Source organism: Scatophagus argus, chromosome 14 (genome assembly GCF_020382885.2).
Source record: "Scatophagus argus isolate fScaArg1 chromosome 14, fScaArg1.pri, whole genome shotgun sequence".
In the NCBI taxonomy this organism is placed as follows: domain Eukaryota; kingdom Metazoa; phylum Chordata; class Actinopteri; family Scatophagidae; genus Scatophagus; species Scatophagus argus.
In genome coordinates this window covers 18,169,935-18,314,113 of record NC_058506.1, presented here as the reverse complement: position 1 = coordinate 18,314,113, position 144,179 = coordinate 18,169,935, and the positions used below count along the sequence as shown (strand labels likewise).

Here is a 144,179-nt window from a genome sequence, read left to right as displayed (position 1 = left end):
TAGTTAAAATTAAGCACAGGCCTTCAAACAAATACAGTGTCATAAATGTTGCTTTAACATGATGCTTTTTCACTTTGCAGAGGTTCTAAGAAAACTGCATTAATTTGATGGTTAGGCTCCAACAAGGAAATCAACAGCTGACAGTCTGACCTGATGTTGCCTCCTTGTACGTAGTTTTGTTCACTGTACTCATCGTAAAATGGGTTCAGAAAGAGCTTAGCTACAGAGGAGGTGGAGGTGGTTGGGGCCTGTGGGTTTCGCTCTTTGCTCATTGGCCACTCGAACTAGAGGTGTTCAGTACGAATTAGTCTTTATAAACAAGTATCAGAGGAGCTCCTCAGTGATGACTGGGAGCACCGCTGACAGCTCAGCTGTGATTCACAGTATGTATGTTTCTCACTTCTTAAAAGTCTGTGAACAGACAATGTAAACCAAAGGATATCATAACATGACAGCTCAGTCTTAGCTAAAAGGCTGCTGGCGTGAAAAGCTTATGCACATGCTTGTATAGTTGTTGTACTTGTTCTTTACTCATCTGGAAGTATTCTGGACTCGTGACAGACAGAATGTAGTACTGAACCCAGACTCAAAATCTCTTTCTCCATTCTTTACTCTCACAAAAAATAACTTCATCAATAAGAGATTAAGAATGGAAATAAATAGTGGCACATACAAACCACTGAAAGCTGATTGCTTTGCTTTGTCTTGCAGCAGGTGCATTACAGAGAATAATGCACAGCAGCTACTGCGTGTATTGGTATTCTCACTGAGGGAGCTTAATCAGTTTGAACTATGGAGTCCACGCACGACTTCGAACCCTTACATAATAAATCAGGGGACAAGTGCAATATTATCACCGGGATTTAAGAGGAGGGAGGAAGAGAAGATTTATCACAAAGTGTGACTCTGAACCACTGTGGGATGCATAATTTCCTGTTCACATTTCCTGAGGTGTTAAATAATGCACTAAAAGTATATGGAGAATAGAATAAATGAAACCATATACTGTATGTGAGTGTGTGTGTGTGTTTGTGTGTGTGAACTTGGAACCACTTGATCTAAGAAATAGCGATCATCTTAATTCCAATTATTAAAAAGATCTTTGGCTTCATGAGCCACTCAGTGACGTTGGCAGGAATGACTGGTGTGCTGTGTATCTCAGTTTTTCCAGATCTAACCTCCTCTTTGAGGAAGGTGGGCTTACGAAAATGTGGAAGTATAATCCGTAGCTGGGACAGCAGGCCAACAGAGCCAGCAGATTTTTATTGACTAATGCTGCTCTGAGTGGAGGCAAACTGGAGAGAAGTTTAACTACGTTCATTTACATTTAACACCCACATTGTAATAACACAAAGCTTGTAGAAAATGGGCAAAGTTCCCCCTTAATAGTTTAAGATTAACCCAATCCAATCTCTAACAGATCCCACCCTTCCATGCAGGCACCTCAACCATACAGGACACAATCCCTCACTGGGGTCCGTAGCACTTTCAAAAGGGCAGGTGAAAAGATCCATGATATGGAATAACAAGACCTTTGTAAAAACTGAGGCAGCCTAAATTTGGAAAGGACAGCATGGAAACAGTAGGTTCAGAAAAAGAAAAAGTTCTCCCCAGTCTAACTTTTCTGGTCATTAAGTGTAAAGACCGACCACAATGCTTGAATTTCCCCACATCCCCATGAGCTTTATGAGTTGGATATAACAGATCATCTGAGCTTTCACACAAAGCAGAGAGTCTCCATGAAAGAGCTCTTCACATCCTCAAACTTGTTAACACGAGCAGTTCGTGTTATTCTCTCTCCGGGCAGCAGCAGCACAATATGCAAGAACAAATGAATAAAAACTGATTAATAAAGAAAACCAGTCCCACATTTGTGTCTCAAATGCATGTATTAAAAAACACTGGCTCTTCAGATGAACACACTCGCTCACCAGCAGCAGCAGCAACATCCTCCTGATGAAATCTTTAACAATTCAATTAGCTTCGAATTACACTGGCATCCAAAGTTTGTCTTTTCAAGGTGGTGGATGAATTGGCTCGGCACCAAAGAAGCTGCTAATTTATTCCTCCAACAAAATATACTGCTGCCCTTTTGAACTCCATCACTTCCTCTCAATCTCCCAGTGCTCGCTTAGGAAGATTTGAAGTTGCTTTTTTGTAGTTAAAAAAAGGCTGAGGAGAGAGATCCTAAAATGGATGGTTGAGAGGGTTTAGTTTCAGTAAAATTTATTTTGAAACCTCTTCTGTCTCACTCTTGGTGAAATCAAGAAGTCAACCACAGCTCACACTAATGATCTACTATTAGTTTATTTCACTTTAATCTTTTTCACAGTCTCCACAAAACAGACCAACCAAATCAAGTCATGTTACTAATACATCATTTGATACATTTAATACGTTATAGATTACCAATGGCTAACTGAAATATCTGCTAGAAATCCTTTGTCTTAAGTGCTGGGGAGGTAATAAATAAAACTTGACTAAGATACAGGGTGGTGCTCCTGAGACGCCGCTGCAGTGAGTTATTTTCAAGGAGTTCCATATTGTGTATATTATTTATTACAAGTTGCACTTTTATGAATGTGCGCTGCCGAGACGCATTGAATTTGCTCTTTTTATGTATACATTGTTATGTTTGTGTTTTTATGGTGAAACTGAAGGCAAATAAAGGCATTAAAGTTTCCATAATTGTAATTGCTGATCTCTTCCACAGTTGACCAGTTGGCTTTCGGTGAATGTGAAGATTGTGCAAAAGGCCAAATGTGTTAATTGTGTTTGGTCAACTTTCTACAGTCGCGCATGAATTAAAGCCACGTTTAATGTGTTTACACTTAACCCCAATCCGAGCCCAGATTTGACAGTGAGTTAATAAATAATCTGCCGATAGTAATCAAATTATATTGTGATCGAAACCTGCAAACACCTGTTACATATTGACCATTTTGACATTTTGGGGAGTTCATAGTCCTGAAAAGGGCACACAGAATGATGGGGCAGAAGACACAGAGACCCTGCAATCCCAAAGAAAACACTAATTTCTGTATGAAAAATTTATCATGTGAATGGGATGTTAAGTGCGGAAATTTGGGTAAAATGGAATCTGCAGAGAGCTGAAGGAGAGAAAACTTCACAAGCTTTAAACTCTGAATTTTAAAACCTGATAAACTGACAATTAATTTAATTAAAGAGTTTGGTCTAGACCTGCTCTAATTGGAAAGTGTCATGAGATAACTTTTGTTGTGAATTGGCGCTATATAAATAAACTGAATTGAATTGAATTGAATTGAATTGAATTGAATTGAACTGAATTGAATTGAATTGACAAACACACTGTCAAATAATTCAGCCAGAAAAGCAAAAATCATTCGGTGTTTAGAAATTGGAACACCTAAAGCAAATTGTTTTTTGTCTTCTCTTAAACCAAAACCAACTAAAAATCAGCCCCAAAGATTGTCTGAAGTGGTGGCAGGAGCTCACCCACACTGCATGTACAGAACTCAGTCCTGTTCAGATAATCAAATCGCTGTTGTTTGCTCATTTCTTCAAATATAATTTCTCACTCACACAAAAAAAAAGTCTATGAATAATGCATGAGCTTAAAAGTGAGATAAGGCTGAGTGTTGAGGGGAGGAGGATGGGAAAGAGTCGTAGGAGGGTAAGATATACATTACCCTCCAGGATTATTGGCACCCTCAGTGAAGATGAGCCAAAAATCTGTGAAAGTAAGGAGCTAATCTTTACCAAGGCCACCAGTAATTCTGTAGGGCACAGCCGAGCCACAGTAACATGCTGAACCGAAACTGGGCTAGCATGAATATTATTTATTTGTTTACGATTATTACAATTTGTATTCAGCAGAGAGAAAGAGGGAGACGAGTAGTGAGAAAATTCACAAAGGGGTGAAACGACATTTTCATCATTAACATTCGATAACACATCGAATGACAAGTCGGTAAAATTTCATTTTTCTAAAAATGAATAGAAAACAGAAGTCAATAGAGCAGCAGCGATCACACCGCAGGTGCTCAGTTTGTCATTGGGTCAGAAAGTACAAAATGATTAAATATAAAGTTCTAAAGTCATACATAAAAACAAAATATTTACAGTAAAAATGATGAAAAACATGAAAAGTAGAATTACTAAAGCTTCATATTATTAGCTTTGTTCATTATCGGTTGAATTTCCCATCATATATCAATCTGATTAATATCCTGCATCCCTGTTTGAACCATGTTTGAACCTTGCACTTGCCTTCCAAATTTTCTTTTGTACTTTCGATCCATTTTGTTTCCTCTATTCAGGCGTGTGCTTTGACCTCTGAGTAACAAACTTTGTTCAGGCCTGGTTATTTCAAATCAATACTACGCGTGAAATCTGACTCTTCAATACAGAATAAACAATCCACTGCATCCGAGTGGAAGCTCTGAAAAGTTTGCAGTGGCGTGAGTATTCGATATTCAGAAACACGATGAAGAATCTGCCGCCACGCACGCACAAAACCCAGCCACTGAAGTTACAGAAGCTAAGCAGACTGATGCTGAGCCCTGTGAGCTCCAGTTTCCTCTCATCACTTCCCTGCTCCCTCTTTCCTCACCTCCACACCCTCTCATCTCTCCTCTCTGCTCCTTCTCTCCTCTCATTAGCTGAACAGTAAATGGGCCCTCGACTCCCCAGGGAAAAGCTATTAAAACATAATAATATGCCTTTACTTGCCTCCACTATCTCTATCAGCGCTTCCTCTGTCTCTCCTTTCCAGGTGTTGAATGATTAGTTAGGAGGTGATGATGATGATGATGATAATGACAAGTTAACAAAGCCCTTATTAAGAATTTGCTGAGCTTCAACATGTATTTGTTCTATTAGAGATGCTAATAAAGCTGTGTTCCTCAGGGGGAACAGCTCAGAGTCCAAAATAAAGAGAAATGATAATGATCACCACTTTGTGTTCAAGAGACCAAACAAAGAAAATGACTTGTTTCTGTGAGGCATATGAGTGTATCTTTTAAAAAAACAATTTGTAATAATAGGCCTTTCTTAAAGAGTAATTATACACAGCGCACAGTGGGAGCACTAGCCTTTTCCTGTTTGCCACATGCCTGCATATGTAAACAGCTCTGCATAGCCTTCGGCTCCAGAAACACAGAAGGTAATGAGTTAGCAGTCGGCATGAAAGCAGTTGCAGACAAATCAAGGTGGAGGTAATGATGCTGAACACTCAGCCTGTGTCCCCTTCCTGCAGTAATTAACTCATGTAGATGTGAATATGAACGTCGTGCAGAGGCACAGGACACACACCTGTGTGCATGGGGTGGAAGGTGTCCACTCCTGTCCTTTTGAGTCCACAAGCGTCCTTTGTAGAAACTTTATTTAACTTTATTTAATCAGGATAGGTTTGCACAACCCAAGAATCTGATGATTCTGCAAAACCCTGGATGATGGCAACATTTAAAAATAATTTCCTGCTACTATATGGCATGGCAGCTCCAGAAGCTTAGAAAAAGCCTGTGCTTCTGGAAAGCAATAGGAATGAGCAATAATCAGCATCAGCCAAAATTAAATATTGGCCCAAAATGAACATTTCTGGCCGGTAAAATGATGTTCCCCTCAAAGCTACAAGACTCCACTGACAAAAATTGTAATTTCACTTCAGGAATTTGCATCCTGGGTGCAGGGATTTGCTCCCATTCAGCCTCAAGTCCATCAGGATTGATAAGACCAGCATTTCAATTCATCCCAAGGCTGCTGGATGCGGTTGAGGTCAGTGCTCCATGCAGACTGTAAGCTCTTCCAAACCAAATTTGGAAAACTGTTTCTTCATGGTGTTACCATGCTTTAAAGGGGGAAGAGCCAACCACAAACTCGTAAGACACACGTATAGATAGACATGTAAGTAACCGTTTGCCATGGACTACAACATTCACATGTGAATTCAAAATGAAAATGCTGAAATGTCAAAAGGGTCCTAATGATAAGTGATAGACAAAGAGGAAAGAACTCTCAACAGAGATACTGTGGAGCTGAATGGTTGGCTTGACCTTTTGAATATTTGTAGTGGCAAGAAAGTGAGATTTTCCCTCTTTGTCACACACACACACACACACACACACTCCTTCCTTCCCCCATCTCTTCCTCCCTCCCTCCTCACCTTCCTTCACCTTACTAATCATTAGCTGTGCCCAGCCAGACATCAGACAAGGCAGGTTTCATTAAGATTGGCGCATATGCCCTCACCCTCCTTCCCTCCTGAAGCCACCTCACCCCCAACTCTGTCTCCCTCTTTGCCTTCTCCCTCACCTAACTAAGCCTCATCATTAGCTGAAGCCTGCCAGACATCAGACAGAAGCTGCTTTGTTAAGACTGGAGATTGGCATCTGCTGTCCACAGGGTATCTCGCCTTTTTCTATTTCTCCTTCTCAGCTCTATTTGACTCTTTTCAAGTAAAGGCAGTTAAACCTCGGCTCAGAGCACCCACTGAAGAATGGACTCTGCCCTAAACATGGCAGCATACAGATGTAGCCATTACAATCAAAGCTTTCACTGCTTTGCTTACTTGTTGACCTGTTTCTGCACCACGGCTCCAAAAGACATTGTTCAGAAGAGTCAAGTTTTGAATTTTTAGCCATCGAGAGTTGAAGAAATAATGAATAGATGAAATAGCCTTAAGAAGTTAAACACAAAGTGCCTAAATGATGCACTCATTATTTCTACACAATTATCCTGCAGCCACTTGGCATGTCAATACAATTCAACTTTTTATGAACCCAAACAATTAGAACTTTCACACAAACTTGTCTCATTAGTCTTACATTCAGTGTAAAAGTTTTTGCCAGATGATAGCATTTCTATATGTCAATAGCCATCATAATCACCGCCAATAATCACCATAACAGCCATCATAAGCTGTTTGTTTTCAGCTGCAGTGGGCAGCTGTTTTCAGCAGAAGGCTCTAAAAACTAGACCTAGACTGGGAGATGGTTCCACAGGAGGGCTTTAAGATGGACACCCTGTCATTCCCTGGTTTCGCCTCATTTGGGTGTGAAAAGTGTGTATGAAGATGCAGCAAGACAGATGTAGTGTAACGAGCTACAGTCTGCCCATGGAGGAGGTCGGGGTGGCCGCATGTATCGAACACAAATTTTCACTATCGGGGCGACTCTGAGATCTGAAACTGGATAGTAAATTCTTATGCATAAATTACATCAAGCTCCTCAGTCTCAAATGAATACAATGTGATGTCACTGTGAATTTGTACTTTGTACTGTGTAGATCAGTGTGAGATAAATCTGCAGGAGGTGGCGGATCCTACAGTGGCCACTGCACTGCACAGGTGATTTGGTGTGTTTCACTGTGATCTGCTCTCACATCTCTTCTTTCTCTCTGATCTTTGCCTTGGCCTTTGGGCTTGTTATTACATCTTCCGTCTCTCTGAACATGGTTTCATCTCTCTCATTCTCTCTCTCTCTCTGACGGTCCATGCCTTTCCAACAAATTGTTTTCAATCTTCTCATCACTGCAGCTTCTTTCGTCCCCCACCTCTCTCTGCCGCCATCTCTGTCATGCAGATGGCTGCTTGTGGTGATAAGACTGTTCAAAGTGGCGTTATCCCGCTGACAGCTGCTTTCGAGCAAAGAGAAAAAAATAAAACTTCAATGAAAACTGTCCTGAAATGAAGCTGCAATGCACAACTTTCTAAATAACTGTAAAAAGATTGGGCATGATGTTATTAAGTTATGTCATCCTGCAGACACGCGTTTGTTCTTATCAGTCTACTCGCCTGAAATTGGCTTTCGAGTGATGCGCAGGACATTTTGGGATGTTTGCAAAAATACAGCACAAAACACAAGGACACACTTATGACTGTTCAACAGTAATATCGACAATCACTGCCAGCTTTTACCATGAGTTTCCAACCTGGGAAAAAACAAGAGAAAACTAATAGATAAAACTGTTTTAAATCCTACAGCTCCTGCTGGGACATTCAAAGTTGACATTACCTCAACCTCAGGCCTCACATCATTTAAATGTAGAGATCAGAAGGTCTATATTTATTTGGATTTAGAGTTTATTACAGTCCTGCCCTGTTCAAAATAACTCCTTTGGTGTTTATACTATCTGATCAATTCAATAAGCAATATACACTTAAATGGTGTAGGAAGACATGCGCATCCCAGGGTCAAAAGGGTCAGAGGCTGTGATATCTGTGAATTGACTGCACTCATAATCTTAAATATTGTTCCACTACAAAGAATAATGAGTGAAAGTAATGGGTGGGGAAAGTCATGGAAACATCTCTGACACGGAAAAATATCACCATCGTGGATCTGCAACAAAGAAACGGCCTTATGATTCTTTGCCTGCAGTTTCCAGTTTCCATCCTTGTGTCATATAATATCTGTAGTGACTGACAGAGAGCTTCATGAATCGCCTGAAGCTCAGTATCGTCCAAACCAAAGCGCTTGCGATGGACTACAAAGCTTCAAATAAGGATGTTGCTGCAGAGAAGCTACAGACTGTAAAATGTGGAGGCTTCACACACATGTTCAACCCAGCAGCACAGAGGATCTCTATAATCAGCACAGCTTCAAGGTGGTGTCACCAGTTCAGTATCTGACCACATATGAAATCTGTCCTTTTGTTCCTGAGTCCTGCTGCTGAATGACAGACAGATGACATACAGTATCTTGTTATAGTGAAGCTGATCTTTGACCCCTTGGACATAAAATGTCATCACTGTTAGACATTTGTGTGACATTTTGTCATAACTGGTGCATTAATTCTTAACTTATGGCTAAAAAAAACTTGAGGTCACACTGAACTTCCCTCAAATCGCGTTCACGGGAATGGGGCAGACGGATGGTCAAATGGAATTACATTAACATTAAACCAACGTTAAAAAATGTGCCTCAGTGTAATACAAAGGCTATTACAGCCACAATTAAGAATCAAATCTTTGAGATTTGAGTGAGATTTGTGGCCGTCAGAAACATCAGGACAAGAGGGAGGACTTGTCCATCAGATATTGTTCAGGACCAGCGCAGCTGTAGAGGACAGACTGTGTGGGTTTCTGTTTACACAATTAAACCCTGACGGCGAGCATGTGAGGGAGAAGCCGGTCGATTTAGCACAAAGTGTCTAATTTGCCGCAGGGTGAAAATAAGCAGCTTAAAAGCACATGAAGTCGCACTCTGTCGGATAGGTCTGTGTTATTTGTCGGCAGGCTGTAATTACTCTGTCTGGACTTTATTGCACCATGCATTCAGAGATAAAAAGGGAACAGAGAGAAGTTGAGGCAGGCAGCCGATGGAGCCAAAGGCCGAATGGAGCTGGAGTGAAATATGCTCCAGAACGCAATTTACAACAATGACACCTGAAAAAGTGTGTGTGTGTGTATGTGTGTGTGTGTGTGAGAGAGAGAGAGGTGGGTCTTCTGTTCAAAAATAAGGTTATCAGCCTGAAAATAACAACATACATCAAGCTCAAACATGAGCCAGTTCTGTGTAATGGGAGAAGAAAATCAAATAAGTCTCACCTTTCTTAAAGCTTGTCTATGGCGGATCCCTTGACACTTCTGATGAATGTGGCTGAACAGAAATTAACAGTTGCAGTCCTCGTTCATGCTTCAATGAAGGGTGTCCGTGGTAACCAGGGTTTTTCTGAGATGTGAGCGTGTTTCTTTCGCCTTTAGTGACCTGCACAGATGGCTGTTTAACTCACACACACGTCCCTTTGTTCTTATGTTTTCAACTTCTTCATTGTATATTGATTGATTAGCTCCCAGTCTGTGTGTGATTGATAAAATCAACTGTTGATTTCTTCCCATGGAGCTGATGTGAAAAACATTTTGTTTAAGACAGCCTGGTGAAAGCAGAGTGGATTCTGTTGATTTCAAAGCCCTCTGACTTGCACTTTTTCTCATTCACAGACTGGTAAAATGATCAGTACAACTAGTAGATCATAAAACTGAAATGACACCTGATCACAGCAGGAAGAGAAATTGTTTAAAACACTGACAGCAATGAAATGATTTTCTCACAGGGTTCATGATTTGGGGTTTCAGTTTAGCTCCTAGCTATTCCTGTTTTATTCTGTATGTTTACATGTCGTGTTTTGTTTTACACTTCCTGTCTTTTTGTGATTTCCCCGAGGAGTTTCACCGGTTCCCAGGTGGATTCAGTCTCTGTGCTCCCTTTTCAGTTTGCACTTCATCTTTGCTCCATGCATCAATCATATCAGCCTGTTCCTCGAGTTTCCGATCTTATTTCTCTTCACTTTTCCTGTTAGGTGGCCTTTTTTTATTTTTTCTTGCTTCCTGTGGACATTGTTTGGACTGCTTTATCTGGTTTTGACCCTTGCCCACCTCTATTGTCTAAAAACCTTTCTGACCATTTGTATTTTAGTAAGCTCTGCATGAAGCTCTGCCTTCAGCCTCTGCATCTGGGTCCACCTCATTGTGTTCCCTGGTACCTTGCCTACACAAATGAAACACCCAAGAGAAGCTTTGAGCTGGAAGTGGGAAAAGAGAGGCAGAGAATGTAAATAACAAGTGAGCGTGGAGGTAATCAGTCTTGTACTGAAGCTTACTATAAAGTTTCACTTAAAACGGAAAAGTAAAGTTTCCGTGAAGGTTTTGTAAAGGTGAAAAACACTCTGAAGAAGTCAGGTACTGTGCATTTGGTCCATTTATCCATCTTCTGTCCTCCTGGTAACCCTTTTCTTCCCCCGAAAAAATCATTGCATTGTTCAACCTTTTTTTTTCAGGGAATCATGGGTTCATCATCTTCCTCTTCTCCTATTCCAGTCACCCTCACCAAGTCGATTTCCTCCTCTGGACACCCTGACATTCTCCTCCAACAGAAGCGATGATTACTTTTTAAAGGTCCTTAAGAGCACTAATCACAAGGTTCAGCTTTCTTTCTCTTGGCATGGTATTCAGCCATTTGCTGTCACCTGCTGTGGATAAAAAAGAGGCCTGTCACGCTTTATGTTTCTGCCATTCGATGAGCTGAGATGTGACCTACCACATGTGAATTTCTCTTGATCGAGATAATGGATTTCTATTCACTGTGCTGTGAACACAGGTTTCCTTGGCGAAGGTGCCTGGCTGCCATTGATTTTGTAAGTCCTAAAGGACAAATGTGTGTGAGCTATTTCCAAAGTCAGCGCATTCAAATAATTCATAAGCATCTTGAATAGAAAAATTAAGGGACATTGGAAGCTTTAACTCACAGTACGCCAACAGTGCGAATGAGAAATGGAAAGACAGAAGAATCAAATGTCAAAAAAAAAAAAAACAACAAGCACTGAAATTAAAATAATAAATAATCTTGTCCTGAAATCATCATTATCTACTGAACTATCATTGAGTATTGATGGCCACAGCAGCGCTGACACAAATGACGCAGATTCTGTTTGGCTACATTGCATGTGAATATAGTCGATCAGTCAGCACAGTTGTTCAAATCATAAAAATAGAACAGCTAAGCAAGTAGTTGTATTAAAACACAGTACAGGTTATCAGGTGGCTCAGTAGACTAACCAGACTAAATTCTGTTGTTTGTTGACTGACAAGAGAACAAATAAGACATTTTCTCTTCAAACAAACAAAGATCTTTGCAAAAATTACCTGGTGATGCAGGTGTGGTTGTACGTTTGTCTACACATATTAATGAGGTTCTAGAAATGAGTTTGCTTAGAATCAACTTTGTTTCTTAGAGTAGTTTTTTGCTTTGGAGCTCTGCTGGTGAGTGAAGCATCCTGTCAGCTACTGCAAGACGTTGGTTGATGTTTCAAAGCAAAGAGGAAGAAAGAAGCAGCATTTGCACTGCATGCTGGGTATTGTAAAGGGTATTATAAAGCATTGTTTTTCTTCTATTGCTGCACATAACATTTAAAATTAGCAAACGTTTTCCGCAAACCGTTTTCACTTCATCTTTGGACAAATAAATCAGGCAGTTTGTGTGTTTTCTCTGCTGAACCTCCTCCTTCTGTTTGGAGGGGTTTGTGTCCACAGGAGGCCTTTCTTCTGCTTCGGCTTTTGTCTTTATTCTCAGCTGAGAGGATGTGTTGTTCTGAGCTCCTAATGTTTTGCAGAGCTTGTTTACCAAAGTGCTACACATTGAATATTTGTTCACCTTTAACAGAGCGCCGATATGCAGATGGGTTTCAAGATGCCATTCAAAAACAGGGGGAGTCCTTAAGTGTGGCCAGGCCAAACATTTGGTGGGCACAAAGGATTTAGAATTAAAAATACAGCTTAGACCTCTGAGCACCTTTTACACAAGGCTCCTTCAGGTTACTGGATGGGAGATCTGCATTGCTTTCCTGTCCAAATCCCTACGTTCTCACTCCCAGGTGGAGGTCAAACAACTTTCCTATTATTTTCACTCGAGTAACTGAAAAGAAATACTGTCGAAAGTGTACATTCTTGATTTCAGTGTGTGACTGTACATCGCAAGCGCTAGCATTTTTTTGCATGACTGATTTTCATCAAAGAGTGCCAGTGAGTTCAGTTTGTTTTAGCTCCACTAATGGCCCATCTGACTGAAACATCTCAACATCTAGAGACGGAGCCTTACGTACGTTAGTACAGACATTCATTAAATCTCATTAAAAACAAAAATAGTTACTGTGGAATCCTGGGGGTTGTTGTCCTCACTGTTAAACAACCACCACCGCAGATGAAAATCTGCCATGACTCAGGCAGAAAAACTCACAGATGAGGTAACGCTTTAAAGTCTTTAAAGTGTTCGTGTTGCATTAAGTCACAACTTCCTTCCCTTCCTTCCCCTGACTCCTGCCTGGAAATTACAGTGACAGACAACTAAATGAAAGCTTGCATTACTTGAATAAGTCATACTGATGCAGAGACGCTACATCCTTAAGCTGGATTCTGGCAACTATTCTTCATATTCTCACAGTTCTTCACCATATTAAGCCCAATACATACCAGCAAAGCTCTGACCTTGAAAAGAAAGAACTCAATAACAAGTCCAGCCTAAAAGCATTATTCCAACATAACCGGAAGGATCTCAGTCTATTCATTTCAAATTGCCATGCAGGAAAGGTGGAGAAAGTCTCTTTTTTTTTCTTTCTCTTTTTTTTTTGTGAGCTACAGTCTTTCCTTTGAGCCAGCCAAAATCAATCTAGAAAAGCTTGCAAGGAAAAATGGGACAAGCACAAAGGCCCCACCATCATCACCTGTTGACACATTGTCCTCGCGGCTCAGCGGCAGAGCGGGCTGTCCTCTGTGTCCCGAGCAGCTCACTGTGTTCCATTCACCTCGGCGGCAGGGAGGAGCTGCACTCCGAGCCGAGGACCATTATGTAGTGTGGCACTGCAGAGCTTGTCACACCAGTCAGAGCCCACAGTGGTGCAGATGGGTTAATTGGTTCTTGGCCCTGCAGAGCACCTTCAGGCTTGAGTACGGGGGGGGAGAAACATATTGGATGCAGCAAGATTCTTTCTCACAAACACACAAGAGTCTCACTTTTTATGAAACAATTTTTATGGCAAATGTGTGTTGGTTGTAAATATAACACACTGAACATGAAACTGAAAACACTAACTGTGATTGATCATTAAAACAACACAGTCATTTTTTTATAAATATACATGACATGTTGATAATGTTTATAATTTAATATAATTTGCTATATGCTGTTTATCCAATACCAAACAAACTTAGACTGCAAGGACAAATGCATGTTACAGAACAGTAAGACAATTTTACTTGTAACCTCTCCTTAGGTTAGTTGAACTATTGAATTTTACTTATCTCTATATGAACAAGAAGCTGTGGTTTACATTTTTCCTTTTTTTGAGTCCACTTCCAGATATCATTACAGTGAGGTCTACAGAGGTATTTTGTTTATGACATTTTCTTCTTGCTTTGTCTCATGAGAGCTTGTCCTTGTCTATTGGTCTCAATGCTTATTGAGCACAGAAAGATGTTCTTTGCAGCTGTCATTGCCCATGTGTCCACATTAAATTGGGTATTCTTCCTTAAACTCCAGACAGTAAAAACACAGCCTGATATCCATTTGCTCGAACACCAGTTAAAGGTGGGTTGATGCTTGAATGTGGATGATGTTACTTCATGTGGGGTAAATTATTGAAATGGAACGGATGGTCTAACTCAGGGTCATTACAGCAGGGCATTGCTCGGCTTTAATGGGAAGAATATTATGGCACCATGCCACCACAATGATTAAGCTGGGTTCAGTTTCTTGCTGTCCAGTTCAGAAACAGAAAAATAAATCCATGGCCAATCAAATAGTTTCTGACCTTGTCCCTGAAACACCACTGATGATGATGATTTAGTGATTTGACTCCATTAGCCAACCCATTCCCCTAAAGTGTGAGTGAATGGAAAACAACTGAAAAGAGAAGATTTATTGTACATAGAGAGTGCTGCAGAAACAAATAGCACAGATTGGACTGAATAATATTAAATTATGTTCAAGTTCAGATGAGTTTCATGTCTGAAGTAAATAGTGGCTGACCTCTGTCAATGGCTTTCTTCTTCTTCTTTTGAGGACATATTACAAGTTTATCAATTCCCTTTACTCCTCTATTGCTTTAGAATACACCTCTAAACACCCTTATATTTACTCATTTGTGGTTCCATCAGAGAATCTGCCCAGCATATCTGGAATTCATCAAAATAAAAATAAAAATGAGACTGAAGCAAAAAAATAAAGATTGCAGACGAAGGCCAACATCTAAGTCCTCTCTGCTGAATCCTGACTAGTAGAATTTCCTAAACCAAACCGAATGACCCAAACCAAAACAGTCATGACCTCCAGTCACCTGCGCAAAGTGATATTGTAATACAAGTGAGTGCTTAATGCAGTACAGCAAACCAGCCTGTCATGCGGTAACCACACGGTGCAGCTGAGGTTGTATTCTCAAGATGAAATGAGTAAAAGGCTTTCAGGCTAATCCCTGTGGCGCAGAGCTCAAACTTCAGAATCCACAAACAGGCGGTCCCTGCAGTTAGTGAGCTCAAACAGTGTGCAGGAGAGGATGAAGGGTGTGAAATGTTTGGCATGCCAATAGGAAGTCATACCGAGAGGATGCAGGAAATTTGTGGAGAAGGAGAAGGAGGATGCTGTGTCGCTATGGGGAAGAGGGAATGCTTTGTTCTGTTGAGACAATAAAGTGCAAAGCGTTCTTCATCTTCATCAAGGAAATGCTGGTTCTGTGCACTTCTACCCATGTGAAAGCACAACATAGAGTGACTAAATAAATATAATCTGTCTGATTTGTTTTTAACAGGAGAAAGAATCCGAACCCGAATCTTAACTCAATTTAATACAACTCTTAACTTGAGCTGTGGCATGAATAGAACATGTGATTTTTGATGGGTCAAAAAGGTCATTTTGCAAGTCAAGAAGGTCAGTTTGTCACAAAACTTGGTGGAGTTGGTCCTGCACACCAGCTAGCTTACAGAACAGAGTAACTCTCCTTTCACGTAGCTACAGCCGACAGGGTAACCGGATTTTTAGGGATTTTCACCTCTTCTAATGCTTTTTCTGTTCCAAGCTGACAGCCATGTTGGTGTCCGTGACCCGTGTTGTGAGTCGTAGTTTACTGAGTGTTTTTACACAAAACAGAACTGTGACTTTCTTGACTTGAAAACTGCCTTTTAAAGTGACAAACAGGTGTTTTGACAGCACATGACTTGGTCACTTCCTGGAAGGATACATAAAACTCTCTCTTTGTCAGACAGTTAGACACTTGACACATTAACAAGGGGAGACACCTGCCTTTTCCCCTTCACCCTCAAATTCTTCAACTTTTTGATCCATGACTGAACTGCTGTCCTTTACTGTGTGTGTGTGTTCAGAACAGCATGTATGATTGTGTGTGCATGCCTCACACCTTTCTTTGCCAACACAATGCCTCAAGTTATAATGTATGTTTCATGCTTTGTTGGCCCTCATGGCACGTCGAGTCTCAGCAGCCATCAAACATTCATACTGCAGAAGCGCATTTACATATCAAGGGACCCCGCTCAGCCAAATCTACTTGGAGCGAGTACCTCTCCCTCTCTGTCCCGTTATCATTCCCTCCGTATGTTTCATGTCTTAGTCTGGCTTTTCAGCTCTCTGCCCTACCCCCATCCAACACCAACACCCACCTTTTTGTTCTAATCTTCTTTTGTTAAAAGCCTCTTTGTCTTTGCTTTTGTGTTCATTATTCATTTCTTTTCTGATTGCTCTAAAATGAAGGCAAAGCTAAGAACTGCACAAATGTTCTTCTGTGGTTGTAGCGAGGCTGAAATGCCACGACTAAATCTGCATAATAAACGATACATGTTAAAAGTGGAAACAAACAAATGAAAGTGGTGACTTCACAGCCCTCCTCTGCAGTGGCTGCGTGGAAATACTTTGCTGTCTCCTGCCTCACCCTGTTCACCATTCATACCAATGCATTTTAATAGCTTATATAATGTGAAAATCTTAGAATTCATGTCATTACATACAAAAGTCTTTTTATACGACATCCCATGGCATCATGTTGCACACGTGCAGGTCACCCACATGCAGCATAAAGTGACTGAGCACATCTGGCAGGTCACTGTTTTCAACAATATTTGCTACCTCCCCATCATGCAGTTTCAGAGAGGAGGTGTGAGTATGTATTTTGCAAAAAATATACTGCAGTATTGAGGGTTTTTTTAATCCCCTGCAACATCGCACTTCTGTAAGTTTCCAGCCTCTTTCACGCCAGTCTTTCCTGTCATTCTTTTCTCTCCGCATTTCCCTATTTTCTCTGTCCTTCCAAGGACACCTGTGCATGTCTCTTGTTCATCTGTTGGTCCTGGCTCTCATCCCTCTGTCATCACTAATCCATCTCTAATCTTGCTGTCCACATCTGTATTTTCCATCCCATATTTTTCTCCCTCCTTGTGTGTCCTGTCTCTCACACCTTGTCACCACCTTGTGGGTTTGACTACAGACACCAGCACGCTCATGACAGTGCATGCATCCATGTGACGTTGCATTTCTGTCTCACGGTGTCTCTGCAGGTGTGGAGGTCCAGTGGAGGACATCGCTTGCTGCAGGGTAGGACACTTCAACAGGAAGTGTGTTCTCTACAAGCTCCCCGGTGGCATCAGACTGTGGAGAGTGACTCTCGACACACCCTGCTGGAAAAAGCTTGCGCTCTGTGTGATGCCAGCCACCCTTGTGAAGCGAATTTTCCTGTGAAGCACAACAAAATGCAATAACGTCTCTCTTTATTTCATAAGCAATCCCATATAGGTGTCATTAATCACTTCCATTCAGACATCACCAGAGCTGTCATTGCAGACAGAACGATGACCATCAGGTATGGTAGTTTAATATTATTTATTTTGTCAAAATATTATGGAAGTATTGTTATATGATTAACTAATTGGACATTTTAACAGCATAACAGGCAGTCTCACATCATCTCATTGGCAATGAGATGCTGTGATTCACTTCTTATTTCTTTCAAACTGAATTTCTTCCTTGTGTCCTGTAACACTAAGGCAGTGCAAGTGCTCGAATATGGAATTCCTTAAAATGCCCATAGTCTGCGTCTTGGTTTCCTTGAGTGTTTTTGGGTTTGCTTCTCTCACAGTGTTATTGTCAGGTCTCCAACTGGGCCGAGATGTCTGCACATCCAGCTTCAGCACAGCTACCTCTGGAAGGATGTCAGTGTGTTCCTCACAGTGCACCTTCTGACGCACTTCACACATTAGCGAGTAAGTGTGAAGCCTTTGAAAATATTGAAGTCCTATCAGAGATTTCTACAAGGCCTCTTGTAGTTTTCTAATATTTTAATTTGTTAAAGAATGTCAAGCAGAGACGTTAAAGACAAATTCCTCACGTTGTTTTTGTCATCTGTGAAACAGCTGCCTGATGACCTGAAAACATCTGTTGTTTCAGATTTATGGTTAGTTGTTGCATGTTTGTGTCTGGTCTGCATGCTGGATGACAATTTTAGTAAAAGTAAATCTGGTTTACTTGCAACAGACTGCACTATAAAAATAATCCTGTACATGTGGAGGATTAAAGCAGGTGTATGTCACTCAGCACTACAGTTCAGCTATGCAGCTCTTATCTGAGACCTGATGTGACATTAACCATGAAGACAGAACACTCAGAAACCAGCTATAGCTAAAAAAACAAGGCAGGAGAGCCACTTCAGTATGTCCCTGACCCAAACAGTCATCATGCACCTGTAGGGAGCACCTCTATGGGTTAAAAGCTACCCACATCCAGAACACAACATAAAGTTTGTAGCAGTCGGTAGCGAGCCAGTGTTAGGTGGACACAGAGGGCTTGGCGAGCAGCGGTGAGCTGAATAACCAACAGGGAGAGTGACATATTACGTACTACAGGGGCATAGACTCAGTGGTGTAAAGCAGCAGGGTCCCAGTTCTTAGCTGTCGAGGCCAAATAGAGGTGAAAAGAGAATTATTCAGTGCTGCTGTCTGGAGACAGCTGGTGGCTTCATGACAACTGAGCCTGAAAAGAAGCTGAGAAAATGGAATTTGTGCCGTAGGTGTGACTGCCTCATAAACACATACCTTTACATTACAGGTACTGGGTGTTTCAGGCATGTTTCTTCAAAATCTGTGATCCAAAAAGTTTATCATGCACAGAAAAGCAATGATGATTTCAGTGTCGTGATTCCCCACTGTGGACATACACAACCTCTGACATATGCAAAGATGGCTGACGTCTCCACTTCCTCCCGCTGTTCAAAAGTAGAGACATAAAATATCTCTGTTACAAGCGCTACCATCTTGTTCTGGTGATGTCATTTGGAGCCAGAGTCTGTGCAGTAGTGAGCTGGCAGTGGAGCCACAGAATCAGTTTCCCACCCATACACCCATCTGAAAGTGAAAGTGAAAAAGTGATTAAGATTAATCAAATTACATGGCGCACTGTTCGTCACGACACAGGAATAAAATGACTGATTTAACCATGAACTACGCTGGAAAGTTTCTTTGAAAACAGTTGAGGTAACTTCAGCTTGTGAAATATTCAGCTTATGGGTTATTCCCTCAAGTGTCTGTCACAGAAAACCTCCTCCAAACCTGTCTTCCTTCTGCTCCACAGCTTTTCATCACATCTGCCTTTCTGTCTTTCACCTTTCATGCATTTGGCAAACTTCCTCTCTCCATGTACTAATCCCTCCTATCAACACTTAAAGCAGTGTGTTTGTGTGCCACAATTAATATGTTTCCTGTTGTGGTCTCACCGAGGAGGATTTGAAGTGAATGCTGAGTGTGTATGTGTGTGTGTGTTTGTGTGTGTGTGGCCTGAATGAAAAAATCTTCACTTGGTGAGACAGCTGAACCTCAAGAACACAAATTATAAACATATAGTTTTGTTTATGAATAAACTAGCTGTTTTCCTCTTTAGCGTGACTTAATACACAGTCCCAAACTTAAAACAAAAAGGGAAAATAATACATTGAATGTGATGCTGTCGGTAATACATTTTAAGATCTACATGTTGGATCATTTCATACTCAGCTCTGACCAACAGACTTAAGCAGACACATTATGCCTTACGTGGTGATGCTCTGTACTGCAGCCAGCTTCACTTCCTGCTTTCTTTGAGCACTTCGTGGTTTGGTGTTTGGCTAGTGTTTTGAAATAGTTTGATAATTAAATCATAAATTCACAGAAGTCTCAGAAAGCTTAAGTCTGACACAGCCACAGACCCCTGAGATGTGCCTCAAGGTTCCATTCTAGGACCATTTCTCTTTCTCAAATTTACATTAGTTCTCTCTGTCTGAAACCAAACGACGGTCTGTAAGAATATCAGAAATGGTTTTGTTCCCAGATGTTCTCAGAATAAGAACCAAGCGATCTCAAATGCTAGACAACTTATCTTGGTCTTTGTCAAAAATGTTTCCCAATGTCCTAAAATTCAGTGTTCCATCTCTGTTTATGTCACACTCTAATGATCTATCTGTTGCTGGACTGGAGCTTATCTCCTCCTACAGTCATCCTAAAAGATGGAGCTAACACAGCTCTGACATATGAAATACTGCGTGTCTGAGTACCGACACTTCAGCTGCTATAATTTAAAGAAGTCCCATCTCTTAATCTCATAGTTATAATTTGCATTCACAGCTGGGAAGACTACTTCAGTACAGACACAGCTCTCTGGTGGTTGTCAGCGTCAGAGAGCTTTTGATTTAATAGCAGAGAAGATTTCAACATTTCCTTTGCTTCCGAGTGCTCAGTGAGAGGCTCTTGAAGGGCTCTGATGTTAACTGATCTGAAGAGCTCTGATTTTCTCTCTTCTTTCGTCAAGCTGAGACCTGGAATATTAAATAACTTGAGGTGGAGATGAAATTATGAATGCAGCACTAAGCAAGAAAGGGCAACGGTGCAGTGCTGATTTGTTTCTGTGGTGTGTTGATTCATTTGAAAGTTTTCTGTTGCCTCAGTATAAAAAAACAAAAAGTTGATATGTAAAACCGGGATACTTTGAGCAAAAGGAAGACGGTATCCCTCACTTTCATTATTTCAGCTTTGTGCCTATACACATCGAAGCAATAAGATGGTAGAAACACCATGCAAGTAAAAGCACAATTTAAAACATTTTAAGAAGGGTTTTAAAATCTAGCTACAACTGAAACAAACATGTGGACTCAGAAGGTCACTAATTTAAGGAACATTCATTTCCAATCAACGAAATAATCTCCTACAAACAATTTCCTGAGAGCCAGTGGATTGCAGCATAAATATATTTTATTATGCTCATACTTCCTGGATCAGCTGAGTGCAGCTACATTTTATACAGCTGGAAATGGTGAAGGCTAATTTAAATACATGGGGAAATTAACACACATTGTTCTGTATTTTAATAAGATCTGGACTCCAGGTGGTTTTTAATCTGCCTTGGCTTCATCTGTCACCCAGAGCACAAAAACTCTGTTCATACAGTGCATGAAGCCAAGGAAATAGCGGGAGATGATGGAGAAGCTCCTTCACAGGCCACCTCACCGTTGCATGAACGTCACATTGGATTGTTCTGACTGTCCATCCAAAACAACCTTATGAATGATCAATATGAGCAAAGGACTGCCAAATAAAAATGGTACACCAATCATAATCAAATAAACCTTTTTCTTGAAATTCTGACTCATCCTGCACACATCTGAATCCGTCCATGACATTTTATTGAGTGGTTTACATTCCATCATTGGATGCAGCAATAGTAGAACTTAATCAATTTACCAAATGCAATTTGTGTTTTCTCCAATTAAAATCAGCCTTTTGTACAAATAATGACTACAAAGCAGTTTCTCATCCTTGATAAAGTTTGTGATTAAAGTGCTGCTTGCAGACATTTCTCTTTCTTTCACTCTTTTTTGGTGCAGTACATAACTGTTTTTATGGCAGGAATGACACAAACAGCAAATAAATTTCCATATTTTTAATAGTGTTTTACAAACATTATGAGCTCAAAAAGCATTTTTTTTCAATAGCAATTTTCACACAACAGCATTTGACGCTCTATTTAAGCATATAAATGTAGTAGTCTCAGATTAGATAGATTTTGATCACATGTATGTCAACTAATTCTTTGGTAAATTATCAATAATTAAGTCTGGTTATGTTCAGAAATTTATGGAAATCCTGCAGCAGCAAATTTGAATAAATCAGCAAAATGGGAAAGTCACGGTTTTCTTTTCCTGTTTGGTGCCTTGTTGTGCTGTAGCAGCATGTGGTTCTCGCTGTGAGTGGGAGGACGTGGATGATAAAGCAACATAAATTTAATTATAAATAAAACATGCCTGAAATACACAAACAAACATTAGCAGGTGATGGAGAAAGTGCAATCAGTGTTGATTGTGGTGTGTTGATTGTGGGATGATTGGAAGTGCAAACACAACAGCATACCTGCAAACAAAACCTGAGGAAGAGAAGAAGAAGAAGAAGAGAGGACAGAAAGACGAGACCTGATGAGAGTCCAGCTCAGTTTGAAGGGCACCATCCTCCTGTTGTTTCCCTGAAAACATCATCATGACCTCATCATTACTTTGTGGTCATCTTAATTATCGATGGCCTGATAAGGTAGAAAATGTTGACAGAAGTGAGACAGAGACTTTAGTATCTTCCTTTGCATCCCACCTATAATCATGCCTCTCAAACTAAACCAATTACGATTAGTTTTAAATAGAATAGAACAACATTGTGTGTTAAATAAAAGTGACGGTGAGCTAGTGTCTATTTAACCAGTTTGCTTGGCCCTTACAGAAGAATTATGTTTAAAACTGGTCGTTCATGAGTGGTTTCTGCTTCGCTGTCACACTTTGTTCAGTTTAAGACCTCCCGGTCCCCGTTGTCCTTTATCTAGTCGTCAGTCCCTCAAGTAGCTTTTCTCTGACAAAGTCTGACTTGTGGTAGCAGCTTTGCAAAGTTTGCCATGACGAGTGTTGCTCCAATAAAACATTGCTTTAACTGTGGAGTACCTGACAGATGTTGACAGTCTTTCACAATGATGTTCCAGTCTGAAAGCATCTTTTGGAAATTAACCTCTGAAGACTCAATCGCAGTGGGAAGGACAGAAAAAATTCTCATTGTTGGAGTTGATATGGGTCGACCAGAAGTTGATGGTGATTCTTCTAAAACGTTACATTTTCTGTACCAGATACTCATTTCACTCAAGTACTTGTTCAACCCTGCTAACTAGGTAGTTTTGGTGCCTAAATTGAACTACTCTTATTTACTGTCTCAGAAAATGGAGTGGGAGACATCAATGAAAACAGGATATACTTAAAAGCTGTGTTCCGTCAAGGAGGACTGACTTTGCCTCTCGTACCAGTTTTACCTGAGAGGTTAATAATGATAATGATAACCCTTCATGCATAAACTGTGCATGGAAGTCCAATATAAGTGAAAGTGAGCCACCTCTGGTGACTGATATTCACTGTGCCAAACGCTCTTCATGGCACCTCATTCTTTGAGTCCATGGGGGTCAGGAGAGGTGTGACAGGCCTGCTCTGCTCAGAACATCAGCTGTATAATTACTGCTAACCTGCTTCCCACGGGGCTTCGCTGCGACAATCGTCCCCGCTGTCTCACACTAATGGAAATTACAGCAGCAGCAGCTTTGGGTCGCCTGGGACCTGGGTGGACGAAATCGGGTTAGTTACCGTCTGGAGAAGAAGAGTGACACCATCGAGTAAAGAACCACAAGTGCAAAGGGGCTGAGATTGTCGTCGTTGCTCTCGCAACAGCTTTTATCTTTCCACAGTTAAAAACCAAGAGGATGCACTGTTGCCTTCCTGTGTGATGTAGATATCAGTAATATATCTTTTACTTGGTCTTTGGCATGCTCTCATTCCTCATTTATTACCAAACACTATATGACAAACCTGATTGATGTCCAGCAATGTGTGATTTAGTCATACCAATGGAACCATCCAGAGATCCACTCTTTCACTTACTGTTGGCTTTCCTGTAATCGCCTCAATATTCAAATCAATGTTTGATGAAGTCCATTTGTGCAGCCATATAATTCAGATGTGCAGTACGTATCACCCAGGGTTCCCTGACTGTCAGCCATGCCTTCCATATAGCCCTAATGCAACCAATTCACAAACTTCACCCTACATTTAGGGTAGTTGGCTCCTCCATCTTCTCAGAAAGTTGGATGCATCATGGTTCTTTTTTAACTGTGCAAAATCCATCAAAGGGTAATTTACAGAGTTAATGTGCTGATATGCTCTGGCTATTATCTGTTGTACATCATATCTTCTGATGTTCTCAAAGACAAATTTCACACCACAGCAGATAAGCTAACAAGATTCTGCCTTTGTTGTTGTTTCACTCGCGGCCACAGTCGTCTAATCCCTGAGCTGGCAGTGCTGCTATCTTTCCTGCTGTATCTGTAAGGTGTGACACAGTTTGGTCCCAAAATCTATCTGTGAGTATGAACGAACATACCCTCAAGGCTTGAAAAGTGGCTCTAGAGTTTTGTAGGTCAGTCTTTATTTCACTGTCACTATAAGAAGACCCAAAGAAACTCGTGAAGGCACTCAAGGAGCATAATACTCTTCTTCGCTGTCTATCCACACCTACAAACCTGAATGGCTTTCAGTTTAGTGATTCTGATCATCGGTTATATTATTCTTGTTCTGTCAAACAGTGGAAACAAGGCCAGAAACGCAAGCAGTCGGATGTTCATACAGACAAAACCATCAGTTTCCAGATTAGCCAGATTTCCAGATTAGGTGATAGAAACGATGGCAAAAAGCACAACGTTAAACGACAGTTTTACTTTAGGGACAGACTTCGGTTCATCTGGTACTGTGATTATTTGCTGCTGCCACAGGTTTTAGAAAAATTACAGAATCGTTCCTGCAGCAGCAAAGACGTTTGAGACAGTTTAGTTGACATCCAGCAGAGCTGCCCAATCAAAGCCTGTTCTCTTTTCTCCCATTTGTTGGAGACAAATCTGGTTTTGCTTTATATGTAGTTTGTGAATGTTCTCACAAATTGTCGGAATCCCAACATCCAGACTGACAGGCTTAACAGGAAGAAGTTTATATTATAGTGTTTAAAATAAACTCTGATTTATGTACAGCAGCTGTAAGTAAGTAGTTTTGTTCTCTTTTAAAAGACTTCCTCATATTTATGAATATAATGAACATTGTTGTTGAGTTTTCTGTTGCTTTCCATTCTTCACTTCTAACATTACTGAAATGATTTGAAATTGACAAACAACTTAATAGGTGTTGCTAAATATTCACGCAGAATTTTTCTTTGAAATGTTCACAGGTGGCACATTTAACTTCAGTAGATATCTCTGCAACAGAGCATCTACACTGTTGATGCTTGTTCATTTTCCCAAGGTTTTAAACTAAAATTCCGGCCATGTGTTACAAATTACACCAATAAAGTTGAAAGCAAAGTGCACTTTTGATAGAGATAGAAGAAAATGCTTCCTCTGTTCTCTCTGCACACAGAAATGGACACATCGAGTTCATATCCAGGCGTTCTCAAGTGTACCATCTGAGTGCAGGATGAAGGAAGCTGCTCTGACATTACTGAAATTATTCTGTAGTAAGAGGTGAGGTGAGAGCGCAGTTCCATTATCTCTGCTGTGCTGCTGCATGGGAATAAAAACCTGAAGGAAATATATAGTGCAAAGTTTTTGTTAAATGAGCAGGGATGCTCCAACAGAGATTTTGTTTCAGCTGCACAAAAAAGCAGCACTTGGAAGATCTTTATTTAGTTATTTAACAAACTGGTACCAGCACACATCTTTACATCATTTTATGCTTTTATGCTCCCACCCAGGCATTCTTTGTTTCAATACATTTCAGGACAAAATACTTGACAAGTGAGATTTTGTTCTTATTTTGTCAGTCGCAAGTGTTTGATGTGACATGGACTGTCCATTTTGAAATTTTTTGTGCTCTCAAGGCCTTTCAGTAAATGATCCACAGCAAATAAAATGCTGCAGCTGATGCTCTGCTGAATGATTTTTCTAAGTTTTGATTCTATCCTCTATATGTTGTCATAACGTATCATTATATTATGAAACAAGGACACTTTGCCAGTACCCTGTGACCACATATATAAATCTCATGGATGTCAACCAGTTTGATTTAAATAACCCAAAATGGCTCCTAGTCTGATCTTGTAACCGTCAGCTAATCTTTTCAGTTTATGTTGATGCTTCACTGTCAACAGGGGCTTGTCCAGATGTTTTTGTCTAGGGTGGCCCAGATGGGGCACCAACTTGTGTAGGGATGGCATGAGGTATGTGCACATGCAAAATAACATTAATTTTCCATTTGTCGCATCTATTTTAATTACCAATATCACAACACACCTTAGGATAATGTGGAGGTCAGGTTTCAGTGGAGGCATTCCAGACATTTCACAACAAAATTTGTGGTCAAATATGACAACAGAGGCAGGTGTGGAAGGAAAAAAAAATCACACCCAGTGGAACTGAGTAAGGACACACACCAATCATTTCATCTGTCGCAACTGCTTTGTTCAGTCATTTAGTTTGTGAGCTGAAACAAACATCCATAACCCTCACACAGGTTATCCAAGGAAATTTCATGCAAGGCAGTAACAGTTACACAAACACACACACACACGCACATTTAGAACATGTGTACACCCTACCCCAGAAGCTCCATAAGCAACCTCAGACTGTGATTTCGTAATTGTTTTACGTAACTTGCTTTACACTCAAAGCTCTTTGTTTAAAGGGATAATCCGCTTGCTTGCTTGCTGTCTCGCCCAGAGTCGATATCAGTGTAATCTCTGTGCATCCAGCACAGACAAGTCTGGGTTGTCTTTAGCTCAGCTTAACACAGAGACATGTAGCTGCTGTTGATCAGCTCTTCTTCCCTCTAGAGTGGCACATTAGGTTGAAGTTATTTTGTAAAGGTTCAGTAAAAGCAGTTTTATCTAATCTTTTATCTATTAAAAAAGAAAATGGATTCAAACTGCTGTTCATTTCAGGCTCTTCTGTGTGGGTCTAAGGACAGATGGTGTTGTTTGCTATAGAGGATGCCAAGATCCTTGTGGCAAATTTGTGATTTGTGATACTGACATTTTGTGAATATCATATTAAGATCTGTGGTCCCAGATTTTTGACAGGAAAAGCAGGAGCATATTATAAAGTGAAATCGACCAGTTAAATGTGCGGGGATCCTGTCTCAGTAAATTATGGACGTGAGGCAGCATGAGCCCAGAACATCCTAGAGCAGAAGTACGCAAACATAATGATAGAGGAGAAGTATATCAGCTGTATCTCCAAATATCTCCCAATAATCTTTTCTTAATTAGCTTCCATGATTTTGTATTAAAACACACAGGAGATCAGCGCGACAGTCATATCCCTGATGTTATGTTAATACATGTAGATTAGCTAACAGGATACTGGCACACAGCGCTGAACCCCGATTGGCCCACAGTAATAGCATATCAAATACAAATGAGGTGAACCTGCTGGGCGGAGGCCAGTATCAAACAGCTTCCCCCAAAAAATAAATTACTGTTTTCTTATCAACATGTAAAAGTACATGGAATCAGTCAGTGATTTATTAAGCAGGAAATTGACTATTCTAAAATCTGTACACAAACCACACAGGCTGAAGGCAGAGCAGGCATGAATGTGTTTAAGTCTGCCTTCCTTAACAAACAGATCTGACTGAATTAAACTATACTGTACTCACATATATTCTATATGAAAGGAAAATAATGACAACAGCTTAACTTTTACAATCATATTACAGCCAGACTGTGAAACATCTGTCTGGCTGTTTGCTGCATGTGTGTGCGTGTGTGTGTAGCTCAGCTCCACCCTCGGTCAAACAGACCTACTGCTCTTAATACATCCACGAGAGCATGATGCCCAGATAGACCCCAAACACAGCAAAATACTGAGAAAATCCGAGCAGAAGGTTGTTTCTCACCCCTCACACACACTTCGGGTGGGCCATAAATGAGGAGGATTACTTTTGTATAAGTCTATGCTTTGTTATGTACATCCTGCATAGTATACTTTTAACAACATTAAGTTTCTCTCCCCACAGCTTGAGCACATGTTGCTAGACAATAATTATCACATGCTACAGAACTTCTACAATTTTTGCAAGAATACCTTGTGCTCACTGTTGGTAAAACAGCAACATTGGTAATAATAATGGTAATAATGGTAAAAAACATTGTGCGGTAAAGTATCCAACACATTTTCTGTAATTTGTTGTGTCATGTATTTACATCTCATTTCTTAAATGTTGCAAGTGTTGTTAAACTGATGAAGATGTTTTGCTAATTTGTGCTTATTTGTTTTATCGACAGTGTCTGCATTGTGTTGTCTCGGCCGCCCTTCCTCTCATACTTGTAGTCTTAACTCTTAAATTGGCGAGTCCAGTGTGATCTCTAAAAAGCAGACATTAGACATACAGACGCTCAGTGGAGAGCGCACAGTTTCATCTGACTAAAAGTCTGAAAATATTTCAAACGATACTAAAAAGTGTGTTGATTATTGAATGTTCTTGTAACTAAAGCACCTTCTCTTGAATTCCCTGCAGCTTCTGCCTTCAGGAACATTAGCATCAAGGTCAAAAACGTTCTTTGTACTTTAAACACCCACCTCCTGTTTATCTTGTAAATTATAAAATGTCATTAATTAGCTATGAATGTGAGATGTGGGCACATCTTTCTCATCTGCATTGTAATGGAAGCATTAAGGCGAGTCAAAGTTGTAATGAAACACTCCAGTGTGTTAGGGATTGACTGACTTGTGACTTTTGAAGTTCCTTCACTTTAGGCTGATTATTGCCTCCGAGGGAAACATTAATTACACACACAAAGAAAGAAAAATAAGTCATTGAACCAATATTTCCATAACCATCTCACCAGGCCACCTGCAGAAAAGTTGCCATGGCGATGATGACTGCCGTGAATGAGGTTAAAACACATTGTAAGAAACAGAGCAGACAACCAGACAAAACAATTCAGCTCACAGCTTTAGGAGAACAGCTGAGAAGAATAAGGATAACACAAAACAGTTTAAGAAATGGAATCATCATTGAAGCACATAGCCTGAGTACTGCAGTTTTGCCTTCATAGCGTAATGATTACATGACATTTAGTCTCATGAATCTGAAGACAAAGAAAGAGATGTTCTCTGGTTTCATCTCATTTTCCTGTCCATTTCCTGCCCATTGCTGCCAAATGTGCTTGAAGGTGTCATATTAATATTGTTATTGTATTTATTTATTTATTTCATTTCTGATAAAAAAAAAAATCTCAGCTCCTCAGAACATTTGTAAAGAAAACATTCAGGAGTTTGTAAGCAGCCCTAGTGTTTAAGCTTCAGTCTGTTTGCTGTTTGCTAATTATTTGTCAGAACAATCAGGACATATCTAGTGTTGATCTTTCATACAAACTATGTACGAGATCATATCACAGATGACGGATTATTGAAATAATTAATTCTGGCATTAGTAGAGATAAAATCCTCATTGGCCCAGCTGTGAGGAATTGTACTGTCATTCTGTTTGTTTAGAACAAACAAAATGTTATTTGATTTCCAAGGAAACGGCTGAGAAAAGTGCTCGGCTTCAGAGGACAGCGTCAACACAAACACACTGAACACACTGAATGACAGACACACAATTATTCCATTTTATTTGTGTCCTTTGAAATCATATTCAAACTGCAAAATGTAGCTTGACTTTAGTTAACTCTGGTATCTCCTGTCTTATGTTTATCCTGTGTTTATTCCGTGTTTAAGGGCTAGCGTACTTTATTATTATTATTATTATTGATGTTGTTGTTATTATCATCATGGAGTGTAATATTAAGCCAAAATGGTTCTTTTACAAATGCATGATGGTCCACTAGGGTCCATGATGAAGATTTCATTATCAGAGGACGTGGGCTCCATGCAGATGCCAGCATGCCTCTAGTTTTTTCTGTCAGAATATGAAGAAACAAGCAGCCATTACATCTGCTCTTATGGCTCTTATCAGGAATTTGTTGCATGCTTTCATCTCATGTTTAGTTATATCTTTGTTGGAGTCCCAGCCTTCCAAAAAAGCTTTTCCTCTTGGTTGTTAGCATGATTTAAATTGGAACGGATGACTAAATCCACATTTTTTGATGGAGAACGTTTGCTTGTTGTTGTTTACCAGATTTGAACATTTAACATGAGAGCTGGTGGAGCTTCGTGCCAGCACTTTGGCTGAGTTTCCAGACACAGATCTGAATCCAAACGTGATGTACTGTGCTCAGGCCCAGTGCGCCATCGTGTAAATAAAACAGGCTGCTGTATTATAGGAGGCCTTTTAACGGTTAATAAACTGTGGATAAAGCTGCAAATGCACTGTATGATTAAAGTAAATCATCTGCAAGGTGAAGCCAAAAGTCACAATTTATGTGCTCACGCTGTACGTGTAAAATGTGAAAATAAAACAAGTCATCATCATTTTTCTCTCTCCAAAATGTATCTGCTGTCCGTTCTCCCGTTCACGCAGGTTCAGTGAGAAAACAAAAGGACTGAACTGACTGAATCGGGGAATCGACTTGTGACTCTGCTTCGACTGCGCACCAGCCTGACGACAGCCAACAGAAATATCTGACATTGCAGAAATTCATCCTGCTGGGAGCGGTTGATCTGACCGTGATCACTCTTTCTTCCTCCGTGTGCACTGTATGACAAACGGCACCCAACGAAGCTGAAGTTCGATTGAATGTGGTTTAAAACTCAGGTCAGAAATGTATCAGATCGTATGTTGTTTGCCCACCTTAAAGACACTGACAAAGAATAGGAAAATGTGAATTTCAGTGCATGTTTGGAGCCAAAATATTCAGCCTGGCCCATCTGTGATTGTGAGTAAATACACAGAAGGGTCAGAAATGTAATTTCCAAAATCAAATTAGGTGTAATTCCTGTCTCTTAAAATGAATGAGTTCTCATTTAAGCAAGAGTTTTTATTTGATCATTTCAAGCACCATTACGGCCTGCTGAGAGGATCAAAAGTTCCCCTGACTTCTGCAAATCCACTTGCTGAGTGCACTCAAGATGCATGCAAATGTATGCAGAGTCAGCTTGAGGGGAATCAGCCATTAATTTGATATTAGTATGGGTATTTTGTCTCACAGGTGGTGAAAATGGAACCTGGCCATTTGTCTCTAATCACTGCATCGGTTCGACACAAAATCTAATGGAAGGCGTTGTCAAACGGCAGAAGGCGCATTCTGTGATAAAACAGGGTAATTCCACTTCACAATAATCACAGGGGTCCTATCAAGTCGATAACTGCATTTACAGCAAATGTTTCTCAGTACAGACTGGGCAATTTTCTCTGCTACAATCGCCGGAAACCCATTTTACTCGAGGAGAGGAGGGAATTGGTGGGTGCTGAAAGTGAAATTTCCCAGGAGAGCTGCGACATATTGTGAAAATCACTCGTATTGGAATGTATCCAACGGATTGGCACTCACAGGAGGGTGAATTTGGGAACAATATTGTGTGCACTCACAGGAACAAATGTGCTGCGAGGTTGAAAGGGGAAGCCATTTCAACTGTGTTGGGGAACAATGTGTTTGATTGAGGCTGGATGGTTTCATGTTCAAACTGTGCAGGAGTGAAAAGACTAAAGGTTTGAATTCTCTGATTTGGTCTTTTTGATCTCCAAAGCATCCACAATGTTGTTGAAGAAAAAGGATTCAGCTTTACCGGCTCATCAGCAGGTTGAAAAAGCAGGTTGTGTCATGCTTTTACTTTCTCTCTTGGTGTTTAACCTGTTACTTGTTGAACTCTACCTCCTTAAGACTATACAGTCTGTGTGTTTTCTGGGTCTGTGCTGGTCTCGAGTTTAGATTTGTATTTACTGGCTGCAATTAAATGCACAGTGAAGTCCCTGTCGGTGCCCTTGCGTGTTGCTGTACAGAGTTTACAAGGCACCTTACAAAGCACCTGAAGGATAGACAGACAGAGATTTGCTTTGAATTTGGGACCTGCTGGTGCCTAATCAAAGTGGGCTGTCGATTTCGTGCCTTTGTGCACCCGCCCAACTGAACTCCTGATTATGCAACATAGCAACCATCCACCCTTCAGTAAAACTGCATAAGGTGACTTGTCATTATTCATACAACCATAAGGTTCTGTCGATCAGAAAAACAAATGAACAAGGTTGTGTTAAACCTGTGAACAAACAGTCACTGTTGTTATTCTTCTGGTAAGTGAAGGAGTTTGGAGTTTGAAGAGGCATAAACACAATAACTGAGACACATTCATCATCTGGATAGGAAAACCCAACAGCCAACCCACATAAAACGTTTATATTTATTCACATCATTCAGCGCCTCATTAATCATAGATAATTAATAATTTTTCATCTGTTTAGCTGGACACGTCCCTTTGGAGACCAAACATTTAGAGTTTCAGTGGAAATGCACAATTTCTTTCTCAGTACATCTTTTGATATGACAAATCATCACTTTGACAGGCAGGGTAATTTAAATGATAAGCATTTCACTCCAGCAAAATTAATTTCGATATGTATCTGGCAAGTGTAGCCGCGCTATCGCGGCAAGGCAGCTGGCCTCGAGCCAAGGAAAAGCACTCATTATTTTTCAATTAAACTCACTGGTATCCAAATCCATTTCATATGCAGGTGGTAATGACTGGTACGCAGGTCCAAGTTCTTTGATGAAGTTTGTGTGTGGAGTTCATCTTCTATTACAAAAACTTTGGATTTGTGTGCAGATTTTCTGCACTACACCAGGACTAGTTCCTGCATCCATACTGGTTTGTTTAATGCAGTCCCCTCGGTCACCGCTCAACATGTTAGCACACGTTAAAAACAACTAATGGCATGAACAGAATATAAGAAGATTCGTTCAGCGCATATTTATGTGAACTTCTAGTGTTGCATGAGTCACGTATGTCACTCTGACTGCCGCTGGGGATTCGCAGCAGTCAGTCAATGTTTGTCACTTTAAAAGACAAAGTACAAATACAATATATTGCTGGGTACACATCCATGGATGGATCGTGTTTATCATCCCAGGAGGAAATGTGTTCACAGCCTACATGTCTCACACAGTGAAGCATCTACTTACACTCCAGCATGTACGCCCACATACTTAGACTGTATAATGCCGGAATCACGCATGCAGTGCTCAGTGCCGCGCTGACATCCTGAAGGATGTTTACATGGAGCGATTAATTCATATGGAATCATACTTGAAACGTTGACCTTTTGTCCATTTCTCTCTTTCCCCCCCTACTTATATGCAAGCTTTGAAACCGAAGCATTCTGGATATGGTGATAAACTATCATGACCTTTAACAAAATATGATGGTAGAAGTGACTGAATTCACTCAGCAGAAAGTAGAAGAAAACTCATAAAGTAGCATGCATGTCTGCTATAAAGTGCTGCAGTACGCGGTTCATGTGGGGCAAATCAACAAACCAAATCCCACACGGTGATCAGTCAGTTCATCTGCTCAATAACATGGACGTCAGCCAAGAAACTAATCCATAATTATGGCATTCATCTGTCAATCTGCCTGTCATATCAGTTAATAACAGAGTCATCAGGATTCTGTCAATAAACACACAGCTAAGCTCAAAGTTTTGGTCTCAGTGGTCAGCTGAAAAACCAATTGGTGCTATAAGCAGTTTGTCATTTGCCATCTCTGCAAGTGTTGATAACTGAAGACATTTAGGTGAATGATTTCCATATCAAATCAAAGAATCACAACATTTACAATAAAACAGTGAAACATGTATAAATCAAACTATCAACTTTTAGGACTTTTTATTTGAAAAAGAAAAAAAAACTGATGATCAAAACAGTTGCAGATCAGTTTTCTGTTGACTGACTAATGAATTATCCACTGCAGCTCTTATTTATGTATTATCTCAACCTTGCTAAACAATTCAACTTTTATTTTGTCACTTTCATCACTAACGTCCAACTTTTCAAAAAGAACATTTTGTGTGTAGACACTGACTTTGTAGTAGCCAGCTAGTTTAGCAGCAGTAAAGCTAATGCTACACAAAGATGCTACGATAGGCGCCAGACTCAGAGACAAATTAAAGTACATGAATCTGAACGTATTTGGATAAATTCTAATTCTAATCCCTGCACAAAAATGACTCGAGCCCGCGCTGCTTTCGTGCCATTTACGCAGACATTTTGGATTAAATGTCCCCAGTGCTGACAAGCTATGATACATCGTTGTTCAGCCGCTGTCACGCGACATTGCTTTGTACTCTGGGTGAAACTGTGATGACTATGGTGACGGCGTGGAGGTAATTATGTCATTTATTTGAATTACGATGAGAGACGAGATGAGGCGATGCTTGCTGTCAGCTGACAGAAACGGCCTGTCAAATGCATTTCATCTGTCAGTTTATACAGTTTGATTTAGTGGATGGTGGATTAAAAGCTCAGCTCAGACACAATTTACAACTGTTTTCCCAGACAGTGCAGGTGGAACTTTGATTGGTTCATTCAGAATAGAAAAGGATGTAAATTTAAGGGAGGATCTGTGTGCCGTCACCAGACACACCGAATTACTGCCGTGAAGCCACGCATACAAAGCCTGCACAAACTAACCGCCTCTTCTGCCCACAGCCTGAAGATTGGACAAATTCATCTGAGTGAAAACATTTGGTCTTTCATTAATAGCACTGATGGTAAAACTCATTAACCTGGGGGCTCTATGGGATGTCTTCAGAATAACTGCTAAAGCATTTGAGGGTTCTTATCTGAAGGTTCACGACAGCCACATGGTCAATATTCTTTTTGTGACATTTTGAGTCCATAAAAGTGTTTTGAGTTTTTGGGGGGATTTTTTTCTTTTCTTTTTCAAAAGCTTAACATCAAATTTCTTGCTGAATCTTGGATGCAGGGATGTTGGAGTGTGACCTCAAATGTTTGATCCACTTATGTGATAATAAAAATCTCTGCTTTTTTTTTTTTTTAAATTGCAAATTCTTTGGCAGTTTCTACCATTTTTGAATGGAACAGTAGCCCCATGTGTGCAAGGACTAACTGGTATGATAAGACAGTTTAACTGATTTTATTCAGATTTGTACTTAGGCAAATCCAGAAAACTCTTCTAACAAATGTTATGGGACCTTCGTTCTCCCGGTGACAACCATAACCTTTCAGTTGAGGTTATAATCACAGTGAGATTCAAAGAAACCAGTGCTGGTTTAAAACAGTAGGCCAGCAGCTGTGTCCCAGCCCTCCACCCAGATGTCTGCAGAGAGGGCAGCTTTTATTCACTGACAAACTGTTGCCTTCGCTGTATATTTACTGCAAAACTGACAAATTCACTGCTAACCTTTTCCTCACATTCTGCTGAATCTGTCCATCTCCACTTGACCACACACTCACACTTACTTATAAGATATGAATCCACTGAATTGTTTTCACATCACCTTTTGTTAGGCGATACCAATAGGCTAGCAGATACAAGCCACAATGGAAAAAGGGAACAAAACCCAGTGGAGTCAAGCCATAACATTCAGTGGAAAAACATTCAGTGGTGAAAGATCTTTGATGGCCCACACTGGACCTCCTGAAATGTGCATCACCAGAAATCCAACCAAAATCACTCATTTCTTGGCCTTCTCTGAGTTAAAGCCAAAGCTCTTGTGATTCTTGTCTGCGACTTAATTTAATCACAGAATGAGCTTTTGCTTTGAAAACTGAAAGGTCAAATGAAAGTACTTTTTTTCATAAATGAAGCCCCGTAGCAGCACCGGCCATCTGGCTACTCGAAGAGTCCACAGGCCATTGTCTGGATGAGAACCATGACTCAGCAGGGAGGAGTGGAACAGAGGTCAGCCGAGCTCCAGGCAAGGTCAGCTGCAGAACTGGGCAAGCTGGCAAGACTTTTAAAGCACACACACACACACACAGATGGCTAAACGGTCCCCTGAAGCCTCTGTCGATCCATCTGTGGATTATTCTTATCATTTCCAAAAAGGTGATGATATTGATTTTCTGGGGTCTGGCTGAGAGTGTTTGTTTGCTTGACTGATGCTTATCTCAGTATGCAGCACATCACCTGCCTGTCAGTGTCAGGCTGCGCAAGCAGCCAGCGTCAAGTAAAATCCTGCGCCAGCTCATAAATTAAAGATTTTGAATTTAACTTGATGTACTTTTCTTGAGTGATCTTTACTTTGTTTCTGCATACAGACGACCCAGAACTTCCAACTTGAAAATAAAGATTTTCACACCCTAAAGGGAAGGTCTGGTTACTTTGAATGGCGAGTAGCAGCACATGTCAACTTTCAAAGCAACTAACAGGCCCAGTCATCTGTGGTCAAACACCCGGAAAAATCTTCACAACATCTGTCAAATACAGTATTTAGAATTCACCATCTCCTCCTGGGCTCGTCTTGCTCGTCGCTCGTCATAGTCAGCTGGGATAGGCTTAGCTGGTAGCTGGTCCAACTTAAACTGTGATGACATTTCTCGCTCCAAAAAAACAGCTGCTATGGCATTTCATTTTAAACACTAGTCAGACTACTTCATAAAATCCATCCCTTCAAATGTGTGCAAATTTAATTTCCGGTAGTCAACAGTCACAGTTTGCTTGAAATTTCAGGATTTGTCTCTTTCAAAGTCAATGTTTTCCGTTAAGCCTCTGCAAAATTTTGTCTACCCCCCTGAACTGTACTTCCACTATTGTCGGTGAGCTGTTGGTTTTACAGACTTAATTACATTTCTGCTGGATGAAGACACATGACCAGCCTGTACCACAAATATTTGTTTAACTGCTTTTCCACTCCTGCAAACTGACACCAGGCATCACACCACAACACAGAAGAGTCTCTTTGTACCCAAACCTCAACACAATCCACCTCCAGCTGTGGAGTTTCTCTTTAAGATACCTTAATTATTTCAGTTTTCAGAGCTGATCTGTGTTTCCTTCAGCTTCAGGCTGTGTGCTCGATGCTTCTGTGATCAAAAGAAGTTATTTTTATAAAGCGGCTTGATTGGACAAAATCACAGTGGGAGTCGGGGTCTCCCATGAATCACATGTAGTGTCCAACAGGGGTCAGCAGTTACATTCAAGTCTTATTATTTGACAACCCACTGCAAAACATCTGAACACGTGGATTTATGATGAAAAGAGGTGTGGGATCTTTAGACCTTTGAAATTCTACAGGCATTTAATCAAAGTTAAAGCATTTTTGCTCTATTTTTGCTCCATCCTGAACATCTGTTGGGTTTCCTGGAGGTGGCCGATGGTGGTCAGCTATCAGCCTGCCTGTGCTGCCTCTCAATGGCTTCACATTTAGGCTTAGCTGCCACAGAATACATTTAAATTACACACCTATGTCATTTACATTGAAATGTCACGGCTTCACATGTTGCTTTATAATAAAAATGATCATCCGTTTCCAGCTATACTATAGACAAAAGTACTGGGACACATCCCTTTGTTATTAAATTCAGGTGTGGTATGGGTTTCAGGGGTTGGGCTCGGCCCCTGACTTCCAGTGAACTGAAATCTTAATGCTTCAGTATACCAAGATATTTTGGTCATTGCTATGCTTCCAACTTTGCGCCAACAGTTTGTTGAAGGCTGCAACGGTTTTGGAGGTCCTTTTCTATCCCAGCGTGACTGTGCTCCAGTGCACAAAGCAAAGCTCCACAAAGACATGGTTGGATGAGTTAGGTGTGGAAGAACCTGGCCCTGACCTCAACCCCATTTGAACACCAAACTGGAACAGAGATTGTCCAACATAAGTGTCTGACCTCACAAATCCTCTGCTGCATGAATGGGCAAAAATCCCCACAGAAACAAAATCTTGTGGAAAGCCTTCCCAGAAGAGTGGAAGCTGCAACTCCATATTAATATCTTACTTTTAACCTTATAGAGTCAATTCTGCTCAATTGTCTCAGTGTTCTGAATTTTAAACTCAGAGAAATTGGTTGTTAGGAACATCCCATGCTGTCAGCACAGCCTGCATGGCAGACTTTGCTGCATTTTCAGCGTGAACCTTTGCTGACAGAGTTTAACAGAAGACCAGGCATCCACTGAACCAGGCTGTTACTGTACTTCACAGAGGAGGTGCAAGCCTGGAAAAGTGAGATACGACTCATTTGTAATATTAAATTTTCACCATGTTTCACTTATCCCTCTCTGTTCTCACACGTCTCTGTTAATTATTTGCTTCTTATTAGCTCACCAATTTCCAGTTTAATTTAATGTCAAATGTATTTATGACTGTTTCAGAGTTTCCCTCTAAATTCTCTGTGTTTGGCTCAGACTCTCGTCCTTTAAACAGTCTGGCCAGACAGCCAAGACTTAAAGCCGCTGTCTGCGTTAGCGGAGAGATGAATTTGGTGCGGCAGTGAAGTATTGAACTGTGTGACGTTGGTGTCACAGTGAGATGGGAGACGCTAGTTAACCTGCCATGATGAACTGCTTCAATGCCATTTGTCCAGCGGCAGACTGTGAAGCTCTGCTGAAAAACTCCTCCAGACAGCACTAAATAGTGTAGAAGGTCAGATTTATTTCAAACATACATCACTATTACAAGCACAAGAGAGAGTGAAGCTCAAACAGCCCTCAGCCTTTATGTGAGAAAAGGATTTTCACCAATTACAACACATAGTTCACCGTGCAGCCAGTGAATGAGTAATTTGTGGGTAACAGAATTACCATAATGCATTTTGTTGTTGCTCTGATGCTGCACTAGACCTTCTCATTTATTAACCAACAAAGGCGGGAAACAAGATGCGCGAGAGAAAATAACTGATGCAGAAAATAGTTGTAAGGTATGCGTATTATGCAGATGAAGGTCAAAAAAGAAAAGAAAAGAAAAGAAACAAGCAGCCACTTTTTTAAAAAAAATGAGAAAGTGTTTTAAAGGAGAGAATTAGCTTGAATGGACATTTTCGAGACCTTGGTGAGAAATCTACACAATACTGTGACGACACGTCTGATCGTTAAAGCCACATATTACTCATTCTGATGATGTTAACGTATGTAAAGAGATAATGAATGAGTCAGGCTTGTAAATGAGCTTCTTGGTTGATAAGATTACTTTTCTTTTTTTTTGCTTTATCTCTTCAAAATCTCATTTAGTTTCTATACCAGGCTGGCAGGAGGCAGAGATCACTGCTTGAATTGTGACATATTAATATACAAATCATGTGACCTGACCTGAAATATACACCTTTATTCACAAAGTTTTCAAAATGTGAGCTCCCACTCAGCAGTGACGTAGGTAACAGCATTAATGCGTTTCCCTTCATCAACCCACACACAGAAGTTTGCTGATGGTGTGAGCAGAGTGTAGAGTGACTACAGTGTTAGCTTTGAAGATTTGAGCTTGGAGGTGGAAGATGATTGTATTATTATTATTAAACCTTTTCTGAATGTGTTAATTGTTTGTAAAAGCTCAATCAGGGAGACAGAGTGCTGCAGAGTGAATGGAGAGGGAGCCATGTTACAGCTGCACAGGGTCACAAATCTGCTGGACCCACAGTGCAGACACGGAAAAGAGGGAGGAGAACAAAAGAACATTTAATTCACAAGCTCATTCAAAAGGAACAGAAGCAAACAAAAAGCACCCGGAAATGCAGGTGAAAAGGAATCCAAAACAAGAATAATCCTAAAGACTAAGCAAACACAGCAACCAACAACACACACACAAGGTGAGCACAGGTATGTGAAGGGGAGTTAACAAGGTGCAGGTGAAAACAATCAGGGTGGAGCAAGCAATCAGAAAAGGAGGGAAAGAACAAAGACAAGCATATGGCAAGAAACACTAGAATCTGAGACACCTAACAAAATAATACAGAAAACATTAATTTGATCAAGACACCAAAGGAAAAACTACAACATAAAACAGGAAACAAACTATACTGAACACAGCAGCAAACCAGAAAAAAACAAAAAACAATTTTTTCTGATTGTCAAAGTTTCCAGGAAAAAAAGACAACACTATATGAAGAGGCTGCTTGGCCGGATTTTGTGTGAACTCAGTCAAAACACACGCTTTATCCCATCAACTGTGTGTGTGTGGTTCAGCTCTACCCCCGGCCAAACAGACACACACCTCCAGCCCATAAAGTCATGGTGATGCAGACAGGCTAGGAACTTTACATGTAATAACTTCATCGTCAGAGATCTACGTCAGGTCACGTGGGAAAAAGTTTTGGAACGACTTGGGAAAACAACATTTTGACAGTGAAACACGGATAACTTACGATATTTGAATGCTTGCACTGGAATGGAAGCTACAGAATGATATAAAAACCTCAAATAATGGATACGCCATTTGAGTTTGTACACAAAGTTCTGCATAATGACATCCCAAATGATCTGAGAGGAATCTGACACAATCTGAATGTTGTATCATGTTCACTTTTGTCCACTGATGTGAGGAAACCGAGAAAAAAATATTCAGCAACGATCATGTTGTTCTGTACCATCGGTTTTATAGCTGTAAAGTGAATTCACAGCGATTTTTCTGATTAAGGAACATGGGTCTTGGACTTGACTGCAGTTCAGAGAAGCTGGCCTGTGGACAAGTCAGCATGCCAGTGCAGCTAATAAACCATGTTGAAACTAATGTCTGCGCCTGCAGTACAACTACAGCACAGCTTTTTTCATTTGACCTCCTTCATCAGTGTGATTGATTTGCCCCACAAAGCTTTAGGCAGAGACGATAACAACTCAGCTTCGCTTTTGCTGCCCGCCGAATGCTTTAAACCTTGAAACAACTCCAAGACATGTTTAAATACTGATGTTACCAAAGTGTTTGGGATACTTTGATCTGAATCCTGTGGACATAGACAGGACAGGTTCTTTGTTCTATTCCAGTTTTTCATCATTTTAACTTTGTTCCTGATGTACTGGGGTCCTGATTGACTTTGAGTTCAGTTTTGCGATGGCTCGTAATTTAAAGTATCACACACTAACTTTGATTAGGAGTATTTCAACCAAAGCGTCTCTTAATACTCCCTTCTCAGACTGAGCTCTTTCAGTTGTACAGATTTTAAAGGCTTGGAGATACATATTTTTTTGGAGATACATTTTTTTTTTCTCCAAGATCTAGGTGCAGACCAGCTAATACTACAGGCTGCTCACTCAGTGCAGTGCAGCTGCAAAGCAAACTGTGACTGAAAAAAGTCCCTGAACTTGGAGAGAGAAGCTGGACTGTGCTGGACTTGGAGGTCCTGTCTACCAGCAGCACAGAGAGCCATGGACTCAACATGTGACCAGTTTAAATAATCCCATTTTCATAGACAATATGTATGTTTCAAACTTCTAATTTTATTCATTTATTCTGGGTGTTTCATGCAGCTCAACCACAAGTTAGTGATGGATGTTGATGTGATTTAATGTGCACTCAGTTGAATCTCCATGTAATTAACACTTAATGCATTATGTGTTGCCTTCAGAGTGGTGCTGGATCACATTTTCTCCTAGAATTGAATTGAGGCAGTTGATTGGAAAATAATAACATACTCGTGTGGATTATATTCTTCTATAACAATCAAAGGCTATTTCTGCAGATGGCAAGTGGATCATTAAATCGTGGCTTCACTGACCTGATCCACATTTTTTCAGACATTTTCAGACATTTTTTCACTGTTGTGTGCCCATGAGATGAGCCTCTGATTGATTTGTGATGCATCTCAATGATGTGTTTGACTTTAATGCAGGAGGTGAAATACGTCAGTAAAGACAAAGGAGAGGAGACTAATTCCTGTGTGGATTAACTCCTCCACATCGACCTGCAAAACACTCACAGGCCCAATGGTAACAAATTAGGAAAAAAAGTTTGCCAACTCCAGGGACAAATGCACATTTCCTGGGTGACAATTTGTCATTTAATTAGTGAGTGCACAATAACAGCAGGATAGTCACCCGCCTTGGCTATGCCATCCATCATGAAAATATGCCAGCGGTATTGTATATCCATAATCATTCTCTGCAGACACAGAACAGGAAAACAATAAGCCACCTTGAATCTCTGTCTCTCGCTCTCTCTCTCCACAACCAAGCAAAGGTAAAGGTTGGCTCGCTGTTTCCTGTTGCCATTTAGAGGACATCTATTATGGATCTGTCAAGGTGCTGAAGGTTGGGCTCCCACCAAGAACCTCCAGCAGGTAGACAGAAGTGAACTTTGTCGCAGAGCTTCTCTCCATCTCTACTGTCATACTCGGCCTTCTTATCTAATAAAGTAGAACTGACATGAAAAACAACCTTTAATAACAGAGGTGACCTTTCAGCAGTGAAGTGTGTGTGTGTGTGTGTGTGTGTAGTGCGAGATAAGGCTGTAAGTCGGGATCATGAGCTCAAGTGGCTGTCCATAGGCTCTGTGGAGAGACAAATGTGTTGGAGGTGAAAAGATAAACCTGAAAACATGGATTGTTTTCTGCATTTTGGTCTTTTGTTCACACTAAACTGTCATTTTAAATAACCCCCAAAAAAATGTTTTGTTATTTTCTGTAGCTCCAATTCACATCTTGCGAGCAGAAGGTTACTGGAAGTTACTTTGTGGGCTGCTACGCCAGAGACATTATGAAAGAGAAGACTAACCACTTAAAGTATTTTCAGTAGAAAAGATAAGGCAGACATCTCCACAACTCTGCAACTCACACCTAAACTATCTAGATGGTTAAACAGCACTACAGGTAAGAGGAGAAATGTGTTTTTGATTTTAACGTCAAACTGTCCCTTTAAACCTTATGACTTTCTACACTGGATTTCATCTGAATATTACTATTAAAACAGCATCTAAAACACTGGTAATCCAAATCCAACACCTGAGGTTTAGAAGAGGCAGTTTGGCCAGAAGTAATGCTTACTGAATAATAACCGCAAGGTGCAGCATCTATGATTAACCTCAGTTTGACTTGATGCCAAAGGAAAAACACATTTGTGTACATGCTAAGAGGAGTATTTGTGTCTGTGCTGCCCACTGTATGCTGAGGTGGAGTCAGTGACATGAAGAAGCAAGACCAGACTGTGCAGGACAGAAATGAATTTATTTTCTCTCTTTTCTTCTCTTCCTCTGCCATTTTACTGATGGGGCATTTGAGGAATCACTGGAAGAGCTTTTTCATGTCTCAGTCTACAGTTAGCAAAGTAATACAAACTTGAGGAAAATTATGTGTCCAAAAACAAGGGTTATTCTGGACTACATTTGTGAGCAGTCTGTGTGAGGAAACTATTTAACAATCTGGTATCTTGTCGCTGAGGTGGATGCCAGAGAAGATTTTCCTCTTTAGTGATCTGTTGTCAGCCATCATTGTGTCACTTGTTATCCCAGTCAAAGGATGCAGTTCACCGGGGACAAAGTTACCACCCATCAAATGATTTTTATAATTCATGTGGCACCAGAGGGAGAATCAAGTAATAATATCTTTGATGGACTTCTTCTGCTGTCCCTCTTGAGGACTGTAAACCAGTTATGGTGTGTGTATGTCATGCTGACAAATTATTATGGGGCACTCTTTAAGGCAAACGGCTGAAAGCACAGACACAGCACATATTCATACAGTCAAAATCCAAGTTTTAAAACTGTGTGTCACAGTCCTGTCAGCTTTCAGTGTCCTTTCTGCTGGACTGTGTTCCTGTTCTCTTTCCCCTGCCTCTTTTTTATCCGTCCACACCTGCCCTGCATCAAGCCTCATTAGTTCTGTCCTGCTCTCAGTGTTTTACCCAGCCAATCAGCTCCTACCCGCCCCTCCTCCACACTCACCTGTTCCCTGTTCGCTCATCAGTTCTGCAGTACATTAACTCATCTTCATTCCCTGTCAGTTCATCTTTGTTACACCTGTGCTCTGTGGTTTCATGCAGTTATCTACCTCCAAATCTGTTACCTGTCTCTCAGAACTCTGAAACCTGTACATGCCCTTTTCACTGTTCTTTGATGGTGATGATGATGGTGTTGTAGCACAGGCAGTAAAAGGTCTAATGAGGTTTCCAGTAATGCTGTTCATGAACTGTTCACCAACATTTATATCCATTTATTCTGAGAAAAATATCCAGCTCATTTACTACCAGATGTTCTTAACCTGGCAGCCTCTAACATCTGCTGCTGGACACAAAGTTGATGAGAGTGCTGAGACTAAATCATGCAGCAAATGTGCTAATAAACCAAAACAATGAGATGCAGGGGCTAAAAGGCTCACTTCTCACAAAACAGTTGTTTGATTCAATGTATGAAAATTGCTGGTATTAGATGGCATTGTGGGCTTGCAGTCTTATGTGGTTTAAATTGTAGGCCTACAGGCACAAACCAGACTATGAAAGATGTAAATACCAGCAAAATATGGACTGGAAGAGGTAGAAAACACACAATGGAAATCCTTGAAATAGAGAAGTAAGGGACAATCCTTTGTCTCAATGACTCCCACTTTAGCAGCAAGTGCCTTCACCAGTTTTGTTCACTTAAGAAATCAGATTTTTGTCGCCTCCAGTGACTGGCCTCAAGGAGAGAAGGAATGAAGATCATGAAGGCCAGACACGAGGACACAGGTGTCTGGAAAATAACTGGAAAATTTTTTATTGCCATTGTAGACGTAAGAAATATATTTTGCAATTAGACCCCATTGTGAAGTCATCATACTTTAAGAGGAGAGACTCAGACACTGATGGTGGTGGTGGTGATGGGATGAAGACTGGCTGGCTGAGGATCTGGATGTGATGATGAATGGATACTGGATATGAATGGTTGAGGAGGGTCGCAATGATTTTACACTGAAACAATAGCTGACAGAAGCAGAGAGGAGGAAAGATTTAAAGCTTGCCAGCAGCAGTGAAACTGTATAAATGTGGAGAAAGAAGTTAGTGCATGAGTCTTACTTTTATATCAGGTTATATAATTTGGACAATTTTTGGTCCACGCCTTGATCTCCTAATGAGACTATACTCTCAAGCGTCGTGTTCCACTCCCTTCTTTTCAGTGCACAGATGAGATATTTTTACTGCAGCCGCTTCACGCAGCCATTCGATGCTATTCAGGCTTTGACGAAGTGATTAGCAGCAGGCTGAGACTAAACAGGAGATGCAGAGAACAGTGAAGGTCAAATGTTCAGATTTTTCAAATCAGTGTGTACAGGATGCTGTTGGCTCAGTTTCACGACACAATTATATTTGTTAAGTCTGTACAGCTGGTATGTTGTCTTGTGATATTAATGTTGACCAGAGGTTTCTACTGGAATATGAGCAAAAGCATCATTATTGATTTTAAGATGAGACAGGATTAACATTTTCAGCCAAAAATGTTTTGCCTCTAACATTGTCCAGAATGAAGCACTGTTCAGGGACTGCATGGTTTACATAGTTCACATACACAACACTTTTGGTAGCCTTAAGGCATAACTAGCACATTGAATGCATTTCTCTCATAAAACATTCTTAAAGCTGGATGTCTTTTGAAAAAATATTTTTTAAAAACAGCATTTTTTTCTGCTTACTTTTGGTAGCTAACGGTATTCTTGTGTCTTTTGCTGACCCATTGTGGCACTTTACTGCCACCAGCTGATCAATGAAACAACTGAAACTGTCTCACAGTGAGCATGCACGTTATTTACACTATTTGGACAGAAGGTATTTGAATACACCTCTTTATTATTGAATTCGGGTGTGGTATGGGGTTGCTTTTCAGGGTTTGGGCTCTGCCCCTGACTTCCAGTGAAGGGAAATCTTAATGCTTCAGCATACCAAGACATTTTGGACAATGCTATGCTTCCATCTTTGTGGCAGCAGTTTGTTGAAGGCCCTTCTCTATTTCAGCATGACTGTGCCCCATGCATCCATAAAGACATGGTTGGATGAGTTTGGTGTGGAAGAACTTGACACAGAGTCACCTCAACCCATCTGATCACCTTTGGGATGAACCGGAATGAAGATTAGGAGTCAGGCCTTTTGGTCCAACATCAGTGTCTGACCTCACAAATGCTCTACTGCATGAATGAGCAAAAAAGTCCACAGGAACACTCCTCTATAAATCTTGTGAAAAGTCTTCCCAGAAGAGTGGAAGCTGCCATGTCTGCAAAGCTGAGACGTAGTTTCTGAAAGCGGTTTTAAATGCATTTTTTGGATTACTGGCAGATTGACAGACAGGCTTTGCGGAGAACAACTATTACTCATTACAAAAGCAGAGGCTGATTAAAATATTGACAGAAAACATAATTTACATATTTCAACTTTTTATTAAGACTGATGAAAGAAACTCCTAATGATCCTGAGTTACAGAAGCTGATGGAACAGCTAGCTAAGAGAAAGGGTTGGCACTACAGGAGGCAATAAGTTAAGAGTGATGGGCAACCATGTCGGCCTGTAAAACAATTGATTTGCTGCAGGTGTGAAAGTTGACCTGAGAAATGGTGGCAAAGATGGACTTTAAATCTACAGTAAATCTGCTCTGGCAGCACCTGCCTCTGATGGAAACTGTGGGAAGAGTCTTGTTGAATCAGACCCTTTGTGCAGTCTGCAGTCATCCAGAACAATAGCCAGCGATTGTAAATCACATGAAGAAGTAAACATATGACAGAACAAATGACAGTGAAGGAGGAGCAGGAGGGCGGGAAATGTCATCCAAGTGAAGGAGATGGTTCAGTTCCCCGGCTCGCTTAAGTGCCATATCTCGAAACAGAAGTGACAGCAGAGGCCTGCCTGCTGGAGGAAAGCAAACTGCTCGCTCTGCTAGAATCTGCGAACATCATGCTAATGTAATGGCTCGGCTGGTATGTGCTGTTCCCTGCAGCCTAATGGCTCAGCATAATGAGTCTAATGTAAAGAAACTGCCTACCACCCACCAAAAGTAATGAGTCAAATGTGTTACAGTCCTATCAAAGTTCATTCACTTCAAATGAAGGAATCCATTACTGCTGCATCTTTGTATTGCTAGAGCGTCGCATGGCAAATGATGGATGATTTACTGAGCGAGGATTTATTTAGGCTTGTACAAGCTGAAAGTTGCTCGCCCTCAGGTTTAAAAACTCTTTGGCTTTGACTTCTTTATTGAGTTTTGTTCAAGATGGGGTGTTAATTAGTCGGTTCCCACAACTCGTCTGTTTCCATTAGCATCCAAGAGTGTGACCCATTTAGCAACATAGGTTAAGATGGTGATTTCATTCTATCAAACTCTACAGTGACAAGATAAGGTGCCTGCTGACACTGAGCTATTTTTACAGCCATATGGATGAATTAATTTGTACTTATACAACAGGTTGCTGTGGAAACAACACGCCTCTACCAGGAGATATGGTCATTTAAATTGAATGAACATCTAACCCAATGCCCTGCTTCGTTGACAAGCACGAACGTGAGTAAGTGATTCAGGAAGATTTCCTTTTTGTTAAGCAAACTATTGAATACTGATCAACAATTGTTCTCTGAGATCTGTGTAGATTGTACACACACAATGTGAATCATTTAGCACAGGATTTTGTATGAAAGGTAATATCATCTTGGAGTTTGAATAATTCAAATGAGCTGAGCACACATTTGGTTTCTGTCTGATCTGCTTAGTAAATGCTGACCAAGTCAGCATTCAGTCAGTACGATTTGTGTACATGGGCACGAATTGTCCATTTTCTTCCAATTTTTTTAAATTAATTAACTAATTTGTGTCCACGTCATGCACGGGATTCGTGTACATTTTGTAACCAATGAACTGCCATGATGTTATGTTGCAGAAATAGACTCTGGTTTCAGTTTACTGGAAGACATAACAAAAGCTGTTGTAATCTCATTTGCATCGGCCATCACAACAAAACGTGTGCCATGCAGAGAAGATTGAAGAAGCCAAGACGCAGCTGTCAAACTGCTTCTCTGCACGCAGCTTTTACCGGTTCATTCATGTTCACAATTCTGCAGCAAAAAATAGCCTCAACTCAACTGAGGCATTTCAGTTGTCAGCTGGAAGCCTTCAGATATTGGACACACACCAGAAAAATAACTGGTCACCTGATAGAACCAATCAGTGTTTGTTCACAATAAAATGAAAACATCTGTGTACACAGATTCACTTTTCACGATATTTAAAGTGTATGCATCTCATTCATCTAAAGCATGTCTGATGCTGTCATATTATAATAACAATTTCACTGATAGCTGGTAGATAGGTGACCTAATTTACCTGTTGGGAACACTAATTGTAAATAAAGATGGATGGCGTGAGAGCTTCCACAACCATGATGAGAAATGGTTGTAAGATTTGTAAGTACAAGATATAAGAATGAAGACAAACCTTTTCTATAGACCAGTTTTCAGGTTTCTTCATTGGAACATTTAATTCTTTAACTAAATTCAGTATGAAAATGAGATTTGTTTTTGTCTTTCTCCAATAATGACACTGTACAAGAGTCACACAGTGTTGATCTGCGTAATAGCAGCCACACAAAGTGCAATCACCCCAGCAGTCAATTCACATTTCCACACTGAGAAGAAAAAGAAAAATGCAGGCAGGAGGGTGATCCAAAAGAGCATTAAGTGCTCATGCATAACAGTCTGTGCCAACGGGCAGAGATTACCAGATAATGTTTTCATGTACCAGCAGGGAGACACTGAGCACGGGGTTCTGCTTCGACAAAGTGCCTCTCCCATAGCTTGGAGGCAAAAAAATTTCACCGGGCTCTGCTGAAAGACTGTTTTTAGCTGTTCCACTGAGGTAAGACAAGTAAGCCTCGACTCCTATTTCCTGTCTCTGTTGCTGAGAAACAAACAAAGGAGAGCGAGGAGCAAAACAAAGTACAGACTGACTGTGAAAAATCTTCTCCAACACGTGTTTTCCAGAGTAACACTGAACTTGCCATTAAAGCAAATGGCAAACACATTCCCTGAATTATAAAGAACAGTTTATAAAGGGGGAGAGGAAATTTAATTTAAAAAAGAAAGCGACAGACAAGAGAAAGAGAAGAGTGACAGAGCAGTCATCTCAGGGTTTTCATCCACATTAGAAGCTGTTGCTCACAATCAGCCTGAATGTTTTGCAAAAGCTGCCGGTCTGACTTGCTGCAGGAAACTTGAAAATTGAATAAAAAACCAGCTGCAAACCTAGTAAAGCATGGAAGTTCATTCTTGACCTGAACCTTGAGTGCCGGTCAAACCTGTGCATTACTCACATTCCATATGTACAGGACAGATGACTGCAGTGTGTTGTGAATCCATTATAAAGCTATTATGAGGGTTTTGATGTGCACTGTAAACATCAAACAGCTGTTCTGTTGTGCAGAGGTCACAACTTTACATCTTTATGGGTGAATGGACTGAAAACCCTATTTATGGCATCGTCTCTCCTTGAGCTTCACCACCCATTCATCACTGACATGTTCTTATCAATATTCATCCGCAGCTTTTGAAGCTGGCTCAACCTGGCATCATTTAACGAGCAAGTCACATGTTAAACCATATTGTTCTTTATGTAAATGTAAACGTTTGCACGAAAATCAGTGCACTCAGTTTTATTCATTTTGACAGAAGAGAAATTATGTGCAAAATGTTGACGTAACATTTAAATAAAAATAATCTTTCATTAAAATGTAAAATTTAATCTTAAACTCTGCATTTTGAAATTGAGCGCAGAAAACTGAAATGGATGCATGCTGGGATCAGTCCTATGTGGTCTTGCACATGATCAGCATGGTCAAAAAGTCCTGGAAGTGGAATGAAAATTGGAGCCACCATTTTTTTTATACTTACTAGAAAAGTTGCAATTTATTAAAAATTTAAGTCATCATATGAGTGCACTGAACTTTGTTAGTACGCCAGCCAATGTCTTGAAGATATTTAAGTTGTTATGGGAAATATTTCCAGTCTGACATACATCCAGGCTGAAGGCTAGTTATTTCAAATAAACCAGGCCAGATGACAGCAATAATACTTACCATTCTGCTCATATTCACCAGCTGTGAAGACACCACTATCATCATCATCATCATCAGTAGCATCATCATCATCACTTTTTTGTCATCTAAGCTGCTGTGTCGCCAGGCAGTTTGGCTGCACACTTCAGATCTGTTCCCCGCTCTCTCTCCAGTCTCCGGGGATTAACACTGACAGTTCGACAGGAAGTGGAGTAGACAAAACAGCGTGGTCCAGCTCACACAGTGGCTGTATTAACGTACATGTGGTTTAATTAATCATTACATGGATTTAAGTATTTTTATTCATTGTTTGTTTTCAGCTTTGTCAACATGGTGCACGTCTACAATGAAATGCTCACTCACAGCAGCTGTTACACAGTCAAAATTAATACCAAAATGATTTCACTGGAATCTCCACAATCAATGTATTCGCTTGTGGAGACTGATGGCAAACCACCTTGACACTGTTGACCTTTGAGGGAATGGGGCAACATAATTAAACATGGAAGAAGCTATTGTGGTGCATTAGCATTGTTGCTCTGCCCCAGTATGTAGACTCACTTCTTCTTCTATCTGAGTTAATCTACTTAACAACAGTAGAAAGGTTTAGAGACATCCAAGAAATAGAAGGCTGTATTGTACAATGTCTTCTTTTAAAAAAAAAATGAACTTTTTCTGTTAGTAGCCAAGCTAACTAGCTTAACTGGCTGCAAGCTTGCTAGCTAGGGGAGCTTTTATTCTTCCTTTAGTTCATTTTAGTTCCTTGAATGACATTGCATTCTAAATTTATAGACACCTAACAGCTTCCACTCTTCTGGGAAGGCCTTCCACAAGGAGTGTTTGCAAGGGAATTTTTGCCCATTCATGCAGTAGATCATTTGTGAGGCTTCCCAGTCTCCATTCTAGTTCTTCCCAAAGGTGTTGGATGGGGTTGGGGTCAGAACTCTGTGTGGACCAGTCAAATTATTCTTTTATTTAAGTTACTTTATTAATCCCAAGCTGCATTTAAGCCATCACTGATTGAAACACACATGCAACATGCAGTGAAACACACAGGAGCAGTGGGCTGCATCAAGCGCCCGAGGTGCATATTGGGGGTTAAGTGCCTTGCTCAAGGGCACATCAGCCACCACACTCAAGTTTTTCCTGCCCGTCCGGTGGGGGAATTGAACCAGCTACCTTCCGATCACAAGCCGCTTCTCCAACCTCTAGGCCACTGCTGTCCCTATTCCACACCAAACCCATCCAGCCATGTCTTTATGGAGCTTTGCTTTATACACAGTCATGCTGGAATAGAAAGGGGCCTTTCCAAAACTGTTGCAGCAAAGTTGGAAGCATAGCATTGTCCAAAATATCTTGGTATGCTGAAGCATTAATATTTCCCTTCACCATAAGTAAGGGGCTGAGCCCAACCCCTGAAAAACAGCCCCATAAAAGAGGTGTGTCTGGATATTTGTGTCTATCGTGTATTTCTGAGAGAGGAAATGTGGTGTGCAGCTTAAAGTCACAGAGCAGAATATTGTCCACCTAAAATCACTTGTGTGTGCCAATGTGAAGCTGTAACACAAAAAAACAATTACACTGTAGATCCAAACATTGTCTGGTCAAGGGAAAACATTATTAACTGCAATCAACAAACAAATTGTATGATTAACATTTTACAAGTTAACATTTAATACACTCCCTCTCTCCTTCTACATCAATGACTCAGCTTTTTTATCAGTAATCCCATCTTTTATCTCCAGCTGAGCCAGACAGACCCCAAAAAAATTTATCTCCTTCCAATATGGCGTCCTTTACTTTCTGTGTGTTTTTGCTGATAACACCACTGTGCCATGTTCACCATGACTTGTGCTTTTAATCAGATGTACCTTCTAGCAAATGCAGCTTTCTCATTAGCATTCACTGCATTCACCTCAGTGCACTGCTGGCCTCCCTTGTTCCCACTTGCAGCACTGTTTTCTTCACTGTAGGATATGATACATAATGCATGTACTCCAATGACTCCCCTCTCGCTCCCTCTTTTCCCTCTTCTATCTTCCCATCCTGTGGTCCAATGAGAATAATGAGGAAAAGGCCGCAGTATTAACAGAAACGGAGAGATTCTTTCCCTGCAAATCCAGCCACTGTACTGTGCTCAAGACCTACATGAGGAGCAACTTATCAGCAAATATGTGAAAAACCTGTATGCAGAGGATGACAGGCAGCCAAGAACGCTTTGTCTGGTTTCTTCCTAACCAGTAATCCCATTCAGTAGCCCTGAGGTGGTACAAATCCCCTTGCCAGGTCAGCCATACCTGCTCTGTTTCCATTTAAAGCTTGCCTTTTTTGCTAACAGAGTAACTTATAATACCATTATGAAGTGTCTCAGCAGTGATTATAATAAATAATTAAAATCATTATAATGTCATGTGTCAAAAGAAAATGGTCACACTTTCTTTGAAGACCACATCTATAGTGCATTATGGGTGCATTCAAGGTGACTTATGAAGCACTCATAATGCCTTCTGATGCCCTGTATCATCATAAAACCTTGTGCCTTTTGTTACTGAGTTCATGAGTTGGAAGGATTTTATGTGCTGCACAGGTGCATCATATTTATCTGTCCAACGGTCCTCATAGTTTTCCAATAAACCCAGTGCTTAGTCTGAGCATAAAATGGGCACTGAAGCTTATTGATTTATTGAATGGACAGATGGTAATAGCCTCTTGTGGGTCAGGGGGGAAACTAAACATTTTTTTGGAGTAATTATTTTCCTGCTAGGCTTGTTTCACCAAAATGAATATCAAGAAGATTTTCATCTGAAACAGCTGCTGCCTTTTTGCTTGTGTTTGACAGCAGTTGCAGACTTCTCTGAATAAATGCAGTGTGATGTTAATCTGTCACAGCCCCTCTTCTTCTTTGGACATCTTGTGTGCAGCAACTAATTCCCTTCAGATTGGAAAATTCATTCGGAGCCTTTACTTCTCCTCTTTGTCTCAGTGATTCTCCCTGTGTTGTCCCAGCCTTCGCGGCCTTGCTTCCCTCTAAATAAACCTCATCAATCTGCTGCCACAACAGAGCCTCCACAGTCGGTCCACCTCATGCTCTGCTGCACCCTGGGCACCGCTCAGCACAGGACTGGAGGTCAGGATTCAGACCATTTCTGCTGCTCTCACAGATGACAGAGAGCAGAGAGAGACCTCGATTCAAGGCAGTAACCTGCATGCATGGAAGCTAATCTAGTGCCATAAAATGTTACAAAACAGTCCTCACACTGGACTTAGGTACAAGACCATAAAAAAAACAGTCTCCTGACGGCAGTCGGTGTTGGATAAATGAACAGTCACGAACAAACCACCAGCAATGACTTGAAAGGCAAAGATATAACTCCTATGATTTCATGTAGTGTGAAAAGCCACATGAGTGGATGCCAACAGATGCAAAATCACTCGAGTGGCAAAGATGAAAAGATTCCAATTTGATTTGAAATTCACACTCCTCCACGGGCTTTATGACTTCATGAAAAACAGAGCGAAGAGGAAAATACAAGGAGTAGGAGTCCTTGTGTAAATAAAATGCAAATAAACACAGCACAAATAACACACTGCAAATAAAGACAACACAACTAAACACACAGTTATCACCATCATAATTACTTGTGAAAAAAACTTATGCATTTAAAAGTACAAGAATATTAGCAGCAAAATACTCTTACCAAAAATATTCAGTTATGTCAAAAGAATAAAATGATCCAGACAGGATCCATGGGAAGCAGGCAAAATCCAAAGTCCAACAACTCAGGCAGGAAAAATAGTGCGTTTCTGAAAAATGTATATTATATCCATCCATCCGTCCTTTCCATTCATTTCTATACCGCTTATCCGTCAGGGTCGGGGGGAGCTGGAGCCTATCCCAGCTTGTATATTATTATTATTATTATTATTATTATTATTATTATTATTATTATTATTATTATTATTATTAGAAGCATTGATGTGTTCAGCACTTCCTGAAACTGGCAAATAGAAATAGTGAAGTACAAGTACTTGACTAATTTAGTGTTTGGATTGTATTGCTGAACTACTGACAGTTCTGTGTTGTGCTCAAAATAAACACAAGATCAAAAAGCTGTTTTATGTGGAACTATCAAGTCATTTAGCTATCATTTAAAGTTGAAAGTACAGTTGGATGCTCTGAAAACTAAGCAGCCAAATCATCTGATAACTGACAAGCAATTATTCTTTTAAACAGAAATGATCTTTGGTTATTTTTAATGCCACAGTGACTCAGTGTGGGATTCGGCATCACAGTGAATGCCACTAATGGAGACTGCGCTGCCCACTCATGGACCCTCAGTATTTGAAAATGGCTTCTGTAATTCTCATCAGCATTCGTTTCATGCGGGAAGGAAAGGGAGATAAAGAGGCAGAGAACATAAACAAAGACTGAGCGAACGGGCAAATTGGAGGCAGAATGGTTTAGCAAACGAGCTGACAATGGGAGTTTCACCCATCAACTGAGCCTGGCCTCCCAGGGATCCTGCTGCCTGTGCGAAGCTGTTCAGAAGAAAAATACATGTAATAGTAATAATGAGCAGCACTGGAATAAGGAGAGAGGACACTGAAACTATTAATGTCTCTTGACTGTTGTTTTCCCACAACACAAAAACAGCTTTTATTGGGTTACAGATAACAGAAGATGTTGTGTCATTGTGCTGTGAGGCTGGCATGTTTTTACAGTATTGTAGCATTTCGCACAGGCTAGTTCCATGTGTTCATGGATACAGCCACTGTAGAGTGAAGATACATTATAGTTATTGGACTTTATGATTGAGACCAGATTGAAATGAGTCTGCACTTCGGCCCTGATGTTGTTGACAATTTTAAAGCAGTGTTGCCAGCAGCCAAAATCCAGATAATCATACAGAAACTGCAGATGTGCTCCCTCCGGCATGTCACCAATATGACCTCCAATCTGGTTGTCAGGGCTGGGTGGTAGCTGACTGTCTATTTTCTTCTTCCAACAGAGAATAATTCTGATTCCAGATTTACTGAAGACGCCCTTCAGATGTAAAAAGAAATCTGACAAACAACAACGTCCCATGCATTCCTTCTTGTAAAGGGCCAAAGACTCCCATGAATCACCATCCAAATTTATTTTCCAATACTTAACAAGGCTTCTACTTTAACCACACCTTAAACATATGATATGTTATATAAACATATGATGGTAGCTATGTGTTGGTCTGAGAGGAATATTGGCAGTAAAAGATATAATCGCTGAATATAATTCACAGTTTTGCGGAATCATCTTTCTGACACACAAAAAAATTGGGAATGAACTGCTAACCCAATTAAATGTGGTCTAGTGACTGCCGCTCTGTACAGTGCTGACACATACAGCCCACACAGTCACATCTGTATGAGATAAGGCTCTGAGATGGAGGACTGGTCATAATTTCACTGCAGCCGGTGGAGCTTCTTCTGAGGTTAAAATGCCGACTGCTCTGGGCAACTTCAATCTGCCCTGGTGCTGCTGGAGCACAGGAAGCCTCGCCTCTGCCCAATCTAATCTTCGGTGTAATCCACAGCCCAACTGCTTTCCCAGCATCACCATCTGCACCCGCCGCCTGAGCCGCCTGGCAGCAGAAAAAAGCACAGGAACGGTCAAAGAGGCTAGATTTTGTCACTTAGTGCCCAGTGGAGCAGCACTTCTAAATTCAGGCTGCTGCAAACTTTAATGGATTCCTCTCACTTACTACTGAATCTCACTGGAGAGGGAAGCTACACACCTGTAAGACAAGATAGTGTGTGTGGTTTTTTTTTCTTGTTTTTGGTTTTCTTTTGGGGTTTTTTTTGCAACAAGTATGTTGTTATCATCTGTGATGAAGACGAAAACACGCTGTGAAAATCAACTTGCAGAAGACTGAAACTAGTTGAGGAAAAAAGAACATTTTGTTGGTTTTGTTGCACTGTGGCTGCAGTTATGAGCAGGAGTGATTCAGTCCTTGTTAGTGCATTTAAAATGGTGTTAAGTTCTCTCACACGCCTCACGTACAGCATGTATATGTAACATCACAGTCATACACATGGTCACGACAATCGGTGCATTCAAGCAGGTTCAAATCCGAGGGCACACAATGGACAAGTGACCCCTCACAAGATACATTTTCATTTGCAAGAGCTCAGGGTTTATCAGTGTGTACAGTGGTCTTAAACTGATCCACGTTTAATGGATTAGTCTCCCTCATTACGCTGTCTGCCTGCTCCACTTACCAAGATACATGTTTATCTTTGGAAAATAGAGAAGGTTATCACGCTCAGGGTAAATTATTCTACCTGTGGCTCCAGAGCTTTATGGTGATATTCAAGGTGAGGTGAAATTGAAATTTTAATGAATTAGTTCCACATGCCGCATTATGGTGGTTTGTGCACATAGATGGGTCAGGCGAGGTTATCACGATGATGATAAATCACATGGTATGAAGACATTCAAGGTGAGGACGAACTGTCTTCTGGGAGAAAAAAGTAAGAGACTAAAACTTTGCTTTTTTAACAACACCTGCATTCCCAGAGGGAGCCAGAGACACAAGGCGAGTGAATAAATGGATGAAGCGACAAAAGGGAAGAGACAGCCAGCTTCGGCTCTGCTTGTGTGTTAGGTGGTGTAGAGGCAGCGGCTCTTCCCTCATAAGCAGAAAGCTCCACAAAGTGAGGACAGATCAACAGATGTAATCTGGGAGAAGATGAGAAAGCTTTTAAAACCCAACGCCAACTCACAGTGGAGGAGCACGAGGCCCAGCGAAGCAGCTCCTCAGGGAGTTACGGACAGGAGCAGCTCTGTTGGAGTTGAAGGTCGGTCACACTTGGCTTCCTCGTGTCCATCACTGAAACACACAATCAGGAAACAGCATGCACTCAGGTTCAGCTACACCAGAAAACTTACGAGGATGGTGTTAAATTGCTGTGATCACATGTGAAATGACGACATTGGCGTGTTATTCATACACCATTTGGTGAGACCAGGTTGCTATGGTGTGCAGAAACGTACACGCCAAGATTTATTCTGGCAATGAGGTTACTTTTTGGTTTTTCGAAACTGTTAATCCCCAGAGGTCTGTGCTGCCTCACGCCTCTCTTTACTTTTTCTCCTCTTTTTCTTCTCTTTCCCCTTTTTCCCCCTCTTCATTCCTTCTGTCTCCCCCTCTGTGCAGTTTCAGTGGGCTGTGATTCGTCTCTCTGCTCTCAGAGTCCCTATGGCTCCTGGTTATCAGTCATTTATTCTCTAATCTCTCCGTCCAGGAGCGGCATTGGTCGGGCTCCACGTGGCAGAGAACTGAGGTGGCAGCTGGCCCTTTTATCGCAGCCCAGAACCCAGCCAGTTTACACACCAACACACACATAGTGGAAAAAATCAACGTGCTGGAGGATGAACAAAGAGGAAGACACATTAAACTCACGTTAAGTACAAATGTTGTCAGTTTAAACTCTGAGCAGGCGGGCGGGGTTGTTGGACGGGGGCTCTTAATGGCATTCCAAACCTTTACACTTCACACCCAGGTCCTCCCCATCCTCATCCTGCTGGCTTTTTACAGCTTACAGCTTCAATGGCTGAGCTTTTAAAAGAAAAAGAAAACTGCAGGAATATTTTTTTCCTTTTAACGCATTTTCTGAACTGTGCTTGCTGGAAAAAGACCCATTACATAGTCAACAATCAGCAACCATTGTGTTTGAGTTGGTTGTCTGAGTTGACAGGTGATTAAAATGAGTATTACAGCCATGAAATGGAGGAGACCTGATGACCACAACTACTGCTGGTGGTAATAAGTAAGGGAAAAAGGATGTTCAATTTGTTTTCAATTTGTTTTCCTGACCAGCACTTGTGAGCAACAAAGACCAAAAACCACAATGGAACAAACAAACACAAAAGGTGAGCATGTTGTTTTAAAACCACTGGAGCCACTTCAGAGTGAATCTGTGTGAAGGTTTCTACTGAATACATCATAAAATAAAACTTCAATAGATTGAATTTGCATGGTGATTCTCCCTGGTTTAACTCTTTCTGTCAGGCTAGTCCCAAAATCAGCTCCATAACTGTTTGAACATCAGTAGCCTTCAAAGAATTCCCCAACTTTAGCAAGAGAGGGTTTACTTCATGGAACCAAAACTGGAATATCTGTGCAGATGCATTTTCCTAAAAGTTCCTAAAAATGTTCCACGGTTCCTTGAAAAGTTTGTGTGGTGGAGAATACAACCTGGTCATTTTTTTCTTTCCCAAACACATCAGATGAAAACCGGACACACATAACCACAGTCATGAATAAGTGAAGGGTTTCGCCGGCAGACGCTACACTCAACAGTTCAACACAGCAGAGGGTCGCATCTTTCAAAATGAGACGACTTTGTGAGTCCCCGCCACAGAGAGCTCCATTTTCACACCAGCAATCATTCTGTTGAAACAGGCGTCCCATTTTCAAACGGTGAATACCTCGCTGTGAAATGAAGCTTTTCAGAGGAAGAATTGCTGTTTGCTGTGATTACACTTTAACGTTGGATGGTTGCAGCAGCTATCTGATTATGGCATCACGATCACGGCTGGAGAGGAGCTCGTCTCCCCTCTGGGTTTTACACCTGGGTAAGAAATACATCTAAAAAACAAAAAGACAAACACATGAAAATGTCTTATTCATGAGGTCATTTTCTTTATTTCACACACTCCCTGATGTTTAATACATGTTCTCTCTCAAATGAATGGAATGAGTGAAGACAGAAAGCCGTAAACACAGAGTGACACGGTGAGAAATTTGACTTGAATTCAAAGTGGTTAGAAATAAGATTTTCTGGCTTCTTTCTGTCTGTGTTTGATGCTTCAAGAGGAACAGCAGGAAGAAGTGAAGACTTTCACCAGGAGTCATTTCCACTTCAACGCTCTGTTGGTGCAAATTAAGTGACTTTGTTTTTGTACTTTTTGGTATTTTTTAAAAGTATTAAAATATTTTTCTTCTTTTGCCTTCTGATGTTTAAGTTCAGACTTAATTTGCAAATGAATAAACATTTGCAAAAGGAAAAAATGCCAACATAATAAAGAACATGAATAAGACAATATGGTATACAAAAATAATTAAGCAGTAATATAGATAGTGTTACATATAGAACTATACATATAGCGTATAGTTCTAGTTAGGAGATCTGAGAGTAGGACACAGCCATGAGTTTAGGAACTGCTTCTGTAACAGAAGTTATGGTTTTCTGTAATGAGGCCCCAGGACTCTTAAATTCCCAGTTCAATGTTGTCTCTTCTTCGTCAGATGTATAGAAGACAGATCCTCCATTTCTTCCCTTTGAACCCCTCACTGTTCGACTTTGGAAGACAAGCGGCTGCAGTTGGGAGGATGAGGATGTGTTCGGGTGTAACCTTCTCCTTACTCCTCTTCTTCATAACACCTTCACACTTTCCACATGATAATTTACACTTTCTTTTGAGCCCAGTGCGCTCCTCTCTCCGTCTTTGCCATTTTCTCGTTGGCTCTTTCTCTCCAAGTGTGGCATGATTAATCGGCCACAGACGGCTGTTTACACAGTCTGATGGTCTGAACAGAAGGAAGTGTCTCAGAGGCAAAACTCAAAGTGCCTGCCTCAGCAGAAACAGAAAAAGAGACTGAGGGAGGAAGAGATGAGAGCTAAGACTTTAACTCCAGGTCAGTCCTGCAGGGGGAAGGCTTAGGTCCACATTTTAGAACTGTTTCAGATTTTTAAACATGTTTTTCATCAGCTGGTTGCTGTTCATTGGTTTGTTTTCTTGTTTTTTTTAAAGAAGTGATCTTAAAGTTTCCTTCCCATTTGCTGCCAATTCTGCTTCACAGCACTTCAGAAGAAACTACCATAATTTTTACTCCACTGCTTCAGCTACTGTGTTGATTTTGATGGTACTACTTCCTGAAGTAAAATTTTGAAAGCGTGAGCTTGTGAGTACATTGCAGTTACAAACATCACTTGAAATATAAGATTTAAGTTAAATCACAACTTAAACGTGACCTTTAATCTCTGCTTGTGGTTGTGCAGGCATCATTAATGTATGAATTCTTCTACTTGTACTCAGTGCCAGCCACGGCATTAATGCACTCAGTGTTTACATGTTTGTGCTCTCTCGCTGACTTGGTCTGGAAATCTCACAATATGAAAAAGAATTATTAATCAGACACCAGTTTCTCTGACTGCTTCCTACCCTTGTACATTAACTGTTGCATCACAAGCTGTTTGTGTAGGATCTCCCTTGTGTGCTGCTCCTACAAAACATCCTGCAGGAGGAGGAGGAGGAATGAGGAGGGAGGAATACCCTTCAGACAGTAAAAAAAATATAAAAAAAATAAAAAAAAACACTCCACACACCCCGAAAGCAACAACCTCTTTTCCTTTTTTTAGGACAAGAGGACAACAACTCCACAGAAGTTAGAGTTACTTTGCTGAGGAATGAGACATGAGCTTTCAGACTGGCGTTCAATGGAACGGATAACAATCGTGATGCAAAATCATGTTGAGCAGCTTCAATCAAAGACTGATGCTGAGGACTTTAACATTTTTGATTATTGATATCCGATCAGCTGTCAGTTTTCTCTCTGCCTCAGCAGCTTTGTGGCGTCTGACGAAGCCCCGGCTTTAAAATCTTCAGTCAAGCATTGCTTCTATTGAGGTGCTGTGAAGCCATCGATTTCACATCAGGCAACACGGCTCCTGCTGAGCCGCTCAATGTACACCCAGGTGGACATCAGCCTTGTCATTTGAGTGTTGTCCGCCTGCACTGCTTTTCTCCTGTGGTGGCTTCTTGGTGCAACAGTGTAGTGAGATCATTTAGAATATGGTATCTGTTAGATCTGGTCTGATTCTGTTCACATTGACCTTCTATAGACCATGGAAAATCAACCTGCTGCCTCTGAAGTTTAAAACTCACAGAACATCTTTATGCCCATTATGTTTTTGTCCAGTCTTCACAGTACACACACACACACACACACACACACACACACACACACACCGATGCACTGCCAGAGCGTGTTGTAGTCCTGTCCTGTCTATACAAATGACCGGCAAGATGATGAATGTTGTTGTCATTTCTCCACAGCGCTGCACTTCTGGCACGAGGGCAATCAATGTGAAGCCCCCAGAGACCCACGCTGCAGTTTATGTCCCTGCCACAGCACATGCACAAAACCACAGCATGAGAATCCCAACGACACCTCATTCATCAATCGGCCTTTCTGCATAGAGACTTCAGAAGAGGCTGAGAGGAAACTTCATACTGATCTAGATGGAGTTACAGTTAGTAGAACAATGAACCTGCTGATTAATCTATGTTTGTAGCACGTTAGCTGGCTAAATTATTCATACATCTTTTAACAAAACATTTCACAAAACTGGTTGCACACATGGCAGGACAAACTCAGTCCGTCTGTCCTTTTTGTACGTGCAAAAACTAGCGTCTCTACCGTGTTTGTGGTGGCGCTTTTGTCCATCCATAAAGACGTGTATTTCCTTGTACTGAACACTGGGGGACATATGTATGCCCACACGAGGCATTAAACAGGCAGTGAAAACTGGCTGGTATTCCTCCAAAGGTCCACACTGTGACATCTCACAAGTAGGGGACTAAATGTTTGATTTTGCTCTTTATATATTTAAAAGTCTCCTGTAATTCATATCAGATGATCTTCTGTGTGCTGCTGACTCCTGATGAAAACAAGAAAGCATCTATCCTTGTTCCCTGAGCTTATTGTGGCTGACAGAAATCAACTCAGGGAACACAACAGGGGATTTTTCTCTTATCTCACCAGTAAGGTTAGGATCTCACTTCTGCTCTCATTAGACACGACTATCCCACGATGTTGAGGTTTTGGTCCAGAATATATTGATGTATGGCTGTGAACCCTGTTTGTTTTGCAGCGGGGGTTAGCAACCAGCATGTTCCGTCTCAGACTGAGCTTGCATCGTCCTCCATTGATCAAACATTACAATACTCATGAGGTCGAGGAGTCACCAGGCAGCCTGTCTGCACTGACACACTTGCTCTGAAAGCAGTGGAGAAAACAGCAGAAAAACTCCTCTCCAAAGTTGCTTCTCATGTCGCTAACTCCAAATGTCACTAAGAGATTTTTTGTGGGAAAATCTTGGAGGTAATGCGCATCAATCCTGCAGGGTCTCATCAGTAAACAGCAGGTTTTGGTCTCACTCTGTAATGAGGCATCACGTCTATCTTTGCGTTTGTGATCTGTTTTCAGAGGCGTGTTTTGTCATAGGTCAAGTATTTGGTGACATCTTGAGTAGGAATGTTTGTCGGTACCTGAGCCAGTCAGTCCTGAGGTCCATACTACAAAGCAGTATTTGCAGTTAATGAGGTAACTTCAAGGTCCATCGCCATGGTAACTTTAGCTGGCCAATCAATCCTCTGGAAAATTATGTCATCATTCATAGAAGCCCCCAGAGCCCAGTGAGAGGTGCAGTCCAGTGTGCCCCCCTCCCGTCTTCTTCATTTCATTTATGTCCCCTTCAAAGCCAATTCATTGTGCTTCTGTGTACTGAGATCATCCTACAGCAGAGACCGACTGAAGCACTAAAGCCTTAGATTCACAAAATATGAAAGGGAGCCCATTTACATTTTGAATAATGTTTTAACGTTAATTTTTTATTTGCTACCATGTCAGACAGTGTAGGGGGTTGCAGCTGAAACTGTGGAACACACACACACACGACTAGAATCCATCTGAGCAACACATTAATGTAATGGACTACATAAATGTAATCATAGTCAGATCTACTCATGCTCCTATAATGGGAAAGTGACATTACGAGCTCACTAATTTACAAATCCACACAGCAGCTGACATTCCTGCATTTAGCCTGGATTATGTGTTAGCTTCATATTTGTCTAATGTTAAAGTTTGGTCTTCATTTGTAAAATTCGCCCCTCTGCTGTTAGTAGATTCGCCAGTGTTTATGATGGTAAAACTCATGGCTACACAGGGAGATCCTGGATTCTTGAGATCTTTTCCTAGATCTAACCAAGTAGTTTTGCTGCTTAAAATCTGACCAAACTGAGACCATTACACAATGTTAACCATGTGAAGATGAAGGTCCAATATGCCCGTCACTCTCCAATGGTCATAAATGTCATTTTGGGACTCAACCTAGTCAATCATTTCGGTACAAGAACATGTTGTTATTAATCTGGGTGCGGTTACAGGGGCATGTCCACTGTACCCTGACCAGAAGTCATCCACATATCTCGTGGACCAAATATTTGGAACACTGGAGCAACACTGCCACCATCAGCACAGCAGTAAAGTTCTTGTCAGGCCATATAGACATTATATTTCACTTGCAAATTAGATATCCTAACGGCAGAGGAGATGAATGAGTCTTTGGTTCTCTCACTGTTGGGCTTTTAAAGGGAAGAAAAATCTAAATCCCTTTTGCATTTCAGAGTTTATATCCTCTAGGACACACATCCAGGCTCTAAAATCATCTTGAATATAATGCAGTCCCTTAATATATCCACAGTCCTTGTCCCGCTCTCTGTCGCTGGTGTGACAAGTTGAGCATTATATGACATCCCATGAGACCCGGGGAAATGGGCCACGCTGCAAAAGCAATATCACTCCAGCTACGAACACATCGCTGATAGCTGCGGACTATCAGAGCTTGTAGGATGCCAAGGGAAACGATTATGGGATTATCATTTAGGGAAAGTGTGTTTTAGCAGCATCAGTGAGGGAGACGATTAAAGTAATATAAAATATACAACGAGGAATGACAAGGGAAGGAAATTAGAAAGCTGCGGGCACCGAACATTCCCAGAGAACTTATTCAAAGATGACAATCAAGTCTGGAATGACAGAAGAGAACAGGAGGAGGAAAGAAACAGAAGAAAGGAGGGAAATAAATGCCTGCGACGGAGGCAACAAATTAAAATGGAGCGCAAAAGTGTAAAGTAAAATAAGAAAAAATCAGCGTGGCAGTTTCTCATGGGGAGTGCATTTATTAATATAAATTACGGATTTTATAAGCTGTTTTTTATTTGTTCTTTTTGTTTAGACATTTCATAAAAAAGTCAGACTTTTGTTGTCTGACAAAAATCATGGCACACCTGTCCTTTTCAGTGTCAGTACACATGAGAAATTCCACTCACAAGCCCCCAAGGTCGTAATACCTCAAAAGCTCCACAGAGAAACTGAGGGGCAAGCAACAGAAAAGGCCACCAGGAAATAAAAACCATATAAACACATGTCTGACATCTTTCTGGACGAAAATAAGTGAAACAACCAACATGATGTCATTTAACCCTAACCTGCAGACACTGCTGCGCAAATCCTTCCTGCCACAAAGCCTTTCAAACATGTACCAAACATCAAGCAGCATGAAAACTGCTTGGTTAGGGTTACATTTAGTTTCACAGGGAATGTGAACTTCGGACTCCTGCATCAAGGTAGTGTGTGTGTGACCGCCCGCTCAGTCCTGACCTCCACACCCCCTCTTGGGACTGACTTCAACATCCTAGTAAAAAAAATTATTAGCATGCAGTATGAAGCCGTGCAGAAGATGGCACAAAACCGCATTGCAGACAAGACGTGACATCACCTTTTCACACTCGCATCGTGTCCTTGATGTGCTTGTGCCATCTGTACTCAGTGGAGAAATTTAGTCAAACACAAACATGGACATTACAAACACAACAGTAATAGTCAACCATATGCATAAGATACATGTTTGGATTAAAGCAAACGTAAATATAAATTCCTTAAAAAAGCAGTTCTGGTAATATTTAAAGTCTTGTTGAAAAAAATAAACCCAGAAAAATAGTTGCCTGGTTGTAAGGTTTATAATAAACAGTAAGAAAATTAATGTCCTATGAAAACAAAGCACAGTAGTTTGAATAAAACCAGAATCAATGAGTAGGTTCAGATGACAAACTGTTCTTCGTTACATAACCGCTGGGTCTAACTGCAGCGATAAGCCACCACTCCTGGCTTCACAAGGCTTCATCACACAAGGAGAAATGCTGGTGCTCTGTCGATTCATATTTAAATCACAAAACAGCAGACATCAATGCACACTGACGTGTGGAAGCGGACTGAACGCTGCCGAGCCTGTGCAGAATGCTGTGTGTTAGTATGTCAACATGGGAGCCAAAGTGCAGCGAGTACACAGGCTGTTAAACAGCTCGGACGGCGTCAGTCCATGTTTGCTTTCATTTATGATCAATTTTCTATCAAGTATTTAAGTGTTTAAGTGCCTGCTCGTCCTGTTTACATACAGTCATTGATAAGTGAATATTTTCTGTTCACTGCCTTCTGGTGTCTCAGGCTGCCTGGGAGGCTGAAAACCAACATCGTTTCTAATGTGTGATGACAATGAAGTGCAACATAGCAAAACCCTTTTCACTTTATAGAAATGAATCATAAATTGTAATGAACTGGTTTTAAATGAGCACCGTGAATGTTTTAGCTTATGGTTTTGGCTTGATAATTAACCTTATGGTTCAGGCTCAGCAACGTGCTGGTGAAAAACGTGAAACACAATTACAAACACAAATAAAAATCTAAAAGTTCACTGATGTTCACATGTATAACCACCAATGCTGGAATGTTTCTTTGAATGTCAGAATTCCTATTTGAGTAACTGCTGCCATTTACCAGTAAATCAGAAGAATTTAATATGAGGGAATTGGGATTAAATTTTGTTGCCATGTCAATAAATTCCCCTGGATCACTCCAGAGTTATCAAGCTCATAAACCCCAACACAGATTACTCTGAATCAAGCCATCAGATAACAGGTAGTCCAGATGCCAGCAGTAAATCTGCTGCGTTGCACTGTGAGTGCGAAGGAGGAGGACGGTGCACATGCCAGAGTGGCCATATGGAGCAGATGTTCCAATCTTATCAGCCACTTCTACTGTGGCCTTTTTATTGCATCAATATCGAGCAGATTAGATGGGCTTAATGGACAGGTGGCCACATGGTGGATGTGGGAGGTTAAAAACACCTCACTCAAATCCACAGGCAAAGTGTGTCTGCCATCTCTTCATCTTTTGACAATTCTTGAACTTGAAAAGATTTGGTATTTGCTTTTATACTTTGCTGATGCTGATGCTCAAATGCATAAAACTTGATTTAAACATTCCTTCATGGTAAACAGCTTTGTTTAACTTAGATCAACATGATGGATGCCATTACCCTATCGTTCTGCTGAGCAGGTTCTGTGTTGCATTCAAGGATGCTCTGTAGCCTGGGGTTTTAACTTTTGAAAGTAGGAAACTACCAAATGTCTGAGTTTGGACTAAACTACCTAAATGCACCTTAGGCAGCTGCGATAACAAAAAGAAGCCAAACACACAGAACCAAAACATTTTTCTACATCATCACCACATACGTGAACTTATTACAATACTTACAACAATACCTATTATGTATTTTATTATTTTTTTATTTTGCATTTTCCTTTACACAGTCTGTATTTCTATGGATCCAGCATTAGATGAGTTGCTGCTCTGCACACTTTAACATTTGGCTGTAGCATCCAGGAATGTACTTAACATGCTGTGTGAGTGACGTCCTTTACAGATTATTACAGTGCAGCTGTCCATCATGCAGTTATCATCGACTGGTTTCATGGCACGAGAGCCGAGTCCTTGATCATCACCAGGGATCAAATGAACACATATGTGACACATGTTCAGTCACTCACACCGAGCTGATATTAGAGAAGCTGGTGCTTTAAGTGCGTCAGTGTTTATAGGTTCATACAGGCTTAATGGGCAGGTGAACACTCAGCACAGCTGCTGGGTAATGAAGGTTCACACACTCACACATACACACACACACAGCGCACTGCACTACACACAATCTTTACACATGCCAAACACAAGCCTTGGGGATAGCTAGTGTGATGGGATTATGAACACTGAGAATGAAATGAAATATGAAAACTGAGATGCTGCATGAATGTCCAAAACTTAAAATAAAAGTATCCACAGAGGTAAAATACACTTGTAGACTTTAACACGTGTAGGGTTTATTTTGTTTCACATATTCTGGTCATATTTTCTATCACTTTCTGGTATTTTGAGCAGTGCCCCCCACCTGAGGACCCCCAAAGCTGGACTGAACAGTGTTCATTTGCAGCAGGAATACAACATCTTATACAACAGATTAATGCTGCCTTAAGCATTGCTTGACCTTGCTTGTTTGGCAGAGCACTCGTCTGCAAAACAGATAATAAATCAATAAAAGAAAACTTGGACATCGAAGATACTTTTTTGGGAAATTGGTGAAATGATAATGCTGTAGTGCTGTCCATCAGTTGGCAGTTGACCAATCCCAGCTGACATTCAGTGAGAGGTGGAGTTCACACTTCATCGTTTCTTCGCGTTCACTTTCAGCTGACTCGAGTTAAGTCGCTGCTGGTGAAAACACTACATTTCATGCCCTCATGCAGGAAATGAAATGTGCATCACCAATTTAGCGTCGCTTTGTTAGAGGCTTCTCTTCAATACGGCAGGGAGGAAGAAGCAGCAACAGCCACACTGAGATGAGATTTAGTTGAAGAGCTGCAGACAGCAGACTCAAACAGCTCCCAGGTAGACAGCAGGTAGACAGCTTCCTGCGTGATGGAAAAGCACTCGGCAAAAATAACGAGGGACTCTACAGTAAGCTACATCCTCCATGCTCCTTTGACCTCCAGTCAGAGCTGTGATCAACTCATCAGCACAAGACAAGCACGCTGATAGAGACTCAAAACCATCACGCCTACAGGCGATTTTGAATTTGCAGTTAACCTAACATGCACGCCTTTACACTGTGGGAAGACAGCAGAGCAGTCAGAGGAAACCCACGCCGACACGGGAAGAACGTCCAGCCTGTGAGGTGACAGTGAAGTCTTCGTGATTCCCTTAACTTTATCTGACTTTGTTGAATTTATAATATCCCTAAACCCTGATGGTCTCCTTCCTTGAAGTGGACATGAAGGAGTCAACCGACTAATTTAAATTCTTGTCAACAATTATATTAAAGACATTGCAAATTTAAACACGTAAAAAGAATAACGAAGGCGGCTTATATTGTAGCAAATGCACCCGAGCTTAGCGGAGTTCAACAGACACAACAGCAGAGACAGACGCAGACTGAGGAGCCACAGGACAGAAGAAGACAGAACACTGTTGCGTCAGACGGAGAGCAGGACTGGGACTGAACCAGCCAACCTTGTTATGAAGGCACTGATGAGGCGACTCACACTACCAGTGCCAAAACATACATGCTTCCTGTCCTCTGAGCAACATGAAACAGCCAGTTGGACCTCTTGGCCTACACTCATCATATTTGCCATGCAAACATGTTCTGGGTCACTGAGGGCAGAGATTAGCTCCATTAGCAGAGTGGACGTGAGCACAAGATGTGCTGCTCTCTCTGTTAATCCTGCTCTTTCTATACTCTCACACTCCTCTCTCGCTCTCCTCGTCTTTACCAGCCCGAGTTGACAATTCAATCTGTTCAGCATCTTCAAGCATGAATTATGGATGAACTCTGCAACCTCTGAGGACGATGGGGATTTACATTGATTGTGCAACCCTGCGCTTTATATCTGCTCCTGTCACAGGCTCAGTGTGGATTTGAGCTTGTAAAAACAAATAAATAAATAAATCAAGGTAATTTGCAGTGCATCAAAACTGAGCATCCTGTTAGCATGCCTTTATTCCTCTGATGACAGACCAGAGATTGACTTTTGTGCGCCGGAAGCCATTAGCTGCGTCCATTCTGGCATTGAGTCATTTCTGATAACAATTAGCGAGCATCAGTCCAGCTCGGCAGAGAACACTCTGATGGCGCTGCTCAGGTCAGGTAAATAAAAGCCGCTGTGTTGTGAAAAGAATGCTTTATGTATAATGTGTTTAAGAATATAACATTTTGAGAGCAGAGACCACCGTGATGGAGCAGCTAAAAGATATGAAAACAAACAACTTAATCCTCTTAACCCCTCATATTCTGTCCCATTAGCAGAGCTGAGTATTTATTCACCTGTTTTCCTTTGTTTTTCAGCCAAAGGGGCAACACAGCTGCAGGGATGGTCATATCGACAGCCGGTCCACCACTGGATTAAAACATCTTGGATGGATTTAAGATGACATTTTATACAGACATTCAATCTTGTTGTAATGTGGAGTTTAATTGCTCTAATCTTACTCTATTCTTGATTTTGCTTAATACTGTTTTTACTTATTAAGTTCTCTACTTATTTCTCTCTTTTTCTGTCAATTAATGCTGGTTATAACATAGTAAAGTGTATATACAAATTGACACTTTGATACAGTTTATAAACTACACTTTTAAATCCTGGTTGTTTTTACAGAGTAAAAGTTCGTAGTCATCAGACTAAGATTTTAAGCACTCTTGGCTAAATGTAACCAACCAGACAGCCTTGACTGTTGCTGGATTAACTTCTGCGGGGGGTCTCTGCTCTCCTGTTTCCATACTGGGAATATGCTGGTGTTTAATTAACGTTACAGACAGAGCACAAGCAGTTAAACAACTCGACAGCCAGCACAGTCACACACCTGTTCGCACACCTGACTGTAAGGAGCTCACGTCAACTCTGAGGTGATTTTTGATCGAATGACTCAGTCAGTTCACAGAAATGTGTGTTTCATCACATTGACAGTCAAGAAGAGTAATGTGTCTGCACAGTTCATCATGGAGGATGACCTCAGCATGGAGGACACATTTCACTATTGCAACAATTTGCTCATACTGTCCACTGTGGATCCCTTCCTAATGATAAAGCAGCTTCATTCTGCTCCCACATAATCCAGTTGTGTTATAGCAGTGTGACCTTCTCAGAGGTGCATACTGTGCCTGCCAACAATGTAAATCTCTGTTTCAGTTTCGCGCTCAGCTTTGTCTGGCTGTGTGATTTTCTTTTCACGTTTTCTTCTCATTCATTTGATGTTTTGTGTGTGTGTGTGTGTGTGTGTGTCAGCCGCACTCTTCTGTCTCGACTCGTATTGATTTTAGCCAAGCACTTTTAAAATCTATGAGTCTGCAGGTTGCGTTCAGAGACACAGAAGGCGAGAGGGCGTCAGGTATAATACTGATGCAACAAACACGGAAGAAAGGAAAGTCAGCTAGCACAGACCAGACATCACAATACAAAACTCTTCTTCTCCCGTCCTCTCGTGCTGTTTTTCTTCAGTAAACTGAAATTTAAATTCTGTTTCGTTTGCAGGGTGTCCTCAAAAAGTTAAAATGTGAAGAGATGATTTTAGATATGTGTACCTTGTTTGAAACTGTACGTGTGGGATTGTGATTAAGCCTATTAAAAAAGCTCCTGTGTGTTTCTTCCTGTTTGTCGTTCACTGCATTTCAACTGACATGCTGTTCTCTTTCAAATGGGCTCATCTGCTCCACGCTGTCACGAATGGATCCGGTCCAGGACAGGACCTGACCTCTGGTTTGTGAGCTCACAGTGACCTTTAACCTTTGACAAACAAATTGAAATCAGTTCATTCTTGAGTCCAAGTGGACAAGGCAACACTGACCTGAAGCCACAATTTTACTTTTCAAAAAATAAGATTGTCTAAAAATCTAATCTAAAAATCATGACATTGATGACTTCTTTCCTCCTTTGAATCTAAACTGTTTCTCTACCACACCTACAGGGAATAAATATTGAAATGCACACACATGCTCAGTGCGAGTTCCCAACAGACTGTGCTTTGTTCTGTGCTTACAAAACACAAGTGGAGGCAGCTTGGATTTACATCAGAGACACGATTAAGCTCCATTTCCTATGGAAGCTCATTGTAGTCACACCTTAGTAGGCCTGACTCAGACCAAATCAGGTATGCTAAAAATGCCGTCTTCCCATTCATGTTGAGGGTGGGCGGAGTGGGCTAGAGGAATTCACTCAAGCTAGAAGCAGAAATACTTAAGCTTTTTGTGGGTGGAGAAAGACTGTCTGGAAGAGGAACACACAACAACACAGTTATTATCTCATAATTACAAGAAGACGTCTCATCATTAAGAGATCAGGACTTCGTAGTTACAGGTGCTTAAAATAACTACCATGGTGCCACATGCCGGCCACGGCCTCAGCTGCACGCAGACACGACCATTGGATGCATTTCAGAACCATGAATTTGTATCCACGAAACATCACGTACTGGCTGAACTGCTCCGGCAGAAAGGTGGCGACTTCCAGCTGGTCAAACTGGACTTTCTGCCCCAACAGTCCCAAAGACTTGTGATGCCATTTCCAACATGCACTAACTGACAATTTATTTTGGATGGGTGTAAATATTTAAGTATTGCTCTGTCACACCCACTGAAATATCATGCATGTTAAAACAGGTTAATACTTACTAAATACAGCAGGGATTTCTTTTAGAACATTGCAACTATCAGAAAACTTGTTTAAAGGGGTTTCTCAGCAGAAAGCTTTATGTGCTTCACAAACCAGCACCCTCACTGCACTCTCACAGGCTGTGTACAGACCAGCTGTATGAGTATTTTCATGATATCGCTGAAATCACCCTGCTGAGTGGCAGACAGTCAGCATCTGCCTTTGTGCGTTCACAAATGCTGATGAAATGGCACTGTCGCGTAATGGGCTGAAAGAATCCAGGCAGAAGATTTTGAATACGGCTGAAGGCTATGGAGAAGAGAAACAGCATGACACAACACTTTTGAGGAGGCACTGAGTTACCGTGCACATGTTCATCTGAATCAAACATCTAATGAAATCTGCTCACAGACAGCCACTGCATGCTTTGAAGTCCCACAGATTTTGATCAAGCTGACAAATCCTGTGTCGAGGCAGTCGGCCATATGCCCACGGGCTTTTCAACTGTATTGTGTTTTTTTTCCCCAGGTGTCAAGCTACGCAGACAAATTAAATGAAAAACCAACATTAGGTGTCTTAGTAAATTGTCAGAACTGCTTTAATGCTGCTTGTCATGGACTCCGAGTCCTCGAGCTCCGCTGGAGTCAGAAATCCCGTCATGTGGTGGAGAGAGCTCTAACATGTTGCATTAAAACATCCCACAGATTTTCTGATTTTCATTTGCGTCATTTTCATACTCCTCAAACTAATTAGGGAAACGTCTGCACCTGATAACAAATATTTTTACTCAGATTTTCCTTTTAGTTTGTCACCTGTGTGACAGATAATTTTTTCAGAGGATTTGTAAATTATTGTGGTTTTATTTGACTTTCACAGGAATCTCAGTCCCCTGAGGGTGAACTCATGTCACCTCATAAGACAGCGTCTTCAGGTGACTCAGAATGACTCAAATTCTAAATGGTTTTCTGCATGTATGACACTTAACTGGATCTGAAGTTCATTTGCAAAAAGTGACAAAAGCTATTCTTAAAATAAATAAATCAGCAACAGTTTTAATGATATTCCAGGCAGTCTGTCGGAGCAATCCAGCACTAATTTGCCTGATACCTCCTGGTCGGAACCCAAAAACATGATTTAGAAAAATAAATAACGTAATTATTTTTCTATTTTATTGCAAATTAACTCTTAAATTATTTTTCCAGGCCTGATGTAGGTGGTTATATCCCTAGAAAAAGCCTTTGTCTTATTATTACTGTGTTATTATCGTCTTATTTCCGAGGTGCATCTGAAGGCAGCGCAAGTCGTCAGTCTCTCAGAACTTTCGTGATGAATTAGTTTGGCTTTGTTATGGCTGTTTTGTCCATTTCCACCTTCGTTATCTACTGGCTATGAGTGCACAAGGGGAAACTCAGATTTTAAGAGGCGTTACATCTCAAGAAACGAGTCTTGCTGAACCCCCACCGCTTCACCCCCCGCTCTGGCGGAAGCGCAGCGGTTCGCTCCCCCTAGCGGCAGAGCTCACAGCCGCGGAGCGTCACAGCGCCGGCGGCCGTCCCCCAGTCAGAGTGAAAGTTCTCTCCGCTTCGGAAAGCGGTGGGTTCGGGACTTGCTGGTTACCACCGCCGCTGCTTCACTCGCTTTCTCCCGGAGAGATGAGGCGGAAGGATAAGAGGCTGCTGCAGTTCGCCGGGCTGCTCATAGCGGCTCTTCTTTTCCTCCCCAACGTCGGCCTGTGGTCTTTGTACCGGGACCGAGTGTTCGACAACTCGCCCGACACCGTGGACGGACCGGGCGGCATCTCCCTCCTACAGGTAAGGCGTCGACAGTGAGGTCTTCGCGGCTGTCTGCTATATTGTCGGTCGTCTGACCGTGTAACATCGGTGACGGTATCCGTCAGAAATCCTTCAGATGTTAGTTTTAATCGCTGCAGTGGAAGCTCAGATTGGTGTTCGCCTGAAAACGCTGCGTGCTGCTCGGTGTTTGTTATCGCCTCGACCGCTTTACCCCCCAACACATCAACCTTTACATTCCCCTACTGTGTGTGAGTGTGTGTGATGTGATTTACAAGGCGGAACTTGTTGGTACCGTGTCAGCCCTGGTAGGTCATCAGTTGGGGCGACCAGGAGACACAGGGAGCCACGTAGCTCATGCGAAGCTGGGCGTCGCAGTAAAGTTACAATAACACCGACTTCAGGAAGTTGTCAAATATTGCGAAGCAGGCGGTGCTGCGTTCACAGGTTGACGGGAGCACTGGTTAAAGGTGCAACGCAAGTTCCTTTTTCATGGTGATGAGTTCAGGGTGCTTTTCATTGTCGCGCTGCGTGATATGTAATCATTGCGTTAAAATATCAGAGTTCAAAGTTTAGAGCTGTAACTGATGGCTCAAAGAATTAACAGTAACTGTATCATTGTGGTATCTATAGAAAATGTGAAAAAAATAACCTCAAAGGTCAAATGAATCTTTGTCATGTCTTACCTTGAAAAATGAATTATACTCAAAATGGAGAAACTCTGTGATCACAACTATACAAAAAGAACAGTTAGACTTATTGAAGACCAGTTGAACTGAGGAACAAAACATCCACAAGGCCTGTCATCTGAGATGCAGCAACCAGCAGCGTTTGTGTCGAATTCTTTTGATGGTGTCCGTTATTCCAGTCTATAAATGGTAAAAAATTTGTGAAAATGCTCGTCACAAATTGTTTCTTTTGTCCATCAGCCACAAACGCAAAAACTCTTCATTTACTGTCATAAGTGACAAAGGAAAGCAACAAATTGTGACATTTAAGAAGCTGGAAACAGCAAATGTTTGACATTTTTGCTTGAAAAATGACTGAAACGATTCACTGATTACCAAAATAGTTGGCAACTAATTCTCTTGCAGTTAGTCAGCCAATTGTTGCAGCTCTTAATACATTCATAAATAACAATCATATTGATTTCTTGTGTCTTGTAACACCAGGAAGGGAATGGGGCCATTTTGGTTCCTTGAGTTTGTTGAAATAATTGAATGGCTCCTTGTAGAAGCAGTTTAAAATCAGTCATTCTGAACAGAATATTTTTGTACCAGCAGGATAAAAGAGTCATACAGGGTATTATTATGGGGTTTTTCAAGGTTCCACTTATTTCATTTTTTTTTTTTTTAGCTTTTTTTTCTGTGGCTTAGTTTGGATGATCAATGCAGAAGTCTGAAAAGTAACAAAATAAAAAGATGAATAAATGCAAGGCAAAAGCTGGAGCCGACTGACAATAGTAGCTCCTCTAATTCAAATGAGCTGAATCTGCTGAATGGAGCCTTTCACTAATGGTGTGTGTCTCTTTGTGTGTGTGTGTGTGTGTTTTGGCTGGCGATGGAGTTTGTCCAAGCCCAGTGAACTTGCTTGACTGGCCTGACCGTGGAAATGCATCAAGTTCAGATCTGACATGTTAACTAGAATTTGACTTACAAAAGCCTTTAACATGTCATCCCCTCCAGCAGAAAACAATGGAGCAATCTATCAAATATCTCTGTGAACAGTTCTTTTCATTATTAGCTCATCATTTATTCTTTAGATGTTGACAAATCCCACCAAAACTCCATGCCTGTGTCTGGTCTTTATCAGCAACTACAGCTAATTCGCAGGGTGTAATGTGGAAATCGTCAAACCAGCTTATTGTGCAGAGATCTTCTCTAAGGATTACTTTTCTCTGCTCAGTTTTTCTTTGGCTTGGATCTGATTTCTTAAATGACAGGAGACATTATGAATGGGATTACAAGCTGTCTACAGGGCCAGGAAAAGCCTGCTACACATTAGCAAACTGTGTGATAGCAGCTGTCAAACAATTTGATAAGAGACAGACGGGTGGTTTGAAAACAAGGCCAACTTTTTCCAATAACGCAGCAGAGTTTAACCAAAAACAGGGAGACAAATGCCTGATTGTAATTCCCTTTGCCAAACAAATGGACTGAGTCATTGCTGTGCTGATTCATTCCTGCGTAGCAAATTTGCATCGTGATTATCGTCAGCTGTCAGCACCTGAGCTGAGCCCGGCTGACCCTGACATCTCATGATCAATAGATGAACGTGTAATCGCCTCACTTATGAACCATGTGGCTGTGAAACGTGTGGTAGGGAGCCTCTGCATGTTTCCCCTGAAGGTTAAAGAACACTTGTAGGTGTTTCTGCTGCCCTCATCAGCCACGGAAAAACTGAATCCCTGGTGTCTACAGTACTGTAGAAAGACGAGTGCTGTCATGTTTTCAGAGTTTTGTCATCGATTTGAAGCATCAGTTCTCATGACGTCCCAGGCTTACGTACACTGTAAAGACAAAAGTATTGGGACATAGCTCTTCATTATTGAATTCAAGTGTGGTATGGGGCTGGTTTTCAGGGGTTTGGCTCAGACCTTTATTTCCAGTGGAGGGAAATCTTAATGCTTCAGCACACCATTTGACATTTTGGACAGACATTTTGGACAATGCTATGCTTCCAACTTTGTGGCAACAGTTTAGGGAAAGTCCTTCTCAGTTCCAGCATGACTGTGCCCCAGTGCTTGACTGGCCCTCATAGAGCCCTGACCTCAACCCTATCCAGCACCTTTGGGATGAACTGGAACAATGATTGCAAGGCAGACCTTTCTGACCTCACAAATGCTGTGCTGCATAAGTGGGCAAAAACACACACCTACATGTATTGTAAGCTGTACTCATGTGCCCATGGACCTGAGCTCTATTTCATACCACTCCAGCAAACATGAGCCGCCTCAGAGCCTCCCCATTGTGACAGTGACAGAGAGGTAATTTGCACATTTCCCGTCTCTGATTAAGGCCGCCTGTTGAAGCAGAGGTGGCTCAGCTTCCATCTTCCTGCTCCAGCAGCATAGGCTAAGTGGAGGTTAGACAAGATGACAGCAGCGGGCAGAATTAAAAAAGAGGTTGTGCAGTCAGACCTGCTGCCTCCTGTGCTGCCCAGCTGACTGCCCGAGCAACTGGATGGACCGATGCTGTTGACAAGGCATTTGTGTCCTGACACAAGTCTCGTCCAGGTGCAGGACACGGACTTCCTGAAGTACGATGACTACCTGAATATCAGTTGGGTTTTGCTTAAATGCTTTTGTCCTGTTGATCAAAACTAGTTCAAAAACAAAAAGCATACATAACATGGTGTTTGTTTTGTCATGATTTTCTGACAGTTTGACCAAACAGTTGACTAGTTCATCAGATCTAGTTCTAGATCATTTCTAAACGACAACCAGAAGCTAATCTGCTGAATGGCGCCCTACAGGCTGTGGATCTCCTACTGTGTAGTCCAGTGCAAGTCAGTCTAACGAGTCTTTCAGTTCAGCTCACAATTGACAGAAGAGCATGTTCACATGCACATACGTCAGGTCGGATTCCCTTTGTGGAGCAGCTCACCGATGGATTTTTCTCTTTCTAACAGGATATAATCAACTCTGATAAAAGTCCAGAAGACAAAGTGTGCTCTCGAAAGGGAGATTCACGGCCGTATCGCAGAGAAACGAGCATCAAACAGGCCTCTGCACACTGGAGGCTACATTTATGAGCCACACACTGCAGGCGGGATTACTGTTCATTCATCACTGCAGGACCTTGAGCGTTTTGCCTCTGACACATGTACAGTACACACCATGGCTCTCTCTCTGTCACACACACACACACACACACACACACACACACACACACACACACTCACTCACTTCTATAGACTGCTTTTAAAGCCAGTAGAAGGTCAGGCAGTGACAGTCTGGTATTATTAATGAGCAGAACTCAAAGTAAACAAGGACATCTATGTAGAACATCTGAGGACAAGGAGAAATCCCAGCTGACACATAATGTAAGAGCGTCTTTCAGTTTCTCATTCCTGTCTCAGAAGCCACAGCTTGCCAGGCATATTATTACTTCGACATAAACTGGTTTTCTGAATAAATACCCCCAGTGCGTCTGATTTTGAATTCCCTGGCCGTCTGCTTGTGATGTATTCCTACCCCAGAGAGTCACGATGCAAATCAGATATTTGTTTGACCCTTTTGGCCCCCCAGGGCTCCCATGAGCCTTAAAACACATTGAAAGTCTGACATCTGTCCTTTCGAGGAAAAACAAACAATGCCGTGATGCTTTATTCTTATAACTTTCCGAAACCAAAACACTGAGCTGAACTGCGCTGAGGCACAACTGAATCCATTGAAATGATTTACTGGAATATTTTTGCATGCTAAAATAAGAAAAGCCAAGATTTTCCTAGCTACGTGTTTGAAGGAAAAACAAACTGTTGTATTTGTTTGGTCGGCCACAGTAAAGGAAAGGTTTCTTCTTAAACAACTTGGCAGTGAAATTTTTAGAAGACAGAATTGAGATGTCTCTCATCTCCGAGACTAAATTTCAAGAACTGGGCCAATAAAGTCATCCGAATGTCCCAGATTGTGACGCCTCGATGCAGTCGCCTGTAAGGCCTGGTCCCTGTTTTTCCTCTGTGTCGAACTGTTTGACCTGCAGCTCCCTGTCGGTTTCTTCTCTGTTGCTATTCTGATAAACATTAAAGTTGAATAAGAGTTTAGCCTGTGGTTCTGTGAAAAATCTCTCCTTTCTGCTCTACTGACATCATGTGGGAGAGAGGCAATGATGTTTCATGCCAATAGCAGGCAGTGATTTCAGAGCGCTCGGGAACCTCGAGGCTGCACCGGCGGGAATCCAAAGTGCGCAGAAACAAAACTGAATAGATTTGGGCTGCCCTCGCAAAAACAGCTCTCGCAGAGTGCACCAAGCATGTGTGAGGTTTTGAAGAAAAATCGAGCCTCCTCAAGGCACGTTTTGGATTTTGGAGTAATTTCAGGCTGCATTGAATTTCCTGCAAACAAGTGAGGGAAATGGGAGCTCTCTACAATTAAGGAAATCACATCAACTCTGAATCCTGTGAGGTTAAGAGCAATTAGAGAGGCTGTGAGTGGGATTAAGACAATTTAACACGGTTTATGATAACAGTAGTGAGAGTTCATTAGAGTTGATTACACCGCACAGTGCTGGTTTTGTCAGAAAAGCCGTTTATCACTGTGACGATGGCCCCTTAATGTTATTTATCAGAGTGTAAAACATCAGAGCGGTCATGAACCTGGAAAACAAATGAATGATGACACTGTAAGGTTACCAAACAATTTGATAATCGCACTTAAACGCATCCCGAAATGTTTTTACTGTTTTACTGTCACTGTGGTCCCAGTCAGATTACTCAGAGACCTTAAATCTTGCAGCCGCAGGACTTGGTGATCAGGAGACGAGCTGTTGCCGTCACTACCTGACGCTGTGCTGCTGAGCTGTGGCTGAGCTGTGCTGCTAGACGGGGAAATGAAATTTTACGTTTAATGTGTTAAGCCTCTGGAAACAATGGAGACTGAGGGATGAAAGTCATTTGCAAAGACAAGTGGAGTTCCTCACTGCAGACTTAAGTCACTGCACTTTATCTCTCTGAGCTGAGGGAGGAGGGAGGGGGTGAAGCACCTCAGGAGAAAAAGGCAGACTGAGCGGGTAAAAGAGGTGTTTGTTCACAGGCTGACTTTGTTGGAGAGCGTTTCCTCCCCAGGTTCCTCACACAAGGCAGACGTTGAGTTGCTGCTGGCTGTGGCACCGACTGAGCGCGTGCAGAAGCTGCTCTGTATGCCTGTCAGGGATGTACTGCCCCAGATCAGCACAAGGAGCCAAATGAGGGACAGGTGCAGCTGACAGCCTGTGGATACGGAGCAAGGAGTCGGGCTTTTAATTACAGCCACGTGGGTTATGGAGCTGCTATTTTTTTAATGTTCAGATGATTAAGCGTGTCCCTGGATGCCAATTTAAGGCCAATGCTGAGCCTCACAGAGAATAAGACGCACTCTAATGTTTTATGTTGAGTGTGTTCAGCTTTTTTGAAGCATAAATCTGCCTCAGATACACTAAACTGTAGCTAAATATGAACATTTCTGGGCTCGTGGTCAATATGTGAATATCTAAAACATGCAGTGTCTAGTAATGCCAAGCACATAAATTGTCCAGCAGTGCACCCTTTTTGGTCTGACAGTAAAATTGTTCTGTGTTGTCAGAATTTTGACCTCATGATATCATTTACAGACACGTGAGGAAATGGGAAAAATGTTTTTTGTTGTTGTTGCAGTACCACAGCTGGCCACTGGGGCAGATTGACAGTGAGGCTGATTGCCTGGGTTGTGTTAAGCTGTTTCACATCGATCAGTTTAGTTTCGCCAGGTTGACACCATCCAGGTTGGACTTGGACAGTAGATCTGCTGTCTGGCGTGCATCAGCAGAGTTTATCTGAAACATTCCACACACTCTGCATCTTGTGCTCCTCGTGTTGCCTTTGTGGGCCACTCTTTGTGTCTGTTCCTCTCTGAACACCGACTCCGACTATTGGACTTATTCTTATCGGCTGCTGGTAATCTCAACGAAATAGGAGTTAAAGGTCCCCCACAGCTAACTGGTCTTATCATCACTGTATGAGGTTGCTGATTAACTGTGACCCCTGAAGAAGTTTTTAACTGTGGGCTGATAAATGGACCTTAGCTCTGTTGCATCCACTTGTACGATTGTTAGCTTCAGAGAACGTATTTCCTCTCACCTTGCTGTAGGCCTCTGTCTGTGCTTGACCACAGCGCCTGACCTATGATGAGTTTATCTTTCGGAAGGAAAACATAGAGCAGTTTTTTTTTTTCTGGAGAGAATTTTCTGTTTTTCCTCTCCCAGCAGTTTCGCTTCGATGCGCAGAGCCACTGTGTGTTTCTGAAGCCCAAACTCCTGGAGTCGGCGGCATTTAAAGGCAGTATGCTGTTGGCTTTGTGCATATGAGATAAAAGGTCTGTGTGCATGCGTGTGTGTGCGCTTGCGCACACAGAAGACAAAGCAGTAGCTCCTCCACATCGCTGCCTGGCTGCACAGCAGTGAAGATCAGCCGATAAGGAAAACTACAGTCATGACAGTTAAATCAGCCAAGCTTCATGGGAGAGGAGGAACAGTGTCCATGGCAGATGAACCATTTGACCTGAGGCAGTTTTCTGCTTCTGCATCTTCTGCTCACTCAGCTGTGTCTATTAACAACCTCTGGCCCCTGTGGTGTGTTCACATGCTCCTCCGTAATGCAGTTGTTCTCTCTTCTATGGGCTGTAACCTGAGTCACAGCTGTCATGAGACATCTGCTTTCCTTTTTCAGGTTCGAGGATTAAGGATTTTATTGTTTGTTTTTTGTTGATCACAAATCATATCTTCGTATTGAACAGTGTTTTTGCAGATTTTCCTCATATTGTACGTTTAACAACTAGTGACAAGAATTTGGTGGGAAAAAAAGATCCGATCTACGGTTTTCCTTTTACTGCTCTTTAGACAGAATGAGCAATTTGAAGACAGCACTTTGGGATCAAGTAACTTGGCATCCAGCATTATTTGTTTTACGTAATTAAACAGATCGAGCAACAACTGAGGAAATTAAGATGCGTTTAATTTAATATTAAACGCAAATATCTTGCTCTTGTTTTGTGTCCTGAAACCCAGTTTGTCTGTACAGCAGCTCAGCTCCCTAAAAGTATCTCAGCCCAGTGGGAACAAAAGTTGATCATTGGAGTCAGCAGGTAGCAGGCTCTCACCTGACTTTTGGTGGAGCTCTTACAGTCACTGGTGTGAACAGTTTTGTACATTGATTTTATAATACTTTAGCGGTTGGTGGAGCTTTCACACCAGGTTAATCAGTCAAGGAAATGAGCTGATTTCCTAATTCAACAACATGGGACCAGACACTGTTAGAGCACTCAGGGCTGCTCATATCACAGTATTATATTCATAGATTGGTAGCAGTAAAACCACGTATGACACAATATCATAAATATCAATTCTCCATTTGCTATCAACAGCTATCCTGCTAATAAAAGGTGCTGCAGCGGGTGTTAAATGCCTTCACTTCTGTCTGATTTCCTCTTCTTTGTGTGTGTGAGTAAATGTAAAAGTGTTGATGGTAGCTGTCGCTGGCGTAATGTTTAAGCTTTGTACATCATTCCTCACCCGCATTCCCACAGTGATTCAAACCACCCAGTTTCCGGAGGAAAACCTTTCTGCTCTCACCATTAGGCTCCGGCCGCCCTGCTCCTCTGTGAAGTGTGACGACTTCTTTTCATTTCGACAGATCACGGTGCAATACGTGTTTCCCGTAGTTCAGAGAGCTTCAGAGGGATGGTTTGAACTCTCATTTTCTAGTCTTAAAGCACTTTTCAGCAATCAGACTTCAGCCACACCAGCACTTCTGAACATCTGTTTGAAGATTGACGTGCTGTCTCCTCAAGAAATTGCTGCATTTTTTGCTCCGCTAGACCGTGGCCTTCCTTACTGAGCTACTAACAGGAACAGCAGGTGATGTCACTGTTAGCATTTATGAGGTTTGATCATTTCACACACACACACACACACACACACACACACACCCCACCTGTCTTCATCTTGGATCATAATCAGGCGAAATTTCCTTTTCTTCCCCCCCTTGTGTTGTAAAATATTTTCTTTGGCATTGATTTGGGTTGTAAAACCATGCGTGAAAAGACAAGCTGTGTGGGTGAGGAGAAGGTAAATGAAACAAGATATAAATGCTGGGAATTTTTCCAAGCTCGGGGAACGGCTCAGGCGGCAGCAGGAGCAGTGTAGACACAGTCCAGTTTAATGGAAATGCTTTAACTCATCAGCTGCTTTGCTGAATGGATTCCTACAGTTTCTTTTTGCGAGTCACACTGAATAACACACCTGTGGTCCTGACACTGAAAAGGTTCAATATTCAGAGCAGCATGTTGTGTACTAAGACTACACTGTGCTACTTGGGAAAAATGTATTTGACGTGTAAATGATTTTCCCAGTAGGGAAAACAGTCTGCTTCAGTGTACTTCAGTGTGCTGCTGCTCTCTGTGTTTTTCTTGCTTTTATTCTGTGGGATGATGTTTGTCGTTTGAATAGATACAAATCATGTCAAAACAGGAAGAGGACTGTCACATGTCACTAAATATGAAAGTGTGGACCAATTCAGATGAGTACAGATGGTGGCTAAAATAGCAGAAACAAATTGCAGTAGGAAATAGTTGGTGAAATTTTGTTGAGTCATGTTCATCGTCACCTCTCAGCAATATCCTTTCCTCACACTGCAGTTATTTGACGGTGATGCTCGAGCCATACAGGAAGTGACTTCTCTTCCATCTTTATACTGCTGTAAAATGTCATATTTACTACTTGTGGAAATGTAATTTGCAGAAGGTGCTTTCAACTACTGATGTGACACGTATGAGTTAACCTCATGATGAAGTCTCGGTGAGGGGGAAAATAAATCACATCCACAGCTGCTGTAAAACTGCTGCTACTGAAGACACTCAATATGTCACCCATGTCAACAAGTTTCTAATTGCACTGACAACAGTTCAAACTGCTAAAACAGTGAAAGGCAAAACTCAACAAAAGATCATATTTCAGTGAAGTGAAAAGGACCCATTTGTGTCAGTTCTCTTCCCTTTATGAAGAGGGTCAGAGAGGGTCATCCAGTCTTTTCAGCCCTTTGCACTGCACGCAGGTCTGCAGGATGTTTGAGAAAAGCTCTCAGAGATTTTTGAGGTTGTTCACATAGTTTTATTTTTATTGCAGTATTACATAGAAGCTGAGTGTAAAACCTTGTCATGTCCTTCTAGGAGTTGATCGCATTGGATCGTGAACAACCTGAAAACGTGGAGATGAGATCATTTAAAAACAATTCAATACAAGTACTGTGTAATTGACACTACATCGTTATTTGTATTTGCACCTGTACTGGGAGTAAACTAACTGGATTTTGTAAACAAACTGCAAGATACCACTTGGAGGAACATGTGAGCACATCACCAGACCTTTTAATGGACACAGCTTCTTTTTGTCTCTGATGAGTCTTTCCCACTTCTGTTGTTGGGTGTCTTTGCTGCCAGGTGAACCTGACATTAGTCTGTAGGCAGCGTTGGTGTGAGGCAGCCGGCTGAAACTGGTGGGTACCTAATACAGAATGTTATTCTATTATAAACCTGCCTCTTAATAAGGTTCTGTCTAACAGTTCTCTGTGCCCACTTTGTTTCACATTATGCTCTCATATTGGACTGTTCTCTGTTGAACTCAGAGCTATCATCCTGCAGCCTGATTGTCCCCTCACTGACAAATGTTGATAATTACCTTCCAGTGGAGCTGTAAAAGCTCTCCCCACTGAGCTCATTGATTCGCTCCTCCTAACCAGTGGTGGGAAGGAGCGACATGCCTCCAGCTCTCTGGCTGGTTGCGGCTCGGAGGAGCTTGGCGCGGCAGGACGAGGCTGCCGTGGGGAGATGTATGGAGGATTAGGGCTGCTGAGACAACTGATTTGCTGATCATTACGTAAGCCACATCTGTCCTCCTTCCCGTCGGTGGCACCCGGCCTCCCACGCTAACCACAGCCAAACCCAGCAACATAAAGAGACAAGGCTGCAAGGACGCCAGGGGAAGGAGGGAGGGAGGGGGGAGGCTTGTAGTCACAAAAACACTGAGACGGGGGTAACTGGGAAAATGGTGTGCATGTAATGGCAGACCAGCCAAAAACTTTTCCTTCAAGCACAGAAGCCTACAGACAGATGCGGTAAATCGCAATTTCCTGGGACAAGAAGCTGCAAGACCCTGATTTTCCTCATTGATCAGACTATTTTTTCACTGAATTGCAGAGCTTGTAAATTGTCAAATTACAATCAAACATAGTGAAGCTGCAACCCTCAAATGTTTGGCAAGCAGTCTTCTGATTCAGGTTGTTGGTTGTTGCTGTTATCAGGTTGCCAGTAAATGTAAAAATAAATGTTTATAATGTTATGCTAATGTATAATAGTATTTATATTTGGTATGAATAAGCTGAACTGAAGTAAAACTGTATGATATTTGCCTCCAACAGTGTTTGTAGTGGAGTGGAAGTATAAAGCAGCAGCAAATGGAAATATTGAAGTGCAAGTACCTTGAGTAACTGTATATCACTGCTTACTCCGAGCTTTGAGATTATTTCTTTCCCTTTTTTCCCTTTGCTTGACTTGACTTTGAAATTGAAAGTGCATACACATATAAACAGACGGACAGAAACCTCATAATATGCCCTCAGCTCTCAAATTTGACTTCTCCTCAAGGGCAGCGACAAGCAGCGTCCCTGGAAGAATCACCCGCCATGCTCAAGGATGCTACCACTGGGCCAATTGTCTCCATCGCTGTGCCTTGACCCTACAAAAGCCAGAAGGACAGCCCCCCCCTCCTCGGTCTGCATTAGATCCAAGGACCGTGAGATGCTTGTAGAGGTTTGACGAGGGCAGAGGCTGCTCTTTGAGCTGGTAGCACCACATCTCAGCACTTAATGGCCACCGTACAGTATTTTTCTGCTTCCTGGCCGTCAGACATGATAATAAGGAGCTTATTTGAGCAGCACTTTGCTCAGATGGGTTTGGACAGGAGCCAGTGGAAGCTGAGGAAGTGAGTGTGGCAGAGGCAGCACAGCTGTAAATTACCACTGAAGGCCCTTACAAATCCGACACACCACGTCTCCTATTAAAATTCAATTTTTAACTCAAAAGACATGGTATCGTCTCTCTTGTGCATTGTGGTCTGAGAAACTGCTGTCAAACACAGTTGTCCTGTTGTGTTCGTCTGAAGCATGCATGATGTACAGGATTAGTGTTTAGAAGCACAGCTTCATTCATGTTCTTGTACTCTTGCCTCTTGTACTTTTCAGAAATGAGAGTATTTCTGTTTCTCATACGTTTCAGAAAACGTTAGTGTTAGGTATGATAAGGGATTGCTGGCATCGATGGCAGCTGAGATAAGCACTGATTTGCAATTTTTCTTCAGAATAAACATCCAACTGTTCGCACAGCAAGAAATCACCAGTTTTTTATGTTTCCGTCTGTGTGTCACACATCCAAGAATGAAGTACAGTCCTGCGCCTACAGAAAGCAGACAAGCAGCCATCTGTCATGGCCTTTGTCCAGTCCACTGACGGGTATTTCTGCAGATAATGACTCCTGTTGGGAGATCAGACACTTTGTGGCAGCCCTGCTGGGCTCCTCTTCCAGGGAGGTCGTCAGTGCCGCAATCTCTGCCTGGAGATCCTCAGCTTCAGCAGCAAAGAGCAGTGGAGCCAGAGCCCAGGGGATGGGCAGCAATTTGGAAGAGAGCTGCAGTCAAAACTCCCAGCTGGCTCTCCTATAAATCAGTGTTTTCTGAGGGGGAAGAAAAATACCACACCAAACAGCAGAATGGGTTCGCTGCCAATAACAGTTTTTATTACCAGTTTTTTTGGGAAGTTTTTTTCTTTCCTTTGCTCTTTGCCTAAGATGTTGCTGCTTATTTTCTTCTCTACATAGTTCTTCACAGTCCTGAATCATCACACCGTCAGGGTAATGTTTATCTGAAAACAGATGATTTCCTTTACTTTCTGCTGAGCGTCTTTGCTTCAGAGACAGGGACAGCACCAGAGGAGTCGGAACGATGACAGAAACACGTTTTCGGGAGGTGATATGATTCACCTTTTGTTTTACAGTTGAATCGACAGCTTGCAGGATGTGAAGCTGGTGCGGTGGTGGAGGCTCTGTGCTGTATGGTATGTTTTTAGAAGGTGAGAGTAGCTTTAAGCCCAGGGCTGATTCAGCTGGGCCACATTTTTTAACCAGGAAATGTAGTTGGGGCAAACATTTTCAGCAGGCTATTTTGAAAACCCTTCTTTTAGCTTTTGGTACACTTGAACAAATGCATGAACATAGTAAAAAATAAAGGTCAGATATGATGGCTACTTACAGTATATGGGACATTTCATCTATATGTAAGTGTGAGAGGCTGATATATTTTGTCATATCAGATTTATGTACACTGGAACACATAGGTTGGTCTGAGCCTGATGTGGCCTGCATGACCCATCAAATGACCTATCAACACACAGTTCAGTTTTTTACACTAAGCCAATCAGCTTTGGTATGACATCACCCCGGTGTGTGATCTTTATATCGCGTGGTGTGACGTTTAACACAACAGCAGCTGTGTTTATGTGTCTCCTGTGTCTCCTTTAAACAGACGCCGGCTCAGCTCTGTCTCTGCCCCCTCATTCGGTGATTCCACCTTTTAAACGGCGAGGCGAGGTGGTGTGACCGCCCAACATTGCCGCTGTGTGAAATACGATTGTGCTTCTGTGTGATGAAGCAGGGCAGAGAGACACGTTTGTGTCTGTGAAGTGGCTTAGTAGGGGAAGAGTTGGACGAGGAGCAGAAGGTGAGGTTGGAACAGGAAAGACAGATAATCGTGTCTGTGGGGGTCGAGGTGGATCTGACAGAACAGGAAGAGGAATAAAAAAAGAACAGAGAAGCTTGCTCTTCTCACTCCAAAATTTTGTCAAATCTCAGTAGGAAGAAAGGAAACAGAAAAGTATTGACCGGAGGCGGTCTGATTCATCCTCAGAGTACGAATGGGCTACTGTGTTCTTATCAGACACATTGTTGTGCTGCTATTACCAGTCCTTCCTCTGCGACAAAGCAGGTTCAAAGTTCTTTGAACCTCCAAATTGAAGTTGGATAACGTAATAATTTATCTGATTTATTTATCTTCATTTGGTTGTTGTTGCTACATAACTGCTGTAAATGCACACATGGTGGTGTGACCGCTCCTGTTTGACGTCAGCCTGGTGCATCAGTGGCACCGTTTTAAACCTAAGTGCTCCTGGCGGCTGTGATGTCCCTCAGTACCTCGTCAGTTTTGCTTTGCCTCGACATTAACAAAAAGCCTCCTCCACACGTGGCTCACCTGCTCTTGTCAAAACAGACTGAAAAAGTCCAAATTGTGGTTTGTGTTTTTTGGATGGCTTTGAAATAAACATCCTGCTGATGAAGGAAGACAGCAGAGCAGACAGAGAGAAGCAGGTGGTGAACAGATTAAATTAGTTTGTGAGTAAATAGTAGGATAAGGTGGAGAGTTAAGTCAAATTTAAATGTTAGCATAAGAAATAAGCTACACCACAAGCCTCAGGAATGCATCGTGTTATGTACAACATCCATTAACACTTAGTGTGCACTTATTCACTCGTATCAGTCATATGATTTTCTGTTTCAGTGTGATTATGCACTGAAGCAGGCAAGTAATCAGTCTCTCCTTACACCAGAGCTTTTGATTGTGGTTTTGTACTGTCACATGCGAAAAATGTGTCTCACTCACTTTTTAATCTTTTAGCAGTCTGTTTTGTCTTGATCTCTTAATGACCAGTACAGGTGGAATTAGTTTCAGTGTACTTCTGAATCATTTTTAGACAGACTTGAAAAAAATATTAATTCATTCTTTCAGTCCTCTTTTTTGGTCTTTTCTCTCTCCCCTCCGTGTCTCATGAGTGCAGTTGAACTGGGATGTTGTGAACGGAGTCTTTTCGGCGGTGCTGCTATGCATCTGTAACCTGAGTGCATGTTCTGCCTGCCAGCTCCAACTCAGGGCATTAAAAAAGTTACAACAGAATAACTTGTTGACATAAATAGAATAGATACAAGAAAAAGAGAGTTGCCTCTTGTGTGATACATCCGCCCACTTCATGCCTCAAGGCTTCACTCAAGCCTAAATGCAGACTTTTAGGTAACAGGCAAAACAATTCATCTGTAAACGAGAGCAAGAGAAAGAAATCTCCCATATTAGTCCTCAGAGCTCGTATTTTTCTCCTTCCTTTCACCAGCACCTTAAAAGTGATCGTTCATGGTTGACGGCGATATTACCCTGGCCCCGTACCTCCAGAAATGGAAGACCACTCTGAAAACACCACTCTGGTTCCAGGTGTCAGCAACTTGGGCCGTGTCTCTGCTGTATCACTCCGTGATGTCCCACAGCAGCTGCTGAGGGCCTAAACCCACCGCAGCAGCACCAATCCCACCCTGTCTGATGGAATAGCAAACATAATCTGCTGTCGGGCAGATTAACACAAGACCACAGCAGCATGGAAATGAGGTTAGGCACCCAGTGTTTTCAGAGAGGCGCTTTGTAATCTGCAAATCCCTGCATCCAGGTCACCAGGCGGGAAACTGATGGACCAATGACTGACCACGATCTCACTGCATTTTGTCATGTCCCACTTAAGGTGGGAATGATGCAGTCATGTCACATTTTAAAGAACAGGCTGTTGAGGCTGTTATTGGAAAATACTTGTTTCTGTATCAGGTTCCTCCCTCTGGCCTCAACTTTTCTGAGGTTGGACAACACTTCAAACAAACAGGTTCTAATAAAGTATACCTCAACCCTAAGAGTGTAAATGTGCAGTGAAGCTGTGCTCTGTGACGGGATGTGTCCTTTGAAGGAGACGGCGCCTGAATTTGGACACAGCTGATGTCTCATTTTAGGGAGATTAGGCGACGTGCACGTGTCTGTGTCCGTGTCCGTGCAGATACAGCGGAACGTTTGTTAACTGACACCCACAGTCTGTCTTTTGTGAATCCGTGTGCAAACACTGACTGACATGTGGCCTTTTGTCATCAGTTAAATAGACCACTAAAAGGCTACATTAAATTTAATGAGGGATCACGCTGCCAGGTGACACGAGTTACGTCCCTGTAGCTCTCAGCTCCCTTCACATCGTTCCCTCTCTGCTTCTGTCCTTCTAGCAGGGCTTAAAGGACACATTTCTGTTTTGTCGTGTCACTTCCAAGACATTTTGGGGCCCGTCAGTTCACGAGAGCCCGTTCGATTGAGACAAAACAGCCTGTGTGGATCGTGGTGTTGCTCCCCCAGTGTCCTATCAGTGTGTTTGTGCTGTGTCTTGAATATTAATAGAGCAGAAAAGTGCCCAGAGTGGAATGAGTTTGTGGCAGCGTGGAGGCTCAGCTTTCTGCTGATGGTGATTAGCTGAGTCTAGGAAGGCAATACTCTGCTGTGTAGTACAGCAGACAAACACATTCCTGTCTCTCCAGCCACCTTATTTGCAGCTCGGTTTCAGTTTGCCTCATCTGGGCTGGTGTGAGGCTATGAGCGAGTGTTCTCTTCGTGAATGCCTCCTGAATTACTTTTATTACACCGCAAGTCACCTTGTGGTGTTATCATAAACAAAAGACTCTTTCAGCAACACGCCTTGTGTGTCTTTATGAGAAATTAGACTCCGCTAACAGTCAAACCCTCCAGCAGCATAATCCACTGCTCTACTGTCCATCTGCTGGGACAGTGTGATTATGAGTCTTCGCCCAGTAGTTTCCAATTTACTATTGCACTCACATTAGTAAAGAACAATTTGGCACATTTATCCCGTGGTTGTTAATCACAATGTGTGTTTTGATACTGGTCAGAGTTGTATCCTAAACATTTCCTGCTGTTAAGTTTGATAAAATTGTGTGGAGGATGAAGCAGTGTGGACGGAGGTTTGTGCTCCCTGAGAATCTTCGTGACTCATGCTTATCTGTTTTCCGATCATCAGTCTGTTTTTTTTGTTTTTTCACACGGTTTACTTGAAAGATTTACTCAGAGTTATCAGCTCCTCTAATCTGCTGTGTGGGCACGTTGATGTGAATCTTTTGCTGAGCAACGGAACAAATGTGGATGCTGAAGTTTTAAGATAGTTGTGAACCCCTGACTTTTCACTTATAGCTACCAATAGCTCAGAATATGAGTTTGTCCAATTCACCAAATACCTGGAAAAATAATTCAGGATTTATCATATCATAAAACAGCACGGGATTGTATCACAAAATCAGTTATAGCCCCAACAAAATTACATAAATGTGATGTCCAGAGCACTTTGAATCACCCGCTGCCCATTTGTGATGTTTTCCAGTCAGGATGCCTTCTGTTGCTCCTCTGTAAGAGTTAACAAGAATTTGGCACGGGAATTTAGCCTTCTTAGACTTCCTGAAGAAGCACAGGAAAGACTGGAACGTCTCTGAGCTGGTAGCTGAGTTTATGTTGAGCTTTTCAGTGCAGTCTTTCAGCCAGAGAACATCCGGAATTTGTGCAAGTGGTTGTTAAAGGAGAAGTGTGTGTTGTGAATTGAAGGCCTCCCGTCACCGAGTACTTTTTCTTTGTCTTAGCCCACTTTCATTCCACACATGTGATCACTTCTCCCATCTGTTCCTCAAGATTATTCTGTCTCTTCCACACTCGTCCTCTTTTACTGTCTGTCTCGATTACTTTCACCCGCCCACGTTCCGCTTCCACAAAACTAAACATGTGCACACATTAGCTGAAAAGTTTTCCTCTCTCCTTGTCTTGTTTTTCAAGGTCTTGTTGAGCAGCAAGAACAGCCCCAGAGGAATATCATGGTGACGTGCGCTGAAATTTTAATCAGGAGGAAATGGGGCGGCACAATCTCGCTTCTTTTTAGTATAAATTTGCACAGATGGACTCTTGCTGCTTGTCAGGTCCTCGTGTGTGCCACACTCAGGGCGTCTGTCCGTGACAGAAAGAGGAGGAGGAGGGGGAGAAGAATAAAAGAAGAGAGGAAGAAGAGTGTGTGGAATCGAATAGATTTTTGTATTAGGCTTGCATGCAGCACCTCAGTGCCGAAGCAGCCGAGGCCAGTTGGGGTGGAATAATAGGTTTTACAGCACATTCATCACACAAACAGGCTGAGGCGTGGAGATTTACTGTGTGTCAGGTTCACCTGGACAGGTGGATACTGATGCAGAGGATCATCCCTTTATGCAGTAAAATGAAAGATCCATGTTAGAGCTTTCATCTGAAGAGAATTAGAAATAGTTAAATTAATAATTTAACAGAGAGCAGATTTTACATATGATCAGTTCAGATTATTTAAGCCCTTGAAGTCTGTCCATACAAATTTTCCCTGTATGTGTGAGAAATGGGATTCATCCACAACTTGGTGACAGCGAAGTGTGCATTTTAGAGATGTAATAAGCAGATAAAATGGAAGATAAAACTGTAATGTCAGCAGTGCCAGTTTCTGACCAGATGGTACCGTGACGCTGTCTCGTAACATTAGACTCATTTGGCTCTTTTTTTCCCCAAAGCTGTTTACTTCCCACAGTGACAAACTTTTTTCTCCACGCACTCATCAGGAGGGCTTCAGGGTCTTGCACTTTGACACAAAAAGGATCTTGAAATAACATCATTGTCATCCATTTCTTGTGGTCAAAATCCATAACGTGTTTCATAAACGTTTTGTTAAAGACTATTTGTTATCAAAAAGAAGAAATAAGTCTGGCTGAAGGGGCGCGTCAGTGTCTGTGGCTTACAGACATTTAATTCAGATAATCCCTGATTTTGATCCCATTTAGTCACTTCATAATCCTTATATTGTGGGGACAATGTTGTCCCCAGATGGGATGAGAGTTAATGTGTGTATAGGACATTGACTGTTTTACAATGAATGATATGAGAGCTCCCCAAAATTGAAACTAAAACATCTGAGGCTCCACCCACCCCCAGTAGCTGTGTGTGTGTGTGTGTGTTTGTGTTTACACTGTACATTAGTTTGTTATTCAATGTCATATTCTTCTCAGCCAGCAGTCTGATTAATAATTCACAGTATTTCATACGGTCAGTCAGTGCCATTTGTATTTAAAGTGTTCCACTAATTGCCTCCTCCCATCAAGCTAATTATTTCTCCATTGTGCTGTGATCCCATAATTCACGATGCAGAGTCACTGAAAGTCACTCGGTGTGCAGAATGACTAAGTGGATGGAGAAGCAGCCAGCGCTGTGTATGCTGAGCCACAGTGTCTCTATCTGTCTGTCTGTATGTGTGTGTGGTTGTGTACACAAGGCCTCCGCGGAGCTGTGCGTCACAGCATTGATATTCTCCTCACAGGGTCGTCAAGCATGAAATAGAAGAGCACACTTTCTGTGGATAAACTCTGAGCAGAAGAGTGAGAGTCTGATGCTCTGGAGAAATCTCTGGGCTGACTGTGATACTGATAGTCATGTGTGCCGCACTGTTGTGTAAGGGTGTAACAGCTCTTAAAGGTGCACGCCGCTAGCTTTGCAAGTTTGAGCTCATTACCGGCAAACTGTGTGTACTTTTACATCACTGTTGACCATTTCTCAGTGTTTTGTGGTGGTGGGGATGTTGGTGGCAAAGTCAAACACATTCAACTCATTGGGTTCAGATGCAAAACAGTGAGCTTATTTCCAGTTAAGCAAATTTCCAATCCACAATAAACGAGTCAACTGTACTCCCAGACAGATTTATGAGATCAATTATAATTCATCCATCCATTTTCTATACCGCTTTATCCATCAGGGTCACGGAGGGTGGGGGCTGGAGCCTATTCCAGCAGACTACGGGCGAGAGGCAGGGTTCACACTGGACTGGTTGCTAGTCAATCGCAGATCAATTATCATTACCAAAATATTATTTGGATGAGCATCCAAAGAAATCTTAGTAATGAGAAAGATGCTTATATTTGATTATAGACTTTTGACATTAACTTGAAGACTTGAAGGTTTGCCAGTGATGTTCAATCACCAGTAGATCACATTTATCAATTGGGTTGTTGATCTGTGATAATGCAATCACGGTGCATTCACTGACACTAACATTTTGGAGTTTTAAAAAAAATGCCAAATTCAGGTGATCTTATTCTCAATATCTGCTTATTGTTTTGCCTCAGTAACATTTTCTCACAATCAAACATGGTTAAGCACTGAACTCGGTCTTTTAAGGGTACCAACCGACTTATGTCGGTACTCGCTACTACTGAGAGAGTAAAGAAGGGGTATCTGTACCCAGCTCCGAATACTGGTTCAAAAGTGAACTGTTCCCAGTCCCTGAATTTCCAATCTCGAATGCTTAATGGTCCTTGAAAGCACTACCAAAGCTGATTGTGAAAAAGGTTGAACTGTATTGACTTGTGAAGACAACGATATCATATTGATTATGATTAAACCCAATCAGTGTAAAAAGCTTTGGTGCACTTGGACAATGATGTGATTTGCTGTGTGTGCATCACACCTCCTCTGTGGGCCTTTCAGCCAGCTTTCAGTGCAGGCAGTATGGAGGAATGTGTATGAGATCTTTCACGGCAGTTTGTCTGTTTATGTGTGTCAACAGGGGGTGAACCGCGTGGGTAAGGACGCTCAGGTGGGACGTGATGGCGTGCGCAGGAAAGACTGGCACGACTATGACACAATCAGAAAAGATTCATCTCGATCCGGTAGGTCCAGAGCTCCTCATGCATAATCTGTCTAACATGGATGAGGGCTGCATGATGTATTCATCATGTACACAGTTCACAGTTAAGAAGCATCATATACATCCAGCAGAGTAACTGCTCGCACACACACACACACACACACACACATGCCCGTCTTCTTATTGCCCTCCAGCTCTGCAGCAGCTGTGTAAATCTATGCCTTGACTGCACTTCTGCTGTCATAAATACAGTTTATATCTGCTACAATAATCACCAGCTCAGTTTTAGTGGCCGTTCAGGGAAATCAGCTTCCACACAAACAGTGTAAATTAGTCGAAATGGGTTCATCCCTGAAATGATCCGATAAAGGCTAGAAGTCGTTTTCCTTTCAGTCATTTTCACTTTTTACCTTTAGGGGAGAAAGTGGATCATTTCTGCTCAATGAAACATGTATGTTTTCGAAAAATGAAGGTTGTTTTGCAGATGCCTGATTCTTCTGCAATAAACCTGCACAATATGATGCTGCAAAAATGTGAAGCTGGTCTCCAGCAGTTCAGCCATTTGAGTTCATATTTGTTTTTTAATCAGATTCGTCAGGATTTTTTCACTCCAGAGATGTTTGTGTGCTGCCTTCGTGGTTCATCTGAAGTTTTAAATCCAGCAATATGGCCTGTTTATCTCTGCTCCACAGGGAAAAGAAATAGTTTCAGACTCAATATGTCTGATGTGTTTTCTATTTTTAAGAACTTTAAATCGTCTCAAAATCTTTTTAACTTTATATTTCGAAGTGCTTTCTTAAAGCTTTTTGGTGCACTAATTCATGCCTGTCTTAAATCTGAGATGTAACTTTGTTTTAATGATGAAACTGGAAATTATTTTCAATTTATATATGCATTGGTGGTATACTCTTTGCATGACCAGATTTTTGTTCACATCTGTCTTCGCTCTCAAGACCAGAATCCCCATTACCTGGTTTCGTCTGAGGGCCCTTTCCTTCCCAGAAATGGTTGATTAAGCTTTGATTTTTGCTGTTATCAAACTCTAATAAGTTGTCTGTGTGTTTGGGGCAGGTAACGGCGAACAGGGGAAGGCCTTCCCCCTGACAGACGCTGACCGGGTTGACCAGGCCTACAGGGAGAACGGCTTTAACATTTATGTCAGCGACCGGATCTCTCTCAACCGCTCTGTCCCTGACATCCGCCATCCAAAGTGAGTCCTCCTTATGTGTGTTGGTGTGTGTGTTTGTCTAGGGAGGGAGCACAAGATAAATGTTATCGCCAACCGAAGAGTAAAGCTTTAAATGCCTTCTTGTGTTGACAGAGCTTTAAACTGGACAAAGAAGGCTGTAACATCACTGTACTTTGTATTAGGGTTCCTCTGTGCTTGGGTTTGATCTGTTTTTTCATACCTTCACATGTGCTGTAATCAACATTATTTTGCTTAAAAACAAACATTAATAAAAAGACACGACTGCTGAGCTGAGTCATTGTAGCTGGTATCAACTTTTTAGCCTAAGATGATGTGTTTAATGTGCAATTAGCCCACTTAACCCGCTTAGTAAGACTAAATTCTTTAATTTTATGACTCAGTAGAAGAAATGTGGACCATGTTGGCCATCCCATTTCAGTCTGCCACTTCAGTCATATTTATGGACTATGCAACGGTGACCCAGCGAGAAACAGTTCCTTTTAACATTTCCAGTAAACTGCCCAGTAACCTCGGGCGAAACAGTTTTTTTTTCTCCAGAAAATAAATCATCTGTGTTTGTGTGAGCAGTTTCATCTGAATATGGTGCGGGAACAGGCCACTGAGGGCCGAGAGTCCACAGGTTTTCATTTCAGCCAAAGACTGCAGCAGGTTATTTCACAGATTGGCACTCCATCAACCGGAGAGGAAAAATGAATCACTTGGTATGCTCCTTGGTTGGATTGAAAACTCCCAGCCCTTCATGGCAGATGGTTGTTTCCCCCCCCAAAATAAAGTGTTGGACGAGAGGCAAATAGCTGAGACAATTCAGAGTTGATTCAGATGATTTCAAAAGAGTGACATTTCTTCTTTTTTTTTCTTTTTTTTTGTTTAATTTGAACTGACTACAGAAATGCAGACGTGATTGCTTCTGTGCATGGACTTTATGTTACATTTTGGTGCAGCTAAATCTTGGTCAGTCTCAAACAAACTGATCTTGACTGCGTGAAAAATGCTCTTAACAGAGCTTTGAAAACAAAGTGTTCAGATTTGACTTTCTGCCCTCCAGAAGCATTACAAATGACAGATGTGAAGCAGGTGATGAATTAACCTGTCCTCCTCTTCCTCCTGCCCCTGTAGTCGTGACAGGATGATGGTGGACACTTGTGCCCTGACACCAAGCCCTTCTTCCAGCATTGTTTACACCCTTATTTTTCCATGCTGGATCTGTCCCAACTCATTACAACAAGCACTGTTTGGAACAATTGTTCCAATTATCAACCTGCCCAGTCTATTCACAGGAGAGACGAAGCTTTACACTGACTGAAGCTGATTGCACGCCACACAGCACATATGCACTTGTAAACTGTGTTTTTGACAGCAATTATGAGTGTCATTGTTCCCCTCTGTGCGAGGTGTGAACAACTGATGACAGATGTGTGCTGTGGTTGTTTTCCACTGGGCTTCCTTGTGAAGAACCTTGAAGAGAACAGAGAGGACATTTCCCTGTTAATGACCCCCCGCCATGTTCACATTTGGATGGAATAATTGATGTATTGGACAGTATACTTCTGAACCTAATTCTGAATTTCTGTAAGCCTCAGCCTTGCTTTTAGATCAATGCTATTTGTTTTTTATTATTTTAGTTCAGCAAAAAGGCAAGTGATGGAGCAGTTGTTGATGTGGCCAAAATTAGTTTTTGCAGGGTAGCTGGGCTCAGCACTTAGGGACTGCTCTTTCTTGTTGAGGTGGTTCAGGGATCTTATTAGGATGCCTCATGGAGCTCCCTGTGGAGGATCATCCAACTGGGAGGAGACCCCAGGGCAGACGCTGTAGGGATTTATATCCCATCTGGCCTGGAAACACTTACGGGAAAAGCTGGAGTATGTGACTGGTGCCAGCACAACCCAGATTAGCAGCAGAAAAGCCATAGATGGATGGAATAATGTCAACATATCAAGCTCATGCCAGTACCATAATTTTTAGCAAATGGAAGCAAGACAACGCACAGCCAAAATGCAGTTTAGACTCCAGTTAAACCAAGAAGTCACTGCGGCCCACGTAGACCTGAAGGATGGAGGACGCTTACATTAAGTTCGACCTAACAGAAAGATGAGACGCTGGATGAGCCATGTGGACCTGTGGCTCCTGTACAGAGTGCTGGATTTGTTCCAACTCTCCTCTGACTCATTAAAGAACAAAATACTGAAAATAAACACAGCAGCCAGCAACGCTATAAATATCGTGCGCTAAACAGCGTCAGACCTGCTGACCCGATTCATCACTTATGAGCCTTCAGCACTTTGCCTCCACCTCCCAAAAGCCTTTTTTTGACCCTGCTGTCATAGGTCTCCTCATGCTGTCTCACATTATGTCCTATAGCACCACATAATCCAACAATTTCCTGCAAATGTAATAAAATTTGCACTTAGCCTGATTGAACATGTAATAAAACCCCATAATGTAATAACTTGTCCAGTAATGTAATAAAATGTCCTGACTTATACTGTAATAACATTTTTACAGATAAAGTAATAACATTCAGGTGGGTCATCAGTTTTTCCAAAACTGATAATGTAATAATTTTGACAGATAATGTAAAAACATTATCAGAATGAAGATGCTGACATCCCTGTCGGTGGAGAATGAACCCAGACGTACCCATCCTGAAAAGGACCGTCCATTTGACCAGAGAGGACTTCCTGGACAGCAACATTTTCTCTCAAAGATTCACGGGTTGAATTAAAATTATTTGCACATTGATTGCCTCTTTTCTCTACGAGAGAAATATCCTGCCTGAGCAGCTGATGGTGGGGCATTAAAGGAATATGGAACATTGTTTTTGGATCACTTACATCACTATAAGGAGTGTGTGACTGCAACAACAATGCATATTCAATACACTGAAATTGCACTGTTCCGATGGATAAAACTCCTTATCCACAGTTAGCAAGTGGTTGTTGTTGTTACAGTTTACTATTAGCAAAAAATTTAATGGGGAAGCTATCCTGATTTGAATCATTACTAAAGTATAGCTGTCATTTCCACAATTATTATCAATCAATATGTGCAATGACGATCTCTACAAGATTGTTATTGTTTAACACCATTACTATTCTCTTTCAGTTTATTTCATGAGATTGATTTGAAAAGCAGTTCTTAGTTCAGTTATGCACAGACAAATGAAAGACAGTCAAAGTCTGGTGAAGGATGCCTGCATCCACTGCTGAAAACCAAAGGAAGTTCTCGTCAGGTATACCAGGATCCACAGGCTCCACCCAGGGCAGACAGGGGGTGGTGGAGGGAGCAGCTGTGTCTGTGTGATGGGTCAGAGTGACAGCAGAGTGACAGGGGTCTGACAGCCAGGTGAACATCAGCCTTCAGTGGACCCAAACCTCCCAGCAGCATTTATTCATCCATTCATTTCACTCTCACTCACTGACTGAACGACAAGATAGAGAGGCTGAGTGAGTTTCAGACAGCCAGACAGGCCTGAGAGACTCTGAGATAATTACTGTCTCTCCAGATTCCTCCGTGAGAGAAAGGAAAGAGGAAGAGATGGAAGGGCAAGCCAGCAGGTGGTACGCTTCATTACATCTTATTAAAAGAGCAACACATTGTTCAGCGGGGCTCGTCGAGAGCACTGCAGTGCTCTGAACAAAGGTCTTCTAGAAGATTTTCTTCCCCACTCTCGGTTAGCACTTAAATTTAAATACAAACACCATAAATATGATGATTGGTGAGGTGATTGATAAGTTTTTGGCAGAAGGATGCAGTGCACTCCATCTCTTTGACTGATAATGCAGAAAGTTTGAAGTACCTTGGTCTTAAGGTGTAGTTCAGAAGAAAGAAAATAGTTCCTGCATGAAAATCTCACAACAAGCTCTGTGGATTATCTTGAGAAACCGGGTCATCATTTCCGGAAGGCTCCTGTTCCTGCAGCTGAAAACTCCAGAGCTTCCACCAAAATGATCTAGATGGATAAATTGCACCACAGATAAGAAGAACACTACATATTTTTGCATTGGGGTCTGAACTGTCCCTTTAAGCATGACAGTAATCTAATCTTAAGCATATGACGTTCACGGTTAAAGCTGTTGTTGATGTTGTTGACAAACATGTCCCCAGAGTCACACGACTAGAGTGACTGAAAACACAGTTATTTATCCCCTCTGGTCTTTTCTCTGTTTGGTTTCTCGTGTTTGTGTAGCTGTAAACAGAAGCTGTACGCAGAGAAGCTTCCCAACACCAGCATCATCATCCCTTTCCATAACGAGGGCTGGTCGTCGCTGCTGAGGACCGTTCACAGCGTCCTCAACCGCTCGCCTCCACAGCTCATAGCAGAGGTCATCCTGGTCGACGACTTTAGCGATAAAGGTACCGAGGATGCAGACACACACGCACACGGGCATCTCTGATCAGAACACACACGCGCTGTTACTCAGCCACACGCCTTCACACAGTGAGTCATTTTCAGGACACGTTACCTTCAGCACCGGAAAGCAGCTAATATCTCAGTGGATAGTTTGAAACTTGCACAAGAAGAGTTCAACTTTAGAATGACTGTAAACTTTTGTCTGGCGCCACCTTCAGGCCAAACTTCAGTGTTTTGTCCTATTAGTGGTCCTTTCACGTCTGTCATCCATCCAAGTTTTGTTTTCAGCGTCGCATCCTCATGCTAAATGATGCTGTAACTTGTTAAGTCGTTGACTATATTAATATTTCTGTTAATTTTTCTTTTTTTTCTCTTTTTTAAATATGGTTAACTATTCTTTGAATTATTGTAGATTATTTTTCCAGCGCACGGCCTCAATCTGGTGACATAAAAAATAATGTGCTCTGTGTGTTTGGAGCTGAAGGCTGCAGTAACCTCTGAACAGATGGTGATGAAGAGGTCATTGTGTGACCCTGCTAGTGTTAAGGAGAGAAAAATTCACATCCAGATGTGGATTGGTGTTCTCACAGAGGTGGCTTAATCAGATTGAACTCTGAAGTTAATGTACAGCTTTGAACTCTTACATAATAAATCAGGGGGTGGGGGGTGGGGGATTGGGGGCAAGTGCGATATTATCACTGGGGTCTGAGTGGAGTGGAGAAGATATTCATCATTAAGCCTGGTTCACAGCCACAGTGTGAAGCATAATTTCCTGTGCGCTTCTCCATTTCCTTGGATGTTAAATAATGCACTAAAATATATGAAAAGATAGAGAGAAAAATAAAGGATATGAAGTGTTGCTGCTTTTGTTTGGATTTTAAAGTTCACAGTTTTATTCACAGTTCATAGAAAGTTTTGACTGGAATTAGGTGAATGGAAAAAGTTAAGATGAATGTTATCGTGAGACATACAAACGCAGTGTGTCAAGATTTCAAATGAGATTCACCGGAATAATGATTCCGACAGTCCTGGTGTTTTCAGTCATTTGACACTGTGGATCGTAAAATACTCTCAGATGGGATGGAAGATTGGGTTGGGCTGACAGGGACGGCCCTCAGGTGGTCATCAGCATCAGCTATCAGTAATCATGAACCTGAATGAGCATCCCATGATGTACAGAGTCTCACAGGGATCAGTTCTTGGGCCCCTTCATTGACATAATTCTGCAAGATGATGGCTACATCTGTCCAGTGCTGTTCCTCCAACCTGAGAGCTCTACCAAAACACTGCACAAAAAGCAGATTTCTGCTTCGTGCTGGTCATTGTTCAGGTGTGAGCTACAGAAATCATAAAACCCCTCTCAGTGGCTTCTCTTGATGCTGATGAACAGCTTCTGTGCTCTATGGCAGCCTGTTAGGTGCAGTCAGACTGACGATTTGGTACGCTGATCGATGTTGTTTTGCTTTGATTCCTCACAGCTGCCATGAGGGTAATAAACAATTGATGGGATGATTTTCAGAGTGCTTTTGATATTTTCTGAGGTGGTAATTAGTACCCACATTCTGCACAGTGTAATTACAGCCTCGCTGCACAGCCTCTTCTCTCCTTTTTAATATCATAATTAACACAACTATTCAAATTTAACTCAAAAGACACCTGAGGATTTAAATGTGTCTGTGTGCTCTTTGCGTTTTATTGAGAAAACTTCTCTGTCAGTGTGGACTCATGCCTCTGTGTTTTTATGTGAATGGTGTCTGAGAAACTCGAAGCACAGAAGAGCAGAGTGAATATCATCAGATTCAAGGCGGGGGTCAGATGGCTTTCATTGGGGGTCTTTGTATTTGTTTTTCCCCCCACTGTGTTCTGCCTCTGCATTTCTTTTCACTCTACAGCCTGCAACACGCTGCCGCTCGCTGCAACCCGACAAGGAACAAAGTCCCTGTTAGAGAAGCTTAGAAGTTCTCATCTGAATGTAAAAATGCACTGAATAAATTAGCTTCTTTTTCACAAGTGCCAGCTGAGCATAGACTTCAGTAATTTTCTATTACAGTGACATTTAGTGAGCTTAAATTATTTAATATTGACAGAACTAACCATACCCCATACAGTCCAGAAAGAGAGAAAGAAGGTTAAAAGAAACTTAAGTGTTCCAGTCAACTTCATTTCTTTTCACACACGTCAAACTGTTTCAGCTCCTCTCCTCTTCAGCTAAACTGAACTGAAACAGACCTGGACTGACTTGGTCCAATCAGTCATTTATAATTGGTTCAGGGGCAGTCATGTGTAGGGTTTTTGTCACAGCTGCTATTGATTATTAATAATCGAGCAGATTGATATTTAGAGCTCATATACATTTGCAGTTAAAATTATGAAGTTCTCGTTAAAAATGTATGATAACCAGTGATACAGTTTCAGCTTCGAAACAATTTTGAATCGGTTGTAATGACTTGAGTATTTCTATTTTCTACTGCTGCTGCAGAAACAACATATTGTCCTTTTAATATTGTATTTTATCAGTGTGATAGAAATCGTGTTATCCAAATACATTCATGTAAAACTCATGTAAACACGCTGATAAATGTAAAGTTCTTGTGTTTTCAGCACAGCAGCGAAATAAAAGGCACCTTCCAAGTTGTCATTTTGAATAACACACAATTATTTACAATTTCCAAATTGCACAGTTCATCCAAAACAGGTGGCTTCACACACACGTTTCTGCACAAGCTGTTCTTGTGCTGAAAGTCTCACCTGTTATTTCAGAGTGATGAGTGTAATTTCCTGTTCCACCCACGAGCGTGTATAGAACCTGAAATTACGCAATATGGTAATATTTCCATCCACATCCATCTTGTTCTGAATGCGTATCACCTCGTTAATGTAAAACAATGTCGGCCCCTCCTCTCTCTCTCTCTCTCTCTCTGAATTCACGCCCTTCCTCGTTCGCCCAGGCTCACCTCCATTCAACTCGCTCAGGCAGAACCGTGACTCACAGATAACATGCGGACACACTGAAACCTGCCATTTTCATCTCCCCTCCTCAAGCTGCTCTTCTCTTTATTGTCTCTTCATGTTTCTAATCTCTTCTTTCTCTTCCTGTTTTCCTTCTGTTTTTTCTTCACATCTTTTCTTGTTTGTGCTCCTCCTTTCTCAGCCTTTACTGGGATATTTGCTTCTGCTGTCTGTTTTCACAAAATTTCCTTTTTAGATTTGTCTTTTTACTCTCTTTTTCATAGTCTCTTTTTATTAACCTTGTGGTCTCTTGACAAGAAAAACGGCAAACGTGTCCTGATTCCAGCGTCTCAAAAAATGTGCTAACAATAAATGAGAGGAGAGAGCACTATTTTTGATTCAGAATGGTGAGCAAGACATTTCACAGTAGTGGAATAAACTTGTCATTCCTCTCAGCTTCCTCCCTAAAACACATTTCGGCACAGCTAATCCTTGTTGCTTATCAGCCGGACTGACTGCAGTCAACGGCGGTGTGTAATATGTGATAAGCTGAAATAATATTGGCTCTGCTGGTCAGGTCCTGAAAATCATCTTTTGCTGCACTCAAAGTTCATCTTTTCTGTAAAGGAACAGTACACCCAAAAACGAAAATTCAGTCATCATTCTCCCGAAAGTCGTCTGAAGTTTCCCCTTACACAAACTATTTCTGGAGCTTCACAGCAAAACAGCTGCAGCATTTTACTAAACAAATGAAGAAGCTGAGCATCAAAAAACAAACATTAAATGGCTCCACGCAGCTCGTCTGGCATGATCCAAGTTTCCAGAAGCCCTGAGATCCCAAATTGATTTGAAAAGATGTTACTTACATCCTTTTAAGTCAAAATTGTCATTGTAAAAAAGCTTTCCATCGGCACAGGGGGTTAGTAGATAAGGACTGAATTTTAATATTTGTGTGAACTGTGCCTTTTAACGTTCCTTCTTCTTCATTCTCCTGCTGCAGTTTTTTCTCTCCTCTGTCATGTCTCGCTGCCGTATGTGGGCGTTGTATCCACCTTTTCCACGTATCAGTTCAACGGCCACTTTCAGTCAGCTGTCGTGTTCCTGAGCTAACTGCTAATCTGTGCTGACAGTAGAAAACTTGGTATGGTGGCCTTTTTTTTTCAATTGCCTCTGACATTTAACAGTCATAAAGGTACAAACACATCACAGAAAAGACAGAGGACAGCAGTCTCAGCAGGAAAAGTGAGAACGACTTCAGTGGCTCAGATTTGTTGCTTCTGCTTGGATGAACTGTACATCAAGTGGAGAGAGAACCAGTGACGATAAAACGTTCATAAATATAAAAATAAAACAACTGCTAGCTACCAGCTAAAGTATGGAATACACAATGAGATCACGGCTTTACTTTTTTAAAGCTGCGCTAATCGATACTGTTTCAGTTCATTTTCACTTTCAACTGTGTTTCCTGTGTTGGACAAAATGTGATGTTACTTTATGCTAAATGATAACTGAGTAATCGTGAAAATTATGCAATAATTATTAGTAGCAGGCCTAATGTGTCCATCTGTCTCTCAATATCTTACAGATATCTTCCTGTGAGTTCTGGCAGACTTTTTTTCAGCAGTTTTGGCTGAGATGATTTTAAAAGATGTTGATGTGAAACGGAGCATTTAGGAAATGATGGGCCAATGCTTTTACGCCTTTGTTTGTTTGGTTGACAGAGTTTATTCATTTGGACTGCTGGGCCTGATTACACATGTGCAAATGAACACAGCACACGACTCTGAATATTCTCCTCTGGTGCTGTTCTAACTCATTTTTGTGTTCTCTTATGTACTGAGATATTAAGCAAAATGAACAGAAACATCTGTGTGGACAGGCTGTTGCTCATTACACATTTATATCACTAATGCTCTTGCTGTGTTATTAAAGATTCCTAAAATACCCAGAAAGCACTTGGTTAAAAATAAGATTTTGTCAGCCAAAGGATAGCTTCGTAGCTCCCTTTCATATCTCATCTCTGGCATGTTATTGGGCTTTCGACGTCTTCATAGCAGAGACTCATTAAAGCGGCAGCAGCGCGGGCCCAGATGTATCCATCATGGTTAGCTGTGACAGGGACGATCCCTCTCTGCAGGACCACCGAGACGCGGTGCAGCTTCGCCTCCTGTGATGGAAACCTGTCACCGATCCATACTGATGGGCCAGTCATTCAGTCACTGTCCACCATCTGATGGGACCAATTAGACAACCTGTCCAGAAACTTCTGAAATATTTGATTTGGGAATGGTGATAGGAGAAGAATATTAGTGAAGGAAAAATGAAGCATTAAACAAGACGCTATTCTCATGTTTGTGGTTTGTGAGTGGGTTATTTTTTTGACATGTAATTAATTCCGTATCCTGGTTTACCAATTTGTAGCTAACCATTTGAGACGGTGTGACATGTTTTTAATGGCCGTTATCGTGTTTTGGCAGGCGAAATGAAAGCACAGTTCAGCGTGGAGGCAGGTGATAAATGGGCATGAGCAATAAATGTAGTCAAAGAGTGAGAAATGGAGCAATCAAGATGCATGAAACAACATCCAGAGAGAGGAGGAGGGAGAATGAGAGATAACGTGAGAGAATATTGGTGGATTTTTTTTTTCTTTCTTTGGAAAGTTGCTGGATTTTTTAATCTCTTGGCAGCAGAACAAGTGAAAAAATTGGCAAAATGTCATAAAGATGTAAACAAACAACCTCCTTCTGATGTTATAGTCATCCTGTCTGTTCCTCTTTTCTCATGTTCTGTAGGCTGCTGCACATCATTCAGACATGAGACTAATTATCATAAAACTCATTTGGGAGAGCAGGTTGCCCTACAATATGTAAATCGGTCCACTGGTCCAGTAAATGTACTCACTGAGTCACGGGTGGTGAAAATCTTAAGAGTTCATAAAGTTAAAGGAAAACTCCACTGAAACCTGTTATTTTGAATATTGCACATACTGACCACTTATAGGTTTGTTGTTGGTAGCTGTGAAGTCAAACCTCAGTCCAAGACGCCCTGCCAAAGGACAGGATTCGCCCACATTAACTAACACTAACACTGAAAACTTTAATAACTCAGATTCAAATTCTAATCTTAGCATTCGATTAGTATCATTGTATTTACTATTCGAATTTCCAAAATTTGTTCCAACAGCTGCATGACAGTGCAGACCTCTCCTACACCTACAATAGCCTGCTAGCTGTGCTGAACCATCAGCTTTGATTTACCGTCATCTGTTGGAATATAATCTGCTCCACAACGGAGACGCAGCTTTTGGACACTTCTCAGAAAGCTTTTGGTATCAATACATGTTGTGGATAAGTTAGCCGATAGCTTGTAGGTAACAGGTAAAGCCTGTTCTATGGGTGATTCATGTTGTTTGATTAGGCAAAAAGCATGGAAATTGAACGGCATGCATTGTATTTAACAGGTGATGATCCATCAACACCAGTAAAAGAATCCTTATATGCGATATTATTTTCTCCCATGTTGACCTACTCAAACTGCACTTTTAAATTGACTAAAGCAGCTGCAGGACTCAGTAAAAAAGCAAAAGCGAGAACAGAGGATTGCAGAGTAATAATGACAAGAAGCACGACAGAGAGACCAAGACATCCCCAGTCTGTGCAACCAGTTGTATCTGCTAACCTGACCAGCTACAGTCCATGATGAGCTTCAGCTGGCTAGGGTAGAGGGTAGGGGGGAGGGGGAGGAGTGGTGGTGGTGGTGAGGGGAGGTCAGCTCACTCTTCGTTAGGCTGTAATTGAATTTCCGCAGCCTGTGCAGGAAGGATGTTCAGCCCTCGCTCTCCCTGCAGGCGAGTGTTGGCTCGCTCTGGCTTCCCAACCTCCCCGATACTTTCAAGGTTAGCTCAGCTAATGGCCTGCTTTCTCCATGGATTTCTATGTTCGCTGTGTGTCATACGCACGTCTGAGCATGTAGGCGCACAGGTACATGATCCTGTATGTGACGCCACGTAGAGAGTTGAGCAGAGTGCTGGGGACCGTGTTCAGTGATAACAGCATGTGGTAGTGAGTGGACAAAGGACCTGCAGTGTCCTCACCTCCCAAAATATCATCAACAAGTATGACAGCAGCTGAACTGTATGGAGTACTATGAAAGGAAAGCTTTTGTGATGCTCCTTGCACTGTCATCTTTGTTTCCAAAACATGATGCATTTCTTATTGAAATCCCTTTCTTTTAATCTTGTGGTTAAATGTTCCCATCATTTTCTTTGACTATGTTGTTGATCTAATAATGGACACAGTGTGATCTGTGTGTTCCACCTACCACCTGTGGTCTAGTGATTATCTAGACCACATAAATCACCCATGATCCACATCTCACACACAGTAGGCTGAGGGTTTTTATTTTTGTGCTCACCAAATGTGTTCAGAGCTGTTATTTTACTTCTCTGATTTTTCTCTTCTTTTTTCTTTCCTCTAATAAAGCAGTGTTTTGAGGGCCAGGGGGTAAAGGCGGCGAGAGGCGGCACGAAGCACTGGAGCACGTTATCATGTTTTAGCAAGTGTTTATTTTGTCCCCCTCCTTTTTAATTGGAGTGTACTTTAGAGACAAGAGCTGTTCTCCAGGGAGGCTGACTTCATCAGCATCTGCAAGTGTCCACGAACATTAGAGACTGAGAGAGGAAGGCATGTTGGGAGAGTTGTCTTGAATAAATGTTTGCCACTAAATGTTTGGATGAGTCTGTTCCACCCAGCGTGCCCTCAGTGTAAGCAGTGCTCTGCAGTCACTTGAAGTTGTAATCTTTTCCCTCTTATAACATGAAGGATGAACACGACATCGCAGAGCGAGACCCATCTTTTGTTTTGCCTTGTTTCCATAAAAGCGGTTGTTGTTATCATTATTATTATTTCTGTTTCATTGAAGTTTAAATTGAGAATTGGCCCTGCTTCCCATGGAGCATCATTAGCATCTGTAATGGTGGAAGTCGTTGGCATCCTGCCAGCTTAATGGGGGGAATCTTGGCAAAATAATAATAAAGACAAGTAAACCATTAAGTACAAATGAGAAGGGGAGGAAAATGGAAACAAAGAGCAACGATCAGAGGAATGGCCATTAAAAGACAGGGTGGTGTTTGAGCTAAAAGCTCATTGTTATGCTTTTCTAGCCTTCTCTGGAGAGCGCAGATGCCATTTTTAGCTTGTCAGCAAGTTGAACATGGAATGGACGAATAATGGCTCAGAAGCTAAAGAAAAGGCCTCTGTGCATGTTAGCTGAATGTACTGGATGGAAGCTGGTGTTTTATTAATCAGGATGTGTCGTGTCACGCTTGTTGCGACCCTCTCTGTATTCTTCTCCTTTTCACTCACCTCCTTTGTTTCTTCTTCCTGTCTTTTTAACCTCTTATTAATTTGTTGATTGTAGTTCTTGTTTTTTTATTATAATTTCCTTTGTTTGGGTTTGGATCAGTTTGGAGAGCATCAAACTACTTAAATGACTTTTCACATTTGCTCCACAGTGAACTTCTTTTGTAGGCTTTGTCTTTTTGTCTTTGAGATTTTTGTGCATTATTTATTTATTACCTACTCTAGCTTAACCAACTATTTGTACAAGTGCACAATATTAATAATAATAATAATAACAATAATGGTCCAAGATGATGTGGAACTGCATTTTTTTTTTCTATTGAGGTCTCTTGGAGGAGAACCTCTTAACCTTCTGCCAAATAGGAGCACCAAAACAGGTCATAGTTTCAGTGCGAGCCATCTGGAGCTTCTACGTGCGTTTTTCCATGCAGTCATGTGGATTTGACAGCTAAAAACAGGATTGCTGACCAGAATGCATGCTACAGGCTGTTACTCTTTCACCTCATTCTCTCGTAGCAGAAGCTAGACGACAGAGTGTGTGTGTGTGTGAGAGAGAGAGAGAAGTTGAACTCGCAGGTCTGAGCTGGCAGGCTGCTGTTCAGACTCCGACAATGACCCTCTCAAGGACTAACAATCCCCACGGGGATATTTTTATAGCAGTCGACAGCAGCAGTACTAGAGCAGTCTGCTCAACACGATGAGCTTTGGAGATTTCGAGTGAATACAACATCGGTGCTGCTGTGTTAACAGTGACTAAGAGTGACTGTCGTTGCTGCTGTTCTTTCTTCGTGAAGTCACTTCGCCTCTGCTCTCCTCTGACATTGCTGCTTTGCCTTCATATTATTCACCTTTTTGTAATAGTCTTAGCAGGCAAGCAGCATGTTGTGCTCCACACGGGGCACCTTTTCTGTCAGGCTCATCCGTCAGTAGTTTGACTTTGTAATGCTAAAATGAGACCACATGATATGTTTCTCTTCTATGACGGACTCTGTTGGCAAAAGCATTGGGACACCTGACCATTGCTCCAAGAGAGACTTTCATGACATCACATCCTAAATGCATAGATAGCCATGACAGCTTCCATTCTTCTAGGAAGACTTTGCACACTAGTGGTGCATTGATTGATTTTGGTATGAAATAGAACCAAAGAAATTAGATCCAATCCAAATTATGGCAATCACTTCTCACAGAAAGACATTTTTTCCTCATGATTTGAACTCACCATATGAACAGAATTAATAGTGACCTGGGTGTCAGACGTATTGACACACAGGCCTCAGATCAGTGCCCTACAATAAGACCTTGCCCAGCCTCATTAGATAGAATGGTAGGTCCTTTTGAGAATCCAACCCTGTTGTTCTGCTGAAATCCAATGGCTGAGAATTTATGACAAGTCTGACTTTAAGATTCATATTTATAATGATGGTGTAAAATAGCTTTGGTTCAGGATTCATGTTCTGAAAAATGTCCCTTGGAGTTTCAGATTCAGATATGCAGCAGCCCTGATAGAGATGTGAGTGCGTAGTGTTGCATGTGTGACAGAGCTTGAAGGCACAGCTTGTCTGTCCTTTCCTCTTGCTTATCAAAATGCTGCCTTCATCGTTTCATGACGGCAATGTGCACATCTGTAATACATCTCTTATCGTTGCCTCAGTAGCTACTTAAGCTGTTTGTATATCATGTGCAGGGGGAGGAGGATAACCCCCCTGGACAGGCTTAGATCATCTCCCTCAGCATCCTTTTCTTTTTTAATGACATATGAAAAAAAGTAGCTTCAAATGCTCACAGTCTGGCACTCTACAAGAAGGGACAATGTGTGTGATGGAGTTCACAGGAGCAGCCGAATATTTTTGGGGAATAAATTTGCAGCTTGGCTATTTGGTGCCATGCCAAGACTTCTGGGAAGTAATCCAGCACCTTGGAAAGACAAAGATTTGGATCCCATTTTGGATCTGCTGTAATTTGAGGTTAATTGAATTGAAAATCCTGATGTCTGATGCAGCTGGTTTCTGAACCCAAAAAAAAAAAAAAAGTCTGATAATGGTAAATTGTCATCAAAGGACTTCCCTCGATGAGTATTTGTGGAGCACTGCTGGCCACACTGCACTATGTCTTCTTCTGTGCTTAGTTTTAGTGTTAATGACTGAATTCTAATTAGTAGCTCAGAGGAAGATGCAATGTACTTCTGCAGCAGAAACAGATGGAGGCCAGTAAATGTTAGGCTGTTTGGTAAATGGGGTCTACGGAGATGATCCAGGCATCGATGGTGTCTGAGCCCTCATCATGTCCTGGACTCCACATTCTAATAATGACTAATGTGTTTGCAGACATCAGCCTGCTCTCGTTAGGGTGATTTATTGCCTCGCCAATTTTGGTAAACCAGAGGAGCCATATTCCAATTTATTCAGGTCAAATTAACCATTCATAATTAGACGAAGTAACCTTTTCCACTCGCCTCTCCTTTGCTGAATGTGCTGTACATGCAATGCAAATGTTCATTGTTTAATCTCGGTGGCTGTCATTAGGAAGGTTATGTAAGAGTCATCCTGTGCAGGGCAGCAGCTTCGCCCGAATCAATCTCCTAATGGCTAACAGCTAATGGGCTGATTTATTGCCATGTGATGAAGGTGAAGGCTGCCCCTTTCCTCTCAGGGTGACAGAGACCCTATGGAGTCCCTCAGCCTCGGCTTCAGGGTAATAACCCTGTAGCACACATCGACTGAGATGAGTTAGTTTAATGTACAAGAGTGGTTAGAGATTATAATTTATGGGTGACTAACTTTATTTTACTTGAATTTACTGACTTTAGTGTTTTTCATCAGGGATGATGCATAATCGTTAGAGTAATTATGTGGTTGTATCCCTCAGAGCACCAGTCGAGTCTCAGTTTCCATCCACGCTCTGACACACAGCTTCATCACATGGTGCAACGACAACCACACAGTATCATCCAAACCAGTGAGCTTCAGGTGGACCACAAAGCTTCAAATACAGATAATATTAGAAACTGTAGCTTCTAAAACATTGATGCCCATATGGTTATTACTTTGTTAAATGAGAATGAACATCCAAAGGACAAAAGAATAGATCTTTAAAAGCAAATGAAACGGGTCACATAACAGAACAACCAACGCGAAACAGTCACATGTGAACGGGGATCCCACGGTCATGGAAAACCTGGAAAAGTCTTTTTTTTCCAGGTTTGGAAAACTCATGGAATTCATAAAATAGTAATTGAATGTTCATAGTCTAAATAATAATGTGATAATACAGGATAGCTTATTAACAGGGGTTTGTGGATTAAAGGGCAACTGTAGCTTCATGTCACCAGCAGATTTAATGATCACTTGGGTAAATAATCCATCACTTGGCTTTGAAGCAAACCTGGCAGCAGTAATTTGAACACATGTAACGGGGGTTAATTTGAGCCAGACCACTTCAGGCAAGCTGCCTCCCCAGTGAAGCTCTCAGGATTAACTAGCAGAGGCCTGTGTGACGGTCTGATAGACATCTCCCCTCACTCTTGATTACTGCTCTCTTTTCATTTGCTTTGCTCTGCTTTTAATAATTTCTGCTCAGATCTGGTCTGGCCCACACATTCTGGTTCGGACTGGGGAGATAATGGTGGGTTTTGAAGCTGTTTGGTTTGGGATGGTCTGTCATTTACTCAGGCTCATTAAAAAATAAATTAAAGAAGTGAGCGATGGAGGGAGAGAGGGCAGAGACGAATCAGAGGACTTGCTGGCTTCAGGTTTGTTGGTTTTGGCTGGTCTTCGATGCCTCAGCCGGCCGCTGGGATCAGGAGTACCTCCCCAAGAGGCAGCTGCTGCCAAAAAGCATGAAAACAGAAGGATGAGCTGAATGAGGGAGGGAAGGTGAAGAGAAGAAACAAAGGAGGGAGAGAAAGAAAAGCAAGAATTAAGCAAGACGGAAACAGCAGAGTGTAGAGATGAAGACATCTTGTCTGCCATCTTAGCAGCTGTAGTTTGTCCTGTGAAGGTTCGGAAGAGCTGCTTTCTCTCCTTCCTCTTCTTTGATATTCAGAATCCAATTAGTGCTTGTGTTGGAGGGGGGTTCCTCAGTGACAGTGGCCCATTTGTAAGAACTGCTATCAATGAGGAACACTGACAGAGGTAATATTTTATTAATGTCTTCCTGTAGTCTGCAAGTAATGACCCTTTTTGTCAGACCTTACAAACTTTTCTTGTGTTGAAGTTTAGAGACAAAGTAAAGCAATGGGAAGATCAACTAAAAGACTGTTCACTTTCTTTCATAAATGACAAAGAAAAGGCTGAAACGAGTAAATGTCTGACATTTTTGCTTGAAAATGACTAGAGGGATTACTTGATTATCTGAATGGTTGGTGTATGGCTGCTCACTAACTTTCAGTCAGTGGTGTCTAAAGAGAAGCTGCAGTACAAATGAGCTCCAACACCTCAGCAGTCGGGGCTCGAGAGCAGCTGGACTGAGACTGATGATTTGTGGTCTGTGTTTCAGCTTCGGAGCCACAGTGACAGCAGACAGACAGCGAGTGAAACATGACCTTGAGTCTGGCTCCAGTTTTTTGTATTGACCTGTCAGAAGTGACTTGACGTTTGAGCATAAAGATTTACAGTCTCCATTTAGGACAGGATTGATTTCTGTCACTGGCAGCTCTGAGGAAAGATTGGATAAAAATTTGTAGAGCTCCCCAGCTCCCTGCTTTTCTGGGATTGATTAATGCTGTCTTTCATTTTTGAGTTTTTCTTTCTGTATTTTTATATGTTTTTCACCTTCCACAATATTTTAGTATATCTGCTGTTTGGACAGAAGACATCATCCTGTCATCTTCCTCACCGCTGAGATTTACTGTGTCATACTGTGTCGACTGTCGTGTTGAACATAATTTTGGAGGCAACATTATCTGTAATTCCCTCATTCAGCTTTATGAATTTTGTCTGGTGAAATGTTGAGTGTTGTTCTTGCCAAAAGGTTTGATGACTGCGTGTGTTAGGCGGCCTGGATTTAATTCCTTTGTCTTTCCTCACGGTTGGATTCTTTCTCTTTAGGGTATCATTCTGTCTCGTGACTGCAGTAAAGATATTTTTAAAAAAACAGTCTACGAGTGCAGAAAAGTAAGAGAAAATATAAAGTGGATGCCAGTCTGGGTGAGAGTGTGTTATGATGTGGTGGCCTCGAGGGAGACGTTTCAGAGTGGAGCATGTGGCACCGGCAGATGTCTTGTTTGATGGTGACTGCTAATGGTTTCTTTTGATCTGTTTTTGTTCGAGGGAATCTTAGTGAGGGTTTTGCCGTTTGAGGACAATTCTGAAGCCCTTTCATGTCACGCGGCCTGATTTACTTGATGTTTGCCCATAGTGGCAAGGTGTTTGAACCCGCTGTGCGCTCTGTTTCCATCTTTGCAGAGCACCTGAAGACGGCGCTGGAGGAGTACATGGTGCGGATGCCGAAGGTTCGCATCCTGAGGACCAAGAAGAGGGAGGGGCTGATCAGGACCCGTCTGCTGGGAGCCGCCGCCGCTAAAGGAGAAGTCATCACCTTCCTGGACTCGCACTGTGAGACCAACGTCAACTGGCTGCCTCCGCTGCTGGGTGAGCAACACACATATACACAAATCTGGCTAACATGAAGCTAATCCTTAGTCTAAGTGAAGCTCACCAACATATGAAGAGCAGCCAGCAGTCAGGAATCCCATGAGCCCTCTGACTCAAGTCTTGCATTTTTCTCTGTTTGTGAAATGCTTTTGCCTTGCCAGTACTTTAAAGCACTAAAAACTATTAAAAAAACTGTGTGGGTTGGGACACATGCTGTGGTTGTATTGCAGTCCGTGAACTGGAGTGCTGGGCAGCTTTGACGGGAATAAAAGCTTGGAGCCACTTTTCAGCCTCATGTATTGTCACCAACTGCCTCCCTTTGCATCTGTCAGACCGAATTGCACAAAACAGGAAGACCATCGTGTGTCCAATGATCGATGTGATCGACCACGACAACTTCGGCTACGAGACGCAGGCTGGAGACGCCATGCGAGGGGCGTTTGACTGGGAGATGTACTACAAACGGATTCCCATCCCTTCGGAGCTGCAGAAGGATGACCCCAGTGAACCCTTTGAGTGAGTGTAGTTATTTTTGACACAATTTAATGCCGATTATCTTCCTGTGTCGTGAGTGCATGCAGCAATGAACGGAGTGGCCCCAGTGTGAGTCGAAACACTTGACCTGTTTGTGCTGGTGTTGAATGAGCTGCGCAGGACCTTCAGTCTTCACTGAGGGCTTCTCTGAGTGTCTGTCCTTTCACTTTCTTACACACATGTTCTTTAGAGGCAGGATAGTTGATGACAAAGGTCCAGTTTGAATTTTGAAATGTACCCCAGCGTTCATTTACAGCGGGCAATTAGTGGTGCCATAGATGCTGGCTTCATTGTGATAGCACAGCACAGGTAGGTAACCTTTAAGTGAGGGAAGCTAGAATAAATAAACTACACCCGGAGACTCACTTTGCTCCCTGTAAGGTCAAATCACCCTGCATGTGGTGCCAGACACTGTTTGTGGATCCTGGGGGATCAGTGAGACAGAATTTCTCTGTGTTGGGATGTCGTGAGACATACAGTAGGTATCATCAGACAGGGTGGCTGTGGTGCAGGTAGATAAGAGACTAAAGAAGAAGAAATGAGCTGCAGAACAATCAAAATCAATCCTCATTTTGTGAATTAGTCTGCTCCTCTTGCCCAGTGAAATGACCTTCATCACTGCAAATCCAATTTGAGTTGCAAAGATTTTCATTTTCATTTTGATTGACATTGCCGCAGCGGAGAATGAGGCACGGTGGGATGACAAAATCCATCTTGGAGGTCTGTGTGTGTGTGTGTGTGTGTGTGTGTGTGTGAGTGAGAGAGAGAATCTTATGCCTCTGTCACTGTCTCTGTCGTCAGTGCCATCACCCCCCTCCCTCCCTCTGTCTCTCTCTCTCTCTCTCTCTCTCACTCTCTTCCTCTTTTCTCTCCTTCGGGCTTCAGTTAGCGACAAGCTCAGGCCTCAACTCTTTCTTACCTCAAGGTCAATAGATGGAAATGGAGAATACCAACTTGAGCATTTCTAATTAAATCCAAATTGCGTGCTGGAACATTCATGGAGCATTGGGTGAATTTTTTTTCCCCACCCATGGATTGACACTGCCAAAGAACAGTGACTAAAGAAGACCTGCAGGGGTTTCGATCAGCTGGAGAAACTGATTCCTTTAAATCAGAATCTTAAAATCAAAGAATAAGTGAAGAAGAGGATACATTTTTAACTCAACAAAGTGTAAATTGAATGAAATACCTGATCAAACAGTATCTAAAACGAAGCACACAATTTAATGAGCATTAAAAAATGAGTGAGCTTTGATTGACGGCACAGTCGTGTTATTCCTTGTTGTGTGCAGAACTGTTGAGGTCAGTTCAGTCAATGCTGGTCAATATTAATTCAGTGGAGCCGCTCATGGCTGAGGGCAGATGTCTGCAGCAGTGCTGAGCAAATCCAGTCTGCCACTGTGTTTTCAAAGCGGTTTCCTTTGGAACAGGAAATCAGAAGGAGCGTCCGTGGGGCCCTGCTGTGACCAAGCGGTCTGCCATTGCAATATTTTGTTAGTTTACTGTTAAATGTAACAATATTGGCATTTTGAAATTAATAAGAAAGTAACTGTGTCATCATCACCATTAAACCAGTAAGTATCCATCAAATATATGGACTGAAGTGACCAACGAAGTGACACTGTGTAGTGGCTTATTGTTTTTAGTGAAAACTATATGACAGAGTCATTTCCTCCAAACTCTGTGTACAATTTACAACCCTGATTCCCAGAACGTTTGGGATGCTGTGTCAACTGAAAGCAGTCATTTGTTTTTTAAGTGTTCCTGTAGTGATATTTTAATGAGTGATGAACCTCGGCCCCTCCTGAACGACTGAGCCTCTCGAAGATGCTCCTTTCATACCCGCTCACGATCGTCACCTGTTACCAATGAGCCTGCCAACCTGTGGACTGTTCCAAACAGACGTTTTCAATTGAGTACATGTCAGAAAAAGATTAGCAGATGATCACATTGTGTTTTATCTCCATTTTGCACAGCCTAAGAACTCATTTCAGTGAAATGCCTTCAGGCAAAACAATCTTTCACTGAAACAACTGTTCCTGAACATCAGGAAAACAAAGCAGTTGCTAAGCAACACATCTGCAGCAGCAGTGTGAACGGTGACTTTGGGTCAGCACATTAGCATTTTAAATGAAGCATGTGTGCAGTTCCAGGTGAGTTCATCTGGTTTTGAGCAGCAGCTGGCTGAATGTCGGTGTGCTTTGTATATGTGCACATGTATGCTCGAGCACTTGTGGAGAAAAGGCCTCATCACAAGTCAAAGAAAGAGGTGGTTTTCAGCAGTCACTGCAGAATCCCACAGTCAGACATCAGTATGTTTGACTGGAGCTGTACTAGGGGGGTATATACCGAAATCATTACCACAGTACGAGGAAGAGTATTTTCTGACATTGATAGGCATCAGGACATACATGAATTACCAGAAACAGTCCTGAATTCTGAATGTAATCAAATTAAGCTGATAGGGGATTAAGAATTAAAAGTAAAGGAATTCAGGGGCAGAGTCTCTTTTAAAATACACTGGTTAAATATTTATCAATATTGTTTCAAACTAAAATGATTTTTGCAAAACTAATCGGGCCCTTTAGCTGCTGTAATTAGCTGCTGTATGAACACTTTAATTCTGCTGTTTTTGTCTGGTTTTTGCCCTCAAGATAGAAGCAGAATAAAAATTCTGTTCTAAAAACTAAATGCAAGAAGTTCAACTTCAAATAATTGTATTAATCCTCAAATCTCCGTTTGATGGTTTGAGAGGTAATACAAAAAGCCAAGAATGTTTATTGGCGAACATTTGCAGCTGTAACTTGCCCCAGGCTGTTATTAAACTGACACTTGTTGTGTTTAAATGATCCTCGTGTTCACTTGCTTCATGTCAGTTGTGAGCACTCGGTGAAGCCCGTGTGTTTCTTTCCTCACAACTCGGCCGAGCTGAAGTGTGTTTGTGTTTTCTCCCTCCGGCAGACAACAGCTAACAATCTCCACCCCACAAATCAGTGCCCACACAGCTCTTTTTGCTCAGCTCACACACTCCAGTGACCACACAACAGCTTGCAATCACTGCACTTTGTGCCGTCAAACACACACACACACACACACACACACACACACGATTCCTTTGTCCCCCCCACAGCCACTGTTGTTTATCCTGATGAAAGTCTGACCGTTGCATTTCATCCAGCATGACTCCAGGCAGGCAACCTGAGTGCGTATGTGAGTGTGAGTGTGTGTGTGTGTGTGTGTGTGTGTGTTTTGTGTTTTCTCTTTTCTCCAGTCACAGACAAGGAACTGCTGAGACACACTGTCACCCACTCAGACAAATCGAGTCAGTCAGTGTGACGAACATATTTAAAGAGTTGCAGGGCAGCATTTGTGTCCACTCAGTCATACGCGTTTTGTCAAGCTTGGGTCACCGTTTTCTCGTTTGGTTGAAATAAACCCTCAATTCACAGAGTAACATGTGAAAATATTCTGCTCTGTACACAGTTTTGTCTTGACTTGTAGTTGTTTTTGGTCATTATTATTAATAATAATTTGTTATCTGGATATAAAATGACCTTTATTGAGAAATGAGATGTCAGTCATAACACGCAGCCTAATTTGCTACCACCGTTTATCTCATATTATATCATAGTTCAGTACACAAAAGGCTTGGAAAATCAGTTTCTTTCTCCTTCCTACTGGACTTCCTGTTTTGTCCCAGTTGATACTGGTGCCTTGGTGAGAAGTTGCTCAGTATGTTGATTCAGTGCACTCCAGGGACGAGCTGGTTGTCACTGCAGAGCGTGTCACACCAGTCAGAATTCACAGCGGTTCAGGTGGGTTAATTGGTTTTGCTCTTTGAAGAGCGTCGCTGGGTTAGCTGAACACATGCAGGCACATAGAGCAGAACAGGAATAAACAACTCATCTCCTCTCACAGCCTGTAAAATAGTAATAAAATATTAGAGAGAAGTCTAATATTTTGTCTTGGTTGAATCCTTTGCGGTCAGAAACAGGCCCTTGTGATTTAGCAGTTTGTAGCCTGGGGAAATGAAGCTACGCAGCATGAGATCACCGGGTTTCTCTGACTGTAGCTCAAAGGCAGGGCCCACCTTTGTGTTACTGACTGCCATATTTGTGGGTAATTCTGACAAAAAATACGAAGGTTTTTTTCTCTTTATCAGCCACTACTTTGAAGCACTCAAACTAAGCATACACTCGAGTGTGGAGGCAACCAGGGATGAGATAATTGATGAATTGCTGTTATCTTTATCAAGCAAATGAATGTGTGTTCATAAATGGCAGTTAAGTAGTTTATGATACAGACGTAAACAGGAGTGGATATGCTCAGCAGCCTCCTATTGGAGCATCAATATCTGACAGATGATTTGAGAGAGCAGAAAACCTCTGCTGTGTTGGCAGTAAGTTAGAGATAGACAGAGAGAAGATATTAGCAGGTATTCAAAAGGAAGAGAAAATACAAAAGGTCTGGTTGTTTCCTGTGCTGTTATTCTTGTCAGTTCTGGTTATCATGTCAGTTTCACAGTCGTTGTTCCTCAGACAAATGCAGTCTTAAATTACTTCTTCTTCACTGTACACACAACAGTTTTTTGCTGTTTTTTTTTTTTAGGTTTTCATTTTAACCTCAAAAATCTCCACAATACCACAAAATGCCAGTGTGCTGACAACTGTGGGTTGTGGTGGGAGTAGATTCTGTTCACGTCAGGTATCAAATGCAGTGCTCTGTTCATATCAATACCAGCCGTGCTACTGCAGGCTACAGCCTACCAGGACTATAAGCCACTGCCACACAAGAAAACATGCAGTGTGGCCCAATAACAATCAAGAGTTAGTGGAGAAACCACTTGAGTTGTCAAAATGAAATCCATTGTAACCATCTAGTGATGTCCATCCAACTGGCCAAAAGTAAACCTTTCATATCATGTTATTAAATTATGTGAGTGAATCATGGGTGCCGGTAATGTTATCTTGTAACCCCGAACCCTGTTTAATGTGTTGTGTCTTCCAGGTCCCCAGTGATGGCAGGTGGATTGTTTGCTGTGGACAGGAAGTGGTTCTGGGAGCTGGGAGGATATGACACGGGTCTGGAGATCTGGGGAGGAGAACAGTACGAGATCTCCTTCAAGGTAATACAGGAAACAGGTCACACAGAGCTGCAGTGAAGTGAATAATCAACAGTGTCACCTCGACACCTCCAATTGTGTCAGCTTCTGTTTGGGGTCGTACTACAGACAGGACTGACAACGAATGTCGTTATTTTATTAGGATGTAGTTGGATCTCATGATGCATCCATGGCTCATTTGTTTATGAAAGGCTCTTTAACCAAATGGCTAAAATAAAATGTTCATCCCGGTTTCAGCTCTTGTCGCAGTATCTGAGCCGAACACACTCTGTTGCCTGGCTTACTCTCAGAATACCACGTAAAGATGTTAGATTAAGCTCATGATGGCCTGGACTCATCTCTGCTGCCTCTGTCAGCAAGCCCTGAACAGACACAACGACCAGTCACAATAATTGAATTCTAGTTTGAATTGTTCAGGACTTTTGTCGTCTCACTCAATTAAGCACAAAGGCTGCTGCTGGCTGCTATAATTTGATTGGACACATGCTGCAGTGCCATACTGGATGTTGATCCCTCAAATAACATTTCCACTGGAGTGGATTTGTTGTTTATCAAATTGACTGTCCTAATTATTTAACTTCCTACTTCTTCATATTAATGCCTTCTCTTTGTGTTGCTCTGCTTAGTCAGTTGATACTGAAATAAGTGATTCAACATTTAAGACATGCACAAAAGTTGTGGCGTAAGCTCCCCTGTTCAGGAGCAAATCATTGACTGGAAGCTTTTAGTTATCACAGCAGGAGAGTAAAAGTCAGCTCAAGTTTTGCTATCATTCAGTATCACAAAGTTGAACATACAATCAAAACAGTAAATAAACAGAAACAAAAACGCTTATAGAAATTAGATGGATTATATGCAAAGCAGATTTGGGACTGGTTGGATCCAGTATCGGTATGAGGTTCGTGACGTGTTTCACGTTGGACATCAGGCTAAGGTAACTCATCCATGTATCGATCCGGCCTGACACTGATCCAGGTTTGGATGTTTCTTCCCAGTCTTTGGTGGAGCATTGCCGTGTTTCTGAGCCACCTGCAAGTTTTAATCAGAAGAACACCTACAGCAGGTTCCTTTGCGTATGTTAACCACAGAACAGTCAGAAATAATCAGATTACGCTGTGTATGTTAATATGCAATGCAGATTGTTGGCTGGCACAATCTTCATCACATTTTGTAGATTGTTTGTGAAAAGCACAATATAAATAAAATTTTTAAGCGATATGGCAGTGTGGTTTTGTGGTTTGAGGTGAGCGGATTGCAGAGGTCTTATCATTCACTTCTGTTTGAAGTGAGTGATAAGACTTTCACTTTAATCCTAAGGGCGCTGAACTCAAGCTCTTCATCCCTCCAGCAGCGAAGCGCCCCAGTTATTAAGCTCAAGTGTTTCAGTCAGAGAGGAAGACGATGGAAGGGATTTGCGGAGCCGGTCAGACTTTCCCGGCAGCGAGATGTGGAGGGTGTGCCTTCAATCTGTTACTCCCCCAACCCCCAGTTCTGTTTGTCCAAGCCGCAGTGGTGCAACAAACTCCACAAGGAGTAATTGAATTGAAATAGCAGCCAGCTGATGTCCACTCTGAGGATCACGAAGAGGAGAACAGCAACATTTTCCCCTCTTTATTGATTACTGAGCTTCCCTTCTGACCAGGCTGTCCATCATCACCGGACTTCAACCCACTGAAATGTGTTAGTTATATCAAAAGAGTTTTCCAGACTTTAACTGAGAGGTTCTAGTCACGATGAGAGTGGGAGTAGATTGTCAGATCTGGGAGTTTGTGGAGGATGGTGCGCTGTGAGGTGGCAAAAGAGGTCAAGCAAAGCATGAATATGCCCGCGTGGTTTTTATCGCAGGAAGCTGCCTGCATTACAGTTATGTTTCTTGGAAAGTTGAACATGATGTGTTGGACATGTTTGATATGATAGAGAATACACTGACATGCTGCACAACCAGCTTAAAAAATGATGATTTGTTCTTAAAGGCCGTAAAAGAGTTTGCAAGTAGCTCACTACTAAAAATCATGTGTTTTTCTTAGCATTTCAAGGAGCCATTGGTTTCCCTTCATCTGTGTAAGATTCAGTAGCTATTGTTGAAATGGTTAGTCAACAAGCCAAAAATTAATTCACTACAACTGATGATCTCTTGATATTTTAAGTTAAAATGCCAAATGTTCTCTGGTTTCATGGTTTACTGACATTCTCTTTAACAATGTAACAGTGAATCAAATCATTAAAAATATAATCAAGATTAATTGACAATAATAAACTACTCTGTTAAATGTCACAATCCTGTACAGGTAAGCACATCCGTCACAAACGCACCTCAGTCTGAAGAAACTACCCAGCTCAGCTGTTACTGCTGTGTGTTGGTGTGTGCTTTGTGCTAAATGGGTTAGCTGCTGGGAAAAGTTTGGTTGTAATTTTTCATTATTGTGCAGTTAGCTCACCAACAGCTTTAGCAATATGTCCTCCAAGCTTCAAGCAGGCAGGGTCAGCTGTCCAATCATTCAGCACAAATAAAATGATTGGACGAGCTAATTACGGGCCAGAGCCGTCAGAGCAGATGCCATCAGGATGTTTTTTGAGTTTCTACCAATCTAACAAGAGAAAGCTTCTAAATGCAGTAGTGCGGTCTGCGACACAGTTAGCTGTGAGGTTCACTTGACGTAAATGAGCGAAACGGTTAAAAACAGCAACATGGTCCTTTTAATTGGGTGTTATGCCTGCCCAACAAGAGAGCTGAGCAAAGCCACCACGTTGAGGTTTCTGCAGTGCAACGAGAAATGCTGAGCAATGCTACCAAGTTTAAATTCTAAATATGTCCTTAATCTTAAAAGAGCTCACACACACTTTGACTGTCTCACCTTCTGACCTCAGACTGATTCATCTCTAAAAACTGAAAAGCTGCAGACTTGAAAGGTGGCTCTGCCTTCCAGAAGCAGTGTAACTAATCCAGTTTCAGTCTTTGTCATTTAGCTAAGCATGATTGACATGTCTTGTTCTCTTTGATGGTCTCTTCGCTGTCTCAAGTTGTGATGTGATGTTAATCTATCTGCTCATAAACATGACTTCTTTTTCCATGTTCTCCTTTTCCCAGCTGCAGCCTCTACCATTCCTCATCGCGCGACCCAGCCAACATGTCTTACAGCCCTGTACAGACAGAGTACTGTCCGTCTGGCTCAGTCTGCCTCCCACTCCTACCATCTTACTGTCGCTTTGTCTTCATCATGTCTTCCCACTCTCTGTCTTCTTCACACTGTTTGTTTCTTCTCTCTGGTTTGTTGACTCCCTCGTCTTCATCACTGCTGAACATCTTTGTCTCCGTGTGTCTCTGCAGGTGTGGATGTGTGGTGGTCGGATGGAGGACATCCCTTGCTCTAGGGTGGGACACATCTACAGGAAGTACGTCCCCTACAAAGTTCCTGGTGGGGTCAGTCTGGCCAGGGTGAGTCTCAGTTGATTCTGCGGAGGTTAAATGTTGACTAAATAACTTTATTTGTGGGAAGAAGCCTCCTACTGTGTGTCTGTTGATTTTCTCGATAAATTTGAGCTGAAATCCTACTTGGGCTGTAGAGTTTTAAAGACAGCGGCGTCCACCAAGCAGGGAAGGTTGAACAAAAACACCACAGAGTTGCATTATGAGAAATGAAGAATCCGTGGCTTTGAGGCTCCTCTATTGATTTTGGCCTTTTTTCAGTAAAATTATCTTTTGATAGCCTTTATGGATGTGCTAAACCAGATCTCTGGAGTGCTCTTTTATGGAGAGTCAACAAAGAGATTGGTTGTTGTATATCAATCAGTCTGTTCAAGAGTGATTTACATTTCTGTCGCTGATTGTAAAACAATGCTGGCATACATCCGGACCTACTGAGAAGTCTTTCAGAGTTTGAATTGTTAATACAAATGAAACGCTTAGATTTGAGATCATAAGTTCTTTCATTTGGCAGTAAGATAAGCACTATAAACACTAAAATATTTATACTTTCTTCATAATTCTAAATGATCAAAGGGCTGGACTGAGTTTAAAGGGCCACCAATTGAGGTGTGAGGTTTTGGTCTGCTTCAGTCATGGTCCAAAAATTCTTCACCCAAGGTGAGAATTAAACCTGGGCATTTATTTTTCTCTGTGCTGTTCCAGTATCAGCTATTGTTGATTTAGTAGGCACCACATAATCGTTTCATGGCAAGAAAAACAGTTTCTCACAGTTTTTAAAAAGCAGGTAGATAATTTCATCAGGTACAGATTCCCCGAGTCCAGCCAGCATGGAGGGAGATAAAACCACTGAACTCCACTTCACCTGGAGGATGCGAGATTCGCTGCAGGCAATGAGCTATGCTGCAGGAAGTGTGCGTGTGTGTGTGTGTGTGTGGCTGGAGGCTTTTTTCCTCTACATCTGTACCTCCAAAGGCCAGAAGATTTGTATTTATTCTTTCCTGGAAGGCTTGCTGAACTCAAATTCTCATTCATTTCACTCTCCATACCTCCAAGGCTGCTTCCATCTGTATTCCCCGACATGCCTCCTTACCTCGGAGGCCGCCAGGCTCTGTGTTTTTTACTATTTTACACCTCACAGGCTTCAGACGGATGGATTTCCCATTGCTCAGTGTAAATCTTTCATGTTTGCAATCGTCTTAGCTGAGCGAGGCTGCTGGAGAAGCCAACTGCCCTGTTGTCGTGGTCACTTACAGTTTCTATCACTCAACTACTTGTCTTTTTTTTTTTTTATTAAACCTGAAATTAGATGCTTTTATAATGACGACCAAATTCCTGATCCATGTGTACATAAAAATGTTGCTTTAGTTCGATTTAGATCTTTGGCACTTAGACCCCGACAGGAAGTAGAACACCACAGGAAAACTTCTGATGAGCGAAGTGCTTCCAATGAAGGAGACTTCCCGCCATTGGAGCCCAGACACTGGTGGTGGTGATGATGGTGAGGAGTGACAATGACTTATGAGAAGGAACTTGCAGCCAGAGGATTTGATAGAGCTGGACATCCACGGAAAAGGTGGTGAAGAGGTGGAGGAGGGTTGCTGCACGCCAGAAAGCTGAAATGACAGCTGAATGACAGCAGAGACAGAGAACACTTTTGAATTTGACAGATAGCCAGTGATTGGCTGGGGGAGTAACATGACAGACTGTGATTGGAAGATGCAGAAAGTGAGACAGGGGAGAGTAAGGGTTGTGGGAGAACAGAGGGCATGCGCAAAAGAAGTAGTTTTCCTGACTGAACTTTAGCTAAACTCCATTTGTAGTCTTGTGAAAACTCTTCTGACACCATATAAAAAGGACATGTAAAGATTAAAGAAGAGCCTGAGAAGAGAAGAAAAGTGCAGTTGAGATACAAAATCTGAAGGTACTTGGCACCTAAAACAGCAAAAATGCAAATACACAAAATCATCTCCCGTTCCAGCAAATGTTTTTAGACAACAAGCGCTCTCCCTTTGCTTATATCATGTATATTTTAATTATACAAGATAAAGAAGGCCAGTTTCAGGATATTTATGTCTAAAAAGTTCAAATGAACTGTCTTTTACCTATGTATTCACATTTTGACACAGCTCCTTGGCACATTATTTTCCACAGGAAGAGAGACTTTGACTATGATTTGTCCCTTTTTACTGTAAACTTCAATCATCATTGCTGTCAGAACTCACCAAATTCCCATTCTAAAAATTACATCAAGTTTTTTAAACATTTAGAAAGTCATACACACATTTTCTGACTTTCCCTCCATGTTTGCTCTGGATCTTAGTCTAAGCTCCCGGTTTGAACAATGCTTTTCCACCTGATTTTTTGGTCCTGGGGAGCCTTCAGAGTATTCATTCATTCAGTTCAAAGTTCAAAATGAAGCTTCTGCTCAGTGTTTCCTGAGATGGTCTTTAATAGGCTGCTGTTGCAGTTAACAAATTGGAGTCAAACAGAAAAGCAAAGAAATTTTGCCTTTTCTGAAGCCATCCTGTAAATTAGCACATAATTGAGTTCAGTGTTGCATCTGGTTTAATGACAAGAGACAACTTGTTCGTATTTTTCATCTCTCCCCTTCTGGGAGACGATGACAGGTCCTGTGGGGCAACTGGCCCCCTTTCTGCCGAGCAGCTTTGATCACTCTGTCATGTCAGATCAGTCAAAACATCAAGGATGGCAGGATGTAGCAATGGCGGTTTTAGTCTGGGTTTCAATGAAGACTTGGTGTCCACAAGCTCAAAAATCTGCCAACAAGCCAGCTGACTTGAAGACTGTCAAGTTAAAGCGCATTTTACTCTCTGGCACAGTGGGATTTCTTTAGCGCCAGCAATCATACACATTTCAGAATTTCAGAATTACACATTTCAAATCCCACTAACATCTGACTTTGGTCTTCAGTGTGAAAGGGTTCAATCAGCATTTATTCTCTGGGTCAAATGACTGCAGTCATGAGTGTTTATCAGCTCCAGTTGGCTGTGATGGCAACATGACACCCAATAAATAGTTTTCTGTCCATTTCTGCTCAAGCGGTACTCAAGCATCTGTCGGCTGGTGTGAGACTGAAAAAGAGAGTGGAGTAAAAGATGTAAAAGCACCTTCCACTCACCTCTCTTTCTGCTGCTGTCTGTCTTCCTGAAACACAAAATCAAAACAAAGCAGGTTTGCACTCTGATTTCAGAATCTGAAGCGTGTGGCCGAGGTGTGGATGGACGAATACGCTGAATACATCTACCAGCGCCGGCCCGAGTACCGTCACCTGTCGGCAGGAGACATGACGGCCCAGAAGGAGCTGAGAAACCACCTCAACTGCAAGAGCTTCAAGTGGTTCATGAGCGAGGTGGCCTGGGATCTGCCCAAACACTACCCACCGGTGGAGCCTCCTGCTGCAGCCTGGGGGGAGGTACGGTCAGCTCCTAAACACACGAGCCACGTTACAGAAGGCTGGAGCCAGGGCAAAATTCAAGAATTCAAGATTGTTATTTCATAGACCATTTGAGTGAATCACCCAAGGTTGCCTTCTCTCAACTTCCTTTGAAGTTCTTGGATCAGTTTAAGATGGTACGACACTTAGTTCCTCAGTTATGAAACCAAACATTGATATTTGATCCACTTTCATCGTGTTGAGAGCTGCAACAATTAGTCCATCAGCTTCTTACATGTTGCTGCTTTTCTGTGTCAGTTCTGGCAGTAACTGAAGAGTCTTTAGGGTTTGGACTGTTGGTTGGACAAAAGAAGCAATTTGCAGGAGTCACCTTGGGCTCTGAGAAACGGATGGCCATTTTACACACTGTTTTCACATTTTACGGACTAAACTATCACAAAACTGAAATTTTTCCAAAACCAACTTTTCAATCCAAGCTTTGAGTACTGGATGAAGAGCGTGTTTATCCTGATATCTCCCTCAATTTGCTGTAAAAGCACAGAAAAATGCTGTTATAAACCAGAACTTAATTATTATCCAGTGTCGTATAAGTTTCATGGAACAAGTTCTTAATTTTAAATTTATTTTGATTGGAAAAATATCAGACTCAGTGGTAACAGCTTCTTCTAAGCTGTAACAGGATCTTTCTGCTGTCAGAGAGAAGACAACGTATTCATTTAAATAAAATTAAAAGTTTAATTAGCATGCTAACCAAAGCCAGGTCGTAACTTTTAAACTTGAATCTGTTTGGACAATTTCAGAGGAGAACCTGCAGTAACTGTTAACAACTTGAAACTCTTCCCTTCTTTCCTCCTTTATGATTTTGCTGCTTGTGTTGTAGATTCGTAATGTGGGCAGCGGCATGTGTATGGAGAGTAAACACTTTGTATCAGGGAGTCCCATCCGCCTGGAGAGCTGCGTGAAGGGCCGGGGCGAAGTGAGCTGGAGCCACGGACAGGTGAGCAGCAGAACCCACGACGTTAACAAGCCACTTTGTTTGAACTATGTAGGTTTAGGCCTTATTGGGACGGATAAAGTGTGTTTTACGATCATAAAATCATTGCTTTTTTAAGTGGAGTCGGGTGGATTTGGACATAATGTGTGTTTCTGGTTAAACAGAAAGAATTTTACTCAGTCCGTCGGTGGTTAAAAACAAGCACTTTAAGTGGGCGTAACTTTGATAGTCAAGGTTGAAGTTGAAGCTATGTTGAGGTCAGCTGAGGTGATCTATCATTTCCAAAACTTTTTGTAACTATTAATCATTGACATACCAAAACATGTAAACACTGTAGGGGTGGGCCATGGTTATATTAAGGGGTCTGATTGTGTTTGCATCTCTTTAGAATCGAGTCTTGGTTTGTGTATTAATGTTTGGACATGGGGTTAGTGTGGATTTTCCATGGGCCAGTTCAGGACCGGGTTCAAATGACACACACACACGTGTTTTTGGAGGGTTTACGGGGACAGACTTTCAGAGCGCTCGACCACCCCTTATCAAGAGGATCCATTTGTTAGTAGACTGTTGTATTTCTTCTGCTGAACGCACATTAATGTCAGCTGAACATGTACAGACACACAAACAGCAAACGCTTCATTATCTTTGCATTGTTCTAAGGGAGTCTGTTCTCACACGTCACACTGAGGATCTTTAGGCCGAGCTCGTAATACAACCTTAATGGAGTGAGCGTCCTGTTTTGTCTCCACAGCTGAAACATTGGGTCTCGGAGCTCTGACAGTTTAATTGCTTCGATCTGAAGGTGCATTGTAGTTTAATCCGTGTCGCAGTTGCAATCTGTATTCAACGCCTGTGAGAAATGGATTTACTGCAAATCACAGGCGGCCCTCTGGCAGCGGTCCTCCTCGGGGCTTTTTGATTCTGTACCAGAGCAGCAGGGAAAGTCGTTCAGAAAGTCAACAGTCAGCTGCCAGCAGGCGGTTCAAGAAGTGTGTGTACTGACCAAACCGACCTGACAACTGACTGTTCAACTGTGTGAAAATGCTGTCATGTCCACTTTTATGTTATTAAAGGAACAGTTCACCCAAAAATGAAAATTCAGTCATTATCTCCTCACTCCCACGCAGCCCCTCTATGTTAGCAGATGGGATATATAACTAAAACTCCCAAAATGGTTTTTATGTAGTTCTTATCATGCTGATGTGTGTTCAAGTGTTCACTTTTCCTAATCAGTTTGGTTTTAATTAGTTATTTGATGGTATAAAAAGTGGCTGAAACATCATGACGGACAGCTGAGCGCTGCTCCTGATTGGCTCAGAGAGGGTGTATGGACAGAACTGGGTTCGTGGCTCCACCTCCTGATCACTACTGTGCATACTCTGGCCCCAGATGATGTCACTACAACAAGATGGCAGCACCCATACATGATCAAAACCCTGATGATCCTGTTTAGTCTTTACAGTGTGTAAGAATGTAAATGCTGTGCGCTTAATCTTCAATCTCCCTACAATTCCATCAGCAGCCCCCGCATAATGAAGCTTTCAGCCACTCAGTTTGATACGTTAGAGTTGTTCTTATCCACAGAGGCCTCACTTATTTCTGATCTACAGCTGAGACAGAACGCTTTGGATTAATAACAGCCAGTATAACCAACACAATACCCAGCCAGTAACTGTGAACACAAAGGCCTCAGGAGCACTCAGTCAGAGGAACTTTGACATTTCTCAGAAAAGTAAAACTTTTAATTACATTCAGCCAGCCTGAGTGCAGGGGCCAAAACCAGAATCTAAAGGGAAGATAAAAATAAAATAAAATTCATGCTGATTCATATAAAGAGGCAAAGAGCAAGCTCCATGACAAGACTTTTCTCCTGCTTTCAGACTTTAACATGCCTAACTGGGAGACAAAATACAGAGACTATTCAGGAGCTTCATGTCTTGATGTTATTAAAACGTCACATTTCCAAACACATGGAGCCCAGAATGTCTGCATCGCTAGTTGCTGTATTGTTAGAATATTTTAACATGAAATTACAGCTGAGGTTTACTTCCTGCAGGTGTTCACGTTCGGCTGGCGAGAGGACATCCGTGTCGGTGACCCCATGCACACTAAAAAGGTCTGTTTTGACGCCATCTCCCATAACAGCCCCGTCACCCTGTACGACTGTCACGGCATGAAGGGCAACCAGCTGTGGCGCTACAGAAAGGTACGACTCGTCATCTCTGTGCTGCAGTCTCGTTCTCTTTCCATACAGAAAGATAGATGACTTCAGGGCTACGTAATCACTGTACAGAGTTCTGCACATGTCAACAGAATCTACCCTGAAGCTGATGGATAGTCAGAGGAGCTCATTATAAGCTCAGTTATTACTAGAAAAACATGCCTTAAAGGAGACTGCATTTGTATTTTTGCAACATTTTGAGGATCTAATGTAGTGACACAAACGAGCTTGTTTGTAGCAGTAAACATTTAGAAGTAGAGCTCAACAGTTAATGGAAACATTATCAGAAATGATCAAAGTGTGGCAAAGTGCAAGGAAACGTGAATAAAAAGCAAAAGCTAAAATGACCTTTCCCACTCATATCTGTCAAAATAATCGCAATATGATTTTTTTGCATGTCATTAAGCTCCAATCAAAAAGCAAAAAGACAAGACAGTAACATGTATATAGCAATATATAAAAAGTCATGGTGCCCTTTTTTTTGGTAAATGTTTTGTTGATACCTTAGAAGATGGAATTTCTTCAGATTTGGCACAAACATCCCCTTGAACTTAAAGATGAACTGTTTAGAATTTGGTCGTTAAAGGTCAAGTTCACAGGTGGTGGTCAAGAGGCACAGTGTAAGCACTGTGTAAATGCAGCCATTCACAATTTGTCAGTCTTTATCAGCTACAGACGTTTCACATGAGCATATCTGAGTGAAGTGCTGCCGTTAAATCTTCATCGTCAAGCTCTGTTGGTGTCACTGAATGTGCCACCAACAGAGCTGAAATAGTCCCTGCAAGCACCCACAGGACAGCAGTGTGATGCTATGATGGACTGAAAATGTCCAGCAGACTACTGACAGTCCTTCCTGTCTCTGTGTCCTCCAGGATAAGAGCCTGTACCACCCGGTCAGTAACAGCTGTGTGGACAGCAACCCCACTGAGCGGAGGGTCTTCATGAACACGTGCGACCCCTCGGCCCCCAGCCAGCAGTGGCTGTTTGAGAGAACCAACAGCACCGTGCTGGATCGCTTCAACCAGGGCACCAACTGAGGCCCTGCAGACGTGGACCTGCTGTTGCTGATGCTGTGAAAAGGGTTTTTCCGTTTACTCTGGATCCCCGTTTACCCGCTGCTGAGGTGACAGCTGCTTCTCTTTGGGGTGCTCAGAGTGAGGCATGATGGGATACCGCGGGGGAAGCTGCTTATTACACGTGACGGATGGGTGACTGTGTGTGTGAGGTGTGTTTGCTGTGGCAGTGGTGGGTCCGTCGCTGATTTTACTGTTGATTGGTTATCTGACATTCCTCTCCTCTCTTCTCTTGTGTCTGTTTCAAAGTCTCTTCGTCTTCATCCTCCGTCTCTCTCCTCCGCCCGCCTCCGCCTGCACGTCCGCCTCTATCTGCCTGCATGACTGCGTCTTTGCCCACAGACTCCATTCTCGCTCTCAAATCCCCTTATGTCTCTGCAGCTCCAACAACCTCCTGGGGGGGTGGAGTGGGTGGGGGGGGGTTGCTCCTGCTGAGCCAAAGTCATCCTGACACCTGGATGAAGCCAGGCAGAACCACTCTGAAAATCACCTGCTGAATTGATTCTCCTTTACTACCCTCACCCTCCCTCTGTTCCCTCCCCCATCCTGTCCCCCCTTCCCCTCCGGCTGGTAGCTTCTCCTGCTCTGCTCTCCTCTGCGTGTGGGCAGAGCTGCTCTGAATGTAGCAGCAGACAAAGGGAGTGTAAGAGGAAGAGACTTCTCCTGTGCTCCTCCTCCTCCTTGCTGTTAATCAATGGGTCATCTGCAGGTTTGTCGCTCTCAGAGCTGAGTGCTGTCTATTGCTGGGGTTTGTGTGGGCCCACTCCTGCTGGCTAAGGGCTTGTTTGTTGTTGTGCTGGCGGGGGGAGTAGGAGCTGCTGTCACACCTCTCAGAGTCTCCTCCTGCTTTCTGCTGCTCCCCACATGACTCCGCTGATCAGTTGCCGGAACGACCCCGTCACACACGGCCAAGTGCGAGGTCACGGTGTGAAGCGGCAGGCGGGATGAGGAGCTATGTGACCGGCAGGCCAGTTGATTGGCAGGAGGACCCCCTGATTGGTTGGCTGGCGCGATGACTGGTCGCTTCAGTGCATAGGAGGGACTCGCTGAGGAAGCTCTGGGATTGAGACAAATCTGGGGTTTAACTGCATAAAGCACTTGTGTAATGATAAACTTGAATGAAATCTTAGTGCCTTGTTGGAAGAGGACTCAGTGTAGGTGTGTGTGTATGTGTGTGTGTGTGTGTGTATACCCAGCATGTCCACAGCAGCATTGAGGACTTTTTGTGAAAACTGGATGGACCTGGACTCTGGTGCAGGACGTGGGAGGAACACACGTCTAACTGCTGGGTGTCTGCAGAGCTAAAGATGCATTTGTTTTGTCCACCATGTTCTCCTCCTGCCTTGGAAAGAGACAAGCTCTGTTCCGTTTTAATCATGACATGATGCTGTTCCCACCTCTTCAATCCAAAGTACTTTTTTAGGGAAGTGTTGTTGTTTACCACATTCTGAATCCCTTTTGGTTTTTAAAGAAATGTTATCTCCTCCTTTTGTTTTAATCTTGATGATGGTTTTGTTTGAATTTTCGCTCAATGTGACGTTGTGGTCTGTCGTCTGCATCCTTCTCTCATCTGATAAAGTGTAGGCGTGTGATATTTTAATGTTGGATTTTAACAAATCAAAAAGTCATATCCCTGACATATTTAAGTAAAACATTTGTAGAACACATCCAGCTCTTTAGCGACACATTCTGCACTGTTGACAGAAATCTTTCACAATCATTAGGAGAGAGCAGAGTTGGATGGTGTATCAGTGTCTGTGCTGATGGTTTTACTGTTAGAATTTTAAGTAGAAGAAGACACTAAATTTCAGTCGAAATAGCTGAACTCCACAAGGTCATGTTCATCCATTCATCTTTCAAATCGATTTATTTGAACAAGGAACATTTTACTATTTTAACTGTTGACAAAACCTAAAACCCCAGTCAGAGATGACGAGTATCACGACGGTTGCTATTGACTTTAACTCAGTCTCCCCGTTTCAGGGCCCTGTGTACATTCAGATTTCAACAAGGCATTTGGTGCATCATCTTCTGCATAAAATAGGGATCAGTTGTGTGCCGCCTACTTCAGTCAAGAGGAACAGAGTGTTATGATGAAGAGCTATGTGGAATATAAAAGAATTATTGCAGTACCAAGCAAATAAGGCGAGAGAGGAATGCTAATATAATATTTATTTTACAGCTCAATGCACTCCCAGTGTTTATCTCTAACACGACAGCTGCACTTTGTAGAGCTCAGCTTTACACAGATTTAAATGTAATCATCACTTAAGTTTTTGTTCAAAACAAATCAAGTCAAATCTGTTCATAGCCAGTTTTAAAGGGGAAACTCTGAACATGACCTCCTCGAGCAGGTCAGGGGTGCAGCATCAGTTACCGTGGTGATCCACACAGGTTAAAAGAGCCATCTTTGTAACCTGGCTACAGCATAAGCTTCTGTACATCAACAAACACACACACACACACTTGATCCTTGTTTCATTTTCATTGCAGTTTGAAAATCCATCAGTCATCTTATTCAGTGTGGTCATCTGGCTCAGTTTTTCAGTGTTGTTCAGGCTCTTTTTTTCTTCTCCTTGACCTTCATGCTCCACACCTGGACAGCTTGTACCTTGTCAGATTGTTGAGAGGTGATGCTGCTTCAGACCACTGAGTCACTGCTGGAGCCAAGTGTCCTCTACGGTAACCAATGGGACTGCCTGTCCGTTTTACACTATGATCAGTTCATTTCTCTGCATTTTTCTTCTTTTCTTTGACATGTCGCCACAGCAACAGTGTTTCAGGATGAGAACAGTTCTGTTGGGATCAGCGGTGTGCAATCATTTGACTACATTGTGAAGGATTGTTTAATACGAGCACTGTGCTTATGGACAAAGTTGTGTGGAGAACTGGAAACACGAGGCGACATTTTGGGCTTGTTGACAACAGCAGAGCAGATCTGACAGTGCGGCCACAGAGCTTCATAAAACAACAACTGTACAGCCCTCAAAAACAAGAAAAATAAGCCAATAAACTGGGGGAAAAAATCAACTAAATTGTCTGCATACACACAAGAATTTTTCCCTTGCCAAGATTTTTTAAAACAAGTAAATATATCTCAGATCCACAGATATCTTTGAACCAGTGCAGCAGACTGAAATAGGAACATCTGTTTGGATATAAAGAGAGTATATCTGAGAACAAGTTCAGATACACTAAAACAATTCCACTTGTCTGTCCATTATGTTTCATATATTAACATGCTGAAAAATAATCTGGCTATTTTAATGCTAAGAGGCTTCAGGGGTTACTCAGAGCATTTTAGTGTCTTTTTGCTCAGTTTTGATTTCCTGGCACCGATTCCTTCATGCACCAAAGAGCAGTGGAACATCTAACAGCTAAAAAAAATTCAGATATTTCTCTAAAAGACAACTTGAACTGAAATATAATGTTGGTTTTGTTAGTTACACTAAGTTTATAAATGCGTTAATATGTCAGGTCTGTGTCAGATTGTTGTGGAGGTCTTCTGCCCCCAAGTGGCTAAAATATTACTGCAGCTTAAAGCATGAGCTCACCAAGTCGTACAGTCAGCACTCCTGGCTTTGACAGTGTGGTGAGCTTGGTTACGAGTTAAATCCGCAGCTCTCAGCTCCTCTGGATGGTGCACAGGCTCTCCCAGGGGGGCTGAAGCAAGCCAAACCTTGTCGGAGTGTTTGTGAAGCACTGTGGCAACCACGTGTCGTCCATCGGCCAGGCAGCAGTCTCATGTGAGCTGCAGGAACTTAAATTACCTCTTTGGGGAAACTGGCATTGCCCAAGATGTTGCTGACTTTCTCTCTTCACTAAATAAGCTTGTGAAGGATGAATACATTTTGCTTATCAGAGCACCTTTCTGTTGCACATGGAAAATGTTTTTATTACCTCACACTGTAACTTGAGTCAAGTCTTAACAGCCACGATTTACACTCGTTTTATTCCAGCTTTTATCTGCTGTGGTAAAGTAGAAAAAGTACTGAGTGGTCTATCAGTTTAAAGGAAGAGTTCATACCCAGAAAAGAAAGTTGAGTCATTGTCTCCTCACCGTCATGCTGATGGCAAGTCGGGTGAAGTCTCACAGCCTCCTCCTGAGCTCCTGCAGAAGCTCACTTTTAAAATGGCTCCAAACAGCTCAGAACAGAAATTATTTCTGTTTTGGTTCAGCTGGCTTGAGAGGGAAATTAATTTTCATTTTTGGGTGAACTGTTCCTTTAAGCATGCAAACACCTGTTTTACTTCTCCACAGTTCATGGGATATGGCCTTTGTAAATGTGCTGCCTATGAAAAAATGTTATTTTTCCACCCATGCTGTTGTGATCAGACTAAAACTTGCTGAGCAATGTGCAGGAATCTGATTTTCTAAAAGAAAAGGTTTTTATCGTCCACGGCCGGACAGCCACACAATGTTGTGTACCTGTGTGTGAATTTTGTTGTGAGGGAAGTGTAAATTTTGTATCTCGTGAAAAACAAAAACATCCAATATTTTTTTCTACTGACATTGCAACTGTAAAAGTGTATTTAGATATTTAACAAACTGTACAATTAAACTGGAATTGTATGATATTTTTGCTGAAATTGTACAATAAAAAGGTTTCTATATTTGGATGAAAAGCTGTCTGCAGTGATGACTGAAATACAAACCCAGTGAACGGGTGGATGAAAGAAAAGTGTTCCCTCTGTCTTTAGTGGTACAGATTTTCATCTGAATTTAGCCAGAAAGGCACAGCTGAAACGCTGCCCTCTGTTGATTTGTCTCTTTTCTGGCTGAGGTTCTGTCCAGGTGGCGTCGGGGGCACAGAAATCATCATTATGTGAGCACAACAAGAAAATAAGGAGTCCCACCATACACGGTATTGTTACTGTTCTGAGAGTCTCATTTTTTATTTCTCTGACATTATACACCTCTGCAAAATACATCAGCCTTAACAAGTCCAAGCAAAGTTAACTAAATAAATGTTTAACAAATCGCCTGCTCGACTGATTAAGCCAGAAAATCTAATTATGATTTATTTCAGTGCGGCTAATCCAATGGAGTTACAGTAGCAGTGGATCTGAAACTCTTTGGCGTCACAGAGAAACAAATGCAATCCACGTTCATCACTTGTTTGTAGCTGGTTTCTGTTTGTGTGTTCCCTTTTGAGCTGTCAGGGCCACCATACGAATCTCAGTGATTTGACCAAAACCCCTGCAGGTTTTCTCATCTTAACTGTGTGTGAGGCGGCCGAGCACCAGCTGGACAGACGGGCTGCTCATTGTCCTCCAGATAACTTTGGTGCCCAGAGTTTCGTCTTTTCTTTTCCTTGTCACTTCTTATTGGAGGTTTTGTATTACTTTAATCGCTTCTGTGACTGATGGTGCCAACACACACTTCCCCAAATGTTAATCCCATAATCATCTCCCACGGCAGCTTGCCGACACTGAAAGCCTTCAGGTTTCAGTGATGCTGAGACGTCATGTGACGTCGCAGCGGCTGGTTTGGATTGTCAGAACTTCAGTAATATGCTGTTCAGTAAAATGTCTGTTTATTTTATTATTGGTTTTGCATATCTCAGTGGATGCAAGTTGTTATCGGCAGGTTTTTCTGCATATATATTTCTTTATTTCCAGTTAATTGGCAAATAATCAGTGTTCCCTCAGACCCCCTGAGCTGTAAGTGGGACAGAGATCAGGCTGTTACATTAGCAAAGTGTTCCACTGAAGATATCCATTAAGTTTCTTTATTGGACTCGGCACTATTAGAAAAAGAAAAAGCCAATCCAATTGTCTCCCATAATTCACTAATACCCTCCTCCCTCCTTCCCCCGCAATTACGCAGCAAAATGGAAAGATGTTTCAATGACAGTGTGTCACACTTTTGGTTCCACACATTTTGTGAGGGCTCGACAGGTTTGGCAGACTGAGCTGCAGGGCTTTTGAAGCACCTTTTTAAAGATTATTTTTGGCTTTTCCTGCCAACATGGGGGAGAGAGAAGGAGAAGCTTAGGATGTGCAGGATCAGATAAGATTTTATTCAGTTTCTTCATTTTTGATCAATTCATCAATCAACAACTTTTTTGGTAAATAAGGCAAAGATTGATAAGAGAAACGGTAACAGAACGCCATAATGCCATGTAAGGTTGATATTAATAGTAAAAATAAGCCGTAGAGAAACACAAATGAAAAATAAAACTACAGAATAATAAAATACACTTGAACTAGAACAATATAAAAACAACTGAAAGCTTTAAAGACACTGGGTGAGCCGTTTTCCCTGATATCTAGAGGTCGTTTGTTCCACAGCACAATCTTGCGGCCGTCTCAAAGGTTAATAGTGAACAGAGCTGGTGATGCAGCCTGCTCACGGCTCATTCAGCGTTTTGTACATCAGGAGGAGGAGCCTGAAGTTGATTCTAGGTGTAAGATGAAGCTGGACTGATGTGTGCTCTGCTGAGCAGCTAAGCTGAAGTCTCTCAGTGATCCAGTCAGTTTGACATAAAGATGTGAATCAGTTTTTCAGGATCTTTGAACTTAAAAATGTTTGGACTCAGGATGTTTTGAAGGTAGAAAAATGCAGGAGCTGAAGCTGACATGTGAATTAAGGATAACACCATGACTTCACATGACCTCAGATCTCCCAGATTATTACACAGCAGGCCATGCTTTTACTGTGAATTTTATTTTTACTTTTATGATTCTTGACCTTTCTTCTCCAGCCAAATTCCTTTAATGTGGAAACCAACGTGGCAAAAAAACAATTTCTAAAGATTGTGTCAGGTTTTCTTTTTTCCCCCCATCAGGTTATCTGAACAAAATGGTGTGGCGGATTTAACATGAAGGTGACAGAAACGTCTCAGAGCAGGTGGAACAGCAGAGAGACGGTGAGATGTCATCTCACACAACTACAGACCTCATGATCTTAACAAGATCGGGCTGAGTGGAACCTGAACATGAAGAAAAGGAGTGAGAGATTAAATGGTCTGACAGACATCCAGGAAACCCAAAGATAGAAAAAAGAAAGAAAAGTTTGGACTAAATCCTTTTGTGTTTGTTCTCATGGCCTCCTCCTCCTCCTCCTCCTCCTCCTGCTCTCCCAGCCTTCAAATGTCTGCTCCACAGACTTGTTATCTTGGCCTTGGGTCAGTGAAGGATAACACAACCCCAGTCTGAGAGATAATACATCACAGGCCGATCCTCACTTCAAAACAAGCTAACAAGCCCCTCAGACAGACAGACAGTCAGTCAGACAGACAGACAGCTGGGCCATGAAATTTAAAAGGATGCCGAGCTCGAGCCAAAGCAGCACCGTCCTCATCGATTCATCGTTAGTGAAAGCAGCAGTGGAGAGAAATCAGAGGCACAACGTGACTCTTCAGGAGCAAGAAGAAAAACTTTTTAACTTCTTCTGTGCAGCTCAGACCAAACAGAACCAGGATGTGTGCGTCCACATTAAACATACTGTGTGGTCGTGTCACAACTCCACTTGTTCACAGGTGCGAAGATGAGCCTTTCTCTGTGTGCACTCTTTAACAGGGAACTGGGGATTTCAATTTAATTTTCGGGTCAATGTTGTGATTCACTTTGACTCAGAATATCGAACCATCACAGCACAGGAGTAAAAGAGGGCCAACCTGAAACCATCAGAACAACACTTTACAGTTTAACCCACTGGAGCCGTCTTTATCACATGACTAATTTAACACCCATTTTTGTAACTTAGAATGCAAATACCAATTGTAAATTTAAAAAAAAATAATGTACAAAATTAGCAAACAACAAGTTATTTACAGCTTTTTACCTTAAAATGCAGTAAATGCCTCAGGACTTTTTTGTACAGCTATTTACAACACAATCAGGTGTCACAATAAAATGCACCACAAATTATTTATAAAACTTAAAATTTATTTTGTTTTATTTTATTTATATCATTTCTAAAACTCTCACCAAACACGCAGCAAACGTGACGACTGTTCAGGAAAAAGCATCGTGTATATTGTTTATCATAACTTGGGTTTTACTTGACATATTACAAAAGTTAAAAACTTGAATACAGTTTAAAGTCCCCACTTTCGACACAAATTAAAACAGACTCAGCGAGGCTGCGTCTTAAATTGGTCAGTGAGTGGCCAGTGAAAGTTCTCAGAGTATCTGAAGTGCCTTCAAAGTTTCCTCAGACATGCGGCTCCAAGGTGAGAATGACCAGTCAGTTTTATCTCCCTGCATTGATTAAATAAATGCCAGAACATTTATTTTCAGAACTTCTGATCTGCTGACGCTGAATAGATTTTTTTCTCAGCTGGTTGTGATTGATGATTGGGGCCCATTGTGATTCTCCCGCTGAGGTCGCCGAGTCTGTGCGGTGGCACTGAGGAGTCTCCAGTGACTCTGCATCGATTCTCCTCGTGCTACAAGTGGAGCTCTGACATCCATCATCGTCCTGGCTGTTTCCAACAGCAACGTGGGGAGAAGCTGCAGGTGGAGAGGCTGACGGTGTCTGGGGTTGTGCACTGAGCAGAAATGTTGTGAAACGAGTCTGCCGTCTACATATGCTAATGACTTTAGAAGTGAGTAATCCTTTTCCCTGGCATGAAAGGATTATGAGCAGACGCGACAAGAAACAGGAAGTCGTTTGACATTTAAATAGTGCCTGGAAAGTAAAGAGGATGCAGATTTACGCTGAGAGCAGCTCCAACAACAACAACAACAACAAGACAGCTTCAGTCACTTTACTGAGCTTAACTGAATCCTCAGCAACTAAAATTTTACCCTCATTTTGACTTTTTCCTTTTATTTCCATCTATTTTAAGGTCACCACATTACCAGATACGTCAGGTCGCCATGTGAATTTGCAGGAGCTCCATAATTAATTTCAGATATAATCTCAATAACTGCTGAAATAAATCCCTTCGGTGAGGCTCAGCGTCAGTCTATCAACAGCCAGTTTAGACTGAATTATCTGAAATCTGTTGGGTGGATGTGGGCAGATTAAGTGATCCAAACTATTTTTGGTTCATCACAACACATTAAAGGTTCTCAAAATGAGGGGTGAGGAAAAATCTGGGCCTGATTGATATCTGCCTCTGAAATCAAAAACACAAACCAAAGACATAATTCATCTAAAAAAAAAAATTAACTTTGCTAAAATGAACCAGCAAATTGTAATTGGGTCTCTGAACAAGTCTCTCCAGCTGTCCTCAACTTCCAACATCAAACTGTCTTTGTACCTAAAGTTTGTTCAAACATTACAACAGCTCAGGTAGGCTAAGAGCAGGCAAGACAGAGACAGAGTTTAGTTAAGGGGAAGTCAGGTGAGGGAAATAGTTAGTTATGCTTACTGATGAGGGACTGTGGAGCAAGAAGCCCCTCAGGTCCCACAGATCCACCAGATGAGGGAACATCCTCCACTGGGTAAGTAAAAATAGGTCAGCGTAAATAAAAGAATGTTTAATTAAATGAAGGACTGTGCAACATATTCAATAAATTCCAAAGCCTGACGACATCAGTTAAAAGGAAACAAAAATAAATATTATGTATGTATGTATTATGTAATATGTGTATGAAAAGGCAAATAAGTAAAAAATAATAATAAATCATGCAATCAGAAGAGAAAGGCTTTCAAATGTTGCCAAAAATAAAGATTTCAAAATGAAGCTACATTCTGAGGGGACAGCAGAGGAAATACTTTACCATAAAGTTACTATCCCAACTATTAACTATAAACGTGTACGGAGGAACTGATGAGTCATGTTTTGTCGTTTATGGTTGGGATCACTGACAACACAAAAATGATATGAAACATCTGGATCGCCCCCTAGTGGCTGGCTATGGTACTGATCACAAATCCCTCTCCTTATTAGTGGTGCGTCCCAGCTCACAGCAGCTTTGATGTATTTTTTTGTTGTTTGCTAGCAGATAACGCTGTTACACAGTACAAAGTGAAGAGAGAGAGGATCTGCTTTACCCACCTTGGTGGGTGTGATCAATTGTCTCCCTCTTTATAAACTATACAAAAAAAATCCTCACACCTGTAGGCTTTACAGTGTTTGTTATGCATGTTTTGTTTGCCTGTTTTTATCAAAGTTTCAAAGGCCAGAGAAAATGTGCAAATGCTTGGAGAGACAAAGAAACGAGAAAATGAAGGTCTGCATGAATTCAGTGAAGAATGTAGATGGTAGGAGTCTCACTGTAAAGGACAAAGAACCAGACAAAGACAAAAATACAAAGCGAGAATATGACAAGGAGAGCAAGCAAGGGAGACATGAAGCCAAATAAAACAATTAAAGGAAAGAGAGACAAGAGACCAGAAGAAAGTTACAATGAGAGAAAGATGGTGGCAACAGGTGGAAATCTGGCAGAGACAGCGTCATAGGTGGATGGAGAATGAGACTAAAAGGCGAGCAGACAGAGTGTTCTGAGTATAAAGTGACATACAGTTTCATTCCCTCTGCAGCCGAGCTCAGAGTCGCCACTCATATCTAATTTCTGTGGATGACTCCTCACATCTGCATCAGGACGCAGCCCGTTTCCAGCCCCGATGCAAACTGACAGCAACACGTGTGGGCAGAGCAACAGTAATGAAAGATGCCACATCCGCTTTTGTACCTTCGCTTCTCCTGACTTGTGTTCAAATGCATTTCAATTCCAGTATCTCCCCTCCAGTTTTAGACTGGATCGTTTGCGTCTCCTTCAATAACAGTCAAGTCGGCTCCCTGCTTCTCTCTGGTGTCGCCTCTGATCTTCATGCTGGCTCAGCTAAGCTGCTGAATTTGTGGTGCTTCACTAACAAGCACATGATGAAAGGTTTAGTCGGGTCAGTGCTCAAGAAAACCATGAGCTATCTGACTGAATGGGATCAAAGTTTGTATAGACATTCATGGTCTCCTCAGGATGAACTGTGATGAGTTTGGTCATCGTGTGACTTTTTCTGCAGCGCCATTATTTTAACCTTAATTTTAACATTTTCAACAATCTTATTACCAAATACCTGCAGAACTATAATTCCCAGGCAGCTGTAGTTTGTCTTTGACGTTTGATTTTAGCAAGCATTAGCAAGCTAACACTAGAATTGAGTGAGCTAACAACTTCTGTTTAGCCCTGCCCAGTTCTCATCTTACCATAGACGGTTTAGTTGGTTTAAGCACTTGCTCGTCCCTGGCTGATATGCTAACCCAAGATGATGAAAATTTTAATTATCCACTAAATATCAGCAGACTAGCATTGTCACTGTGAACATGTTAGCTCGTTTTAAAATCCTATTTTGTCAATGAACACTTGGTCTACGCTGTGAATCAAATCAAAGAGCGATGCACAACAGCAGTTGGGTCCAATTGTCTCCATGAGACAGCTTATGCTTGTTGACCAAGCTACAAATGAACGAATTGATACAGAAGTTTTCCTCATTTACTTAAGGGCGATCAGGTTGGTTTTGTAGGCACCATCTAGTGGCCATCAGAGAAGGAGCAGCTGAGGACACTTTGGTTTTGACTTCACCATGCAGTTCTTGCTTGGTTCTTTCCTGATCACAGACGAAGAAGAAGAGCTGTGAGGGGAGGAACAGCGAGCCCTGTGCCTGAAATCGCTCTGTGTGTCTGATTGCCACAGTGAAGAGATCCTGTCAGATGATTACAGGCACAGCGAGGGGCAGCTCGCTCTCTGATGACAGTGATGAGCTGAACTGTCAGATGGCCGTCAACCTCCCAACCCTTTGTTTATTGGACTGTCTGACTGAGTGCTGCACTGGTTCGACATTTATGTAAAAAAATTATCGGTCTGAATCACAGTCACAGTCACAGTCCACATCCCATCCCCACGTATTGGGGCACAGAATAAAACTGAAATCCTAGGGGGCAGCCGTGGCCTAGAGGTTTGAGAAGCAGAGGGTCGCTGGTTCGATTCCACCCTGGACTGGCAGGAAAAATTTGGGTGTGGTAGAGTGATTGATCAGTGAAACAAACGAAAATGATATAGCAAACAGCCCAATTATTCCAGGATGTTCAGTCTGCTTCTTTGCTATTACTTACTTACTAAAACATTTCCACTGCTGAGGTTTGCAGGGTAAAGTTTGAGGGTAATTTGATCAGCAGGAAATGAATCACACCATTAAATTATCATATAAATGAAGCCTGAACTGACCAGCCTGCCTCTTCAGCGAAGGTAGATGTCCTGTCTTAGGAAGCCCAATGACAATGCAATCTGCATATTCCTCTACATATCAGAGTACAAACACACAGGAGAAGTGACAGAAAGGTCCAGGGCATTATGAGGAGCCCAGGAGGGCTGGATTCTAGCATCAGGGGAATCACATCACACCGTAACCCTGTAACTCAGTGGTGTTTAATTTTAAAGAGTTTCAGCATAATGCCACAGTGCGACTTTCTGATCGGCTGGATAAGGATCCCATCAAGTAACGTGGAAAATATTCAGGTGTCCCTATAGAAAAGTCTCTTTTTGTCTGCTAAAATAAACCAACAACAACACTTGAGTCAAATGTGTGCTCATCAACAAAGTTTCTGGTTTTGATGATCATAAAGCTGATTGTCATAAAGTCTTGATGTAATGGGTGCGTGCTGTAGCCATGAGCCAGTAGATCTAATGTGATGTGTGTGGTGGGACAGAAACCAGCAGTTCTGCTGATGGCTGCAGACACACGGAGGACATGATGTTGTTATCATGGCGATGCAGTCAGGATGTTTGCGACTCTGCGTTAAGTTGATTATCTGAGCACAGCGGCTATGAGGCAAGTAAGAAAATGCCTCAATTTTCAGATGCTGACAATAAGGACCCTTGTCTTCTATTTGCAGGAAATTCAATCTCACACATCCTCTCTTGGCGTTGTTTGCTTCAAACCGAGCAGATCGCAGTCAGCCTTCCTCTCATTTACCAACTTATTTCCTCCCCACTGCCGTCTTAATACGTTCATCAGCCTCTAAACAAATAACAGCACTGATGGGATCGGCAGACGCTGTGGTTGGTGTCTGACAACGTGAAGCTCAATTTCACATGGATTTCTGAGATGGAAGGTCTAACTGACCTGTTGTTTCCTGAGCTGAGTGAAAGCTGCAGGGTGTCTGGGAACACACATCAACACCACTGCTGCAATAAGGACGGTAAGGTCGCCCTGTTGCTCTTTTACACTTTGAATTGACTTGGGTCAGCTTATACACCTTTAATGAACTTCATTTTCAGAACCGTCATAATCAACCGTCAACAGCAGTGAGGAACGTGTCCCTTTCTAAAACAAACTGTCAGGAATATTTACCTCCTTTGCCTAATTAACTCTCAAAAAACAATACACTACATCACACTGAAATCAGTTCAGAAATAACAGTTCCTATTTACCCTGGATTTAAATCAATAAACAAAACAAACATTTAGTCTCGGTGAAACATCTCGTTATCTTTAATATTTCAGTAACAGCCAGAAAGGAAGGAAAGCCGTCAGAAAACCACGAGCTAAAGTCGACGTAATGAAAACTGAGTTAGCTGCTCGGTGGCTAAGAGTCACTGATGGAAGCTAAAATATGCAGCATGATGATGTTTCTTGTAACATTGTTTTTTTCTTGTTTATTTATGACAGAATTTCATGTTTGTTTTTAATGAAGTCACATGGCTTCATCTGTACAATATTTTTGTTACAATAAGTGACATTTTTAGCCTGGTTAAACAGATCTAGTCCTGTTTTGTTCTTACTGTTCAAGTCATCCGAACACTTAAACATCATCTTGTTGCACCTGACATATTGTGAGCCATGGCGACTGAGAGGGAGAAGAAAACCAGCGAAGGGAATAGCAGAAGGATGGACGTGGATGTGCATGAGGTGGGAGAGAACTAGAGAGAAAGAGGAGAGAGGGAGGCGGTGAGAACGAGGGAAGGAATGAAATAAAGCAAATGCTGAAGTTGAATTGATTGAACTAAAACATGTTTTGTTTTTCCTTTATTTCAAACACGGAGAGGCGTGTGCTGTGGGAGGACCGAGGCGAGCGCTGCCAACACAAACGTTTTAAATGGAGCTCCGGTGTGTTGCTCAGCTAAGTCAAGCGATGCAGGCCCACAGCCGACGCCCCCCGCTGTGCGTTTGACCTCGTGAGTCAGAGTGAGTGTGAAGGAGTTTTGTGCTGCACTTTCTGTGCAAAGAGCTCGGTTCAAGTCATCCCTCCGTCTCCCTCACAGTCAAAACCGACGGCGAAGCCTCACTCGAGACGCTCGTCTGCATGAAACCGCATTAGGCAGAGAGATGAACTATCACACGGAGGGAAATCTGAATAAAATGAACTCATGAATAACAAATATTTCATGCTTATTCTCTTTTCTTCTCTTCTGTTTTCCCTGGTGTTTTAAGCATGAAAGCTGAGGAAAGTGAGCAGCTAGAAAAAAAGTCTGAGAATGATAATCAGATGGCTTCTGCAACAACCGTCTGATTGGTTTGATATTCAGCTTTAATCACAGAGAATGCTGAATTCATTATTTATACATTTCATTTTTCCCTTTGTAGTTATGGCCTCAGAAATATTGAACTTTGGGAGCTGTGTAATTAACGGATTGCCATGCTGTGCTCTGGATTCACAATGGCAGCCTCTGCATGCATGTGTGTGTGTGTGTGTGTGTGGGAGAGAGAGAAAATCAAAGACGAGTACCAGCAGATGTCTCAGAATGATATCGTGATGGGTTTTGCCTCCAAATGTCACCGCCTCATAAACACAGAGAGGAAACCGAGATTGAAAAAGTAAAAAAAAAAAAAAAAACAACAGATTTTTCCCCGAACGTCACATCATCACCGTCACGACAGCAAGATATTTACAGTTTGGGTTGGTTGTTCGCTGTTCAACTGGATGAAATTAGAGTAAGTTTCAGTCAAAATGAATGCATTACATGGAGTGACTGAAAACAAACCGAGTGATGAGCTGCAGCAAGTAACAATTCTTACATTTTAACCTTCAGTGCCAGGGATTTTAACAGTGTTTCTGACATGTCTGTGCATTGACTCTGAAGCAACATGTGAAGCGATGATGCCGGTAGCTGATTGCAGCTGGATCAGCCGGCAGCCGGCTTTAACAGCTGAGTTTGTGTCTGCACACTTTGCTGATACTAATCACAT

The 144,179-nt window shown here is 41.9% G+C and overlaps 1 protein-coding gene across 1 annotated transcript; it reads left to right on the top strand.

Moving 5' to 3' along the window:
• The first annotated feature begins 72,004 nt into the window (after positions 1-72,004).
• On the top strand, positions 72,005-133,721 carry LOC124070240 (polypeptide N-acetylgalactosaminyltransferase 10-like). The gene is made up of 12 exons (XM_046409945.1): positions 72,005-72,538; positions 92,765-92,867; positions 93,917-94,055; positions 98,242-98,408; positions 112,121-112,306; positions 112,642-112,825; positions 117,851-117,968; positions 121,294-121,401; positions 124,604-124,825; positions 125,688-125,804; positions 127,858-128,007; positions 128,895-133,721. Exons 1-12 carry the CDS (start codon positions 72,116-72,118, stop codon positions 129,057-129,059), a joined length of 2,082 nt encoding a protein of 693 aa, XP_046265901.1. The 5' UTR covers positions 72,005-72,115; the 3' UTR covers positions 129,060-133,721.
• The last annotated feature ends 10,458 nt before the right edge of the window (positions 133,722-144,179 follow it).

Excerpts from the sequence above, each read along its gene's own strand:
- LOC124070240 (XM_046409945.1), top strand. The coding sequence starts at position 72,116 with ATGAGTGCACAAGGGGAAACTCAGATTTTAAGAGGCGTTACATCTCAA. Across the intron at positions 92,868-93,916 it reads AAAAGATTCATCTCGATCCG|GTAACGGCGAACAGGGGAAG; the intron begins GTAGGTCCAGAG and ends TGTTTGGGGCAG. Across the intron at positions 128,008-128,894 it reads AGCTGTGGCGCTACAGAAAG|GATAAGAGCCTGTACCACCC; the intron begins GTACGACTCGTC and ends TGTGTCCTCCAG.